Source organism: Pieris brassicae, chromosome 3, assembly GCF_905147105.1.
Source record: "Pieris brassicae chromosome 3, ilPieBrab1.1, whole genome shotgun sequence".
Lineage (NCBI taxonomy): Eukaryota > Metazoa > Arthropoda > Insecta > Lepidoptera > Pieridae > Pieris > Pieris brassicae.
Genome location: NC_059667.1, coordinates 19,423,719 through 19,545,614, shown reverse-complemented (window position 1 = coordinate 19,545,614; position 121,896 = coordinate 19,423,719). Strand labels below are relative to the sequence as shown.

General features: G+C 34.1%; 2 protein-coding genes and 1 long non-coding RNA gene across 3 annotated transcripts; 1 reads left to right on the top strand and 2 right to left on the bottom strand.

The window, feature by feature from the left end:
• Positions 1–1,522: 1,522 nt before the first annotated feature.
• Positions 1,523–6,081, top strand: LOC123706736. Its single transcript, XR_006753420.1, has 2 exons — positions 1,523–1,684; positions 5,880–6,081. It is a non-coding gene; the product is annotated as an uncharacterized LOC123706736 (long non-coding RNA).
• On the bottom strand, positions 1,891–8,580 carry LOC123706735 (ceramide glucosyltransferase). The gene is made up of 2 exons (XM_045656115.1): positions 7,034–8,580; positions 1,891–6,899 (listed from the first exon to the last, which is right to left on the bottom strand). The coding sequence occupies exon 1, from the start codon at positions 8,292–8,294 to the stop codon at positions 7,101–7,103; it is 1,194 nt and encodes a 397-aa protein (XP_045512071.1). The 5' UTR covers positions 8,295–8,580; the 3' UTR covers positions 1,891–6,899; positions 7,034–7,100.
• Positions 8,581–11,135: 2,555 nt separating this feature from the next.
• LOC123707617 (hemicentin-2-like) lies at positions 11,136–72,560 on the bottom strand. The gene is made up of 6 exons (XM_045657846.1): positions 72,398–72,560; positions 31,905–31,989; positions 15,367–15,765; positions 14,572–14,871; positions 14,253–14,463; positions 11,136–13,240 (listed from the first exon to the last, which is right to left on the bottom strand). The coding sequence occupies exons 2-6, from the start codon at positions 31,960–31,962 to the stop codon at positions 13,207–13,209; spliced, it is 1,002 nt and encodes a 333-aa protein (XP_045513802.1). The 5' UTR covers positions 31,963–31,989; positions 72,398–72,560; the 3' UTR covers positions 11,136–13,206.
• Positions 72,561–121,896: the final 49,336 nt, after the last annotated feature.

Genomic DNA, 121,896 nt, shown 5'->3' with positions numbered 1-121,896 from the left:
GTGCCAATTAATAAAAGGTCGTCAACGCACACGCGAGCGCTCTGGCATTGAGTGTCCATGGGCGGTAGTATTTCTTAACATCAGATGGGCCTGATCCTACCCGTGTACTAAATAAAAAAAAATGTTTAGCGATTTATAAAGAAATTCAAACAAGCTTTAAATATTTATAATATTAATAAGAACATAATTGATGTTATACCAAAAAGTAATATATATATATATTATATGTCCTATAACCTTTAGATCCACAATTTACTTTAAGTTTAAATTTGTGTTAACAGTCACAGGCAAATACTAGTAGAATACTTTATTGACATAATAGTTACTGAATATTACAAGTCTCCAATTGCCCTACATTTTAGTGAACACTTAACTTGCGTGTCACTTTTATATGCTGTCTCGTCACGCATACAACTTAATACCATAAACGGTCATCGTCGGTACATAAGGATGTTAGTTATAATCTACCACATTAACAATGCATTGCGATTTCCTCTAAAAGTCTAAGCTATTCATTAAGGTACTAGATGACCAGGTGAACTTCGTATCAACTTGTAGTTGTTTTTTTAAACAAACCAAAGAATTCGTACCTCATCCAGCTATGAAACACAAAGTTCGGAAAGCATCTATAAATATATGATGAACAAGTGACAATTTTTATTTCTAAAAAGTCAAGAATATCAAATATTTCCTAGTCAGGAGTATTTTTTATGTTTCCCAACGTTTAAGTCTTTCCTGACCTTGCCCAAATATTTCAAGATTATAATTAGCCAAATCGGTTTAACCATTCTCGAGTCTTAGCGAGATAAAGGAAAAGCAATACATTTTTGTATTTACATAGATGCAAATGATTTAGCAATGGAATGTTGTAATAAGCAAAAATAACTATTTACTATAGTCTATATACATATAATAGTTGTGAAAAATTGTCATCGAATGCTCGATCATTAATAAGTTTTTCATTTTGGTTAAAAGCTTTTAAATCGACGATTTCAACAGCAATTACATTTAGATTGACTAAACAGATTAGTTGCATATGTAAACTTGCAATAACCTACCATTCATGATGTGTAATGTAATGTAAGGTTCAATTTATCCTTACGTTAGACATCGAATTTGGGATTCTGTTTCGAATACTCCATATATTCCTCTTTTTAATAAAAGGATTCTTCATAGTTGTTCCTGAAATATTAGATAAACTTGTCATAGTCTTGAAAGCGTTTGATTAGTCTAACTGGGTGATTCAAAAATAATGCATTTATATTTTACGGCAAAACGACTTTCAACAAATTATTGTCACGAATTCCATGTAAGTATTTAATTACTAGATGTCATATCTATCTAAAATAAACTACATATGACTGGAGCAGCTTATGATAGGGAAATGAATCACGTCTAAATACTAGCAAAAAAAATCATGACATATGAATCAAATTGATAAAAGTATGACTCAGTTTTTCACAGATAATATTTTTAAAGTAGGATATATTCCAAAATATTAGTTAGCTATATTACTAGTGTCACCTTGCCAATTATTAAAGTTGAAGGCTTATTGTGCGTCATACCTAATCAGTTTTTATTTCATTTCGGTGGGTTTTATACTACTAAAATATAATGATTATATTAAAAAAGGAGCAAGCATCTGGATATCTTTCGTGCAAATTCCACCAAGCCGTAACTAAATGTTAGTACCTCCAGTCTAATTACATTAGATTAAAGTAATTGGAGTTTTTGAGATATATTTTTTTCCATTAAAAATATTGACACTATCAATACTGGATTAAGGCGCTCTAATAATATTTTCTTAATGCAATGTTCATTCGCAGTATGTGGCGTGGCGACTCGACTGTCGTTTCCTTATTAAACAGGTTTTGTAATAAAAAACATACATAATTTAAGTGGTTTATTCGTTTCAAATTTTTCCTTCGGTATTATCCTTTTACAATGCCTCAATGAGTTACATCTGTAAGGTAGAATCATTTTTTGTTACATTAAAAAATAAGTCCGGCACAAATACGTACTTTTTCCATTTTGTTCAGATTGATTTCAGTATAAAACTTATTTTTTTTTAACTATAATTTGTATCAATCATTCGATTATTTGACAAACAAAATCATTTTTAATTTCGTAACTCGAATAATCATGGAACTTTGAATTCTGGAAGAAATACGTTTGACATAATAACCAAATAATCCAATAAGTAAATAGAAAATCTTTATGTATTCAGCAGTCTTCACCAACGAAGTGCAATCTAATCTTAATCTCTATGGCAGAATTACCTAACTTATTTATGATTGGCTAACTTATGTAATGTACAGTGTTATATATTAATTAACTAGAATATAATTGTATCATCAGAGACTTAACGTCTGAGATCTTGAATTGATTGATCTATGTTTCTTAGTACTTAGGGAGACAAAGTAGATTTGTTGATTTTATACTTAGATGTAAGAATCGTAATTCCAATTTTTAATAGCGAGATATTGAAATAAAGAAGAGTTTTGACATTCACTTTGAAAGAATATTTTTAAATTTTTACGTAAGCGTCCTAGAGCAGTGAGGCGTGAAGCGTATAGATTTACTTTACGTGTTGATTTCAGACTAAAGACTTGGGAAATAAATGAAACTATAAAGAGTTTACTATTGGCTGTAAATTAAGTTTAGATCACACCTCGTATAAGCAGTTTGATTCCTTACAATCAGCGAATATAACAAAAAAACGGCATTGTATCATCAAGGTCATACAGTCGAAAATTATAACATTTGTAGCAACCGAGCGGCTTTAAATCACAACCAATGTTGTACTTTAAAAATAAAAACTATTCTCGTAAAATAAAAAATTAAAATTTGCACATCGAAATAACATCCATGGCAGCATTGTGTACTTGTACATTAGCAACTTATGCTCGAAATAATCACAGAAATAAATATTATGCTACATAGTGTTTGGATAGGTCTAGTCCCGTTTCCAATATGGTACTTACCTATTATATACATCAGGTCGTAAATATGTTGTTATTCCTAGATGTCGGATGACAGTAATTACATACAAAATAAAATTGCTAATTAATTCATTATTTTTAAGGATAACTAAAGTTACAAAAAATCGTTATCTTTAAAAATATGAATTTACATTGGGTGTCATACATATATATGATTGCTAAATATTGGGACCGCTGTATAACTTGTCCATCAATTAAAAATTATTGCTAATATATAATGCTTTTTCATGTTTGAAAACTAGCTATGTTCTTTGAACAGAGATAAAATGTATGGAAATTAAGCTGTGCTCAAAACTTTTCAAATGTTGACATTGACCATTCTGGTATTTGCTTCATCGATTTTATTTCTCAAAGGCCTTATTATAGTTTTTAGAGCCAAGTGAGTTTCGCGGAACGTTTTTTCCCGGTGATGACTTATCAATAGATGATAACAGATATCGCGATAACGAGGCGTTTTCAAAAAGGTGCTGTAATCGGAATTTGATTCTCACGAATTATATCAAATCAATTCCTCGTAAACGATAACGCTTATTGTATATAGGTGGTTTATCTCAATACAAATTTTGACGGTAATGCTAGATCAAAGCCGAACGCCAATTATCTTTGAATATTTTGGCATTAACTTACTTCTTCAATACCCGAAATGGTGATAATACAAAAAAACTTAAATTCAAGTTCGAAAATATATTATATCATGTACCGACATTGACGTATTTATCAATATATCGCACTAAGTTAGTACTCACGCACTATCATATCTGGACTACTATCGTATTGATATTCTTATCGATAAACCTGGTATTTCTATATATTCTTAGAAGGATATATCAAAAAATATGGTCCTCGTAACAAAATATACATTGTGTTAGTTTTTCTAGTAAATAACACGTGATTTATGATGTTTATGAATGAAAATTTAAATAAAACATACGTAAATAACAATTGTAGGGTACATTTTTCGATTAAGCGTTGGTATATGTAAATTTTTTTATATGTATCAACGCTTAAACTATGGTGAATTTTGAATCGTGGAGTCAGAATCAGATAATTAAACCTAACCACATATGAAACATTATCACGGAATAAAACTTGTCGATTTCCTTTAATTGTTTGTTTATAACAATTAAATTTTAATATCGTTTTATTAGCAACTCGTTGCTAATTAATTTATATTTAAATTTAACACGCAGAGTTCAACGTTCGTAACTAGTCCAGCCTACAAGGTCAGGCAGGTAATTTACCGATAAAACTTGTTTGATACAGCCCTTAAACATGTTATGTATGTATGTGCTATGTGGTTTGCTTCTTAGGGCAATATTTCCTTGTTGCAATAAAGGTATTATTTGCATCCAGTATTATTTAGTTTAAAAGTACAGTAACTGTAACATAAGGAAATCCTTCAAATGGAACAACTTCACGCTTCTCTTATAAATCGTGGGCTATAGATAATACCGTCTGTTATCCTGGTTACCATCTTTTATTACAAATTATCGTAACCATGGAAACATAAGTTGTTATTGGTTTTATTATGCAAGATGCATCAATTGACGCTGCCATATAAATAAGACCTTAGGTCAAACTAACAAGGTTTCTTTTTCTACAAAACCTTCAGGTACTTTTAACTATAACTAGGTACATTTACAACAAAAAGTTTTGAGCACAATATTCTATACAGACAATGCTTCTCGCCTGTCACAATAATCTATGAAACAATCATGATATCGTGAGGGTTATATTGAATGGGTAATAAACCAACTTTTTTAAAATAGGTACGTTTCATCACTCATTAGCAAATGGCCTCTTGTGATATTCATAATCGTGTAACACGTAAGATAAACTTATAAGATTCTACTAGAATTTTTAAAAAATCTAATCAAAAACATCCAGTTGCTCAACCTTTTCAGGTCTGGGCCTCTGGATTTCTGTATTATTTTGTCTAATATGATCAGCGTTTTGTGCCTGACACATCGAATTTTTGGGTCTAAGGCGTGCCGGTTACCTCACGATTCGTACAAGCTAGTGATAAATAATAGTATGTTATCTTTCATTCAATATCAGTTAATCTTTAAATAATTTAGTAACAATCACGTGATACCATAAGATACCGTTACATTGTTTTCGTTAATTAGGATAAAAAGTTCCCGATTTTTGCATGGTTCGAGTATCAAACCAAACCACGAAAACATATCTATTATTTTTTTAAACAACAACTACAACAAGACTATATTCCATGCAAAATTTCCATATCCTGTTGAGTACAGTGCGAGGACATATAAAATAGTATGAAGGTGTTCTATAAACCATGTTGGCTTAAATGAAAATAACAGTAAGGTAACTCTTCAATAATCAATAGTGATTACCATTGTTTATCATTGATAAAAAGACTTATAGGCAGAGGCTAATTGCATAACATCAAGATAGGCTAGGTTTGTAAAATTTTCCAACCAGGCCATAAGTATGACATTGCTTTGAAATCTATTGTAAAGTAAACAGTTTCTTGTAGATTTTTTTTATTTAAATACTTATGGCTTTATTAGAGTCATGCAATTGCAAAATTAAATCATTTATGCTTGGACTCAACTCAACATATAGGTTTTGCAACTTGTTGTTAAATATTATCAAATAGACAGGAATAATTTAAATATCAAATATCATTTTTGATGTTTTAAATATATAAAAAACTGCACAAGCGTATTTGTTTAAGCGTATAATCACTTCATGCCGGAGTGGAGTGCAAGCATTACCTATAACGCATGTGGAATGCGAATTTTTACGCCATAAATCACAATTTAATGAGCCATTAACTTCTAAGTACATTGACGTAAATAGTACTTTGCAAAAGTTATAAAATAAAACAGTTAGCCTCTTACATTTCAGGTATCCACTATACAGTGAAACAATGTCGGAGGCACACAAAGTTAATGAGAACTTTTATCACTGGGAATATTTTTTCTAACCTAAACTATATGGCTCAGCTTTTTTGATTAAATTATGTTATAAAAATTGAAGCTCAAATATTAAAATGATGTATATAAGACAAGGTTGTCAAATGAAAGGAATAAAAATATGTCACTTTAAAGCTTACTCATTCAATGTGAAATTCTTTAGTATTAAGGGGTGAATATGTATTTATAATTGAAGCACTTGGCAGCCCTAGGCATGTTGCAATTTAGGTCATTCAATTAGTATTCAAAGGCAGAATAACTAGAATTTATGTAATACAAGTATTCATGGCACTCTAATGATAAACCCTCAACAAAAGGCTGAAGTACCTCTGGATGCCGGCTAACCAGTCTTTATTTCTCAATTAAATTAATTTGTCCAAAATTTTTATGGAATCTGCTTTTTATTCTACATTTGAAAAATAATTATTTTCTTTTTTTGGTCCCCTTCAGGCCAAAGTGGTTGAAGTTTGAACATTCAGTCCAAAGGTACATAAAATAAATAAGCAAAATGTAATTTAAAAATGTTTAGTACAACCCTGTATATTTTTAATTAATTTAGAATGCAATGTTTAAGGCAAGTGTAAAAAATTAAAAATAGAGCCCAAACCTTGAATTTAAATAGTTATCAAAATTTAAATAATATAGTAGACCTCTTTTAACAAGAATTCACAATATCACAACATACTTTTTTGTGTTACAATATAATATACAATAAACTAATAAGTGTTGAGTGTTGAATGTTGTAGCTGTAATTTGTTGATCTTGTTTTGACTGACCTTAGCACATGCAATGTATTGGAATGTGTCATCAATACATACATTTTTTTGATATCACAATGAGTAGTGTGCCAATATGCATTTGTGTAGACAATGACCTATCCATCAATTTAAATAAGCTGGCTCTTGAGTTTATGGCAGATCACATCAATGAACCACAAAGTAGGAAACAGCAGCTGAAATATTTTGTTTAATCTATAAACATACAAAACTCTTTAAAACAAGAATAACAAGTATTCATCATACATTTCAAACTATAAATAGCAATTAAAATAAAAACTTAAAACTAATATACTCATTATAAACTCACATCAACAGTAGCACTGAAGGTTGCTTCTTTTTAAACCAAATTAAAGCCTTCATTGAAGTGATCACGCTCAGAACTTCAGTTTAGGTTTGAGCTCATGTGCTCGGCCACCCCAGTCCAGCCGGTAGTTGCGAGCCCGCCAAGAAATCTCTGGGTTAAGCACTGCTGTTGCCAACACCAATGGTGCACAACACTCACTCCACACCCAGGCCAAGAGAAACTCTACTTTTGTAAATGGAGGTGACCCATTTTGAACTGAGCGGAGCATGAGCCAGTCTGATAAAAACCACACAAGCATGTGCACAAGAAAGAAAGGTAAGGGTTCCGCACCGAAGAGCTGTCCAGCGGCCCATGCGGCACCCGCGCCAAGCGGTAAACACTCGCTCAGAGGTTCCAGTAGCGCCGTTGTTGGCACCATGGCTATCCGGAGACGCGCCCACCGCTTAAGCCGCGCCTGCATTCCGCCTATCGACTTGGAGCCCGAGTTTTGAAGAGCAGGTAACGATGCTACACGCAACCGCCACCCACGGGATAACACCGCTTTCGCCATGAAGAAATCCTCAGCCAGATACTCTCCAAATGCAGCCAGACCTCCTGCCTCCTCCAGCGCGCAGCGCCGTACAAGAGACGACATTCCAACGTGACAGTTGATGCCGAGGAAATCTGCTCCCAAGTACATCCGCGCCTGCGCCGTACCAAAATATACTTTCTCGTAGACAGCAGCGAAGCCGTCCGCATCCCACGTGAATGGCATCTGATGAACTATCGCCACGTCCTCCTTCATGTGTTGCACCATGTCCAATAGACTATCATCTCTCATTCGAATTCCAGAATCACTCACTAATATAAGGGGATGCTTAGCCGCCATATACGCTGGATGCATATTGTTGATCTTAGGGTTAACGCCGACTCGCGTTCCGCCGATGAAATACCTTGCATCCACTCTAGGATATTTGTGAATAAGACTGTTCACAAGCATCAAAGCAGGATCCTGCTCGTTTTCGACACAAAATAGAATTTCATACGTTGGGTAATCCAGTGTGAAAAACGTCTCTAAGTTAGAGAACAGGTTTGGATCTACTCCGGTAAGTGGTTTTAAAATCGAAACACCGGGATGTGGTTGCTCCGGCGGAGACCGGTCTACAGTCCGATGCAGTTTCCACTTTGAATAGGAAAAGGCCATTATATGAATTAGCCACAAACACACCCACGCGACCATAAAGAAAATCGCAAAACCATACACTGTATACACCATCGGAATCATAATTTAAAAGTATGTCTTTTTCGCGTCCCGGCCACATAATATCGACTAGTTTCGAGGGTTGGAGCTGCGCTAGGATTGTATCATAGCACTGAATACACTGTCTATCAGCAACTAAAAAAATCCATTTCAATATTACAGCAATAAAGAAAATAGTATTCACTTGGCATTTTTATTGCGCGAACATTTTTATTAAATACGGCCGGAAAATACGAAGAACAATAACGAATGTTTATACTACCGCAATTCTCAAAATGACTGAAAACGACATTCCCCGCCCGATGGCCGATCTCCCCCGATATGTCAAGTTTCAAAACTCTGTAATCTCTGACCGTCAACTACTTCGCCAAAGAGTATAAACATTAGGGTTTCGAGCGCACACTGTGCATCAACTGTAAACAGATAACAAATGGTAAACCATTAGCTCGGTGTTTAAATAATAGTACATTTTTTGTAAATAAGTGCTAAGAATACTGTACTCTGTAATTTTGGGGCTTGTCTCTTTTTGAGCTTTTTAATTTTTTGTCGTTATTGATTGCCAACACATTAACTGCAGTCAGACATTACAATTATCCTATCTATAGGTATTATGCAAATGCTGAGTATGCTTTTTGTTTAAATTTCAACTATGACTATTTCCATATGTGATTGGTTATAGCTGGGGCTTGAGACCAAGTAACTATTCATATTTTTTTCGTGCAAATGACATTAACATTTAACTCACGATTTTTCACGTCACATTTAGCGTAAAAAAAAATGTTCCTTTGTTCATACAGTACACTTAATATTTTAATTTTCCACTAGATGGTGCTAAAATATTTTTTTATATATGAATTCACGCTGAAGTTCTTACAAGGAGCTGAAGCTATTGGTTACCAATATGAATACGAATTCTTGATAAAAATAAACGTGGTTGTGGGTAAAAGTTTTATTTTTTGGAGTTTACTCCTTAAGAAACAATTTGAGTTATAAGGCCCAGTACGGAAATTTAATGAGGAGTAAAATCAAGTGTAACACGAAAAGTTGAGGCGTTACGTAGAAAGAGACAAACATATATCTGTAGGATTGAACGTGTAAAAGAATGATTCCATCTCATTCTCTCTCTAAAATTGGATTTGTATAAATTGAACACAATTATTATTGTTATTATTATTATTATTTATATTGTTTTGTAACATACTTTATGTAATACGCTTTATTGAAGTAATATAAATAATCCGAATAATTACAGATATATGTTTGTTTCTCTTATCATTTTAGCAGATGCGTTCATTTACCCTTTTTTTCTATTCGATATATATCATAATTATCGTTCGTAAGGAGTAAACTCCAATCGTGCGTCGTCGCTGACATACACATTTTTTTATTTTTTATAATAATTGATTACATGCCACGTGGAGCAAGGTCGCAGCTCCTTACATCTTATAAAACAAACTATTTAACGATTAAAAGGAGCAGCGAAAAAATAGCTTGCCAGTTGTACTCGTCTATTCTAGCTCTAGGCTTTGTTTCGAGCGCTGAGGGCCTACCATAAGCTTTCTTGAAACAATCCAATTGAGATGCTGATGAGTTTAGGTTCCTACATCCAAAAGTGTTTTTTTGTCGTATAAATCATGACCTCCTATAATATGAAAGGTATTGGCCATTGGCGTCGCAAGACCGAACGATTGAACGATAATTTAGTTTGTAGTTTTTAGGTAAGTCTTAAATTTAACTGTCAAAGTTGGTTCGACAGATAATTCTATAATAATAAATAAAAGTTAAAAATTATAACAAATAATTCAACAATCATAATATATATATAATATCATATATATATAGATATATATAGATATATATTTAATAGTCAACTATTCTTTTGCTATATTTTAAACGTAAAGTTTTCAAATGATGTTGTTTACAAGTGTAAACAAGTAAACAAGGACAAGTGTGGATGTAAATACATTGCTAAACGTTACCGTCAAATTTTGATAGGATGTTTACAAAATTTCAGGGGGTATACCATAACCTCTTATTGCCAGCCTATTGACAACCTACAACTGTGATGTATCGCTTATTCTTACCATGACATTGTCAAAACGAGACATTTTTTGTTCCCACGTGTCCTTAGCGGTAATCGAATTTCGTTCATTTAATTTGTATGAAAATTCGTAACGCGCGGCTCAAACAAAATTTGAACGTTGCGTCTTCAAACTATGACAGAATTAGCGATTATTATACACGGTACATCTTATTGTTTTTAATTTATGAACTAGTTAAATTAATTAACTATTGAATTTTATATGTTCTAAACTATTATTAAGACACGTTCAATACAAAAAAGTTGAAGAAAATGTGAACTTGTAGAATCGCTTATAGTTAGACGGCGCAACGGTCATATTTTGGTTCAGCCGAGAGAGCATGGTACGATTTTTCATACGAATTGATTGAAAGAAATCTTTTAACTGCTAAGGTCACGTGGGAACATAAACTGTCTCGTTTTCTCGATGTCATGGTATGAATAAGCATTGTAGGTTGTCAATATAGCTCTTGGTGAGGTTACTTTCTGCGTTACCAAGAACGATCAGTTTCTCCAATTTCTCGTCTCGTTTTCTTTTTGGCGGAGTCCGTACAAAACTTACCTACATTAATAATTGAATTATATAATGACTATAAATAATCATGGATGGCTTCAAATAATAAATCATACTTTTTAAATATTGTATTAAGTTGCTTAATTTTTTCAAATTGGATAACAGAACTCAGAAAAACATGAATAACAATAGAAACATTTAATTAAGTTTTATAGGTTAGCATGGTCAATTTATCTTAGGTATTATACGTATTAAAACTCATACATAATTTCAACGATCTTTATTTATAGTACTTACGGATTAATATTATAATATTTACAGTGAGGCAGTAACAGTGTCAACGAATCAAACACAATTCAACTTCCGTCTATTTTCTCCCAGTGCCAAGAGATAAATAGGTGGAAAATTAGCGTAAATAAATAACTACAATGTACAATAACAAAATCGATGTTATTCCAGCGCGTGTTGTTTAAAATATTTTGTCTGTGGACATAGAACTTTGATATTTATAGTCTATGCGTCGAAAAAAGACGCAGATGACATTTACATATGGCGGGAACTTTTTTGAACAAGTTGATCGAAGTACGAACTACGAAAAGTTGGAACAAGTTATGTCTGCTATCTACTCGTATAACTAAATATTATTTAAATAAATGTGATCTGTATTTTAAAACGTAAATCGGTCTCAAATCTGTGTAATGAGATAAAACGTCCAATATATTAAAGCATGAAGGCATAATTGTGACTTAAGGTATGTTTTCAAATATACGCTTGATTTTTATTTGATGAACTGTTAACAATTTTCAATAAATAAACCAAACGGTATAAAACGTATCTAAGATTTTAGATATGAGTAGAAAATGACGGAACGTGTCTTTGTCCAACGTTAGTATTTATATGTTTTTGTCCCATAAATGAGACTGATATAAAAGACATTTTACAGACTGACCGCAAACCAAATTAATAAATTCTAAAGTCGATAAATTTATAAAATGAATATTTTTCTAGGATGCCGAGGGCTAGTTTTTCTTTCACCTTGTAAGTTAAGAAATTATCTACAATTAGTTTCGCACGCTTATGAATTCATAGTTTTGAACAACACGCGAGGGATAACTATTTCCGATCATATCGAGAACTCATTCACTGACCTCAAAAGAGCGTCCTCGTTTAAACTTTTCCTTCGTTGTATTGCGGAAATATTATGGAAAATCTAATATGGTACGTACACAATAAAAATAATAATTATTTATCTTTGGATTAACGCAAAATGACAATTTCATAGATAGTGAAATTCTCGGAACTTTCTCTTTTTTAGTAACAGTCCTTTGAGGTCGCTGATGATTTTATTATGTAATGTATAAAACGAATTCTGTTTCACTTAGGACTAGGTCAACACGTTGAAAACTGCGTTAAAACCAGATATACTTAAAGTAATATACAAAATGCAGGATCTGGCAGGGCCACATCCCTATACAACGTCCATATATTTACACAACGTACACGCCACACGACGTCTTGCTCACTCTAACTTAAGATATTCATAGCGGCTTAGCCGACACTTAGACAATTATCGAGGCTTGATTCTAAGCGAATCCAGAAATGAGATTTAGTGCTAAGCCTGATTCCCGTAGCCTAAGTCTCATTTAGAATTTTTACTAATCAAGTCTGTCGACCAAGTGATTTCAAGCGACGCGTCGGAGTCATTTCGTTTTTCTCTAAAGTTTCTTTTGAATAGTTATATACAAAGTGCACTTATATTAATGAAAAATTCTGCTGAAAAGATGTTGGTAGAGTTCGGATGAATACTCGAAACTAATAATTTGCATCAATAAGAGAAGGTATTATAGCTAAAACGAGCTGCAATGTTTCAACTTATAAGATACTACAGCTCTATATAAAATTAATAAAACGAAATGACACTATAATTTGACGTCTGACGTCGACAATAAGTACGTAAATCAAGTGTCAAGACTGCATGGCGCGCTTTTTGTTTTAAACAATCAATAATTCAGTATTTATATTATATATAATTTATCAATAATATTTACAAGTTTACAAAAGCGACGTTCACAAGTCACGGTTCGAGTGGACTATCGATAAACATACCGGCTCGCGAGGATCACACTAATTAGTTCAGACATTATTTTTAAATATATAAAACACATTATATTCAGTAGGTACCGTATTTGTGACGATCATTATATTATGCAAAATTTAATTAAATTACTATTTACACATCACATGCCGGTGTTCGTTCAGATGTTCCTCATATGTATTCCGGGACAGTATCGTATCAATGGCCGAGAACATTCTATGTCTACGGCCGGATAATGCACCTTCCGCTATTGGGAATCGTCCTCGTCGTGACACAGGATCCTGGAATAGTAAGATGGTTTGTTTAAGCTATATATAGTATAGGCAATAAAGGCTTCTTTTGTCACGAAGTTTAATGTTAATTGAGACTGAATTAAGATAATTTAGTTACTGCTTTTAGATACACATATTTTAGAGGCATTTTGTGGTACAGCTACATATAGGAGGGCTATTAAGCATACGCAGACAATTTCTGCTATTCTAACTCTAACTCAAACTCAAAATAACTTTATTCATGTAGGTAAACAAGTACATTTACTACCAGTTCGCAAGTCAAGGGCGTGGAGCGGGCAAGAAGAACTGGCAAGAAAATCAATCCAAAGGATTAGAATCGTTTGAAAGATTCTTTAAAATATACAAAAAATAACAAAACATATAAAAATTGAGTATCCTCGTGAGGGATATAGGATTTATTATCAAGAAGACGGCGTCGGGTGCTCGACCAGATAAGACGTGTTGGCGGTTGAGTGCTGCGAGCGAGTGGGCGTGATACAATATTCCTTTGAGTACGCGTATTAGTGAGTGGTTTAAAATGTCGGTAGGCGTAAGCTACAATCATTTATTAATCAAGGCGAATTAGTTGGAAAATATTGTTGCTTTCTTTGTGTTTAACACACAATTTAGTGTTAGGGGTTCAATTTAGGGGTTTAGTGGGTAGGGCTTTTAGAGCGAGTCTCTCACACAGGGCGGAAATGCATTCCCCTTATTAAAAAAAAAAGGAGTTATTATGAATCGTATTCAAATTCTAATAAAAAATTATTTATTCATTTAGGTAACACAATGTACACTTATGATCATCAATAAAGAAATACATATTAAAATGCTTCTAATTTTACATTTACTGCCAGTTCTCAAATGAAGGGCGTAGAACGGAAGAGAAGAACTGGCATTAAACTCTCCGCAACTCTTTTCTACGAGACTTGGTCCTTTAAATTAATTTGTCCTGAGACTTGAAGAGCAAAGGTGACTAGCAATAAAACGTTTTTGAAACGTAAAAATAAAAGAAGATACTCACAATGTAGACACCACGAAGGCGAGCAGACGGATAAGCGGAATGAATGGAGCTAGCAATACTGCTACACCCCGACCTGGATCACCCCGCGATGGAACTCGTGGACCCCGTGACATACCCCATAATGCGGTGAGTGCACCTAAAGTCAATAGTACGGCATTGGGTGCAGCGGGCCGCGCTGCATTGCCATGCTGCATAGCGGCTGGTTGCTCACCTGAAACCAGAAAAGTAGTGTGTGATCGATGTGATTAAATTGAATGCTATACTATATTATCATTTATATATAATATACAATTAAATTTAATCACATCAGCTCACTTACCACTAAGCACATGGAGTACGACGGAAGCTGAGTCAAGGTTAGATGGTGCGCAGGAGTAGTTGCCGGAGTCTTCGCGCACAGGATGGTGTAGGACGAGGTGACCTACGGTGGTGTCGGGTCCCACTCGCTCTACCCGGATATCGCGAAGACCGCGCCGGTAGCTCAGCACTCGCTGATCGTTGTGGTACCAGAATATATAGGCGGGCTCCTCCAGCGCCTGTGTGATTATGCACTTGAGGCTGACCGTGCTGCCCGCTTTCACGTAGATCTCACTCTCGCCTGCGATTTCAATCTTAGGCACTGGAATATACCACGACATTGTCATATTAGATATTATATCTTGCTGTGTTTATGGGAGCTATAAACATAATGTATGGTATTAAAGTATTTATAGACTTTAGTCCAAGAATGTTTAGTTCGGGTTTAAGTTAGAAAGTTATGACTATAAGGAGAAAATCCTAAAATTTTTAATGATACATAGCTATGGGACGATATATTCACAAAATATGGGAATTTATTGGAGGCGCTCGATAATAGCGAATAAAGAAACTCGGAGGTGCTGTTGCCAATTGGCAAACGGAGTTTGTGCTAGATATCATTAGAATAAGATATATGTAAATACTTACGCGAACAAACTGCTTTTATTATAAAATAAGAAATTATTTGAATAGGATTGAGTTTATTTGCTGTTCATAAGGACACTTCTTAAACATGTACCCATGTAAATTGAGCGTAGTGCCGACTACAATTGTTTTCGTGTAGGAATTTACTTTTCAAGGAAGTAGGAGGTCTTACCCACAACGTTGAGCTGCACGAAGTGGCTCATCTTTGGCTCGGTCCCGACCTGGCATTCGTAAAGGCCAGCGTCGCGCGGCTGCACGTACTTGACTTGCAGCGTCCATGTGTCTGTGGCCTCGACGAGGAAGGCCTGGAAGCGCTCATCGGCGATGAAGGTGAATCGGTCGACAGTGAGTATGTGTGCGTCACGACGGCGTATCCACGAGACTGATTTGTTGCTAAGCTGGCGCACCTTGCAGGGCAGGTAGGCATGCGTGCCCAGCTGTGCTGTCACATTGTTCGGCGCCGCCGGGTCGAAGTACGGGCCTGTGTACAGCCCCACATAGCGCCGCGCGCGGCTTGCGCTGCCCGCCCCTCCCGCGCCACCTGTGCCACGCGCCTCGCCGCACGACAGAACTGCAATTGATCACAAATACATATTAATATTTAATATTCAATACATTGAAAGAAAACAATTTTTTAACCGGATTAAAGCTATTTGTATTATTATAAACTCTTAAATATTTTTACTCTTAATTATTTTAAAATTTTCCGACGTTTCGCGTGCTTTACAGCATGCGTGGTCACGGTGACTGAATACAAAAGGTTATGGCTAAGATAGTACTGTGTTCTCTTCTACGTTATTGTTTTCTTAACTTTTGACTATAAAATCGCCTCTTTGTATGTGAATTAGAGTATACTAGTTATAATTGCTAATGTTATGTAAGTTGTAAAGTCAGTGAGATATAACACATATGTTATGAAACCATTAAAGTTATTTCCGTATATTTAGACATAAATGTAGAGTATATAGAGTTACAATATTCATCACCTACATAATAATAATAATTAACAGTGGATAAATAGGAAACTGAAACACTTTAAACAGTTACAATTTAAATATAAATAAATACAAGTTCGACGGTCTCCAAGACTCTTTTAAATTTACTTTTATATTACGATTGATATAAGAAATATTTTTAGTTCCATTAAGCGTCTTTACGTCGAGGGAATTGTTCAACTCTGGGAGAAGAGGAGGAGGGCCAATATACAGTTTCAATAAATCTCGGTGAGGTTTTGCGGTTTGCGGTGAATCTTGCTTCGAAATGCAACCTTTATTATGCAGTACCCTACTCTTACTTGTCCGGTGCCTGTGCTAGGTTGCAAATGCTTATGTATTGGATTTGTTTTAAGTTATTAAAATGGTCCGATATAAACATTTTTAGATAATAAATTTTTTTTTATCTTAAACATAGAGAAATTAGTGAGCTACAAGAGAAAAGATTAATAGGAAAAAAGATGTAGCCAATAGAAAAATCTGTTATAGGGATGGTATCAAATGGATTCGAGTTGAGGAGGATCTATTATCTATACAAATAATCGTACGGTGAAATGACACCGTTTAAAAAGGTTGACATATCAAAAAAGAGATCGAAGTTGTCTGCGAATTTAGAAATTACAGGTAAGACTGGTAAGTATGGTACTATTTCAGTAGAAAAAAAAACATAACCTCCGAGACCAACTAAAGTGCGTGAAGGCAGAATATCGCTATTTTTTTGAGTCAATTTGAAGCCAACAATAGTATGTTTTATATAACAAATGTGATATAATTATATAATACCTTAAGTTTTTGAAGAGGCTGGTTATGTTTATCAAAACAATATAACATGTCTATCAATATTCGTACTTAGCACCTAATTTTATTAGCAGGGACAAATAGTTTAAGTTGAAGATGGAAGAATTATTAACTGAATATAACAATAAATAAAATCGCAAGAGTTTTATTACCAACATACCCGTATATATCAATCAATATTTAAGATCACTCACTCTACTTTGCATTCAAATTTAAGCCATAACTAATCTTTTTAACGACTTGTTTTGAAAATTGTAGTAAAACTTTCACTTCCATTTACTTAAAATCTAAAAAAAACCACTTATCCCTTTCTTTCACTCACGTCTTTAATTATAATGTGTATGTGTATACCTAGTGAACATATCTTAAGTTCACTAGTATATGCATCTTTCAAAATAATTATAATCTAAAACTGTTGGATTATATAGTACTTAATACGGCCGCAATTGAAGTAAATCTTTAAAATTTTATGTATGCTCCCAAATAACACATAAAAGAAACAAACATCAGTTAAAACAAAAAAAAACATACATATATATACTGTGACCCCACCATCGATATCCATAACCAAACATCACTGATACTAAACTATTTAAAAACCATAAATGTTTATACATACCGACACAATTACTAACACTCGTCGTGCCATATTTAAAAAAAAAATTGAAAGGTGAGATTGAAATGACAAAAATCATTGTGCGCTTTCTTCGATTCTGATTGGTCAACATAATCTCTAGTCCAAACCGCGTTGACACACACACACATGACAGGATATGACGCGTGTTATGCCTATATGAATTGTCTTGGAGTGGATCACAATTGTTTTTATATATGCGTATTCTAATTTTAACTAAATCAACGAAATCATGTTTTTAATGTAAAATTTGATAGAGACAAATGGATTTCTAAAAGAATTTGTATGATAAAGCTAGTTCATCTACACATGGGCTTGACCCAGGCGTCGCTCGCCTTGGCTCGCCGCGGCCGACCTACTTTTGACAAAAAGACTAGTCGGAAGTATAGTGAGCGGGTTCTATAGTGTGGTGTTTTAATTAGAACACACGCTTCGAAGCAAAACAAGAGCATTTGAGATGATTTCTCTCATATATCGCAGCATTATGATAAATCTAAAATTATTTTAATATAAACGTTAAAGCTGTCTCCTCAGAAATGTGTAAGGCTTAAAAATAGTGCTAATAAATTATATGTCAATCCAAAAAATACGATAAATATAATTATTTTTATTACTTCCAAGCATCGTAAAATATTAAAATTCTAATAATGTTTATATTTGATGTTTAATTAATTAAAAAGATTTTTTTTGTTAAACACTTGCAAATACTTTATTTAGATTTGATATTCAAATGTTTAAACTTGGTACTGTTGTATAGGATGCATTAAAGAACACGCAATTCTCTAATTACTTAGTATTTCTTTCACCCATACAGGATTACAGAAAAGAAGCCTAATTAAATTTCATTAAGCGTATATACAGATCTCAAAAGTAATTTGAAACTTTTCTCATCTACGCGAAAGCCGAGTCGCAATTAATATTAAGCAACGCGGCCTCGAATCACTCTAAATACTCGGTAAATAAATGCAGATTAAAAAAGTGTGCGCATTCATGGCTCTATAGAATTTGTGTCAATTTAGTAATAGTGGCCGCTTATGCAACGCTCTGCAGTGCGTCGCGCTCTGGTGTACGGGTGTGCGATTCCCGGGACTCAACGGAGACATTCGGAACAGTTTTATCAAAGTTATCAGCTGGCCTAGAAGGGCGGGGGAGGGCGAGGCCTTTCGTTCGAGCGAGCCATACTGTAAAATTACCAGAACTGAGCTAACTAAATTCATATACAATCAGTGATAGGTCGATCAATGTTTGTATTGCAATAATTTATTTATGTTTGGTATTAACATTTTGACAATTAATTTTTTTAAAGACATTTGTGACATTTAAGCCGGTAAATATGAATGTTAGACGCATCTTATTTCAGAAATTAGATTGTTGGAAATTAAATTAAAAACTAACAATTTCATGTCTATAAAGCCTTACATGGCGTAGAGGTCCCGATTGAATGCGAGCGACCCCGGAGTCTCTGCAACGTGGCTTTGTAGGAACTACTCGAGGTGGCTTTAGTGGGTATTGATCACCCAGTCTCTGAATAGCAGAGATTCTGGTGTGGGTCAAATCCCACATACCCATGAAACCTTTGGGGGCGCAAATGCATTTCCACCGTGGAAATAGAAATAAGACTATTAAACCTGTTTAAATAACTCAGAATTCCAAACATTGTTATACAGTCTTGTTTTATTTGTAATTAAACATTAATATAAATACACCTTTGCCGGAAATACAAAATTGTTTGAAGGCTTTTGAAGTTTAGCGTTTAAAACATAGTATTGATGTTTTACGAAGAAATAATTAATAGGTTGGTCGTTTGATTTTGTACTTTATAGTACGTATTTGTGATCCATGCCCCATAACATTTAATAGCATTATCATTTAATAGATTCTGGATAACTTAAGACAGTGTATTGTACAAAGAATTTCATGAAAATTATGCAACTATTAGGTAATGTAAAGTAAACCACTGCGGAAGAACGAGAGAAGATATTTAATAACTCACTTTCAGCAAAATATAAAATAGTTAAAAGTTTAAGCGGATATGCGCGAAGCAGACGTGAAAATATATTTTCCCGTTTAATTTATCCGTCGTGGATTCTGAACTACGTAGCTCTATGCGCTGTAGAAGGCACGTTAACCGCTACGGCGTAGCGCATACTAACAACTTGTGATTACAGAGTTTTAAGGGAGTTATACTTGTTTACTAATTATTAAAAATTGAGAATAGAAAGCTTTTAATAACATATTTATGGCAGTAACTGATACTTAACACAAACTTCCTAGTTTATTTTTAGTAGGACAAGCTGTACAATGTTCCGCATAGTTAGCGTTGTCGTCCCAGAAAAAAACTATTTTACGATAGATTAAAGGAGAGGTAAAAATATAGTTTGTTAAATAAAAAAAGTTGAGGTCTTTATACTTAACAAAGACTTAATAACATAAATTATAGATGCCAAATGATCCTTATGTAGGTTTCCGTATACCAAAAATGAGTACAATAAAGTTAGTACGATGACTAAACACGAAAATATGCGATTATCTTGAAGGTCAAACGGTAAACCGCAGACAGTGAAAACTTCAAGGCTTAGATGTGTCTATACAAAGCCTTTGTGTATATAATTTATATATTATACTAAAAATATAGTAAAATAAAGTAAAATTTTAAGGTTTATCTATAGTTAAATATTGTTTTTAATAATACAAATGTATAAATAAATGTCAGATTAGCACAAAAAATATAATAAATCAATGGCGGTCCAACCTTTTAGGTCTGGGCCTCAGATTTCTGTATCTGTTTCATGATCGTTTGTGAATGGAATAGGCAAGTAGGTGATCAGCCTTCTGTGCCTGACACACACCGTCGACTTTTTGGATCTAAGGCAAGCCGGTTTTCTCACGATGTTTTCCTTCACCGTTCGAGCTAATGTTAAATGCGCACATAGAAAAAAATCCAATGGTGCACAGCCGGGGATCGAACCTACGACCTACGGTCAGATTAGCATATAGCGGGAGAAGATGCCTGAAAGATAACTGGGTTAAAATATTAAATGGATATTACTTAAACCGAAAAGTTATCAAAAACTTTAAATATCTTTATGTAGTTGCAGTGGTAAAGAAAATTAACGTGTCTGATGGTATGGTAACGTTTGCAAAGTAAAATTGGAGGAAGCTAATGAAGCAGAACGATTTCAAATACGCTAAGTATATTTATATCTTCTCAATACTTGACGTGATTCACTTTGCGCCAATGGAATTTTCTTTGTATGTGCTTTATTAGCATTTGTTTGTACGGTAAAGGTCATGAAACTGGCTCGTAGACTATAAATTGACATCGTTTTTAAATCTACTAGAAGCCTATAAAGTAATTTTTTGAAGACAACAGTTGTCCGAGTTTTGTATTGATTGATGCTCGCATTGATCGATCAGACGAATAAATAAAATATATTATAGGAAATTGTAATGCAATAAACTACTACCTAAAAATGTTATGTTACTAGAAGTGCTATAGGCACCTTTATGACAAAGTTCATATTGAAGTAATATGATATATTAGCTTTAATTTCGCTCTCTTGAAAACTGTGGAATGTTCACTAATAAAGTTTATATTGAAATGTTTTGCTTCAGAAATCTTTTTACACTTTATTAACGCGAGTACGATATAATATAATGAACGTTTAAATGAAAATACAGTTTTATAGAATTAAATGCATTTTTATTTGAGTACGAAATTAAATTAATCCAGTGTGGGCGATTAAGATCACAAAGACTTAGCTCAACTTGATTTGTAAATAAATCAAATACCTAATTAACAAAAATCCCCTATACACAAGACATTTACTAAGGACTTTAATGTGTGAATATGTTATTATTTAAATAAATAATATTAGATGGTAATTACTTTACCCTAACAAACCCTAAACTCACAAGACTTTACCTTTACGAAAATTTCTTTGACTAGACAAAGGTTTATAATAAAACTGAAAATTTTGGGACGTTTTGTGTTTCGTGTGCTCGGACGGTCAAAGGCTTTATTCAAAATACTTTATGTATTTCATATGTTTCAGTAACTTTTATTTATAACTAGCTATTGCCTGGGCAATTTGTTCACATGGAAACAGGGTTGCATAGTAATAAGGATCTAATCCTACAAGCGGTGGTAGCCGAGTATGTTGTGATTATAAATATCCTCTTAAGTCTTCTAAATAAAATCTATGCATTATTAAATACCTACAACTACAAACCCCGACTTTAGTAAATCTTAATATATATAAATCTCCTGTGACGATGTTTGTCCGCGATGGACTCCTTAACTACTTAACCGATTTTAAATTACATTGGCACACCGTGAGCAGTCTGGTCCAACTTAAGAGATAGGATAGCTTAAATCTTTAATTATAGTCGCAATTTTATTTCAAATTATTTGTCTATAATTAATTGACAGGCACAATTATCTGTTAATTCCAAAAGATTCTAACAGATGTCGATACTTTTCGACTGTTGAGTTGTAAGAGGTTGAGTAAGTAATCAATAGATGGCACTGCTATGGTAAACCGACAAACGTGTATGGTAGCCCATTCAATATCATGATTACCACGTGTTATTGAGGCGTAAGTATAAATTAAATTTATTTTTTAGTAAACGAAATACCGTGAAATTCAATTATTTCTCCTTTTTGTAATTTTTGGTGTTAGCATAGCCAACCACGTGTTATTTAGACCACATTAAGGAGAAACGAAGTTCGCGGGGACAGCTAGTAGTATATAAGGTAAAGTATACTGGTTAAGTCTTAAAGCGAAACAAATTCATTGGGACACAGCCGAGGTTAGGCGGATAGCAACTAAGTTAATCATTCTCTAACTGTTCTATGTGGTAAAATGTAATAAATAAAAACGAGTGCTGCGACTGTACCAAACATATGGCTGGGATGCAGAAATACGAAGAATGTAGAGAAAGCAATTTGGCTCGCGATCGAGACGCGACTCATAAACCCACGCCGAACAACACATCAATTTCGGTTACGCCGTCCATTAGAGCCTGTGTTTAATGTTTATTACTTGTGCACAAACTTCCTTAAAGCATCATAAAGTAAAGGAAACTGTGGCCTTACGGCTGTAATGAGAACATCACCCAGGCACCAAATATTCCATTTACCACAGAAACAGTAAAATCAGATTGACTGCTTCGTTACTCTGATAGCGGATCAGTTAAAAACAAATATACGCTATTTCGGTTTTTATAAGAAAAGCTCCAATGGGCATGTCATTTAAGTAAGTAGTTTGGAAGTCGACCGCGGTTAAAGGCTTCTACATAGGTTATCAAACTATTCGGTAGTCACATAATGCATATTGTAACATAGATGCGACCTACCTACATTTTTGTATAAAGTAATTTTATTTTATATAGCTTATTTCCAAATCATTTCATGACACGATGTACAGAACAAACCTACTCGAAAATTCCTCGTAAAGTTAATGTTATTATTTGAGAAATAAAGTATCTTTGAACCTTTGAATAATTAAGTAGATCGGCAAAAATATTTTCATGTTATTAATTATATAGCTTAGAAGTGTATATAAAATTAATGGGCTCATCTCCCACTAAACCTAGGCTAGGCTAGGACTATAAGCGAAATTTATACGCCACTTCATTAATTATTAATACGAAATTAGACTACAAATAAAGTACACAAAGTGAAGCGATGTTATGGACGTGTTAACACAGCTTTACATACAACAATGTGTGTTATTTGTGAATAAACAATGCAGAGGACAGTGTAGTCGCCGGGAATTATTCGAATTAACATCAAGTGGCGTTGTCTCACTTCGCATTCACCTCTTCAACGTTAACAATTATTTATAAACATACGCGAATCCCAACTACAAAACACTAGTTAACACTTATTCACAAAAATATTTAACACTTTAAAACTCGATCTCGTTATAAATTCGTATAAATTAATCACCCTTTAATAAAAGAGCTTTGAAAAGTTCATATAAGCGCATAATATGTTGTGTAAGCTTTATGTATTATATATATGCAGCGCTCGCGTAAATAGCAGTATAAAGTATGAAGCAAAAATGTACCACGTACAAATTATGTTTAGAGTTTTACAAGCAGGTCGGCCGCTCGCTCGTCGCTCGAATTCCCACGTTTTATTTTCTCTCGCTTCCATAGCGCCGTCCCGCGATGTGTGACCTGTTCATTCCTCCTTCCCCGCCCCTTCCCTTTCCCTGGGACGTAAAAGGCAACATCCTTGTAATTCAAGAGCTCTTTTCAAGTTACTCGCCGAATGTACGAAATGGCGCCACTCGCGTTTGTTGAAATTGGAAGGAGTATTTTCGAATGACATCCGACGCGTAGAGCTCCACACGTCAAAGGTCTTCGCTCCCGGGTTGAGAGATTGAAAATGTCACAGTCTTCATTTTTACTCGAAATTTCCTTAATTAAAAGCTTACGTTATTCTTTGAATAGAACGCTTCTTATTTTAAAAATGAAATATTTGTTCCGCGTCTGATCTCGTTGAATATTGATTATGAATTGTAGGAAATAAAAGTGTTAATGGTCGAAGTTTCTGCTGCACATGAGTGACTGCAAACACTGACACTAGAGCAGGTAACTGGAACCAACAATAATTGAACTACACAACTCCGAACAAACTAAAAGATAAAGTTCTGTGTCAGCATTTAATACTAAGTAGCCCGAAGGGATTATAGGATGGAATCTCGGTCTATATTTAATCAGTTGAAGCTTGATTAGTGTTGTATATGCTGGAAAAAGATATTTATCATTGGTAAATATAAAAAAAATTCAAATTGTGTCGTAATAATAAACGTAGGGCTTTTAATATTACTAAAATATTTTTCGACCATTGCGCATGGGCCATTCGAATCGATTCACGAATTACTTTAGGTTACGGGCGTTTATTAAAATTTTAATAACTGTTTCAGAGGATCGCATGACTGAAAAAAATATATGATTATATAATAAAATTGAAACCTTAACTAGGCTAATGACGTAGGGTAAAATTTTGGTAATCTTCAGATTTGAGAACGCGTCGTTTTTTCGTTAGCCTTGTAACTATATTTAAATTTCTTGAATCAGTGTTGGTCTAGGGGCTTGAGCGTGCGATTCTAGATACTGAAGCCATGTGTACCAATAAACTTTTCCTTCATATTACGAAATAAACATTCGCTCATACGGTGAAGAAAAACATCGAGAGAAAACCGTTTGCCTTAGACCTAAAAATCGACGACGTGTGTCAGGCACAAAAAGCTTTATAAAAAAAAATAACATGTACGAGCCACACTGTAAATTTGCTAACTTTTGCTGGCTTTCTTAGGTTTATAAGCGTGGCGTTAACACAATCGTCGAAGTTAGGCCCCGAGAGTATAACAAGACGCAGGCACTCCCTTCAGCATTTCAATTCATAGCATCAATTTAATTATAAATATAATATTTGTCATTTATTCTTTTGTTTTAGAAATCTATGACCAAGAACTACATGTTGTAGCGCCACTGGTTTTATTACAGAAATTTAAAATATATATCTATATAATTCAAATAAAAAAAACCTTCGTACTATACATATATACATACATTAGGTTACCTTAAGCCAACATTACAGTGTATAGATCACTGTTCAAACACAAGTGTGATTCAATTACGTATCTCATACGACCAACTCGCACACTCGCGTCATATTTACATAAGGGATCCAGTTGTTTGTTTGTTTTATGAATATTTGTGTTGCTGAAGTTTGTGGGCGCTCACCAGATGTCGCCAAGCGCCAAATACGGGAGAACCACAAGCGAACAATGAAATACGTCCTTACTGATTTGTAGTACAGAAGACTTAACTTAACTCAACTTGTATGAAATGCCGCACAATGGGGCAAACGCTCACCAGATGTCGCCAAGCGCCAAATACGGGAGAACCACAAGCGAACAATGAAATACGTCCTTACTGATTTGTAGTACAGAAGACTTAACTTAACTCAACTTGTATGAAATGCCGCACAATGGGGCAAACGCTCACCAGATGTCGCCAAGCGCCAAATACGGGAGAACCACAAGCGAACAATGAAATACGTCCTTACTGATTTGTAGTACAGAAGACTTAACTTAACTCAACTTGTATGAAATGCCGCACAATGGGGCAAGCGCTCACCAGATGTCGCCAAGCGCCAAATACGGGAGAACCACAAGCGAACAATGAAATACGTCCTTACTGATTTGTAGTACAGAAGACTTAACTTAACTCAACTTGTATGAAATGCCGCACAATGGGGCAAGCGCTCACCAGATGTCGCCAAGCGCCAAATACGGGAGAACCACAAGCGAACAATGAAATACGTCCTTACTGATTTGTAGTACAGAAGACTTAACCTAACTCAACTTGTATGAAATGCCGCACAATGGGGCAAGCACATTTCTACGTCTGCTTCATTTCTGTTCTTTAGACAAGTAGCTGATCAGTGGTTTTTGAGTTTTCAAGTTAACATCACCATCTTCTTCTTTAAGTGCCTCTCCATTACTGGAGGTTGGCCGTCAGTCTCTAGAATGGTGTTATGTCCTGTGCCAGATGCTGCAACTCATCCGCAAGCCATGATTTCTTTCTTTTACACGCCGTTTACCCTGGATTTTACTTAATATAATTAATTGGAGGAGGTGGTAGCGGTCATGGCGAAACACGTGGCCTAGGTATGCAACATTCCGTTGTTTAATGTTCTGCATACATCACCATACTAGCAAGTAAATCCTATGATATTTGTAGTATATCAAACGAAATAGTTTCATCTTTATTAAAACCAATTAATTATAAATATCCTTACTTTATATTGCCGCTTCGATCTGCTTTTCTCCGGTTTGCTCTATTCCATTCTGCCGTCATTATATGGGGATACGTGACCCTCACTTGTTTAAGCGTTATAACGCTTACGAACAACATTTGATTATGTGTAACATTCCTGTCGGATACAACTATTGTTTACGAAAGGTTACCCATAGGTACTATGTATAGGATGTCAAGTTTTTTTTTTAATTTAATTTATTAATTAATTATTAACCCATTATTGTGTTCCTGCTTCATTGTAGAATAAGTTTAAACAATTACTATTTCCATATGCTTGGTATGTTTATTCATGGTTATAATTATAAAGTGCTGCTGTCATATAATATTTTATTTCATAAAATACTTTTCTACTATAGTATTCTAATAAATATAGTAAAAACTCCAGCATGATATAAACTACTTACTACTACGTTATTGTAATCATTCTAACTCTTAAAATAGAAAAGTTAACAGCTAACATATAACTATAACTTTATATGCAAAATTGTCACGCCACAGTGTTGACAAATAATTTCCTCTAAAACGGTAATACAGATTCTTATGAAATTTTTTATGTATGTTCGATAGGTCTGGGAGAGTTTATCGCCTACCTCAATTTTTATTTTAAAATTTTGGAAGAGCTCTTTACTCGAGTTTATTTCACGATAGGGTTTTAAAAATGTATATAACCCTCATGTTCACCCCTCTTAATTTTTAATAAGTCAAATCCTTTTCCGGTATATCAGGATTCATAGACGGCCCGAATTTAGGCTAAATATTATCACGTCTCGTCCGTTTATGAATATTGTGCATCAAAAGCCTCTGTTTTTGCGTATAAACGAACTCCCTTATGAACAATTACAATGGATTCCAATTATACAGACAATAACAAGAAGATTGCACCAGTCTCCCCTCAACAGAATAATACAAAGTAGATCCCCGTAGTTCAGTATCGTTGTATGTCTGTCTGTGCGCACACAGACACAAGTATTAATGAAAGACAGACGTCGAGTATTGAGGACGGCCCTCCTGCAAGCCTCCATCGCCACCGCAACTCTTTGTTTATCCAGTAGGGAAGGCACGATGTTAATTGTTAGTTAGGGATACGGTATAGTGATTATATTTAGATTTTATGGTTTTTTAATGACTTGCCTTCTGGGTAGGATACGGCTTTCTGATCTATTTGGAGTAATTTAAAAGGATCTTAGACTACGTGTAATACAAAAGGTATTACATAAAAACACTATTGGTCGTTAAAACGTAAGTTATTTTCACTTTTTTTAAACTAGCTCCGCGAATTTCGTCTCGCCTTAATATGATTTTACTCAGACTAACCTTTTAAGTATCTACATACCAACATTTGGAACATTGTAATTTGTAATATCTACCCTCGGGCCTAGGACGTATTGATACATACATTCTAAACCACAGTCTCGAAGTGTCCACGAAGTGTTACTAAATATTATATAATTAAGCAATAAACAATATATAACTATAATTAAATATATTTATTAATTAACACTTCGTTACATTACAATTAAAAAAAATTGAACGTAATGAAATCAAAAGGAGGGCGGCCGGAACAAAAAATAAACTAAACTGATACTTATTTGTAGCATAACACGATCCCAAAATGGGATCTTATAAGAAAGTTACATTTAAGCATTATGTCACACTAAAATAACATAGCAAGCAAGAGTGTCTGCTCTGTGTAGTTAGTTTAATGGCAGTAAGAAGTACCGTCAAAACAATATACCTCAGTGCAACTAACCGTGTATTAATGGGAAAAGGGAGTACATAGCAACTAATTAAATGTAAATACAATTATCACGGAATAGTTAGATAGGAAGGTATAGATATTTTGGATGAAAATCTTCATATTTTCATGTTCTGAATCAATTGATTCGAAAACGCTTCTTAGTAAACTCTAGATTGATTTGTTATGAATCTAATTTAAATTTAATATAATTCGTTATTACTATCAAGATAGAAGCTTTGTATATATATAGCTCAGTAATAAAAGCCAGTATATATAGCAATATATATATATGTCATTGTAAACGCTACAAAATGTTCACAAACAAATACAAATACGTTTTGACAAATAACTGAATTCTTCTAGTTTGTGTGGGTTACGAATACATATTACTAATGTAATAAATTAAAATATATGTTTATTATGCATCTGGAACACTCACTACTGAAAGAGGGATGTCGTAGCCAGTGGAAATCTTGGTCTCTGCATATAGACCAAAAGGCGTGATAATATAAATATAAATAATAATTAAAGAATTAGCTGATATACAAGTCAAAATTGAAGCCACTGATTTTTTTGTCCATTATTTTTCGCTTGTCTCGCGCGATGTATATCGACACGTATATGCATTGCGGAAATGGTCCGCGTGTTACCGCACACTACACGATATAGCGCCAATATATCGTGTGTGCGAATGCCAGGGGCAGTCAAAGTGCAATTACAACGCTGCTTATGTCCTGAATTATTCACGAGCGCACGTGAAATGTTTAAAATCGTCTGTTAACCGTGTACTGTATGTTTGTAAGAAACTGCTGTATTACCAGATTAAAACACCTTATATTATACATCATATGTTGGCCTAGTGGCGTCAGCGTGGGTCTCTTATCCCTGAAGTCGTACGTTTGATCCTCGGCCGTGTACCAATGTAGTTTCTATCAATCTGAGACTATCTCATAGGAAAACGTCGTGAAGTAACCGGCATGACTGAAATCCAATTATAGAAGGTTGATCACATATTTTTTTTAAGGAAGATGGGACAAACTAGTAGGAAGCTCATCTTATGTTAAATGATACCGCCCCTGGATGCCACTATATTATTTTTAGTACCTAACCGTTAATCCTAATAATAAACCCACGTTATAATTATTAACTATATTACTATGATTTAATAGCCTATGACAATCAAACCGGTCTCCAGTTATTTAAATTCATCTTGAATAATAAAACCATGATAATTAAACGTATAGTACTCTGGTAGTAGTATTTTCTTTTAATATCTTGTGTTTATTCAATGCATACGTAAAGTGTATATTGTGTCCCGAAGGGCGCGTCGTAGACAAAAGGGTCGGCTCAGGTCTACAGCTCGTCCTTTGTCCTCCCCCTTCAGCCTCTCTGGCTCTGGAGGGGGAGTCTCCCATCTCATACATTCCTATCACACCGCAATCGAGTGGTGTCCGTACTGTGTAGGTAATTAAAAGAAATGATGCCGCGCTCAAACAATCTGCAAACAAGGGCTTGCAAAGGGGTTCTAACTAGAAGGATATACTGTTATGGAAGTTTCATCATACAAGCCATAAATAATCTTAATAAAATGGTAACAATTGGCACTGACAAGGTGAGCAAGCACAAAAACTTGCCAAGAATTATTTCACTTTTGTAACTGTTAAATAAATCAATATTAATATAAATTTGTAGAAAGAAATTATCTAGGTTGTAACTTATCCTAAATAACCAACCAAGTATTATGAAAGTATTGATCAAGAATAACGATATGGTATAAAATCGTAACAATTGGCACTGATAAGGTGAGCAAGCAAAAAAACTTGCCAAGAATTATTTCACTTTTGTAACTGTTAAATAAATCAATATTAATATAAATTTGTAGAAAGAAATTATCTAGGTTGTAACTTATCCTAAATAACCAACCAAGTATTATGAAAGTATTGATCAAGAATAACGATATGGTATAAAATCGTAACAATTGGCACTGATAAGGTGAGCAAGCAAAAAAACTTGCCAAGAAATATTTCACTTTTGTAACTGTTAAATAAATCAATATTAATATAAATTTGTAGAAAGAAATTATCTAGGTTGTAACTTATCCTAAATAACCAACCAAGTATTATGAAAGTATTGATCAAGAATAACGATATGGTCTCCAATAATAAACATTGTTATACTTTCAATAGGACATGGTACAAAAATATACTAGTAATTTCCTTACATTACTAAACAATTACAAATATTACAAGAAATATTTTTTGGTAACATTGACAATTGCTGGATCCGACTTCTTGGTCGAACATTGCATGCTTAGGTACTAGACTAAAATCAGTTTCTGACTAATTAATAATAGCCAGTCATAAAGTCGACATCTACGATATAGTCTATAGATTCAGCTACATCATAACATAAGTTGTGAAGCATAATAACGACAATACCAATGGGACTGACAAGACAGACAATCTGTAACTAATTGCAATTCAATTATCCGGGGAGTGGGTATTGTTCGGTAATGTATTCAGTGAGAGGACACTGTCGCCTCACCTGCTCTTATAACTATTAACTACAACTGACACATTATTCACCGGATGTGTATTAGTCCCACCTACTAACATTGTCATCAAGGGAAATCATTTACGTTATAAGGTTTCCTTTTATTCGAATGCCTTCTATATTTAAATATGGAATGATAATTGAGATTGCATAGATTGCATTTTATAGAAAAATCATGAGTTCATGGTAATGTGATACGGCACTGTAAATGTGAACCGAGAGCCCAGAGGTTAGTCAATTACGTATAGTTATTTACTCTACGGATAACCATATTGCATTAGCAATAATCCTTAGCTAAGCAAAGTATTTTAATAACGTTAGTTTTAACAAAAAGTTCTCGGCTAATAAAGGAAAATGATACTGGTCGTATGATATAATTTGGTCCATTTTGAGTTACCAAAATTGAAGTATTATAAAAGGCGAGTGTAATCATAAAATTCAGACGGAATTATATAGCGAGCCGCGTGATTGATGGAGCCGAGAGCCTGTCATACTAGCTGAGCTCATGATGTCGACCTTGTCAGACATCTGTCCATCGCTTCGTGTCGACCCTCACGTATAACTTACTTCATTAAATTACAGTTCACGTACATTATACAAATGCCCTTACTAAACTTTCCGAGTAACTTGAAAACAAATCGAAGCGTTCATGAATATTCCAGATTTTAATTAAAACATAAAACAACGCGTACAAAGTTTGTAAGCAACTCGGAGCAAGATCTCGACTGAAAACATTACTGCCTGCCCAAGCCTGTTCCTACTGTGAGAGCTACGAATGGTTTAACGGTTAATTCGTTCAGTCGTTCGTTCGTTCAGATGCGGCTCACCCGCCCTGCACGGTAGATTGATAAAAGATTTTAAACTCGGTTTTCTGCTCCTAAGCGAATTAAATCTGAGAGCCGTTCTAGGCTCCGTTGAGATGGGAAGCGATAAGAACAAAAAACTTCGAGACCCGGTGTCCGTATTTTGTGCTATCTACTACAGATCTATCGTGTGGTTTTTATTTTGCTTTTGTACATTAATCAAATGTCAGTGCCAAAGATGGTAGTTATGATAGGGCTTTTACGCAAGACAAGATCAAACTTATTCATGTGTATAAAAATATAAACATTTAATATAAAAATAACGACGAAAAAGAATATTGGGTATCTCACCTTTGATAAGATGCGCGGCGAGCACGAGGGCGGCGGTGAGCGCGTGACGCCGCCACATGCCGCGGCCCACAATCGCCGCGACACGCTGTAGACAAACAAATATTTAGAATTAAAAACACATACAACATTGATTTTGTGTCCTGTGGTGGACTCTTGGGCTGTGGGGTGCAAGTGTATAAGCGTTTATTAATTATTTAAGTTGACGCCTGGTATGCAATACAGTGAGGAAATGCTACACAAAGGTCATGCCACAGCGACCAAACCTTTTCAAATTTCCTATTTATTTATTTTTTATTATTACTATGTAGGTTATGATAATGTAAGTATTTATGTGTTGGGAATAAGACTATATTTAAATTTTTAAACACTATAATATATGTATATACATCACAATTGAACACTTCATGGAAGTATTTTGTATTTGGAATAAGGTCTGAACCATAGTTCATAAAGTTATTAACAGAGCCTGAATACTTTAGGTAAAAACAATATTATATCGTATTGAATAATCCGATGTTTTCGAATTGTGTTTTTCTGAAATAAATATTGTAGAAATAATACCGTGGAAATTCCAATATTTCCATCATTAGTACGTTAACCAAATATACAGAAATAATTGCATAAAATTCGTTTGAAGATGGTATCTGTACGTATATACATAATATTCAAATCAGAATTAACATTTCACTCGGAGTTCCGAATAAAGAATGAAGGAACACACCGGCGATATGTAAAGTGGACTGGCCGCAACCGGTAATCATGAATGGAAATTAGCTGCCGAGGAAAGTTTGTGGGCTATCATATGGTCTACTTATTGGGCTAACTTATCGTGTCAATAATATTTGTGGGGCCATAACGTCCATCATTGCTTCTTGACACGTGACGTCACAATTAACTCGTTATAACGACGATACAGACGCCTTTTTCGGAAACTATTTATTTTATTAACGCACTAATCACTGTAATCACCAGATAACGGCCGCGAGGGTTAATAATAAATTACCTATTATAATTAAGCTATTTAAAGAACTGGGCAATTTGACTTCATTTATTAGTTCCGCCTTGCTCGGATTTTCATTTTAATATCGAAGTAACTTAAATACAAAATGATTGGTTCTTCCAGGTACCTCTTATATATGTCTCAGTAGAGTAGTTAAATCAGAGAGTTTATGGAATCTCTCGACAGTTAATTAAATGTCAATATTCAATCAAGTCGCTAGCATTTTGATTTAAATAAAGCAGCATCGAAAACGTTTAACTATCTGTCTGACTTAAAGCCAGCGTGTTGATTAACAATGTAAAACAAGACTCCGCTATGATTATTTCATTTGTTATTGTTATTTCGTTGTGATCGTGATGAACTGAGTGCTTGGAAATTCCGTGTTTTGCTTTATTGTAAATGGTAAGGTTAGGTTAGTCTTGCTGCCTAGAACCGTTTCGTTCAGTCACTTATCTGACGGAACTTTAGCGACTTGATTTAATATCGATTTTTATTTAACTGTCTAGAGATTAAATAAACTCTCTGATTTAACTAATTTACTGCGATATATATACTTTCAGACTTCATGGCCGTAATATTGTGTATAATAAAAACTATTTGACGCTTGAAGTATATTAACTATGATCCGTCAAATCTATAACCGTCCTTGTTTAATGGTCTATTGAATAAAAAACATTAAGAAGCAATGATAAGATATTATAAATATATAAGGGTAGCGCTCAGTCACGGCTTTGCTGAATATGATTAAATATATAATAAACATATGGTTTACGTAGATAGTATAACAAATGTTTTTTTTATAAATCGGTAGTACATCACGTTACTCTATAGTCAAAGTCAAAAATCATTTATTCATATAGATAACACAATATACACAAAAAATAAATATACATTAAATGCTTCTAATTTTACATTTACTGCCAGTTCTCAAATTAAGGGCGTAGAACGGAAGAGAAGAACTGGCAATAAACTCTTTTTAATCGCCAAGTTTTTTTGTTTAACACAACGTTTGTGAGGTGCTGCAACTATTACACCATGTTCCATATGACATCTTAAGTAATAAATAATAATGAAACAAAGATTTGTTTCAGATTATCGAAGATACTCTATCAGCAGGAGGCATGGTGAAATAGGAGCACGCACTTATATTCTCGTGGGAACAACACGCAAATACATAGTCGAAATAATTAACATCACCGCAAACACGAATTCAATACGACCAGTCACCACAAGTAGCACCCGTTCACGAGTATGACGCATGGCCAGCCATCGTAGTCAAAAGTTTACGCAGTGATGGCTTCAGCGTGCGACTCTCATCCCTAAAGTCTTAGGCTCGATCTACGGCTGTCTACCAAAGGACTTTCAGTCTATATGCACGTGTAACATTTGGTCGAACGACCCAAAAATTCTACGGCGTATGTAAGGCACAGGAGGCTGATCACCTACTTGTCTATTAGATTTACAAATGATCATGAAACAGATACAGAAATCTGAGTCCTAGACCTAAAAAGGCTATAGCGCCACGGATTTACTAATATAGGGATTTATTAAAGATATTTTTTACAGTTTCGGGTACATTATAGAAAATTTCATACGGTATTCATTTTCTAAAAACATTCTAGTGCCGGGCCTCTTTTTCAGGGAGAGTGCAGAATTCTAATGGTGACAGAAGAAATAAAAACAGTCAAGTATTTCCTCTTTATACCATTAGTAGAGAAAACGTAAGCGTTCAAGCATCAAGAATTGGGTAGTTTTTTTTACATATTGCTACCAAATTGGCAAAAATCTCTTCATAAATTTTATTCTACGTTCGTAGAAAAAAACGACACTAAGAATAGAAAAAAGGTATTTAATACATTGAAAGTTTTATTATAACGCATTATCTAGTTAGTTTGTTTAAATATCATAAAAAAATATTTCTACATAATTAAAGAATTTTTTTGGCATTTTTCGAAAAAGTTGACTATGATTACTTTAGAGTGACGGTTATTGTCACGGTATGCGCGCGACTAGGTAACACTTAAAATGTTAAGAAAATGAAAAACGGCTTAATGTAGAAAGTTGCCAATAATTTATTGTTATTCGAAGTAATCTCTACACATCGTCGCATTCGATGGACCCACTGAGAAAAGATGTGAGCCCATTCTTCCTTAGAGGTCTCTTTTATGGCATTTTTGTATGCTTTCACCGCATCTTCAGAGCTCGTAAAGCGAATACCTCGAATTTTATCTTTAGTTCTTCAGAATAAATGAAAGCCGGGCGCCAGGTCAAGACTGTATGGCGGATGACTCATTATTTCGACACCTGCCGTAGTTAAATATTCAACGGTCCGTTTTGCGGAGTGCACTGAAGCGTTGTCGTGGTGAAGGAGGATCCTGCTTCGAGGGCACTGCTGTCAATTTTTTTCCAAGACAACAGGCAAGCAGCGATTGACATACCAGTCTGCAGTAACTGTCCTTCCATATTCTGTCACGAAATGACCTTCCTTACCAAAGAACGAGGCAATCATCTTTTTTCCTTGACTTCTTCCTTTCTTTACCTTAGTTGGACGATCCTCGAAAGGAAACACACACTGAGCTGATTGTCTTTTGGTTTTGTGTTCGTAGCAATACATCCAGCTTTCATTACCTGTGACGATGTCAAATACAGCATTTGTGTCACCGCCGTTTAACTTATCTATCTAACAGTTAGCGACACTAGTCCATGCGAAGGTGTTTCTGGTCGTCGATTAAAGTATGGGGAATGCATCTGGTACAAAGCTTCCTGACGCCTAAATGTTCGTGTAATATTTTTTGAACTCGACTCATACCCATGCCTAGGCTTGCCTGTATCTGCTGATAGGTCACTCTCTTATCTTGCTTTATCATACGTCGTACAGCAATGATGTTATCTTTAATAGTCGCTGTTAAAAGACGTCCCTCACGCGGATAATCATTGAGATTGCTACGTCCACGCTTAAACTCGTTAAACCAATTGTAAATAGTGGCACGAGATGGGGCTTTATTAAGAAATGCTAGTCGCAGCCTATCATAGCTTTGTTGTAGAGTAAGCCCACAACGAAATTCATAATAAATCATTGAACGAAAATTTTCTCGCATTAGGTTCATTTTCACTTGTAACAAGAGTTTGAGATTTGCCGCCAATTCACAAAAAAATTACAAACGAATGCAATATACAACATTAGGTTACCAGAGTTCTAAAATTGAAACTCAAAAAGTTTTCATTATGTTTCTAAGTAGCCAGTTCTTAACATTTTTAGTGTTACCCACGTATATATTATAGTGTATAGCGTGTATATATATATCTAGAGTAACAAGACAATTAACCGTTACGACAGTAATCATATTAGACTGATCCATCGCAGGCCTGATACTATGTTATTACTCGAATACCGCACTGTAACTATATTTCAGTTAACTTAACAACCAGTTAACGACCACTTTGTATATTACTGTTTTGCTTCAATTGAAATCATTTATTCACTATCATTTATATGTGGCTTATATTATCTACATAAAGTTATCATTTCTTTCAATAGTGTAAAAATAGACATAAAATTGTGGTTATAAATGCTTTAGAATTGCATTGGAGTAAAAGTTACTTATTTGCTGGTACTACAGCTAATTGATAGCACAGAAAAAATTATACAAAACAGATTAACTAAAAAGGGAATTTAGGTATACACAAGTAAACGTTATTAAAATTAAAAACAAAAGACGTTTAGGAATTCAAACAAAAAATCAAGACAAACAGATTTTAACATACATATACAAGTATAAAAAACATATGACGATAATCTTTTATTCTAACATACAAATACACAGTATTTACAATAAACTTAACCTACATAGTGATAAAAAAAATCAGTTTTCCGACATGTGAATAAGTTTACAAAATATGAAATTGTTCATAATAATAATATATGTTTATAATTAATGTTTTTTATAAAACAATTACAATGAAATATTTATTTGACGCGACACATAGTTGGCTATAGTGCTAATGATAAACGATGCCACATTTTTTGACAAATTTTTGCCATACATTGAATATACGAGAATATATATCAATATTTGAGGACGACAAAATAGAAACTGTCTTTGACGTTCTCAGAACCGAAGTTTTCTTACGAGGGTAAAAGCTAAAATAATGAAAGTTTGAAATTCGATGAATTGAAAAAGCGACAGTAGAAAGAGACAGACACATACATTCATAAGATTTAACGTGGGAGAAAATGAGATAGGCGTATAATAATCTGTAGACACTAGTGACGCCATGCACTATTAGCAAAATTCCTAATTTCAATAATGTCCACTGAATTGTAATGACGTCTTTACTTTTACGTAAGTACAATAACAATTTGTTTTGAAGAAGTTTCAGCTAAGTGTTTCCCCGTAAGCGTTGGCAACAATTTAAAAAACCAAAAGAGCCGAGACACAAATAGACCTATCCTTGTCCGCCCACTTTAGTTTGCAGTTCATCTGACAGCAGAGGACTAGGGATTTCCATATTTACTCTTCAATAATATTTAGTAACACATAAATTGTACTATTTATTAAGATGGATTTTCAGAATAGAATCCAAAAAACCAAGTACGTTTGGCATCTTGAGTAAATTTTTGAAGAAAACACTTTATCGGATTAAAGCTATCTATTATTATTTATAATTATTTTACATAATTTTAAAATTCTCCCGATGTTTCGCGTGCTTTACTGCGTGCGTGGTCACGGTGACTGAAGACAGAAGATGTTGAATGTCAAACAGTATCACAGCTGTAGAGAAGAGAGAATATACAAAGATATAAGGGAAGTTGTATTATCTGTATTTATTTCCCCGGAGTTGATATCGGCTAAAAGATGACGATTAGCATTAGTAGTAGACGATTAATACATAGCTTCAATCCGGTAAAAAAGTGTTTTCTTTAAATGTGTAAAAGCTATGTTAACAAAAGACAATACTATCTTAAGTCAAGATCCATCAATGAAGAAGGTCTAAGTCTTCAATAGACTCTGACCTAGTGGTCGAGCCAGGTATCGCTGTTTCGATGCAGTCATGAAGACTGCTGCATCTTAAAACCAGCAAATGGCGGGAGGTGGCTCAGAACGTTTCTCGTTTAGGAGGCCTAGCAACAACAAAGGTCGCAGACCGGAGTGAGTGTTAATGATGTATGCTTCAACTTCATAAAAAATTCTTCTTAAAAATTCTTATATATACTATATAAGTGAAGTAGTACAGTAGTGCATATACTTATTGTTTTTGTTGTTGTTGTTGTTTTTGATGTTTTTACACGCTATTTGAAACGGTTTAATTAACTGCCCTGATTTAATGTCGCTTTTACTTTTTCACACCTCTTCATCATACAATACAGGGCAAACCCAAGTATTCCAGATTCCTCGGTCGAATAAAAACTAGAATTTAGTATAATTTGTTCTTTGTTATATTTTTTGTACAAATAGGTAAAACTGTGCTTTATGTTTATGTTTGAATGTGTATTCCGTTTTTGGCTTTTGTGTATAATGTAATTGTTTGAATATTGTTTAATGAGTAGCTTTAGGAATACTTTAATAAAATATAAATGAAATAAAATAAATTACTTAATTAGTTTAAGAACATGTTTTTAAAAACAATCACAATAAGGCATATTTATAAGTGGATAGTCTAAATTCGTCTAGTCTTTATATGTCTAATTTTTATGGAAATAGTTTACATTATATTAAAGTAGATTTCTTATTTTTTTATATAAACATATTAATGTTTCATTTTCAGTATGGTTAATATGTTCTCGCTTTTAGGCTTCTATCCTAAATAATGAATCAATTAAAAAAAGTACAGAAATTACTGTTATATCAATAAAGTATATGCCACGCAAACTATTATTAGTTTTTGTAAGTGCTTTTGTTCATAATGCAAATTCGACAAAAAGAGCGACAAAAACTCAAATGAAATTAGCCCGAACGAGTGGCACGAGATGGGGCTTTATTAAGAAATGCTAGTCGCAGCCTATCATAGCTTTGTTGTAGAGTAAGCCCACAACGAAATTCATAATAAATCATTGAACGAAAATTTTCTCGCATTAGGTTCATTTTCACTTGTAACAAGAGTTTGAGATTTGCCGCCAATTCACAAAAAAATTACAAACGAATGCAATATACAACATTAGGTTACCAGAGTTCTAAAATTGAAACTCAAAAAGTTTTCATTATGTTTCTAAGTAGCCAGTTCTTAACATTTTTAGTGTTACCCACGTATATATTATAGTGTATAGCGTGTATATATATATCTAGAGTAACAAGACAATTAACCGTTACGACAGTAATCATATTAGACTGATCCATCGCAGGCCTGATACTATGTTATTACTCGAATACCGCACTGTAACTATATTTCAGTTAACTTAACAACCAGTTAACGACCACTTTGTATATTACTGTTTTGCTTCAATTGAAATCATTTATTCACTATCATTTATATGTGGCTTATATTATCTACATAAAGTTATCATTTCTTTCAATAGTGTAAAAATAGACATAAAATTGTGGTTATAAATGCTTTAGAATTGCATTGGAGTAAAAGTTACTTATTTGCTGGTACTACAGCTAATTGATAGCACAGAAAAAATTATACAAAACAGATTAACTAAAAAGGGAATTTAGGTATACACAAGTAAACGTTATTAAAATTAAAAACAAAAGACGTTTAGGAATTCAAACAAAAAATCAAGACAAACAGATTTTAACATACATATACAAGTATAAAAAACATATGACGATAATCTTTTATTCTAACATACAAATACACAGTATTTACAATAAACTTAACCTACATAGTGATAAAAAAAATCAGTTTTCCGACATGTGAATAAGTTTACAAAATATGAAATTGTTCATAATAATAATATATGTTTATAATTAATGTTTTTTATAAAACAATTACAATGAAATATTTATTTGACGCGACACATAGTTGGCTATAGTGCTAATGATAAACGATGCCACATTTTTTGACAAATTTTTGCCATACATTGAATATACGAGAATATATATCAATATTTGAGGACGACAAAATAGAAACTGTCTTTGACGTTCTCAGAACCGAAGTTTTCTTACGAGGGTAAAAGCTAAAATAATGAAAGTTTGAAATTCGATGAATTGAAAAAGCGACAGTAGAAAGAGACAGACACATACATTCATAAGATTTAACGTGGGAGAAAATGAGATAGGCGTATAATAATCTGTAGACACTAGTGACGCCATGCACTATTAGCAAAATTCCTAATTTCAATAATGTCCACTGAATTGTAATGACGTCTTTACTTTTACGTAAGTACAATAACAATTTGTTTTGAAGAAGTTTCAGCTAAGTGTTTCCCCGTAAGCGTTGGCAACAATTTAAAAAACCAAAAGAGCCGAGACACAAATAGACCTATCCTTGTCCGCCCACTTTAGTTTGCAGTTCATCTGACAGCAGAGGACTAGGGATTTCCATATTTACTCTTCAATAATATTTAGTAACACATAAATTGTACTATTTATTAAGATGGATTTTCAGAATAGAATCCAAAAAACCAAGTACGTTTGGCATCTTGAGTAAATTTTTGAAGAAAACACTTTATCGGATTAAAGCTATCTATTATTATTTATAATTATTTTACATAATTTTAAAATTCTCCCGATGTTTCGCGTGCTTTACTGCGTGCGTGGTCACGGTGACTGAAGACAGAAGATGTTGAATGTCAAACAGTATCACAGCTGTAGAGAAGAGAGAATATACAAAGATATAAGGGAAGTTGTATTATCTGTATTTATTTCCCCGGAGTTGATATCGGCTAAAAGATGACGATTAGCATTAGTAGTAGACGATTAATACATAGCTTCAATCCGGTAAAAAAGTGTTTTCTTTAAATGTGTAAAAGCTATGTTAACAAAAGACAATACTATCTTAAGTCAAGATCCATCAATGAAGAAGGTCTAAGTCTTCAATAGACTCTGACCTAGTGGTCGAGCCAGGTATCGCTGTTTCGATGCAGTCATGAAGACTGCTGCATCTTAAAACCAGCAAATGGCGGGAGGTGGCTCAGAACGTTTCTCGTTTAGGAGGCCTAGCAACAACAAAGGTCGCAGACCGGAGTGAGTGTTAATGATGTATGCTTCAACTTCATAAAAAATTCTTCTTAAAAATTCTTATATATACTATATAAGTGAAGTAGTACAGTAGTGCATATACTTATTGTTTTTGTTGTTGTTGTTGTTTTTGATGTTTTTACACGCTATTTGAAACGGTTTAATTAACTGCCCTGATTTAATGTCGCTTTTACTTTTTCACACCTCTTCATCATACAATACAGGGCAAACCCAAGTATTCCAGATTCCTCGGTCGAATAAAAACTAGAATTTAGTATAATTTGTTCTTTGTTATATTTTTTGTACAAATAGGTAAAACTGTGCTTTATGTTTATGTTTGAATGTGTATTCCGTTTTTGGCTTTTGTGTATAATGTAATTGTTTGAATATTGTTTAATGAGTAGCTTTAGGAATACTTTAATAAAATATAAATGAAATAAAATAAATTACTTAATTAGTTTAAGAACATGTTTTTAAAAACAATCACAATAAGGCATATTTATAAGTGGATAGTCTAAATTCGTCTAGTCTTTATATGTCTAATTTTTATGGAAATAGTTTACATTATATTAAAGTAGATTTCTTATTTTTTTATATAAACATATTAATGTTTCATTTTCAGTATGGTTAATATGTTCTCGCTTTTAGGCTTCTATCCTAAATAATGAATCAATTAAAAAAAGTACAGAAATTACTGTTATATCAATAAAGTATATGCCACGCAAACTATTATTAGTTTTTGTAAGTGCTTTTGTTCATAATGCAAATTCGACAAAAAGAGCGACAAAAACTCAAATGAAATTAGCCCGAACGAGTCTGAAAGAAGGCAGTTTTTCCGTTTGGCTGCAACGTCGCCGCCGGCCCTCTCTAATTAGCTACACAAACTGCCTCTATTTGTGACACTACACACTACTAGATTATTCGTTTAACACGTTTAAAAACAAATGTTTAAGGTGGTGTCTTATTCATTCTTTTAAAGAGTGGGTTCAAACGAAAACATTTTTTAAAATATTTTATAGGTTTACGTACTAGGTTGTAACTTAAGTTGATATAATGGTTGGCTACTTTGTTCCGAAAGTTTCTAAATTTTACTGTATAATAAAAGTTTTGATTTACATAAATCGTGAAATTTCAACTCAATTGCACAAATTCAAACACATTTTTGCACAAACATATCGTGCAAAAATAGCAGAACCGCGGCTCGCGTTTGGCTCGCGCGTCTGTCTTCACCAGCAATGTCGTGTGTAACTTTTGTGCGCGAACAGTTGCACACTTGGTCACGGACTTGTTCACTGAGAAGATTTTCTGGCGACAGTTGCTAATATGGACGGACAAGAAAACGTTCTGCTTTGTGCTGCCCTGCTATGCGTCTTGCCCGGGCTTCCCCTAATATATTCTTGATCAATCAATGTGTTCGCTTTGGTAACGGAAGCAATAATAAGTTCGCGAACGAACGAGTGTGTGCGCGTCGACACGAGTGTCTACTTGTACTGTGTGCGCACACACAAGTTTACAGGGTGCGCGACCCTGCCGAAATATTCGCGCACAATATTATTCGTTGGAGTGAGTCGACTAAAACAAACATTTGTGCCGTACGCTGTGCAACACAGTTCAGCACACTGGTGGAAGCTTACCTTATAGGTATACAATGCCTTTTCACGAAACATAGAAATAAAATACTTAATACCCGTTAAAATTTATAAGGCCCAACTTAAAGATAAAACACAAAAATATTTTAGTTTGCAACAATAAAGGAACAATTCAAAATTAAATGAATGCAGTGAAGCCCGAAACGACAGTGCTACGCCTGTGACGTCACCTGCGCTACGACTGCTACGAATGCTACGAAATTGGATAATGTAACAATTAATAGAATTACATACGAAAGGCATATTTTTTGTTTGTTTCGAAAAATGTTTCGCGCATTGTTATTATTGTATTCTTTGTCAGTGAACTTATCTTGTTAATTACACATTTACCGCATTGTTATTATTTAATTGTTCGGATATGCATAAAAGTTAATGCGGATAAAGTCTTTGTTTCGCGTATCGATTATTTCGATCGTTCCGGATCGCGTATTTAATTGTCAACTGTAAAATAGCTATTAATACATTGTCAGTTGTGACATTGGTGACATCGCTTCGGGTGAATTGCAATAACAATGGGAATTACATGAGCAGCAATTACACGGTCCATCGCGTCGCTGTGTACAATATAATGTACAGTGTCGCACGTGTGAGTATATCAGGCGTACGGTGCCGGGTGCAGGTTAGTGCTGACGTTAACGTGGGGCCGCCCGCCCTACACTTGATGTATATTGCGAGCGCCGCACCCAATTTAAGTTTGTTATAAACTTACGACATGTAATATTATTAAGTACAGTAATTATTATCATCTCATTTCGAGGCGAGGAAAGTTCCTTGGTATCGCTGAAATTAATTACAATAATGAGTAATAATATTTTACTCTGTGTTTTTAGAAAGTTAGAATTATGTAAAGTGTGATCGATCATCACTCATCATGATGTATGGGCTCAGTAAAATCAGTGCTTCTATTAACAATTAAAGCCGAATTAGGCTATTTATATACGGTCAGGCTTTTTTTTAAGTTTTCATAGTATCAAATATTTACTACGTTCTCAACTGTTTATTAAAAATAAATAAATCGTATATTACTTAAAAACTGAAATGGACAACATAAGCTGCAACTACCAATGCTTCTTAAAAGGCCGGCAACGTACTTGCACTGAGCTTTCTATTAATGTGAGTGTCTATGTGCGGCGATCACTTAACAGGTAAGCCTCCTGCCAGTTTGCTCCCCGTTAATATAAAAAAAACAATAGACGAAAATATACAACATTATAGTGTGATATACGTAACGATTTCTGATATATTGACAAATCTCTATGATCCCAATCATATTCCCAAGCAGGCGCTTGCTTGGAACGTGCAAGTAAAGCGGAAGAGCCGTACAGTTGAAGGTGAGGCAAAGAAAGCCGGAAAGACTTGTAGTGAGGCGAATAATGAGGCTCAAACCGAACCCGATGGAGACTCAGTGTGGACGCTCTCTGTCCCATCTAGGGGTTATAGGACAGTAAGTCAAGTAAGTCTTGAATTAAAGTAGTTAAAACTCTTCCAAAATCCTGTGCAATCCAAATAGATTAAATATTTAATTAACAATACCATAGAGTATACAGTACTTGTATCACATTGGTATTCTTTTCCATACGATTTTATGTACCTATAGAATTCCTGGTTTTGGGTCATATAATTTTGATGTGTAAGCTTATTGTCATTGCTACAATTGCTCACTATATTTCCATATTATGAGCAGTGCGTGCGAACTGGCAGCGCCTGATACAGTATCATTAGCAATTAAACGATCCACTTAAGATGCCCGTGTTGCACTGATAGCAGCCTGCGTCAACTATTGAATGGTCATTATTATCTTAGCTTAACTAGTATTAATCTTAGAAGGACTTCTAAACATAAAATGGTACAGTAAAAGTGCATATTTGATAATAATTTGTTTTTTTGGTTAAAATTTGCAACATACTGATCAGCGTGTCCTAATTCGGTAAACTGTATTTTAAGGGGTGGAATCACGGATACATTGTTATATATATTGTCCCCGTGTAATGATTAACATATATGTTAAACAGAAAACACGGCTTTTAAGTTTAATCACAATTTACAACATGAATTTAAAAGTATGAATTAGATGTTTTTTAGTATCACGGGTTGAGTAAGGTGTTAAATGTCGTGTCGAGGCACTTTCATAAAATTTAAATTCATTTTAATATTTGTAAAATCGTGATTCTCAAAGCCATCACTGTCCACCGCTCAATGGATAACGTATCAGTGTTCGATTTCATGCAAAACAATTGAAATAGCCTTTATATTGGGCAAGATCCTTTTCAAAAAACAACTCCAAAGGGCAAACTTATTTTGTATATCCCGTTAAAGCGGAGGAAAACAATGATTTCTTAAACAATTATACATATAAAAAAGGTTATAGGAAATACGTTATATAGGTATAAGATCTACATGTTTCAAATAAATAATAAAAATACTTATTATATAATAACTATTCATATTAACAATTAAGCTTTCGCTTGAACTTTGCTTAAAAAATCAGCAAAGACCTGTGTGAACGATAACCAAAGAGTAATAGAACAATTAGATATGAATTAGATAGCTTAGCATCGCTAAAAATGAAATAAGTTTATTATGGAACATAAGATACAAGTATCACTTAATCCACTTCATTAAATTTGAATAGGCAGACATCCCTACTCATCGGTAAAGAAAACATTTAGGCATTGTTTCCATGACGGCAACGTTATTTAACATTATTTTTGATGCACTATACTATTTTACCGACATGCGATAATAGCTGCATTTTACTAAATTAATTAAAAGCCGCTCTAATTGCATAATTCATGACTGGGGTGTACGTCAACGTGTCGTTGCAATAGGTCGTGAGCACTTAACTTACATTATTCACTAAACACTGTATTAACAATTTTCATAGAGTATGTGTTTTTATTACGTAACTAAAATATTAATTAATACTACGAACTTAAGTATAAGAAGGACCCGACAGACGTCCTGTACACATGTCTAAAAACATCTCATTGTAAAACTAAACGATTCTAGAACTTCGAGAATTCTAATTTATCAATATCGGCTTAGGAATTACAAATTCAATTTAAGATTAAAGATACTCTAACAGTCAATAAAAACCTCAACAACATTTATAAATCAATCGTCTATATATAATATATTTGACAGTAAAACAATATATTAATATGTTTGTTTATTTTTATTATGTATTAAACCGTTAAAACGTCCCCTGGACTTCCACAAATATTTCAAGATCAAAATAAGCTACCTCGGTCCAGCCATTCTATCTTTGAATTATAATTGCAAGAAAAACCTGCAATCAGAAAAGCGTTCGAGTTATTGAAATTCTCACGAAAATATTGTTTCATTACTTCGTGGGCCCGGCAGAACAATTCAGAAGACACGAAGCGAGTGATCCAACCTAAATACAGATTACAGTATTTTTCCATCAAAAATGTAATATTTATAAAAGAACAGGGAAGGTAAAAGGTTTGAATCGTTTATAGGGGCGGTCCAATCGATCGCACCCGAGGAAACGATGGTCTGTGTGCGGCTGTCTTCCGGCCTCACGGGTCATCGCTGACACCAATATACTTTTATTGTATACTTTGAAAGTATTCTGTGTTTGTAGAATATTTTTAGCAAAGGAATTGTTTGAAGATCCTTTCCTTTCACTATACAAAATTTAATTTATTGCCTGAGATGCAATACTGTTCATTACATATATCTATGTAAAATTAGCGATTTTTTTTACTAAGATCAAATGTTGGAATAAAACTTCTTACGGTATCTATTAAATAGACGGCACTTTAATATTAAAAAAAGAAAGCACCCCTGTCCCAACATGTGACACGATTGACAAAACCGCACAAAGTGAATAAAATTTCTAGACAAAACAAAAAACCCAACAATTAATTCGGAAAAACAAAATTATTTTATTTATTACACTTCGTTACACTACAATATAAAAAAAATAACATAAGTAAATCAAAAGGAGGGCAACTGGCGGCCTTATCGCTTACGAGCGATCTCTTCCAGTCAACCACTGTGAGTAAAGAAAGAATAAAAATGTATTAAATTACATAAGATAGGCAAGTAGTGCAAAAATACATGTTATACACATTTATTAAGACAAAACTAAACAGGAACAAAAAAAAGACAAACTAAACTAAAAAGATGATACATTAAAAATAGAAAGTAAAAAGACACATAAATCACGGTAATTAAGATATTTACTTAATAAAAAATAAAAAAAAACTTAACTAACTACTATAGGCAACAGGTAATAGAACTTTTGTCAGTTCACTCAACGTAAAATAAAAAATATCCATTAACCTTGTAATTCGTTAACTTAATTTATACACCGAATCATGATGTGCTCTTTTCAAAATGTGACTCCTAGCTGTGATGCATGAAGTATCGGCAGAAGGTGTTGCCTTCTGACGTATCCATCAGAACAGGTTAAAGCTAAGGCACTATAGTAGGTACAATCGAATTACTGTCCTCACCATGTAACATTTTTATCGCTGATTATATAGAATTGCAGAGATACGGTCGCTGAGCTACCTCTTACTCGTATCTGATGATAGGTTTTTGCAAAAGTAAAACCATTTAAACACGAGCAGTGTTGGCCTAGTGGCTTCAGCGTGCGGCGCTCATCCCTGAGGTCGTATGTTCGATCCCCGGCTGTGCACCAACGGATTTTCTTTCTATGTGCGCATTTAACATTAGCTCGAACGGTGAAGGAAAACATCATGAGGAAACCGACTTGCCTTAGACCCAAAAAGTCGACGGCGGGCGTCAGACACAGAAGGCTGATCACCTACTTGCCTATTCAATTTACAAATGATCATGAAACAGATACATAAATCTGAGGCCCAGACCTAAAAAGGTTGTAGCGCCATTGATTTTTTTTAAACCATTTAAAAGGAAATTGGTAAGTATATAATCAATATAGCTACTATGAATTAATTAATTGTCTAAGTTAGCGCAATACAGGTAGCAGATGAAAATTACTATTGAATAGAATAACGTAACAATAGAGGGTGTCGAGTGTAACGTCTGGACGATCGCCGACACAATGGGGAATGAGCGGGATTTTTGTTGATCGGAGGCATTTAGCGAAGTTAACAAAGGTATCGGAAACAATCCACACGACAATGGAGCTACTGTTGCTGACGATTCATCAACTTCCACAGAATAACTCTTTAACGATTACAAAAGCTACACGATGGTATAAATATACCATCGAATGCTTCGCGTTTTCTACGTTCAACGATTAAAAATTATTTTTACATCTATCATCGTTACGAACGGTATTTTATTTATTCACTAAAATAACAGACAGCCACAGGATATATAAAAGTCACATTATTTCTGCACAGATATTTTTTTCATTAAATAGTAGAAAAGCATTCGTAAACAGAAATAATAGATAAGAACACACAAGGACATAATAATTATATTAACGATTTCAAATGGCGCTTGATTTTGACGTAAATATATGTGATATACATTTCTTTCACGGCTTATTTAGTAGGTAAATGACGTGTGTTAAGACTACATTTAGTATAGTATTGATAAATTTATGATCGTGCTAAAATTATGGCGTACGTTTCGTTGTCTACTTTTATTAGTAACTTATGCATAAATAAATTGGATTTAGTAAATAATTTACCGTATTTTATAGACTAGCGATTTAAAATAAGAAAAGAAATACTTTCTAACATGAACAAGCTAATCGTAATACTAAACTAAAAAGTTTTTAAACACAACACTATCATTTTTAATTTCATGAAATCGACGTAGATTGTGTGCAGCGAATGGACCGCAAATTATTCATAATATCATAAATATCCATTATACAGTGTCAATTACTGTCATTGTCATAATTCAAAATATTGTAATTTGATAGTGTGCATGCGAAAACGTACCTGAATTCAACTAATTGATTCAATGATTATTTATTGACTGCATATTGCTTCCCTACAAATGCAGCCGGGAAAATAACGTTTTTCATTACTTCAAAGTATTCAAGAACTATTGGTTTAAATTAAAAATTATTACGACCAAATTTACATTTACTGTATAAGGTTTTATGTCATTAAATTTATATAACTTTTATTAAGAAACTGAACAGTCTGATAGTTTACTTTACAGCTGTCTGTTTCAGAACTGTAGTTCTAATATCTATAATCGGAGACTAAAAATATGTAACATTATTATTATTGTTTTAACCAAACAGATAAATTTATTTGACGCCACTGAGTACGGCTGTAACTGTCCGAAATGTTCGTTAATAAACACGCAATATTTCTGAACTATAAACAAATATTAAATTAGCTTGCATACTGTATTACACTCGAAACGTTATAATTGGTAACATGAAGCATCGTTACGGATATTTTTAATAACTTTTTAGTATTTACAATTGGAAATACATACAATTTTTTGAGGGCTTTTATAATGACCGGAAATGTGTGTACATTTTGTGTTTCCTCTTGTTTTGATTTTTAATTTTACTATTGGTAATAAACTAACAATAAAAAGATATAGAATGTAGCGAATTTAGATCTAAATGGTAGCATATGCATTCACACACTATACAAACTGTTTCGAAATTCAATAGGTAAGAGCTAGCAAAAACTGAAATTGTCGCATTGGCATATTGTTAAAGCTTCGTGCGTAGGACGCAACGATGCTAATCATCATTAGGACTGTGTCATTTTTTTTTCTATATGAGGAATATTTTTTTATAAGTAACAAAGATACGTGAGCAGTGTGAGTTAAAAGAGGACGTACTGACAGAGATATGCAAGGTAATACTTAGGTGGTTTGGCCGTGTAAAACAAATGAATGAGAAGGGACAAGATAAAAGTATCTATCTCCGATGCATGGTGAATGTCATGAAAGTCGATAAAGTGATAGAGGTATTTCATAAACATAGCGCGGTCTCTGCCTATTCTAAAGCGCAGCGCTAATCACACCACAAGCTTGCCGCAAATAAATGATGGTCGTCAAAACAAAATTGACCAATATGCCGTGCTATTTCAAACTGCGATTACATACTGAATTTTGTCAATATTGGTATTAAAATATTATGAAATAAATGGATTGTTTATGGTACAAACAAAATGATTACTATAATTAATATTGAAACGACACGTAACATTCTGTATAATTATTTCAATAAATGATTAATACCGATAGGACGCACTCACCCCAACAAAAATACTCAATTAATAACAAAGCCTTCACACGCGACCTCGTTATATCACTCCTTGCATGACTTGGCTTTCTTAATATTTTATCAGGAAAATAATATGCAGTGATTTGAACAATTCCATTCAAATGCAGTGTTTCTTGTATACTGTCTAGCTACTTTAAAAATGCTATAGAATTGTGTGTGTATTATGAATTCGTTTAGTTTGTTTGACTTATTAATAGTTACTAGTTATAAGTTCGAGTTACCTAACCTATTCTTTTTGGTATAAAGTTAAAAAAATTGTCTTTAACTTCTAGCACAACTTTAATTGTTTTTAAAACTGGACTAGAAAACTAAAAAAAAATATTATGAATGTATAGTAAACTTATTATATTGCTTTGCTATACTAATGCAGTGTTTTTAACCTATAAATTAAATAAACATTAACGCGACTCCTAGAGTAGCTTTTTGTATTATGTTACAAATATTCAAACTATACATAATTTAGGTATTTGCATGATTAGGATTTCAATAAGAAATGTTACGTAATATTAAATATATTGATTATCTATCTTTAATAAAAATGATAATTTGAGTATTTTTTTTATTGTATACCTTGAACTCTGAGATAGGTATTTATGGAAAGAGAAATTGGTTTATTTAGTACTTAGGCTTTATTACGGAAAAACGAACAGTCTTTATGGGGTATCATAGCAAATTGTTCCATATGTAGCTACTAAAATGGTGTATAATTCGTTCGCTGGTATAGCAGTATATATATTAGATACACAAGAAGTGTTATAACCAAATTATTATAACGAGACCCAATGAGATAATTTGAATTTATTTAATTTATAACGTCTCTAACAGTTTTTTTTTTAATAAAATAGGGGGCAAACGGGCAGGAGGCTCACCTGATGTTAAGTGATACCGCCGCCCATGGACACTCTCAATGCCAGAGGGCTCGCGAGTGCGTTGCCGGCCTTTTAAGAATTTGTACGCTCTTTATAAGCAAAGGCAGTGTGGTATCGCGTCACTATAATCGAATGAGCGAGCAGTCACGCAACCGCAGTTATTAATGACTTATTTTAACGAGCTTACAGCTTTAAGATATCTACGTATTTGTTTAAGCTATTTCTAAGATTTTTTTAAAATAATAAATAACAAAGATTTCTTTTCTATGTGGCATTTAGATTAATTTTCCTAATCTCAAGACCTTAAGGATAGGTTACAAACTATTTAGGAGTTGGAAGTTGATGAGGGACCATTATTTACTATCCATACTACAACTTAAAGTCTTGTAGGGGGTGAGCAACCCAAGTGTTCTCCAAGAAATCGGTTTCTTTGAACCTATGTGCATGTGTATTTTTTGACGTTCATAAGTGTACCTATATGAATAAATGAATTTTGACTTTGACTTTGTGCTATGGCAAAGGCCATGGTGGTTTGCGATATCAAGATTCAGAACCAGTCTGTTACACAGATCTCAGTTAACAAAGACGTTGCGCTTACTGAATGTTGACACTATATGTTTGCAGAGTGAGTTCCAATAGCGATTATGTATTAAATATTTTATATTAAATACAGGGGCACCGAATATGATTTTGTTCCATTCGGTGTCGAGACCCTTGGTCTGTGGGGTCCTAGCGCTAAAAGGCTTTTTAGGAAATAGAATAAAGGTTAGTCGATATCACAGGAGACCGAAGAGCTGCTCGGACAAAGAATTAGTCTAGCTATTAAAAGGGGGAACGCTGCCAGGATTGCTTTATATTATTTTTTTGTTAGAATGAATGTTATCGCTTAGGTTAAAATTATAGAAATGTATGTATTTGGTTAATGAATAAAGGGTTTTTTTATATAATATATATGCACAAGTACTGTAAGGGTAGTGTATGTATTTATGTGAATAATTAAAAATTACATAATGCACTTTCACAGAATGTGCAAATAATGAGAAAAATAAAGGTTAACAATATGTTTCCTCAGTATTGTGGAAAGTTTTCATTAAAACTTTACCGTAATACACAAATTACACTTGCGTCTCCAATTACCTGTACGCATAAACGAAATACCGATGTCCCGAGGGAGAGCGCCGTTACTCATATACATGTCATAGCTGAGGGGACGGGAGAAACACTCTACAGCGGGACGGTCCCCCGTCCCCGGGGACGACTAAACATGTCAACGCCGGCTGAGACCGGGGTCGCGGGAATATATCGATATTATTATTTCAAGAATATCAGTTACGATCGCATCATATATAATATCTCCTCAATTAAACAGCATTCGTTATACAAAAGATATAGGTCGGGATTGTTAGAATTGGGTTCGAAGTGGCGCGGAGCAAAGGAGTGTTCTCCGTGCTATGTACTGTGGAGTGTGTGTTGTGTATGGGGCCGCGTGATTGTTTGGGCGTTACGAGCAGCTATTACTGAACCGCCGCTTATTTGCCTCACATTTTTCCGTCTGAAATTATTTTAAACGATAAAAATTGTTTGTTTCGTTCTGTAAATAGCGGCCCGCGGGCCAAAACAAACAAATTCATTTTTAAAAGTCCTTATTAACGCTACAAATTATATAGAATGTTAAGGAAAATATAAAGATATCCTTTGATGTTCAACTATACTAACACTGAGAAAATGTTATCTATGAAAAAACTTTAAACCCAGGTCAAAAGTTAGCTGATAGTTGTTCAATACCGGTAACTAAGATAACTTTGTTGTACGGATAAATCGTGAACGCTTCAACTCCGCGCTTCTAAGGAAATTTAAAGTATGTACAAGAAATTAAATTACAGAAAAATATACTCTTTTATGTTAGCATATAAACTGTAACTACTAAGGCCCTACTAGAATACATTTTTAAATACCAATACGTCCGCATCAATCGACGCGGATTGATTGTTGACATGTCTTGGCCAATCAGAGTCAAGCGATACGAAAGTCGTTTGGATTTTAAAGGTTAAAATATCGTATTTTTTATGACACGTAAAAGTTTACCGATAATTATTTGAAATACTCATGAATAATAGAAATGATATTCTTTCAAGAGAAAACATAATCATTTAATGAAAGCCTATAAATAAGTGACGTTTAACAGCCTCTGAGGGTTGCATGGCCCTCGACTCAGCTCTGATATATTTAACGTCAATTACAATTTTCATTTCAATGTTTACTATGACAAATAAACTTAACCTAATTGTGATGATTAAACGCTTAAAGTTGTTGAGTAAAAATTAAATGCAATATGTGTGTACACGAAATGTTGCAGCAGTTTTATAACAGTAAAATACCAAATAAATCATCAATACATTGTTATAAATTGTCTCTATTATTGTTTAACATTACCGCCTAGCCTGATTTAAGACTTATAAGTCATTTTAAAGTGGTTTAAGAAGTTGGATGCAGTATTTTTTTTAATTTTCCGCGCAATTTTTTTTTATATGAACTTTCTTTTGACAATACAAACACAACAAAAAATATTTAGCGAAATCGGTCCAGGTATGTCGTGACCAAGGGAAATAGGGATTCATTTATATATAGATATACTTAATTACTATATATTCCGATAGGTATTTTTCAATCTAAATGTTAAATTTCCATATTTCTTTTATATGATATATAAGGTATATAATATAGTTTTAAGTGATAATATTATTTAGAGAAATGATGATCTAGGGTCTTCAGCGTGCGACTCTCTTCCTCGAGGTAGAAGGTTTGATCCCCGGCTGTGCAGTAACTAACTATATTATTCGCTCAAATGGTGAAGGAAAATATAGTTAGTAAACCGGCTTGCCTTGAACCCAAACAGTCGACGTGTGTCAGACAAAGGAGGCTGATCACCTACTTGCCTATTAGATTGACAAATTATCATGAGACATATGGCCCACCTAAAAATGTTATAGCGCCATTGATTTATTTATTATTATTTGTTAAGTATGCGTTCATTATGCCTTCCATTAAAATGAAGTAATCAGTGAACCGGCCTTAACCCTCACGTCTCGGTAACGCCGTCGTGTCGTTTCGTTATCGTCATTCGGCACGCCATTTTATTAATGCAATTTTGCTTACAGTAAAACCCTTCAACTATTAATGTGCATATTTCACGCATCTATAATCTCTACATCCAACATTTTTAATATATTATTTTTTTGTTTCTATTTATATGGGGCCGAACAAGTATGTGAATACAGGTTTCCGGTCTGAAATGTGTTTCTTCTGGAAGACATGCAAAGGTTATGAGCGAAGCAAAACGGGATGCTGAAGGCTGGACATTTATGTATGTGATTTTGGTCCTCCACGCTTTTGTTATTTTCTCCCGGTATATTTATTCAAATAAAAAGACAAGCACACATTATAAAAACACGCATTCGCTTACGGCATTCAACAATTTATATCCCAGATTGTAATGCGTTTAATTATTACAAATTTCTAATTATTAATAATTTTAATTATTAAGCGATTCGAAGGAATTACTTTTTATCACAAACACTAAGAAATGTACATACAAATGATCATAAAGAAAAATAGACTGGATTATAAACTTTGGACATTTTATGGACTTTGACTGTAACTTATTCAAAAAAATTCAATCAAATTATACTATACTATTAAGTATTGCACTGATATATTTCGTTTTAAATGGTTATTCAACTTTGACACCACGAACCTACTGTGATTGAAAAAGACAAAACCAAAATAACCCTAATACCATTAGTAAATTATTGTGACCGCATATCTTAGGTTCTAACAGAACTTAAATAAAAAAATACTCACGAAGGGAGTGTCTTCCCCTGAATAGTACTGCAAGTAGTGTTATTGGACACTTTATTATGTTATATTATTTAAGAAATTAAGTTAAAATTACTTATTAATATTTTGTTAGGCTTTACAAAAACGCATAAGTACCTTCATAAACCTATTTATTCTATTTTTTTATTTAAAATAAGGAATTAATAATATAATTGTAATGTATGTCGACGCTTTGATGGATGGAGAAATTGTCACCAATTTGTGTTCCACCGTCTCATATATTTTAGTTTTTTTTAATAAATAAAAACAGAGATTAGATTAGTTTTTAATAACAACTGCTAATCGTCAAAAGACACAGACGCGTCATATAAAATGTTGTCGTATTAAAATTATGTACACATATACATGAATTAACACGGCTCAGAGGGCGTAAATGTATGAAACTGGTGTGAAGAAGCGTGTTCAGAATATATATACCGATATTTTGAGATTTCTCGTTCGATGGCTCTTCTTAATGTGCTCAAACGGGCTCGTGATAAATTACAACTTCAGACATTAATGGACATTATTCTTTCACGGGAATTATTTTTATAGATATTATTTGTCATACATATAAAGCGATGCGATTTTTATAAGGTTTGACACTATCTAGTGCTTTTATGTTAATTTTATGAATAATCCTTCTGAAGTATTAAAACTGGATTAAGACACGATGCTTTAGTGAAAAAGGTTCAATAATCTAATACATTTTCATGAAAATAATAATGTAACACGATTATCACATTCACACACGTATTTAACTCAATAAGATATAAAATATTTTGTCTTTATCACTTTTGTGTTTTGAATTTATAGTCGCGAGAATAATAGATATTTATTTATTCTTTAACACTGTTGCATTTATAGTACTATATTATATTCAAACAGATTATTTTAATTATTAACATAGCAGCGGGCTGTTTTATCGCTAACAAGCGAAGCGATCTCTAGCAACGAAAAAGAAATGCTAAAGGCAAAGTGCATATGTAAATTAAGAAAATCTAAATTACAGATAACAATGCAATTAATGCAAGGGGATCGGATAAGATTTTAAATATAATAAATAATTACAAAAGTCACGATTGAGCCGAAAGAAAATGGTTGAGAGAAGTTTATGTAGAATAAGTGTGAGTTATAAAATAAATAACTGAATGAAAATAGAAAAGCCTTCCCGATGTCTTTTCACTGTCACTTTAAGAATAAATCAAGAATTTCTAAGTTGTAAAACTTTCTCAAATAATAAATCTCAAGTTCACAAGTTGATGCTGCCGACAGTATCCAGTAACTAATAATGACAACTTCAACTCTCTTCGGGAGTTCCCCCAGGTTTCTTGTATAGTATTAGATATTTTTATTCGGCAAAGAGACTGAGTTATGAGATATAGGAAATATTGTGATAAAGATGATACATATTATTCAGATTTTACACCTACACTGAGACATCATGAGATATTACGTTCTGGATGAATAAGTAATTTCAGTCTAACCTAACTTACTAATAAGGATATTTAACATAAGAAAGTGACCAATAACACTACTTACAGTCTCTATTAAGGGGAAGACAATCTGTTCTTGTGTTCAATTTTTTCACTATTTAGAACTTAAGCCTAACGGGCACTAACACTAATTCTAATGGATTTGACCTTTTCAATATTCTCACTAGGGTTGTGTCAAAAAATTAGCAGCCTCGACATCCATGTGATGGTAGACCCTTTGTTTGTGGGCTCCAGTAATCTTTTTGATTATTGTGGCGACTCCTTCTACGTCATCACTATAGGAGTCGCTGTAGAGCATCGAAACGATTTTCTCAAGCTCATTTCCACGTTATATGAAATACGTAATAAATAAAATTAATGTACTACAGGAAATACATAAGCTACAACATGTTTCATAAATCGTTAGTTCGAAGGAAAGGAATTTTTATGAACACTTATGAGATACAATAGTTGAGCCATTACCATACTCCCGACAGTCATACAGCGATCCACACATTAATCTAGCATCGCGATATCTGCAAGTCATTAGGTAAATATATGAAATGCTACGTCGAGATCGCCTCATCACTCACCGCGCTGCGCTACACTGCGCTAGAGCACTTAGAAATTTGAATATTGGCACGCGCTCTTAATAGTTTTGCCAAGATACGAAAATTTCAGCCGGAAAGCTAGACAGCATACATTTACTTTTGACGATGTACATTAAAATAGTAGTTTTACTGCTCCGTGTACCGTGATTAAATACCGATTAGCGAGGCTATAACTCGAGCAACAGAATTCTTTACTACATAATAGCTTTGCTTTGAATGTTATTATCGCTTGGCTTTTGTTATGAAAATAAATAACGTCGAAACTCTATTTCTGATATTAAAATCATATGCTTTACGAGGCTCGTAGCCGTTTGTAGCACGTAGCACCTTGTAGCACGTAGTTGGTCGTAGCAGTCGTAGCATCCAAAGCTTTAATATTATTTTTTCTTATTCGAAGCGTGACTGCAGTAACTTGTAATATAACTGATCTCGCTCTAGGATATTGCCCTCGTTATTAACATTTATTTATGTTTTCTTCTTCGATCAGGTCGATGTTTATTTTAAGATAGAAATAAATACTTATTTATTAATTTACACTTCGTTGCAATAATACAGAAAAATGGTACAATTAAAATAGGCAGCCTTATCGCTTTCGAGCGGTCTCTACCAGGTAAACCCTGAGAAAAAACAAACTAGATAAGGCGCAAGATGTGCAAAACTACATAAGACATAAAATCCAAATCCAAAAAATCCAAAAAAAAAATCCAATTTCTTAGACAAACTAATTGGACAAAGCAAAACAATTTAGAGATACACTTTGCTTCGCACATAGAATAGGAATAGGACATATGAATTAAGTTAATTTTAGTTATAATATTAACGTAAATGTAGAATTATGTTACAACTTTCTGTGCTATAAAATAACATCTCAAAGGCTCGGTAAAGGATGATCCATGCTACTGAGTGGAGTGCAGAGTGGCAGCCAGGACTGCAGTCGCGCCACAAGTTGCCACGAGTGGCGTCGAGGGTCGCGGCAAGTGGTGCGACGTGCCTCACGGCCGATCCCACATATTTGCTTACATTTCATTATCATCGGGCGTATTACGTTGAAATATAACCATTACTTTTAAATGTACAGTAAGTGCAGCTTAGAATTGAATAAATTGTTTACTAGAGAATGTAGTAAACTGTGGAATCGACTCCCTATAGATCTGTAGGAGACATGACCTCCAATTGTTTAAAGAAAGAATATACTTCTCCCTCAAAGGCCGGCCCACTGTGTCCATGGTCTGCGACGACTACCTTTTTAAACGTAGGCTCGTTTGTTCTCTTTACTATAAAAAATGCAACAATTTAACTCAAAGACAATCTCAATTAAAAGCTAAAAAGATAAACAACAACTTTGTAGAAACCTGGGAGTGGGCTGAATATTATCTTATTTTAATGTTCTATACTTTATGGTATTTGTATGAAAACAATAAAGGCAAATATATCCTTGAAAAGCTGAGCTAATCAACAACGCAAACATAGCGAAATGAGCAATTAGCAGAATAAACATTGTATGCCTCGATGTGCCCAGGTACATCCTACATATCACTGTATGCCTATTATAAGCTTTACAAATCTCCTTACTATCTGCGAAATCCCGGAACCATTTAAAGCAAATTGTGCAGAATCTACGTCTGTTTCATTAATTGTTCTATAGTGCTTCGATACCTGATACAAGGCTATTCTGATGTATCAAACTCGATTTTCTCCTTTACAGTGAAAGCAAAATTTCATTATTCACATAGAATAATTAATTCTCCATACTAGGAGATTGTTTATTAACTACACTTGAGATTAAATTAGAAGTATATTATTTTCAAGTTATAAAGAATATTACTGCACATAATTTGTAAGCAGTTGCGTTAACATTCATATGGAATGGGCACAGCCTGGTAATTACTTAGTCTGGTATAAGCCGGTCATAAATCCTTTTCGAGCAACTCGCGTCCCTTGGCCGTCTCATATACGATAATAGACTTATACATTCACAATTTCCTAAGCCATGACATATACAAACTTCATAGTTGATAAGTAAACATATGAGTTAATTACTGATTGGAAGCCGGATCGCTTTGAACTAAATCAATAGTCTGGTTATTATTATATGTTTTATGTTTCACGAATAGTAACAGATAAGTTAATAAAATAAAACAATAGCGCTACAACCTTTTTAGGTCTGGGCCTCAGATTTCTGTTTCAAAATCGTCTGTCAATCTAATAGGAAAGTAGGTGATCAGTAGGTGCCTGACACACGTGGTCGACTTTTTGGGTCTAAAACAAGATTTCGTCACGAAGTTTTCCTGCATCGTTGTTAAATGCGCAGAAAGCAAAAAAGTACATTAGTGCACAGCCAGGGATCGAACCTACAACCACAGGGATGAGAGTCGCACGCTGAAGCTACTAGACTAACACTGATCTACTGTAAGAGATGTGTATTTAGGCTTATTTAATTATATTCAGATTTGAAACTATCGTTTATATTTAGTATAAATCATTAATTACCAAACGTAAAGCTTCAATCATCAGCTATGGGAGCTATATATATGTAGCGCCGAATTTGGAAATGGGTGGGTAATATGGTCCGGAGGGATCGTCAAGGGAAAAGGAAACGTGGCTGTGAACAGACAGCTGGAATGACGTGAAGTGAAATTAAGAGTGCGGTTCAGGACCAGTTTCTGGTTTGCTACGCTACCTCTGACCCACTTGGGGGACATAGAAATTAAAGGCAAAGCTTCAATGAAACAATAGATTGCGTCCGCTATATTGCTTATTGTGAAAGAAAGTTCACTTTGTATATAACCCAAAATCAGAACGTTCCACTTTATGTTACTCATAATATCCATCGCTCATTTTAATGTGTTAAATCGGTTGTACTAACTTTAAATTCTGATATTTAAATCTGTGTCTTAAAATAGGCCCTTTGAACTTCCACATTTGCAACTTCAAAGACACAATCCATTATCTACAAAGTTAATAAATAAAAAAAGCAAGCGAGGCAAAGCCTATATTTAGTCAGTGAATAAATAAAAATACAGCGCCGTCTCGCTATTTCATTTTTATTTTGTTTCTCCTGGATTATAAAGGCGATTTGTCTATGCGTTTTAAAGCGTAGGACTTGCTTGACGGTCATGTATGACTGCGTAGATTACTTAATAGATTGTGAACATGAATACATGAATTACGTTCTCAGTGTTCCACTTAGCTTCTAATTGGTTGGCGTTTCCGGCAGCGTTTGCCCTCTCTGATCTATTTTGACTCCAACTATGAACACCTATATGTGTCTAATTTATGTTAAAGTTTCCGTTACTAGTCATTATATTGAATTGAGTTTGTATACAATAATCCGAGACGGAATGCGTTTAAGTGTTAGGTTACGTAATAGTGACAATCTGAGTTCATTGTGAGCGGCTTGTAAACTTTCAGTCTATTTGCTGAGGCGGCTTCACATTCTGAGGATTCTTACATTTTATTACACTTGTTACTGCTTGATATAACGGTGCTTACTGGTGCTTTAAATTTAACTAGCAAGCTCGATATAAAAATATCGAGTTAGTATGAAAATGGCAAAGTGAATTAAATTAATAGCCTTAGATTGATATATTTTGATTGATACATGTATTTTTTGGAGTCCAAGACTGTTTACTATGTTTACCCTCGCCATAAGAGTAAATTAAGAGCTCAGATATAGTTAAAAGACCGTTGACACGACTTCAAGTGGAGAGGGATGGGGGTCACACTTCTAACCGCTAGGCTAACATTGCTCATCATTATTATTAGAGCTTTCTTAATGCATGCAAAAATCCGTTAGTAAAAATTTCTTATTATGTAGTTGTGTTAGTACTCGTTTATGTTGTAAAAAATATGTTTTTTTTGGTATAGCCCCTTTTAGGTTAAAAATATATTTCCATCTCTCTCTTTTTCTCTATGCATTTTTAGATCTAATTGTCTTGGTTTGAATGATAGGGAAACGTTGAAAAATTTGTGACGTGGAGTGCCCTTTGTTTCTTAATGTTTGTTCTTCGTTTTTCATATGTCCAGCCGGATTAGGAAGTATTTTGTTAAGGTGGTTAATGATATTGTTGTATTATCATTGCTTTTATGCTGTGTTTTGCTGTTTTTTAGTTGCTAGCTTCTCCAGGTCCTGACGTTGAATTTTCCCAAGAGCGAAATATATTATATGTTGTTTTTATTTTCTTGGGAGTCATTATGTCATTCTTGTGTTGCTGTTTATTTTCAGATGGTGATTTGGATTGTCATTGTTTCTTTATAGAATCTGTGAATCATTTTTATTGCTTCACTGCTCATAATATATCTATAATTATATACACTGTCTGTAAAAAAATATCAAGTATAGATAGCAAACATAGAATTCCCGTGTCAATACTGACTCCTTGGTCTCCGGTCGCTCTGGGACCAAGCTTTAGGAATGTACAAAGGTTCTAATATTCACCCACTAATTTTCCATTAACTTGCGCATTATTAAGACAAAACTTGTCCAACAACTTAAGGTCTTAAATGCCACACTGTTTAAAACATGTACAGTAATTACACTTGCATTGAAAGTTATGTTTGTTTGATATCTTGCTTGTATGGAGGAATTAGTATTCCAGTAAAGCTATATTAATATAATAATACACAAATCAATGTGTCGATGCGGTGAAACTTAAAGATTCTGTTTAATGATGTAATATATAAACGCAAATTTTAACGCTGGCCCTAACCTAACCGCCGCCCATAGACAACTGCAATGCCGCAGATGTTGCCGACCTATGAGGGAATGCTACGCTCTTTTATTGAAGGTCCCTCCTAAGGTGTAACACTTCGGAAAAACCCCTACTAGCGACTGGTTTCACAAAGAGTTTATGCGCGACAGAAAGTTCCTTAAAAAGTCTGCACAACAGAATCTATTTACAATTTTATAGAAACCAAATCGGACACTTTAAACAAAAGTTTGTCGCAACATCGTATACCAGTATAAAGGTATATATATCACATAATATGTATGCTTCTTGGTCATGATAATGCTTTTATAGAAACACTTTAGTTAATAATCTGTTTATGGAAAATACTATTGAAAGTTTCAACGTCTTTTTGTTTTATTACCCCTGGGCATCCAATTATTTTGACATTACGCCTACGGCTTAATTCATAAATATTATTTAATTTTAAATTGAATTTGGTCAGGTATTGACTACGTGGAAGGTTTCCATAAATTATAACGTTTTTCTACAATGGCAATATCGTACGCCGCCGCGAGTTTTAAAATATATATTTGCTATATGTTTTGTTATTAATATATTAATTATACATATTCCGACAACGAAACATACGAACCATAACATATTTCAGCCATACAATGCGCAGAAGCAATAAGAACTTGGACAAACTGATCGTGGTTGCTAACTATGAAGGCAAAAGGTCACATGGCCGTTCACCAATAAGATGGCCTGATCAATCTGTTTTCAACCGCTACTCTTATTGTCTACTCCAGATGTTTCCTTGCTGAGATAGAGAGCATTATAAATAAATAAATGTTATGGCACAGTCGTGTAGTAATCCCAAAACTAAATTTATTCGACGTTGTTGTATATAAGTCTTTAAAAAACATCTACTCTAAAAAGCGATTTCAGTTTAGTCTAGTTTTAAGAAAAGCGCTTGATCCCTAAAGCTCCGTGCATTAAGTCGCTGCAGGATGTAAGTGAAACGTTGCTATCAGCCGTCAAGTGTCACGGAGAAAAATGTGCACTTCATGTTAATGTCGCAAAAAACCGGTAAACCGGTATGAGCTTTCGGTACAACAGTGTTATCGTTTACATTATTTGTTTGCAACAATCTTAAACGAATATTAAACGTTCTGGATGTATTTTAAAATTGTATAAAAAATGTTTTACAAGGTGGGATCCGATCCCAACCGCCCATGATTTTACATTCGTTTCGTTCGTTTGTCGTTTATTTGTGTTTTCTTTTAAAAACGACCAACTGGTCGTTTTAAGGTCGTTCTTCGAAGAATGGAAAATAACATATTCTCAGCATAATCAGAGCATGGTCCTTGATTTTACTTTTATGCTTATTACAAAACCCGTTTATTTTATATGGTGACTGTTTTCGTACCGAAAAATATTTCCCGATACTAGAACCGGTATTCAAGACTAGTACCGAGATTGTCACACTGTCACTGGCTCCGGGAAATTAAAATGTTCAACTCATTGTAGACTACATTATTGGCTGAACTAAGAGTTTGTTACACAATCCGCATACTTATTTCAATTGTTTAGTACTTTCAAGCCTTCACTGTAACGTCTTTAGCACATTTTTCCTCTATTAAACATGCATTTTACATAGTTTTATTAATTTTAGCGAAGATGTTTATTCATATCAATCGATTTTATAAACTCATAACCGGGATGAAGCTATTAAAAATTCTTCTAAAACAGCAAAGCTAATGGATCGAGAAATTCATCAAAGCGAAATGTTAAGAAATGTTACAGTTTTTAAAGTATGAAATAATTATAAAACTTTCGCTTTGACCTAGACTAGCACAGAGCTATCAACTTTACCAACTTCAATTTTATAAAGTTTATGGTAAAATAAAATCCTTATCGACATCAAAGCAATAAAATATTAAAAAGCATTAAAGTTATGGCGCAACAAACATTTCTGATACAAAAACGGAAAACGATAGGATCAAGATAAACACGAAACAAATGCTCGTTAAATTCTAGTTACGTCTACCGGGGACTGTTATCAACTAACTCTATTCTTACTATATTATTTGTTTTTTTTTATAGAACAGGGGGCTAACGGATAGGAGGCTCACCTGATATTAAGAAATACCGCCGCCCATGGACACTCTCAATGCCAGATGGGTCGCGAGTGCGTAGCCGGCCTTTATTATTTTTTGTTTTTATGTAATAGGAGGCAAACGGGCAAGAGGCTCACCTGATATTAAGCGATATCGCCGCCCATGGACTCTCTCAATGCCAGAGGGCTCGCGAGTGCCTTGCCGACCTTTTAAGAATTGGTACGCTCTTTTCCTGAGTCGAAGTCGAATTGGTTCGGAAATACTTCAGTGGGCAGCTGGTTCCACATAGCGGTGGTGCGCGACAAAAATTGCCTTGAAAACGCTCAGTCGTGGAACGGCGGACGTCGAAGTGATACGGGTACGGGATTTTGTATTCTGCCTCGACGTCCGATGATGAAACTCAGCTGCAGGTATTATTCCGAACACTCATCAGTACTCTTGTATTCCAGTTCTTCTAATGTACATCAGTGTTGGTCTAGTAAAGGAAAGTCGAGGAAACCGGCGCGTCTAAGACCCAAAAATCTACACGTCTCAAGTACAGAAAGAAGGCGGATCGAAATTGCCTACAGATTAAATAAACAAATGCATTCCTAGGCCATGATCTCTTATGTATTTTTTCCTTATAAATATTATGACGTGAACTAAAGTGGCTGGCGTAAAGAGCCTACAAATAATTTATTGTTAGCACAAGCTTAGCTGACAAAGCTCAACGTAAACGCTAAATCCAAAGCGAGCTTGCTTCTCAAATAACGAGCTCAAATAATAACGACCGACGCTAACTATAAATTAATAGATAATTATAAAATTGAATAATGAACAAGGCCTACGAATCTCGTCGAAAATCAAATTGTCCCGAAATTTATGTTGGAACAAAACCACAACTATAATTTTAGTGAACAAATTTGAGTTGTCAATGACATAATTTGGAATGAATTATTCAGGACCGGTTCAAGCTTATGGTAATAGCATTCTTGCCATAATTCAACTTGGCTAATAGATTAGGGAACATCGCTTCCTGCCAGCGTGTACTCGCCATACTAGAATCAATCAGGAACATGACTCCAGTTTTATTTGAATGACAATCGGATAACTTAACGAGCTCTTAAATATATAGTCTTAAGAAGTCAGCAAATACTATAAAGACGTCTTTTAATGGCTTACCCTAAGTGAATCGAGGGTAAGTTAACAACAAATAATACTTGTTCAGATGTATCTCCGATTTACAGAAAAGTATCTTAGGAAAACACATTACGTAAATATTTGGTTGATTTTATATGGGGTGCAAAGCCAATGGGTGAAAATGAACTGTTATGGGAAAGTCATTGGTACAATTTCTGAATAAAATACTGTGATAGGGTCCAATATGGACGCATAACTCGCACCGTGCTAAATCGGCTCATAAAGTAGCGAAGCCCAGGCGGCCTCCAGGGAGTACTACGCGAACGCACGCGACCCGCCATAACTAAGCTGCCGGATGCCGATCTAGGGAAATTGTTATTTTCTATTGTACTTACATTTGAATTCGAAATGAAATTCTTAGCAATTCTTCAGTTGATATTATTCTTGGACACGATCCAATCGCGCATTCGGAATGATAACGTCATGCAGCTCTAGCCGACTCACAATCCTAGTGAAGGCTTGCTTCGCGTTTTGATCTAGTTATTGTATCTAATGGCCCGCATTTGCTGACCGCCTTATGCAAACTATATTCGATTTCAAAAACATAACTCTTGAATTGAACAGCCTCCTTTTGAAACAAAACGCAATAGTGTTCTGTTTTACTTTACAATCAGCAGGTAGTCATCCATTCAGTGGTAATGTAACAAGCATTTCTCCGAGTCGAGTTATTCGCCGTGTATTTGCCTTTATTGCGCGGAACAGCTACAAAAGTTCCGCGCGGAATTGCCGCCATTACGGAACACGTCTTGTGCTCTGAACCGTTTTCTTTTCTCTGATATTATTACGTAAGACGAATCGTTTCTCAATTCAGCGTTTACTAGACTGAATTTCTTCATAAAAAATTGCTAATACTGGTAACACCATCCGTAAGTGTTTTTATGAAGTTTTTATTACGTTCAAATTATTTTATGGTTTTTAACAAAGATTACAAGAAATACAAAGATTCATAAAAAAAATTACACGTTGATAAGAATTTCATCAAGATATTAAAACCCGTAATTCAAAGAAGCAGGTTTACGTTGATAAGTTAGCGCTACATAAGTCTTATTACGCTTATTCATCAAGTCTAAGTGAAAATAAAAAGTGTGAAGTGGCTCTTTAATCCAATATTGAGTGTGAATTGGTCGTGTTGGGACAGCGGTGCAGCGGGCGTCGTTTGGGGCAAAGATGGGGTCGTTTTAGCAAGGGTTCAATGGGATTAGCCCTTCCGAGGGAAGCGATAAACTAATATGCGGAGGTGAATTGGCTTCAGCCGGACGTGACCGTTCTCCGTAGACCCGTTCACGTCATAGGGAAAGTGCTTACAACTCACAGGTGCAAACATTCGTGACAAACCCGTGTTTACGATAAATGCGTATAAAAATGGCTTTATATTATTGATTTATTTGCCTTGTTTGAAGACGATGTTCCAGGTAAAACTTGTAAGTCAGTTTAATTAATGTAAAAATGTTTTGTACTTTTGTTTTATAAATTATTTAATTTGACTCCTGAGTTTGTTTAATTAATTACAGTAAATGGTTGATTGTTTTTGTGATATATTAAATTTCTTCATCTTGTCCGTAAATTATATTCGAGTATTCAGGTGGTGGCAAACTGTTCTTCACTCAAGGTGATCTAGGAGCTTGGTGAAAAAAGCTGGGTAGAAATACGACACGAACGTGTATGGTAAATATTATGAGCGTAAACAAAGCTAGATAGATAGAGGATGTGGTTTGGAGCAAGTGGTCTCGGTTTTCCAAGTAACGGTATATATATTAATTAATAATGTTTAAGATTTATTAAAAATGACACTACAACTAGAATACAATAATTAGTAGCTTACAATACCTAAACTAATACATGTGTGTGGTCGTTTATTCGTGGTATTTTTAATGCTGGCATTTCCTTGCTGTATTCCGATAGTCATATGTTCAGTGAGAAAAACCCCAGCTCTAGGGTTACCGACACAATCTACCAGACGACACTTGTACACTAACTCCAAAGTCAACATAATTAATTAACTGTTATAAACGCGATTGAATTGTGCCAAAGTTTTTGAAGCTTATCATAATACAACGCAGCATGAATGAGGTGTGCTTTTTCGATTTTAGTTTTAGGTGCTTTCTTAGTTAAGTGACATTTGTCTCAAACAGATTTCTATTATATACTAAGCTGCCTATTTCAGTGCACAACTGTGGACCAGGTTCTTCTGATTAACAAGATTAGAGCATAAGTGAGGGGTTATAAGCAACTTGTTTGCGGCTAAAGTTTCACGACTTTTTACACATATCTAGAAGATGATTTAATAATGACTTAAAGAAACCATTAGTATTGAAACTTTTTCCTGGCTGTATTTGCTAGAGGACATTTCCCGTGAAACAAAAATTAATTTAACGGCCAACATATTTTAAGCGGGCCCTTAATTTTAGACTCAAATTAACAATATTGGTCAAATAAAAATGTCATATATATAATTTTCTAGTGTCATGATTTATATAAAAAATAAATACTTTTATACTGTTACTTATTATACATATAAGATACAATTTTATTAAAAATCCCTTTTACAGGAGATAACAAAACATTATGAACCATAACAATTTCGTTTGCTGGATCCTTGTTGATAAGTTCAAACAGGTATTATAATAACAAGTATAATTTAATAAAATATTTCGGTCATAAATCATTAGAAACGTATATCTAAATAATTTATGTCAAAAATAGCTTGGGCAATTAGTGGTTCCCACTTATCACACAGGTTATTTTATTATTGTATTCTGTGACACGATTTTGATATTTATAGACACATTTTACGCGCCGGCACCAACTATTATTTCAAACAATCCAATATAAAATTATTCGTATTATATATCCAGAGGGAATAATAACATGATGTCTTGCAGAACTCGGGCCAAAAAGTATGATAACTTTAGGCAACGTGGTAGAGTAGCAAAGTAGGTGATATCATAATATAACCTGGCACAGGCCAATTCTCGACCGGCTGACTGCGGACTTTACTTATCATAACGGTCGAGTTCAATTTATTCATACGGTTTTGAAAATACCTTATTATTTTGTTTTACTCACAAGTAATATTTACTTAATTACTTCAATAAATAATAAACAGCTCAAATATTAGACTTTCCTCCAAATTAGATTTTGTTCAAGTTGGATCTGGACCTCAGATTTCTGTATCTGTTTAGTGATCGTTTACGTTTCACTAATAGGCAAGTAAGTCCATCAGGCTTCTGTGTCGTTGAGTTTTGACGTCTAAGGAATGCCGGTTTCCTCACGATGTTTGCCCTCACCGTACGGGCGATTGTTAAATGCCTACACAGACTGGAAATTCATTGGTTTACAGGGAGATCGACCCTGCGACTTTAGGGATCAGAGTTTCACACTGCCACTAGGCCAACACTGCTTTGAAATCTGGTATATATTTATGTGAAATATGTATCGTATGCTTTGCTATATGTTACGTTACTATGCTACGAGGACTAAAAAATGTCAAGCGTAATACATCGCACTAAAACCGGTTAATATTTTTTTTATAAAAAAAAATGTAAATTATGGTATATAATAAATAGATAAAAAATTAATAGTATAACATGGGTGCGGTCTGTAGGTAAAGTTTCCCTGCTTTGTCTCAAGTCACTCCTTTGACAGCAAAAGCAATTTCCTTTCGTTTCAATCCCATGATATTGCCTCACTCAGACCTGACGGTTTATAAACTATACGAAGAATTTTCACTCAAGAAACTCTCTTTTACACCCTTTGAAGTCATTTTTGTTGAAAATAAATCATAGCGAAAGATGGAATACATAAAATGTACAATAATGTTCAAACATTTGTTTACCTACCAATATATGTATGTACTTTTTGTTACCACTCAGTATGAATTTGCTGTGGAATGAAAGCCTATCCATATACTCTCACACCCTCTTAACTAGTTTGGAAACCATTCTCCCAATACCTTCTTAACGGTAAGCTTATTGTTTGCTGCGAATATTATATGGGAGAAATAAATAAATAATTACAAAGGAAATAATTCAATAAAAACATATAATTAATTACGTAATTCCGCTGTGCTGTGTGATGGTGTAACACTGGTTGTGTGTTAATGATGAGGGTGACATAGCGCTGATATTATTAATACAAATAGTATTGAACTTATTCCGTAATGGCTTAATTAAACAAGTCAAGGCTTGAACAGTGATCGTTGACTGAACTATAAAAATACAATGTTTTTTTTATGTTCATAATATTTAAGAACATAATTATTTCCAGCGAATGAAACGTTGACATAGAGTGTCGTAGATTTAGCGATTACGTAGTACGCTACGAAAGTGTGTAACGGCGTAGCTTAGTGTTGAGTGGATCGCGCTTCGTTATGTAATTTGCAGCGCTCATTAACGGAGCCCTGTGACCTCTTCAGGATCAGACATTTAATTAAAAAAAATATTTCAAAAGGTTAAAGCATTCACACATATACCCAAAAAGCAGGTATGTAAAGGGCTGTATCATATAGAATTAGTAAGTTAAAAGTACAAAGTTATTAACAAGTGTAGCCAAAGTTAATGAGCAAACAACTGAGCAGTGTAGATGTGTACCGTCTGTGCTCCAAAGGACATTGTCAAAACTCCATACGAACGGAAACATTGTAAGGAAAACGGCACTTAGGGGGTCTAAAAAAGTCGAAGACAAGTGTCATGCACAGAAGGCTCAACGTACTTGTCTATTAAGAAAAATAAATGATATCTGAGGCCCAGAGCGCCACCGGTTTTTATATATTACTAGCTGACCCGGCAATCGTCGTTTTGCCATGTATATATTTTTTATTTTTTTTAGTTCAATAAAAATAATAATATAATTAAAAATAGGGGTTGATCTTAGAAGGGTGACAATTATGGGCTGTATGTATTTTTATATGTTGTATCATAACATAATAAAAACAAAAAAAAAATGGCTAAAAAATAAAATTACTCGATCCTTTTCGGAGGAGTATGGGAACGAACATGTGTGACACGAGAACATTGTGAATTGCCCAATAATCTATTCCGACCATACTAACAACCAATGTAAATTTTGAGCCACATTAATAATTCCATTTCGCATGGTCGCTAAATATTTATTAATTTCACGTATCATTATCAATAATTGTAAAACGGAGAAGGCTTATAAAAATTTATTACGCAATGAAATAGCGCAATAAAAGCCTATTATTAAGGTGTTAGGTTTTATTTTCCTCCGCCGATAAAAGAACGATTTTGTTTAATAATTATTTTTCTTATATCCAATACAAATGGCTTATAGGCGCTTAGGCAAGCTATTTTAAGACATGGAGCACGAAAATGTAATAAGAGTATTGGTTTACTATTATTTTTTATCTAATTTTATAAGGGGCTTGTGTGGTTGTAGGGGGACTAGGGCACTAGCCACCTTGTAACCCTTCTACCCCTAGTTGTACCCTACTGAACCTAATTTAGAAAATTATTTTACTAATAGCTACGCTACTTGTATGTATTATATATTAACCAGAAAAATTAAAATATTTGTATTGATAATATATGTTTATATTACTCCAATTATTAATTAAGTCGAAATTACCGTTCATTCAAGTGTATAATAAATACGGTTATTTACATATACGGCCATTTTACAAAACAAAATTAATTTTACTTTTAAAAAACCACCGATAACTTTGCCCGAATACCTTACGACAACCTTATTAACATATACACGGAAAAATTAAGGGAAAGAGACCAAGGAGACAGCTCACAACGATGGACCAACCAGGTATCAACAAACCTGGGCACTAAGGTCAACGCTATTCAAATAGCTGGAGATCGTCAAAGATGGAAACAGCAGTGCAGCAGCAGGCATCGCGGCGCTCAGCGGCGAAAATCGGAGGAGGAAAAACATCGACCAAAATCGATCAGTTAATCTTGTATAAAATTCTCTTGAACTTGAAGGAAGGAACCAAAAGAAGAAGATATTTACTATTAGTCGACGATGAATAGAAAAATAATTAAGTACCTCTGTAAGTAATTATGTCCAAGCACTCATTTTAAACTTAATATACACCAGATCTAAGAGATGAGAGTCTTTGATACTATCCCAACGGATATTTCATCGGAGTGTATTAGTTGTTGTAATGTAAGTGAGCGATTAAGGCAAGCTAATCAAGTAGAGTAGATATCCCGCGAATTGAATGTTTTATTCAAGCTCTAGGGCTGGCTTTAAACCGTAAACTTTTACGTTTTACTGCGCACTTCGCGTAATCACACTTAAACTTAACTATGGCGAATACTTGTCTAAGATTTGTTTTAATTCAATTGTAAATTAATTATTTTTGTAGTTTTGTAGTTGATATGACGCCATTGATGTGTTAAATTCATTAATACAGACCTACCAACTATCCAATTACTAATGGCAATATACATTTAACGATAACGACGAATTATTGGTATAACGAACGATTGGTTATGGTACCCAGTTACTTACTTAAGCATTCAACACAAAAAACACAGAAACGGAACAAATATTAAAACCAAGAGACTCAGCAATCTTCAAAGATATCTTTTAAATTTCAGTACACTTGTATGTTACAGTAAATGCCCGTAAAGGTACATCTAAATGGTAACAAAAAATCTTAGGATATAGTGTTTTTGGTTAGGTTAATTTTTTTATAAACTATGTTTTACTAATGACGGTTGGTTAATAGATTCATATGATAAAATATTTAATTTGATAAAATCTTACATAAAGCTTTGCTAAACGTAATTAAATAACGTTCTCTATTGAATACTAAAACATTATTACCGTAAACATAGCTTAGAGTAACTCATCAAATAAGTTTTAAAAGCTTATCGAATTTGGTATGACAATATGTTATATCCACATTATCTATAAATTTTATATATATTTATATAAAATTGCAAATTGCAATTTTATTAACCGATTTTACACAAACACTATATCTAACTGTATGTACGCCAGAGGCAAGTTTATTTATCCTATTGCAATGAAGATAAGCATCGCATCCCGAGGGTATAAGCTTTTTCTATAATATCGCCTGATAACGTCTTTAATAGGTACTTCAAATACACACGTATAGAACTAAAGCCTTTAAAAATATCTCAGTTTTATGGAGGTAATATAAAATGATGTACTTAGTATAACAATGATTGTTATTCTGTCTTTAGGAATAAAACACATGTTTGTACATTTGTGTAGAGGCTTTTAGTTAATTGAAAAATTGTAAGGTAATTGTTTTGTTCTATATCAATATAAATCTGATTCTGATTGATATTCTATTCCGCAATTATAGTATCATTACTTCCTGCAATTATAGGTTATACAAAACTTCTTCCAAGTGCCTAAATCGCAAAGCAATAGAATGCCTTGTACTACTGTCTCCCTCAGCTTAATGAAGTCATAATATCACAGTTCTGTAATTGCAAATTAAATAGCGAAATAATTAAATGTTTCAGATAATAAATGATCCGCGTAACATTATTAATGTTCACTTGTTGTAGCATCATTAGCGAGCCAATTACATTATGAAAATTCAGGCGTTGGCGTAATTAAACCTAAATTAATTACGCTGCGTATATCCCATTACTATATCACGAAATTGGTCTTTTTAAGTCTTATGGTAGGCCTAAACTTATCACGATCGACACTGAAGCAAAACATTATAGAAACAACGTGAACTTACATAGAGGAGAGAAAATCCTCAGGCGGCGCCCATAGCAGGATAATCACTAAACAAGCCGAGGGTACACAAACAGATCATTCAAGTGGGCGCGCGTTTTGGCGCGTTGTCACAAGCACTGCACTGCCGAGCGCGGGAACACCAAAAACACGTACAGCCGCAGCGACCGGCCCCCAGGACTGACGCGGTCCGGCGCGCGCAGCGACGCATCTTACTCCCTCACACATTCGCTGCTAAGCGCTGAAAAAAGCGTCTGAACCTCTTAAATTATCATGCTCTAGTAATTTTAAAATAAAATAATTATTCTCACAGGTATGATTTTTTAAAATGATAATTATAAAAAGCTGTTATATAACTAAAATTATCTATTGTAATATATAACAATTGAGTAGGTTTAAAAACTCATATAAGCGCTACAATTTTTAAGTTGTAGGTTTTAAAAACCATGTCACCATAAATTACTAATAAAATTACGTATGTGAAATCTGAAAATAAGGCGCTATATAAGCAAGAGTACGTTATATTATATAGCGTTTAAATCGCTGAAAGATCAACAACGCAGCAACCCCGCCCCGCGCGCCTTAAGGGGCCCAAGAGGCGGGGCGGGGGATGCGCGCGCACAGGATTCGCAAACGATCGCAGTTCACCATTTTACATCCACAGTATTGTGACATTGAAATTCAATTTTGCTACGCTCACCAAGAATATTCTTTTCATTGTGTGTCAGATAACCTCTTGACAAAAAGCATTCATCATCTATTTTTAACCCATTTTAACGAAATTCGCTTCATTATGTGGATTTTTTATGGGACAATTTATTTAGATAATAATATTTGTGTATAATTATCAAGGCAGACAATTATACAAGCAATTACTTTAATAAATTTTCTTAATATGTTTAATATTGACTTCGCCGGTGCTATAAACTTTAAACTACCAATTCTACTATATCCACATTATTGATTGGTGGAAATGGTTTATCTATTATAAATTATAGTGATGAAATCGTGCAGTTCTAACAGATAAAGATAAGTACATTTGACTTTACTCTTTAGTATAGATATTGGCAGATGACTAGATTTTGGGTGGGTCTAAAAACGTTCTTTCGCGTCACTAAAATAAGAAATTCGGCTAATCTTGGAGAAGATACGTTGTATACAAATAATTGTCCATATAAACGTTTAGACTTGTAAAAGATAAAATTACAATCGCTATATACAATTTGAAATCGTAAGTTTAATTTTGAAACATATGATTTCTAATAGAACTAATAATGTCTTACATTTTTGGAAATTGCTAATATATTTTCTTCGTTGGTTACGTTATAAAGTTTACTGCCGAAGTAGTAATCGGGAGAATTTGGTTTTGCTATAAATTAATCTTGATTTACTAAGAAAAATATATCTGTATATATGGCAATAAGGACATTGTACCAAAACCATTTAAATTTCTTCCTACTAGCCTGTAGAAATCATTATTCTGTTAATAATATAGTAATGTGATGACGCAGTTGTACCGTAATGTAACCTATAATTATGTAATAATATAACTTAATACCTATCATAAAATTCTACAAAATTATCTAAGATAATTTACACGCTATTATGACTGACTATGCGCACCAAATAGTTTTGTATCATCTATGTATTATACATATGCTATATATATGTTCATATTAGTGTTAAAAAATCCTAATCTATATAGTTGTACAGTTTGCCAGCCACTGGACTGTGAAATATCTGGTTAAATTGTTATGTATTAAATGTCAGGAGTCAGGAGTCTCTATATATTATATGAAGTGTATGTATGAGCAAGCTGGACTAGATAACTAAATATATATGAGAGGATGTGATGTAAGAACCCAACACTACAGATCCTAAACCCTACAGACGTACATTAACGAATAAATAGTGAATTTATAAATAAGTAAGGGATGTCTGCACTAAGAGACCTAAAGTAACAGACGGAGCCCTACGGATAGGATCAAAGGTTCAAGGTCGTGGTATTATTTCAGAGCTATCAGGCAGGCTCACCACGAAAATAAAGGGCTTGAAGAAATCTTCACCACTTTGAGAGGAAGCGAGAAATGAATAAAACAGAGCAATATTCAAATCAGATTTATTGTTATGTAACCATATCTTAAATACTACTTACACCTATTTACACATACATAATAATATTCTTTCACGCACCTCCAGGTGTTGAAATTTAGAACAACCGTGTCAGCAGTTGGTCAATTTTCAAATGAAATATCTAGAATAATCTAAATAACTTCTGTTAAAGTCCCGTTCGAAATATTTGTTATATTCGAATAAATGTATAATGACATGGAGATTTTCTTCTTAAGCTCTATTTGCGAGAAAAGCGATGGATAAAGGAATACCAAACGATTTACTGAGCGGTACATTACTACGCTAAGTTAACCCGTTCGCGGATATAATACGTTAAAAGTAGTCATGTTGCAGACATCTAGGAAATAAGTATGCTATACTTCCCTGGGACAATACATCACGTGAAGATAAAAGTAGAGGGTTTGAGGCAATCTAGTTTATGTCTAAGTGACATAAGTTTTATTATAGCTGAAAAAATGCCACAACATCTATAGCGTTTTCTTGTAATAGCGCCATTTCTTTTTCAAAATGGGCGATCATCCTTCTGTTAAAGCAGACAATCGTCCATATGATTTTTATTGATTTAATTACAATATTCTCCTATATATTATAGTGCTAGGTTATTATTAAATATTCAATTAATACAAATTAAGAACATAAGGCCACACAGCCTTCTCGCCATTACCGCCAATAGGCTTTTTGTGCTCCCCTGCACGCCGGTTACCACAGATACAGTAGTCTTGCGCATCGTGGCGTAAATCAGTCATACAGTGGACAACCAAACATTGCAGACGAACTATAGTCTCGCAAATGTCGTCTATCACCAGGATAATACTCGAAACTGAACTAATTTAAGCGTACGACCAAGCAGGCTCCAGAAGATAAACCACTCCTTTTATGGAAATTGTATTCGTTTTTACAACAAACTCCCAAGAATTATCAATAAATAAATTCAAAGCTCTCGTTAAACTTAGCGATTAAAATGAGTGGCGCTGAGTTTCTTGCCAGTTCTTCTTGTCCCCTCTACGCCCTTGACTTGCGAACTGGTAGTACACGTAAAGTTAGAATTAATTTAACTTCTTTTCTGTACCTATATAAATAAAGTTATTTTGAGTTTGAATTGGAAATGTACTTCCCGAACTAAGGTTATTGTTTTATTTTTAATGGATTTAGAAGATTATACAAAATATTTAATTATAGAAAGTGTACTATGCTACATACCTTTAAAATAGTGTAAGAACCAGTACGAAATCACATTGTTGTAACATATAGCATACACCTGAACATAATTACTTGTAACGACCTTGTCGTTATTATTAAAATAGGACCTAGGACCTTCTTTAATTTTAAAATAATCAGTTATTTTATAGAACGGGGGCAAACGGACAGGAGGCTCACCTGATGTTAATTGATACAGTGAGTGCGTTGCCGGCCTTTTAAGAGTTTGTACGCTCTTTCGTTGAAGAACCCTAAGAAGTCGAATTGGTTAAGAAATACTTTAGTAGCTGGTTCCAAATAGTGTTGGTGATTCTTTTTAAATTTGTAATCTCGCTGTTGGCCTTAAGGGCCTTTACAGCTCAGCTCGGGCTATTTGGCGCGCGTAGCTCGGCCGGAATAGGCGTTTTTCCCGCAACTAGCGCAAGGGCGTCTCCTGTGATACTCGCACCTCAGCTTGCGCCATCGCGGCGTGGTAAAATCCCTGAACAGCAGGACGGAAGCTCACTCGAGTGAGCAAAGTGCGAAGTAAAGGTCCACGCCTTCCCCGGTGAAGGCAGTTTTTTACCCTAATCTGATATTTAATATTATTTGCAGCGCGGGCTGCTTTTAATTTGTCGTTGCTGGATCATCTGGATCCGTTAGGACGTGTCGGGGCGTCCTACGGGCCTTTTTTGAAGGAAAGGGAGTGATGGTGAGCGAAAAAGAACTGCCTTATAACGTTCAGGGTGTTATTTTCGGAAAAACTAAAACTCAATTTTTTTTTGTTAATTAATTATGCACTTCTTGTTCTTTACCCTCTGTAGGTGTTTCTTTTTTTTTTAGTCTCCCATATTGGGGTTGCCTGGAAGAAATCGCTAGTTAGCGATAAGGCCGCCTGTTGCGTAATAACTTATGTAGCCTACTTTTTGTTTGTATAATTACGTATATTATGGTAACAAATTATAAATAAATAAAATAAAAAATCATTGCGTCATTCGTAAATTTACTAGAAGGAAGATATTGTGACCATTCTGCCTACACACTTAATCAAGTTCTGAGATATGTTTTCCTCACAAATCACACCCAGCTCGCAAATGTTAATTGCGCTCTTAGAGAAATGCACAATGGTATACATATATAACTTCAAGGTTAGAAGTCCCACCCTTATCCACTTCTAGAACGTTCCAAATCTTTCCAATGGCAACTTAATAATGATTGTTACGGGAGGTCCCACGGCCCAACAAATAGCCACACTTCGGAATTTAATTTGGCGCATTTCTTTTACGCTATCAGATATTGTGAGGATTTGTGGATTCCATTTATACAAGGAGTTTCCTTTTAGTCGGCGAAGGCCTTATGTTAATATGGGATTTACTCCGCGCCTTCACCAGGACTTACATACTAAGTTATATTATTTTATTGAAATCGTCGCATAAATGGAATCGTTTTATAATTATCAAGTGTATATTTTGAAAAACGTATATAGGTAAAACCATATATCGCCTAATAATAATTAAAACAGATTATTAAACAAAACGTACTAATTAGTATGTTGGCAAATGGTCTGTTCAGCGCTCCTTTTAATTATATTACACCAATCATTGCAATAGGCTTATAGTAATGATTCACTAAATATTCAACATTAATTAGTGTGTTTTATCAACATTCAACAATGAATTCATTTGAACAGATTAACTTTATCACCGGAATAGATCTACTACAATCTGGTATTAGCAATTGGTCATTCAAGAGTTTAAGTTCTACCCTTATCACCTCAATGTCTGTCGTTCCACTACTGAATTTAAGGCAGTGTTTCCTGCGCCCCACCACTATGTGGCCAACTGCCTACTGAGGTATTTCCGAATCAACTAAGAGAAGAGCGTACCAATTCCACTCGCGAGCTTTCTGGCATTCAGAGTGTCCATGGGCGGTGTCACCTAATCCGGTAAGACTCCTGCCCGTTGTTCTATAAAGAATACGTATCAGGTATAAAGAATGAGGTTCTTTTATAAAGGTGAGAGGTATTATAAAGGTTCGGAGTTTGATTTTGCAATCAGATGCAATCGTTTGAGCTCTATAAATATCATTTAAAAGTTCTGTATCAGTGGTAAAGTACTCTATAAAAATTATAGAAAAATCCCCATTAAGGTAAAATAATGTATAAATAATTAAAGTGTCAACGTTGTAACGAGTTGTGGCGTTGTTCGATTTACTACAATACCAGTGAGGTTTCGCAAAGACCTTTGGTCCACGCTGACCCACGCTGGTCGCACGGCAAACAGCGTCATTTGGTTAAGTAATGGTTGTTATATGCGCCACTGCAGCTGCCACCAATTAGCTCTCGGGCGCTCGATGTCCGCGAACATGGCATTGCCCTGATTTACTGCTTGATCTCGTGTCTAATGCATGGAGGTGCCCGTTTCGGTCTGCGCTTAATTAGTCATTGCGTAAGTTATCTAATATATAAAATTCTGTGTTGCTCGGCTCGAACGATCTTCGTGAAATTATATGTTTTCAGTCTCTGGCGTAGCATAGCAAAATGTGCCATGTTGGTATGTACTGAAAAGGTAGCCTAAGTAAAATCACATTAAGCAGAAACGAAGTTTGCGGGGGCAGCTAGTTATCTATATAAATATCGGAGACGTTAGGTCTTAAATACTCATGTAATTATAAATGTTAATAGATGTTACTAAGCAATTTTACATGAAGTTCAGTGTTAGAGTAAATGTCTAATCACGGCAGTCTACGATTTGTGTTATAACTTAATTTTTATTGTATTTATAATTTAGATCTTCGGTTTGTAGCTCATGTCTGGGCATCGTGGTCAGCAAGGGTTACAACTCGAGTTATCTATTTCTACCATTTTTGTCCAGCGCGTTTGAGGACTATGAATTCTTGTCTTTTGTAACATAGCTTTTACACAGTAAGAAAACACTTTTTAAACGGATTGAACGGTGAAGGCAAACATTATGAGAAAACCGACATGTCTCAAAAAAATCACACAGTCAAGTCAAGACTCATTTAGGATTGTAGCGCTACTGGATAATTGTTGTTTAGTCTGTTATAATTAAAACAGATAACTACTGTAATTGCAAATGCAACAACAGAGCTGCTGCGGCTTGTGAAGCGGGTGAAAAAGCTAAAACATGCAAATACAGTCTACGCTCCGAATATGATTTTGTCCCATTCGGTGTCGATACCCTTGGTCTGTGGGGTCCTAGAGCTAAAAGGCTTTTTAGGAAATAGGAAAAAGGTTAGTCGACATCACAGGACACCGAAGAACTGGCAATTAGGACAAAGAATTAGTCTAGTTATTCAAAGGTATCTTCTATCGGTATCTTCGGAACCTTACCTAAGTCCCAGAGTCCCTCCTTTTGATAATATTTATTATTATATTTTAACGTTTGTCATGGTATTGAGTTTAGATTATAAAATGAGTGCGACTTGTTGGATGTCTCAATATTTCGGATGGTTCAAATGATTGCATGTGTATAATATAAGACTAATTAATTAATTAGGGGGATACAATGTAAGTAAATCATCGAATCCTTCATATGAATTTAACCTCTAAAGAACTCCAAGTAATTAAATCAGCTTACACTCGAAAGCTTATATTTAATTTATAAAGTTAATTTTACCTGTTTGCCTTCGACGAACGTAAATGGCGTCGGATTAACGCATCGTGCGTTGACTCGTGGGTTTCGTCACTCAAGTTAAATTCGGCGAAGGGGAATTATAAATAAGAGTGATTAGAAAGCTCCACTCTGAGAGACTACGCCAACGTCCGGTCCAATCCGCCCTCCCGCCCTCCTCCCTGCCCCACACTTTTACGATATTTTACGTCTTCATAAAATTCAGCCGCGACTTGCCGTTTTATTTTCGCCTGTAGTTTATGTTTCAAGTATGGAAATAAGGCGACGTTTAATTAAATTTAGTCTCCGAGGTTATTTCGGAAATATTTTTATGCATAAATTATATGGAATTACAGCTAATATATAAGCTTTCTCAAGAGATATTATTTATTAGATGTAGTAACTTTTGTAATATAACATAACATAGTCGCCACAAAAATCAAGATGCGCTAAAACCTTTCAACACTGGATTGATTAGCCTTAGATTTCCGTATCTATTTCGAGAATGCGCTCATAAAAAGTCCATTGGTGCACCCGGGCATCGAACCTACGACTGCAAAATAAAATAATGGAACAACTATATTAAAGCCTTGAATTATTTAGTAGAACTTTGAAACGTGACACAAGCAAGCAAGTGCAAGTTAAAGCAAGCTTACGCCTATTATCTTAACTATTACGTGAATATAAACTATCATCTCTCATGATATCACTAGGAATTTTGTTTAACAAGATACGCGGCGATGTCAGCAGCAAAAGTTTCCGGGGTAGTTTAAAAAAAAACAATTGTAGTAGCTTCTGCTGGAAGTTGGAAATTTTACAACTTACACCGCCGCAGCAGGTTTTTTTAGCTCAACTTGTTGAGAATATTCTGAGCATTTTACTATTGAGATACGGATTGTTTTCAAGATTACACTATAATGTTTTATTTTATTAAATATGGCAGAATAGAATAAAATATAATAATAGAATTGGTAAACGGGCAAGAGGCTTACCTGATGTTAAGTGATACCGCCGCCCATGGTCACTCTCAATGCCAGAGGGCCCGCGAGTGCGTTGCCGGCCTTTTAAGAATTTGTACGCTCTTTTCTTGAAGTATGAGTACAATTATATTATTATCTTTAAAAGTAGTATGCATGTGTTTAATAAAAATACTGAATACATAAAATTGCGTTAAGACGCTAAATTAAAGCCTGGTGCTATTAGATATATAAACAACCATTTATTTAAAAAAACGAGTTACGAATGTTGGTCTCTTTCAGTTTCGTGATGTGTTATTCATAGTCAAGCCTTTTGGGCATGCTGATTTTTATTATATACCAACCAAGTCCTCATATATCTTTACTTAATCATTATATAAGGTGCCGAATTGTATAATAGTATCCTGTATTCAGAGACATAACCTTTCCTATTGACCTTTAGGTCAAGACTTAGCTTGACACATCCACTCTCATGATCATTACTACCATTGATATACCTGATCAACCATTTTACTTAAACAAGATAAATTATTTTCTTTGCGAGTTTCGACTTAGTATTTAATCTATATATGGTTTATATATTATATATTTATATAGCTATGAGTATGACAATCACAATGCCAGTGAGTACAAAGCCAGTGCGGCGCGTGGCGGTCAGCGTTCAGTCAGTTCAACAAATAAAATAATAAAATAATTTCTCTCAACAATCTCATCTTTATTGTATCCCCGTTGCCGGCAGTCACCCGTTACACAGTTACAGCTAAATGCTCATTGCTTATCTTGTGAAAATAAGAAATCTTTTGCATTTAAAGCAATAAATCTCTGTTCTAATTGTTTTGTTTTAGAATTTGAATTGGTTTAACTGTTGCCTGTTGTTTGTTTTAAACGCTATCAATTCCATAAATAAAATAACGAATGGTTTCGGAAATGGGGTTTCCAAATAAATCCCGTGAAGAGCATCGCAGTTCTCTTTGCCAGGGGCAACCCCGGTGCTCTCACTTATTCTCGGGAAAAATTCGCCTCAAAAAAGAGGTAACCAACAAAACAAGCTATCCAGTGGCAAGAGTCGGCTGGAAATTCGTATTCGACGATTGATGAAAGCCTCAGCTGCAAATATTAATCCGAACAACACCTCTCAACACTCCATGGTAAATATGGTACCCAACGCTAATTGAGGCTTTTCCTACAAATGACCGAGAAATTGATATAGTAACGTCCGATGTTAGCTGTAGCTTTAAGAAGAGTGTGTTTAAAGAGAGGAGTATATATAAGGTATTTTTAGCAGAAAACTTGCAAACATATGTCTTTTTGTACTTGATTTAGTCGACCCCAGTCCGATACTCCACGTAGCAGAGCCCCAGATATACCTGCACGGCCAGTGTAAACAGTGTCCCTAGTATGAATGCTGCTAAGTACTTTTAAAAATGTATACTTCTAAAAAAAAGTAAGATTTAGTTTAGCGTGTATATAAGTACGGTGGGTGCCTATTGAAGTCAATAAGTGTGAAGTTAAAGTTTAAACGAACTGGTGAGTCGTGAGGAGAAGTTTCAAACAAAATAAGTTGTTTTACTTGTAGCCTTCGACGACAGGGATGCGGTCTTCTACTAGTTAATCACTCAGTGAGCTAGAAATATTACAAACTATCGCTTTAATAAAACGAATAATGACATATCATTATACGTCATAACGACGACGATAATTAAAATTAAAATATAAGTTATAACTATTTGAACGCAATTTTTGATGTCACAGTAGAATATAAACGTTTTTATTTATACATATATCGATATTATTACATATATATATATATATATATATATTTATATATATATTAGTTTCCCATTAAAATAGAACATTGTGTAAAAAAAATACTGTTGCAAGTTTCTCTTCCGTTCTACGCCCTTGATTTGATAACTGGTAGTAAATGTAAAGCATTTATTATGTATTTCTTTTTTGACGTTCTTAAGTGTACAATGTGTCATCTATATGAATAAAACATTTTGAGTTTGATTTGATCTTTGGACATCTCTTTAGACGCTAGTGAATAGACTTACTACTATAACTGATTATTAGCTTAACTAGACATAATTCAAGTTAAAAAAGATCAATTGATTTTCATCATAAAGCAATTCTATTATTTTAATCCGTGTATGAGATAATATTAATTAGCTAAATTAAAGACCTAGAATGTTATTTGTTTTTACGATTAATATTGGGTTTCTTCCAATGCTTAACTGAGGTACAATGAATGTCTAAAATTAGCGATGTAGAAGATTTTGTAAAAGGATTCAAAGATAAGGGAAAGTTTGTAATTCTTAAGCCCAAAGTTAATTAGCGAAGTTTTTACGAACTTTTAAACTGCGCACTCCAAGGCCATACTTTGCTTTAAAAAGTCTTCTTTCCGCTGTTTTATTATATTAATAAATTGTACCCTTACGAAACCCTTCGTGTTCAAATTGTGATAAAATGTTTTGGGTGTTTGTGTAATAATTAGTCACACAGGGTACGTTTTCAACCGACTGAAAGATCCGTTTTCGAATTTTGAACTATTTCTCTTAACACTTTCTTACCACCTGGAAAGGGGACTTTTTGATTCTTTTGTTTGCAATAGATAATGTCAAAAACAAGAGAACTTATAGAAATTATCTCTTGTACAAAAATATTTCAGTTGATGCCGATCAAGAAAAGGTAGTCTGCAATTTTCGTAAAGAGTTATACAGTTTTAATTATAATATGTAAGTTAAGAATATTGTAAATACTATATATTTATTAATTACTTTTTGAATGGATTAAAGCTATGTATTATTATTAAAACTTATAGTTTGCATAATTCTAAATTTTAAATTTTTTCCGACGTTTCGCGTGCTTTTCAGCGTGCGTGGTCACGGTGACTGAAGACAAAAGGTGTTAAATGTCAAAAGTATCACAGCTGCCGAGAAAGTTGTTTTATCTGTATTTATTGCCCCGAAGTTGGTATCGACTAAAACAGCTGAACAATAGCTATATTCTGTCTTTCTGTCCGAATTATCTGGATCGCTTATTAGCGATACGACCGCCCTTTGCACTGTGTATTTTTTAAAATTCTGTAATTTGTGATTATTTTTGTGTTGTGCATTGAAGTGTTAATAGAATATATAAAAAAATCTCTCACAATTAGTGTATATGAAAACAAAACAGAAAATACTCAGAATTTATTCGAAATTATATTCCCAGTATGAATATTGTATGAGTAAAATGGAATTAATAATATTATAGAGTTCTCTATACAAAGGAAGTTTCGACGAACTAACTGTGCAGTCGTCCGTGTTATTTTTTTACAATTTTCCCGGAAAGAAAAACAACAAGTAGCTTCCGCCGCGAGCGGACATTGCCGCTTTACCTTATCACTTGTATAATTAAAATATTTCTTCGTTAATTGAATTATTCAATTTTAAAATATTAAATTAACCACCTACATAGCTTCGTGATTAGGGCGGTGCTTGGATTTAACTTTAAACAATCATTTATTCAACCACTTGAACCATGTGCACTAGTTATTAACGCTGGTCGTTAGATACATTAAAATAAATAAATAAATTAAAAAATAATTTTAAATGCATAATGCCTGTTCAAATCTGAAATTGAGTTCCGACGTTAAAGACAACGAAATTATCCTGTTTTGCACTTGGTGCCAGGTGCTTTTCAAAAACTGTTCGAATGACAAAACAATTCCTTAATATTCGTTTAATACATTTGATAGAAGTATAGCGCTTCAATAAGTAACCTTAAACAACTTCAGATTCTACATAATATATAAATTATAATCCTCTTTCTAAATCCCACTATTGAACGTTACATCGACGCTAAATGGATGAACATTAAGCAGTTAAACAAATATACAACATGCAAAAATTTCAGTAACGAACACACACATTACATTAAACATCGGTCCCACACACGGCTTAACACAAATTATCGACACCTTCACCACCTTGCCTTCTGAGTTACGGGATATAGTAGCAATGGAAACGTGGCGAATACGCCTGCGAAGTTTTTGGGACTTTAATGCACATGAGATACATTTGTTATACTTTTTATGAGTTTATTTTATTAAAAACAAAATCGTTATCATTTACAGGTTTCTTTTATATATTATTAATAACAAATACAAAAGAAATTGGGTAAATTATTTCAATTCGTGTCTCCATATCTCGTGGAGCACAAAATGTGCATTAGCTGGGCCTCGTCGCGTCACAAAGCTTTGCACTCATCAAATTGAATTTAAACCTCGTCGAGAGGGACAATATTGTATGACGTTGGACTTGAGACTTACTCTCACATTTTAGCCGCGATTTCAAAGGCAAAATCGTGCTTGTAGATATCTATCTAAATTCTCTATTGACATTACGGAAAAATTTCCGTTCCATCCAATAGTCATGACTCTCTCAATGTGATAAATTGCAATAGATTTGGTTTAGTTTATTTTACTTCAAGAGCAATGTTGGCTTAGTGGCTTCAACGTGTGACTCTCATCCCTGAGGTCGTAGGTTCGATCCCCAGCTGTATACCAATAGACTTCTATGTGCGCATTAAACATTCGCTTGTGGTGAAGCAAAACTTCGTGAGAAAACCGGTTTGCCTTAAACCCGAAAAGTCGACGACGTATGTCAGGCATAGGAGGCTGATCATTATTAGGTGCCTTAGATTGACAGATCACGAAACAGATACAGAATTATGAGGCCCAGATTTTATTTTTAATAAAATTATGAGAATCCAGGTTCTATTCCAATATGATATTATGCAGATAGTCACGCCTGGTGCTTTGATGTTGTATCTCATTATTGATAAGCGAAAGAGGTGGGTTGTCACAAATATTATTGACGTTAAGCCAGCGTTGTTCATTTTAATTGTGCATTTTTGTGACTATTCAATAATTTTAATGAAAGTATGCGCAATATACATACTAATTGTCTATACGAGATTCAATGAATGAAATAATGTATAAAATATTAATTGATAATGTTGAATTAATTATCTCATATTTCCGCCATACAATCCACAGAGAGGATGAGAACTTTAAAAACCTGATCGTAGTTGGCAACACAGAAGGTAAAAGATCACGTGGACCGGTTAAGTGAAATACTCATCGTCCTCAAAATTGTAGACTGTGGAAAGTGAGGCGCAGGACAGAAGTAGGTGGAAATAGATATTCCGCTCCAGATATTTCTTGCTAACCACGATGAGCTGCCCAGCTCTTTTTAATTTAATAAATACAGTATTATTTCACATTAATCTAATTAATTATTTAACGATAATATACTTGACTAGACTTTCAAATATGTCACATTAAACTAATGATAATAAACAATTTATGTGGATAATTTTAAATTTGACGATTCGAGCTTTACGTAACGGAATTGTTTTGGCATTTACCCTCTGATACCAAGAATACTCCGAGCAAGTGTAATTTATGAAAATAAACATCCATTAGTGACACTGTTATACAATATATACGTAGTATAACATATACTAGAATATAGTGTATGTTTTCACTTTGACTTGCTTGAATGTATTCCATAATTACTGAACATATCTCTATGACTGTTATGCGGGTCACCTATACTACTATCCTTGGGGTTTTGATCTCTTGACGCAAACGGAAAGGTTTAGAAGCGCATTTAAAACTCTTAAAGTGTATTTTCTGGTGCTAATTTACTATATCACTTCACGAGGTGTGGAGAAGGCCACTCCGAGTGACCTAGCCCGTGATTCTATTTCGGAGAATTAATTATAAGGGAATGGATGAACGAAATGGTGTCTCATGTCTGTGGTTGGCTTGTGTTAGTGACTAATCAAAATTCAAATGAAACAAAATCCGGTCTTTCTTTGTACATTCTAAATATTGCCGACAGGCGGGCAATGCGTCTCGGCAGTGAGTTCGGGGTATATTTACACGCAGTAATTATTCTTGTAAATTTTAAAAATGAACTTGTCCAACGTATATTAGAAACAGCGATAAGGCGGACACTATAGGTATGACGCACTGAGAATATTAATTACACTGACATTCTAAATGGTATTTGTAACGCGCCTCCTAAATAATTAACATATAATGATAGTTTAAGTACCTATAGATAATGTTACATACAAATAACAAATGTTTTTTGTAATAGTAATGATCCGCTATAAGCCTAAATGGATCTTGGCCATTAGATGTGTGTCTCAGTGGCCTAGTGGCTACAGCGTGCGACTCTCATCTCTGAGGTCGTAGGTCCGATCCTCGGCTGTGCACCAATGGATTTTCTTTATTGCGCATTTGACATTAGCGTGTGTCTACAAGTGACGTTTAAATAAATACTACTACCAAAACCTTGTAACCAAGTTCGTTCTAACTTTTATATTTCATTTGTTTATTTATAATTAGTTCTGTAAACGATTTTGAATTTTTCAATAATTCCTTCTTCTACTACAGTTATAATCTTTAGAAACTTTGTTCACTGGAGCCAGACAATACGCCAAAATATTATGCTACTATTGTTTTACGAAACCAGGGCATTTTAATATTTCGTACAAAAATAATACTAAATAAGAATATTTTACTTGAGCTTTGATAGAATATGACAATGGAAGAATTCAGTGTAATATAAAAGACATTTGGCATCATTGAGTTTAATTTTAATTACGGTTTTACAACATTTTTCTATTTGTAATTGTTTCCTACAGGTATGGCATTATCACACTTCTATTTATGATCATACATTGACTGTTGAAAAAAAATTTGCTGAAGCTGATTTTACGGCGGTATGGCAGCCATTTGGGACCGTCCGAAAAGTATGGCATGGTGATTCTCGTAAATGGCTGCACCACGATGATTAACTGTGCAAACATTAGCCTGGTACAAATGGTTAAATGTTTTTAAATCAACGCATCCGACGCGAATGTGGGGTGGAATATGACATGAATATGGCGGGCTGTAAGTCACACCGGAGAAGAATGGCATGACACTGCCGCCTCTTGTTTTTTTATGGACTATCAGAAAATACTAGATTTTTTGTGGAACAAATCGTTTGAAAGTCGTAATTAATCTGACAACTTCGACTAACACCCACGCCAGCGCTATTACCATCAAAATTATTTTTGTAATTTCGTAATAAGACCCAGAATCGCCATACTGGTACAAATTATGAACTATTTTGTGTTACTATCTCCCGGCCTCGTTCTTAAAGTACAAAGTTGTTTTACTACATTTAGGAATAGTTTATGGTAATTTAGGAAACACATTTATAAAAAACAGCAGTTGATAAATCTTCTTTAGATGTTTCATATTATTCTTGTATTAGGTATATAATTATAATAAGAGCTGATATCATAAATATTGATTTAAAAAATAAGTGAAGCTTTCCTATCGAATAACTAAGAATATTCCGTCACTGCCTTAAATCATTTATAAATCATATATAATATTACATTTCTTAGACGTATGTACGTAAAGCAAAATTATAGAGGTTTAAAATTTAAAAAAACATTTTCCTATAACTTACACTTTAGTGTATAATTTGCTCCTAGAGGGGCATATACTCTGTACATAATAGCCTACAGTTGCAAGGTGAATACTGAATAGCTAGGCAAGTGTCAAGGGTGCCAAGCTCAGTGCCGCGAGGGCTGCGGAGTACTGAATACCACTACGTATCAGCTGTGATCGCTGTGACGTGCAAGTGACGACTGTTGACGGCAATATTCCACAAGATGGCGCTGATTATTTGAATAAAGAAATTTTTCGTTTGCGATTGGACTAACTGATCATGAACATCATGCCGTGTCATTTTGTGTGGCCATGTTATACTAGAGAATTTGTTGTGCACTTTTAATAAATGAAATAGGTCTTTCGGGCATCTGAACTTGGTACGTTTATTACAAACAAAAAATTGCATTACCCTAAACGCCGGTACCACCACTAACATGACTCCTATGTATGGCTGTTCTGCAGGTTCATTTGTATCCCTAATATTTAAAAAAAATCTTATGGCCGTTATTTTTTTGACATTTTATTCTTATATTACACATATTATTATGTAACAAATTATTCTTACTATACTATAAATCGCGTCTAGCCGCTTGCCTGCGCTAGCCTGCTTGTATATTACTATGCGATAATCTCTGAACTTCCGAACGGATTTTTGTATAGTTTTTACTAATAAATGGTTTTATTCTAAAAGATTATTGAAATGTTAAAGAGATACTCAAACCCCAAAACACGATATCATCATATATCACATTTATATATCGAAATATAACATCTTCGATTTCAAGCTAATTCCAATTGTACATTGTTATTTATTCACGTCTTCTTGACATGAATAAATACAATGTTTCTTACATTGAGTTGCAGTTTATATGAAATGCAGTGGAGTGTATATTGGCAGTGGGTAGGGAGTCGTTGAGAGGAAATTGTGCAAAGTTAACGTGAAAACCACTCAAAGAAACGTCAACAACTTAAATTAACCGCATCGAACTGCCGCGAACCGCACTCAACCGGATCCGGTGCACCGCACACACGCTGTTTTAGTATTGAGGTTCGAGGTTAATTTCTTACTATGAATGAATTTTTTTAAACAACACTAAATGTTGACTAGAACTTATCTCATATAATCACTAGTATGGATGAAGGATGTACTTACTTACTACGTACGTACTACTGCCTTACTGCCATACCTACCTTAGGTTACTCCTCACTTAACTACCAGTACCCGAAGGCAGCAGTTGTCAATAAATTGCATATATCCTTAGGTATATATGGTAATGAAAGGTATGACGTAAACGATTACGTCATTACTATTATCATAATAGTATCGAAGTAATTATAGCTATCACTTCACTAATAATATTCGTAGGAATTAAATGATAATATTATATGTATATATATTATTATTTAGTTTAAACAGAGACTAAAATAATGTAAACATCACATAACATAGGTCACGTGACTAGTTATACATTCATATATATAATTTTATATTTTGGAAATATTTATTGTAAATCAAAGTAAAAATCATTTATTCATATAGGTAGGTACACTTATGAACGTCAAAAAAAGAAATATACATTAAATACTCCTAATTTTACATTTACTGCCAGTTCTCAAATCAAGGGCGTAGAACGGAAGGGAAGAACTGGCAATAAACTCTCCGCCACTCTCCTCTATCAGCAGGAGGCATAGTGAAATAGGAGCAGGCACTTACATTCTCGTGGGAACAACACGCAAATACATAGTCGAAATAACTAACATCAACTATATAGCTCTACCTAATCCGATTTTATATTTTTATACACTTAAAAAACGGTTGCCATACAATAAACTAATTATTCAAATGAAATTATTCTAGATCCAAGTTTTCTAGTGGTTTAGAAATCTATGTCATGCATACTGCTAAAGCATTAATGGCATCTTGTGTATAGGGTATAGTCAGATTAGATTATCTTATCGTGAAGGAGGTACCACTTCCGCCTCACAGGTGGAATTACCTCTGTGTCGAGTATGTCTTCATTACTTTCAGAGCACACTCGTAATATAAACAGTTGCACACTGTTTATTAATAACTGAACTTATTTTTAATGGATTAACATGTGTGCGTATAATATAACCTTTAGAGTATAATGATATGTACATGATTGTAACGTCATCGTAAATTTTCATCAGAATTTTGTAGCTAGCTTCTAATTGGCAAGTAGGTGATTAGCATGTCTCATACTTGCCGTCGACTTTGACAGTAAAAAAAAGTTTTTCTACAACTGAGCGTTTCAACCAAATCGAAATAGGGTACTTAAAAAAAGAAGTGTACCAATTCTTAAAAGGCTGGCAACGCACTTGCCAACCCTCTGGCAATGTGCTTGTCCATAACCGGTGGTACCACATAGCATCAGATGAGATCGCTCGTTTTCCCCTGGTTATATATAAAAAAACAGAGACTTCATTGTTTCACAACCGGGGATCCAACTCGAACTGGAGGGATGGGAGCCACACATTGTTTGCTTACAACCACTATAATAATATTTTACCAGCTATGTCTTAAACTTGTTTGTTGATATATCAAATTTAATTAAATTTATAATGCTGTTTCAATACGGCTATATATTTGGTAAGGTATGCTTTGGTTCAGCCTTCGACACATATTAATTAGTAGTTATTTATGTAACCTCTACGATTGATTTAACAAACCTTTCGGTTGTTTGAAGACTGAATAATTTTATATGCGCAGGCCATTGCCATTTTATTTATTTTACTGTCATTACTTTGACTGTGGACATGCAATCCCGTCTTAACATCGCAGTAAATATTAAAAACGTATATTTATTGTCCAATCACAGTCCCTCGCCACCCCACGCTGCACATTTTAATTAAAACTGTTGCGCGGGTAAATTCGCACCTTATTTTAGAGTTATCACATTATATGTTGGTAACAATACATTTTTATATTGTGGTTTAAAATACACCAATACAACTACTACTAATATTTGAGTATTTCTAGCGAAATTCCATCATACATCCGGAGTTAAAGTTTTATTCTTATTCTAGAACTTATGGATCTATTGTTTTTTGTTAACATAGCTTTTACACATTTAAAGAAAGTGTAAAAGCTATGTTATGTTATTTGCAGCATACGCATAGCATTTATAATAACACATAGCTTGAATCCGGTAAAAAAGTGTTTTCTTTATGGATCTATTCTGAGCATGTCCTAAAGGGCCTATTTAAGGGTTCTCAGTAGCCAACAGTTATTATAATTTAGACTCTGATCGGGATTGAACCCTGTGTTAGCTCAATAGCCGTGTATAAAGGCCGAACCACTATTTGTCTTCTCCTTTTGAATTTGTAAATCAACCTAAGTCAATTTAAATACACTGCCTTTTTTATGTGGCTTCACCGGGCGTAGGTGCGATCCCCGGCACCAATGGACTTTCTTGCTATGCGCATTAACACTCGTTCGAACGGTAAAGGAAAACATCGTGAGGAAACCGGCTTGCCTTAGACCCAAAAAGTTGACGGCGTTCGTCAGGCACAAGAGGCTGATCACCTACCTGCCTATTAGATTAACAAATGATCATGAAACAGATACATAGATCTGAGGCCCAGAGCTAAAAAGGTTGCCACTGATTCTTAATTTTAAAAGTTTATGAGTCTCTGGATCTAGAGAACTGATTTTGAAAATTATTTTACCAATGTCACGTTATTTGTAAGTATATATATGTATAGTGGTAGAAGGATTTGAAGGTAAGTCGGAGGAAAAAGGGTTAAACGAAAATGTTTTTTACGCTGCTTTAACGATATATGATTGAGTTCTGGAGACAAGTTGTAGAACTTGATAATGTCTATATAAAGTCAGGAACAGCGTGTGTCTTACTTTTATATTATATAAAAAAAGTCCTCCTAGTGTCTGCCTCTCTGTTCGCGATAAACTCAAGAATTATTTATTAATTTATGGCAGTTTTCACCAATATATTTTTTTCTTTCCTAATTGATTCATAAGGTTAAAGCATACTTGCGAAGCCAGATTGTCTATCATTTAACAAAAAATCTTAATAAACCTTTTTTATTCACTTCTTGGAAAGTCGGCACTCCTTCGTGAACTTTTAAGCAAACTTTCTTTTTTAAAAGTTTCTATTTAACTTGTATCTAATATGCAAAGTTAATTTTTTATTGCGATATAAATATATCAAAGGGATCTTTTCCATGGCTGATCTAATAATAACCGATGAGAGCTATACAAAGCAACAGCTCCAGTAAATGCAATAGGTACTTCAGAAATCTTTGCATATACGCTAATAATTCGCTTCATATTTGTAGTTATTTTAACGGAGTGTATTAGTATACAATTCTACCTTCATATGTCAACTTTACATTCGCATATGTTCTTTAATTATAAGGCAAGACTTAGTCCATAGGTCCTTATTACGGCAATGGGTTGATAAGATTTAAAAAAAAAATATATAATCGGTTTTTTTAATTTTAAGAGAGTTTTTTATATAAGATTTAAATATCCAAGATCTGGATGTTCACTTGATGTTGACTGCCCCCCCGTTGACAGTCACACCGCAGAAAACAAATGCGAGCCTTTTAGGAATCATTACTTTTTTTTTGAAGGACCCTATGTGCTTAATAATCCGGCGGGCAACAAGTTCCAGATAGTGGTGGTTCACGTCACAGCTCCCAGTTGTAAAAAGACGGACGTTATTAAACGTCAAATGAATTTTGTGTAAAAAAGATGACAACCGCAGCCGATAGACATTCCTCTGGTTATTATTATGTATAAAATAAATATGCAAGTTAATTAATTAGCCTATTTGAGCACTTCACGGAAAGGCCTTCGGCAGTTTCGGCTAGGGCTCAGATGTCAGGTTTCGCAGGACATAGACACACAACACGCGTTGTTACGTTAAAACTTATTTATTATTTTATGTTCCATATCCGTTCTGTTTACGATGAGGATTTAATAATCTTTAAAGCCAGCGCCCACTTTCTACATTGAAATTAGCTGAAAATAACACATCAAAGCAGATTTTCCGAACTGAGCGGGTTTTTTCTCGAGTTCAAAGGTTAAGTTAGTTACGAAGATAAAATCTCACTGAGCTCGGGTTACTGTCGCTAGTCCCTTTACCTGCTTCCCACTCCGTTTTCAATGCGTTTGTACGACAGAATAGATAAATTTTTAAATGTATCGTATCGGCTACTGTACTAAACTGGAAGGATTGGGTGGGTTACTGTATTTATGTGATTAAGTAAATACGTTTTTGACCAAACTTTGAGTGACTGAAGTCACCGCTGTAGTAAGCATTTTCTTTATCTTAATTACCTTATCATTTATATCATTAATATACGGATGACTAAATTTTATCCATGTCGTACCGATATAAAATAAACATGCGATTTATCCACTAAACCTGGTAAATTAGAAGAAATACGTTGTTATAGTAAAGGGAATACGATATCGCTTTGAGCCTCGTCTTTTAAATCTTTTTGCCGAGATTTTTTTCCTTTTTTCAAATTAAATAAAGACAGTTCTCCGTTTGTTTCCTAGTTTGTTCAAACGTATACATTTCAAGAATACTATTACACATAATTTAACGAGGATTATATCGTTTAATGATATATATTGATAGATAATATATTGAATTTCAAGCGCTTTTTAAGTGTGGAATTTTGGTGTCATTTTCATTAAGATGTATGCAAGAACATCACTGTTAGCCTAGTGTTTAATCCATGTATTAGGTATTCTAAGGTTAAAATTTATTTTATTTATGCTCTCAAACGTCACACATGTTAATGAATCAAATACTTATGAAAATATGTTATAGAAACGAGGAAAGTGACATGAGAACTTAAGACGTCGTAGCGCTAACCAGCAACTTCCTCACAACTCCCATGGGGAAGTTTTGTATCGAAGAATTCGCATGGGTCAAGACAAATGGAAGTCTACCAAGAATCGCGAATACACAATGTAAATACACAAATATCAATTACGTAGTTATAACAAAGGTAAAAGAAAATAGATATTTAGTAACGAGGCTAAACGCTATGTGCGCTATGTCAATGTATTCGATTTTGTCTTACATAGTCATAATTTATGCGAGGTTTATGTCTCCCATCTCGTGTCATAATGATAATCAGTACAATACAATAGGTATTATAATAACTAAAATACAAATATCAAATATCAACAAGGTCATTGGTTTACATAAAACTGTTAGTGTAGAAAGGCCTGTAGATTCAATAATCTAATCTTAAGATCGCTTGTAGAACATTAGTATCCACTATTTGATGTTTTTTTTTCTGTAAACACAATTAGAAAGACTTGCTTGTACATATCAATAAAACAGGGATATACTTAAGTCCTGCGCTGGGGCTCTGTGTCCCTTACTGAGCATGTGAAAACTGATAATTTAGAGCTTTATTTCTTTGTTGATGTGAGTACCAGTAATTATTTTACAAGGTCAATATGGATGTGATGAAAATTTCTGGTGCGCTGTCCATCGGATAGTAAAGATAAATAATGAACTTTTTCGCGTGTCGTCGTAATTAGCGCAGTGCCAGCGCGGCCGACGCGCCACAAAAGAAAAACTTGAATATTTTGAATTAACGAAACCCACTGAATGTGTATTTTAATCAAAAGCAAATAAAAATCTGTGAGCTAAATGAATACGGAATATTTATAACGTTATGTTATTGTTTTATTTATTTTTCGAGCGCCAAAAGCCTATCGATCTTTAAAAATAGTGAATTGTTTCTCAGAGAAAGATGCATTATTCTCGATCTTGAAGCATTGTACTACTTTTACGTTGGCATTGTCTCGGGAAAAAGCTTGGTTTTTCGTTTAATCAGCAGCAGAGCACAAGGGTTAATGCTCAGATAAATGGCTGCTTCTAATGTCGACCACACGATCAACTTAAGTGCGCTCATGTTTTTACTGTAATTTGTAATATACAAAATACTATTTAAACACTCGCTGACCAAGACTGCTGTAAGTATGAAATGTCGAGTAATATACATATTTAAATAAATTCGTGTTTATATTCGTATAATACATTTTTATACAACACACCCGTACACACTCTCTCTCTCTATCACACACACACAAACAACTTTATTTCTACAAACTTTTAACTAGCTGACTGATTTGCTTTGTTTTTCTTTCCTTATTTAAAACGTTAAATTTGTTCGCCTACCCATATATGTATGTACTTTTTGTTATCACTCAGTTTGACTTTGCTGTGGAATGGAAGCCTGGTTATCCATATAACAGGTTCATACCTAGTTGGAAACTGGTCTCCCAATACCTTCTTAACTGTAATCTTATTGTTTGTTGCAAATGTTACATGGGAGATATAAAGAAATTATTATTATTAATAAGTAGGAATCGCGTAAACTAAATAAAATATGTTATATTTGTTGTAAATATTTATATAGTTTTTTTTAAAAGCACTATTTATTTTTTACAGGTTCTGAGTTCAGTGTAGAGGTTGCTGAAATCTAATACATACTAATTACATTTCGAATATTTGTTTACGATCTCAGCTAGGGCTTGGTTTAGGGATATGAATTTTTCTACCATTTTTAATGTGAAATTTCCATTAAACATTACGATTTATTATTAAAGTTTGAGAGTTGTATATATATATATATACATTGAGAGTTATTGGTTAGGTACTAATAATCCAGTAGCGCTGTACATATCTTTTCAAATTCCAACCGTTATTGGGTTTGAGAAATGAGGGATTTTGCCTCACGATTTTCGTCTTCTAAAGCAGGTGCTAATTGCACACATAGTAAGAAAAAACCATGGGCAGGGCCGTGATTCAGGAAGAGGCACGCTTCAGCCAAGGCCAACACTGCTTTTCTTAACGTTGAATAAAATATTATAATTATTTGTTACGTTAAGTGAAATTTAATATGTTAGGGAAACTTTTGTATAACGTAGTACTAATTAATGAATTCAATACTTTGTTAAGATACCTTTCAAAATCTTTAACTGAAACCAAATTTATATATATACTAGCTACCCCCGCGAACTTCGTTTCTCCTTAATGTGGTTTTAGTTAGCCTTAATACCGTGACACGAAAGAATAATTTCACTGTATTATTGTCACTATAATTTGAATTTGATTTACACTTCGGTCTAAGTAACACGTGGTTGGCTATGCTAACACCAAAAATTAAAAAAAAAATAGAAATAATTGAATTTCACGGTATTTCGTTTACTACAAAATAAATTTAATTTATACTTTTGCCTCAATAACACGTGGTAATCATAATATTGAATTGTAGCTTATATGACACGTTTGTCGGTTTACCATAGCAGTGCCATAGCAGTGCCATCTATTGATTACTTACTCAATCCAGTCGAAAAGTACCGACATCTGTTAGAATCTTTTGGAGTTAACAGATAATTGTGACTGTCAATTAATTATAGACAAATAATTTGCAATAAAATAAAATTGCGACTATAATTAAAGATCTAAGCTATCCTATCTCTTAAGTTGGACCAAACTCCTCACGGTGTGCCAATTTAAATTAAAATCGGTTAAGTAGTTTAGGAGTCCATCGCGGACAAAAATCGTGACAGGGGATTTATATATATTAAGATAATATTGCTTACTTTATAGGTACTTTCCTTCGACAAGCAGTAACATATTAAAAGTCCGTTTAAAAATCGAGGCACAAGTATTTGATTTGTTCATTTTTATTTAATAATTAATAATTTTAATTTATCGTTTTTGTTTTAATAATTTAATTAACCTAAATATTCTCTATATTTAGTTTATTTAGTACATTATCAGGAATTTACGAACTACCCGTCTTGGCTTAAGGTTTTTTGGTAGGTTGATTACCCACCTTGAATATTGGAATTACAACAAAAGATTTAGAAGATAATTTAAAGACATAAATATCCCTAAATCATGATAAATATTTGCGTGACGGAGATCGCATTCATATTCAGTTCGTGGCCAATATGATTGAGTATTACATGCTATCTGTAGCCTATAGCAATATTCTTCAATATAATGTTGTGTAGTGTCGCATTGCAGCCGCGGCGAGATCCGCAGTTAGATCATTGTATTGATCATTGGAATCACTTTGCTTCTTAGAATATTTTACATAATATACAGTTTGTCGGTTACTATATGTCAATATTTTTATATAGATTCAAATCCTGGGGGACCAAAAACATACAATTTTTCAAACAATATATTACAAGTTTTTGTCGATAATAATCTCGTAATTTTGTAACTTATTGAATTTTGAAAACCCTTTTACTGTATTATTATTATTATATATTAATAAATGAATGAATAATGTAGCGATTGTAGCGATACCTACATTTTACTAATAATTACGATGACGTAATACCCTTAAATGCTCTAACGAAGTTATTCCGGCCGCTAAGGATATATACAAGGATGGAGGAACTGTTCTCCATGGATGCTGATCCGTTCGCACTGGACTTGCAGCACTGGAAGAATACTTGCAGTAACAAACTAAAAATGGGCGTGGAGAGACGTAACCGTCGTATCACGTGTTCGGAAGCGCCTCGGGGTTTTAGTGGGTTTGCTCAATAGCGAGATCCACATAACCTTCCCGCATGAAACGGTTCACTTTACCTAACCATCGTAAATTCTTCCAAAATGTGTTAAGACTAGGCGCCGTGATTAGAGACCACGGTCTTGTCTGTGCAGTCTCAATTTAGCAGGTTTGGAATCACCTCTATAATGATTTGAAAGTTAGAAACTACGAAATTACTACTTTAGTGACGATATTGTATACTAATATTTTTATCATATCAACGCTGAATATTGTATGAAGCTTTTACGACGTTACATAATATCTTAATGACAAAACAGTAGTATCTCGCCCTGTCATCGACTATTATAGGCTTGCACATTTATTATTAATACTGATAATCGGGACCCTCCTTTTGACTTATCAACAAATGTTTTGTCATCGCAAAATCAAGCTTTACACGTATATTATAAGGTTGATAATATCACGAGCTTTTAGGTATGTGACAGAGGCGCAGAGGTGCGTCGGCCGGCGTGTGCCGGCGCTGGGAGCCGCCACATCTGGCGTTGATGTAAACTTGATTTATCGTTTTATTTGAACTGCCCGCGTGAAATATGGAGATCGAATTATGCTTTTTAATGGGGCATGTTGATGAATTAGGTCGAGCTGCCGTACACTTGTTACATTTGTGATTGTCGGGTCATTGGGATTAATGTGTTAGGCGTTTGCTGCATATAGAAGTATTTATTCCATAAAGAATACATTTTTATAGCTCTCAATTACGTCAATAAAATCAGACAATAGGCGACATATAAACGTAAGCGACCTCACGTAACGTACGGTGAAAGAACCTCATTCCTACTTGCCTTCACAACACGCAGTCCATATCTTTTATCCCATTGCGGGATTGTTTTGTCACGAAATACGAGATGCATTAGAATGTATTGAATTTTTTGATATGAGAAAAAAGTTTTAGTTTCGAATATTTCGTGTCTATATTGAGCTAATATTTGGAAACTCAAATCATCGGAAGACTAATATTGGAATACTGTGGAATAATTTCGTTTGTCGGACTCGACCCCGCTTCGAACTTACTTTCAAACTCTAATTTATTTTAATGATCCCAAATTTCACTCTAACTCTACACACTGACGTATCGCCCAAATTGCTTTTCACGAGAACTTATCCTATTTGCTTAACATTTTCCCTTAGCAGCAAAAAAGGTGTCTAAAAAAATATAAAATAAAATAAATCAAACCTTTTTAGGTCTGGGCCTCAGATTTCTGTATCTGATTCATATTCATTTGTTTATCTCATAGGCAATTCTCGTCTCATCATATTTCTGAAGCACGCCGTCGGCTTTTTGGTCTAAGGCAGGAAACCGGCTTGGTTTCCTCACGATGTTTTCCTTCACCGTTCGAGCTAATGTTAAATGCGCACATAGAAAGAAAATCCATTGGTGCACAGCCGGGGTTCGAACCTACGACCTTAGTGATGAGAGTCGCACGCTGAAGCCACTAGGCTAACACTGCTCACCTATAAACAGATGCCTACAGGATTGTCTTCCAACTATAGTATACCAGGGTTTTTTTTAGGAATAATACACTACTTACTAGTTATTTGGGAACTGAATGGATTTGTGCGTTAGTTGGTAAGGTTTGGTCTGCAATTATACCTATATCTAACTCGGAACCTCCGGGTTAGTCAGCAATTGATTTATCCACTAAGCCACAGAGGGAATAACACAGCGGAATAAACCTTACTTATTTCTTAGATAACCTTAGCACACAACTAAGGCAATGAAACTTGGTTTCATTCGCCGCAGGTTTTGATTCTAGAAAAGCTAACAGTCTCTATTGGGTATCATAGCAAAATGTTTCATATGTCATATGTATGGGCAGCTACATATGTAACATAACTTCTTTTGAATAGAACAATTTATATGAATTTATGGATGACATACAGGAATAAAATATCTAAACACCCGAGGGTACAATTAAATCTGCATGCCTTAAACTCGTTAAGATACAAATCTTTTAGCAAACTACGAAATAAGATGAACAATCCACCAAAACAATTCTTGGTACTGTTCTCGTAAAGTATTGTCATAAAAGTGCAAGTTGTTGCCCCGAAGTACTTTAACCCACCCTGCATCATCTAATTTGTAATTTTATACTTTTTACGACGTACCTTCAAATTGATTTACATTAGAGCGGTGGAATATCATTCAAAAGGTCATTGAACTTTGCACTTTTATTTCGTAATTTCAGTCTCGTATGTTTGCATATGTTTGATTCAAAAAGTTACGAAAACTTATCGTGACTCTCAGAGTGGAGGGCACCAGACCTCGGGGCCGATCCCCTACTCGATGGACCGATCAAGTAAAGTCTTCAGCTCTGTCAAGGTCTGGGATGTTGGTTTCAAGGCAGGCTTGGGTAGTTCGTGCCTTGTGACCAGGTACAGAATCCTGCTGGAAAGTCCACGGTATATTTTTAATAAGTGTATTGCTGAGAAGTTTCACAACATGATCCAAGATTGTATCTTGGTACACTTTCGTTGAAGTTTTCACTGCTTTTTCACAAAAATGTAGTTTTGTAACTCCTATGATAGTGATACGAGATGCCCCACCAAACCATCAGTGCCTGATGCAGTGCCCAGTGCAGGATGATGACCACGTTGTACCTTTCCGACCACTTGAGCAGCTTTTTTATAACTATGAGCGTACTTTAGCATTTTGCACATTGTAGTGTTCTTCAATAGTGAAATTTTTTTTATCGGTAAAGAGGATCTTTCTGTACTTTTCACCTGCGTATCGCGAGCGTTTTAATAGACCCACTGCATTTAAAAGCATTAACAGCCTTTGTTTTTCTAAAGGCATGCGGCCGCCCCGATTTTTCTGACGAAGTATTGTTGTATCTCTTGATAGTACGATATATGAACATACGTCTGATACCAAGCTTTTGCAGTTTCTGGAATATGATCGACGGCTCCATATCCCCTTGAGCAAGGCGATCACTGCAATCCTATTTTCTTTAAAACCCCATTCCAAATTGAGATTTGATAATGAACACGAAAAAATATGTGAAATGGCGCAAATTCGAAAGAAGTTTTTAAAATAATATACGTGTTCTAAATTCAAAATAAATAAAACGTTAAAAAACTGCATTTTAATTTGTAACAGAACTCGTGGCCAGACTAGTTAGAGGTACAAATTCGTGCTCCCACAAACTTCGTAGCGAGGTAAAATTCGCTTAGTAATAAATAGTAACGAGTAAGAAAACTAGCAACTCTGGCGAGGCTCGTTAAGACAAGGTGACGTAAATTAACCCGACCGCTTCAACCAGCGCCCTCTATGGCCCACAATAACAATAAATTACTCTTCCCCTACCCCACTACCCGCACTGGTTTATCGCAAGTGCTCGTTCTGTCATGTTTCTGATCCCTATATTAGCACTAGTCCCAATGGTACGGGTCTACTTTCTTTCTATAAAATATTAAATGTGTTCAGGAATTATTCGTAAGTTAATGAAGGCGATATATGTGATTACGAATATTACATATCGCCAACAAATATAGGGATTTTTCCATTTTATATATTTGTGTATGAAGAAAAAAAATAGTTAATGAATTATTAAAGCTATCTTGTCACTATTATGTTCACATCTGTGACAATTATGGAGTGGTTGGAAGAGATCGCTCGAAAGCGATAAGGCCGCCAGTTGCCCTTCTTTTGATTTAAATAATATTTTTTTTATTTTGTAATGTAACGAAGTGTTAATAAATAAATAAATAATTTCGATTACGTAATACCAGTTTTTCTTACGATTTAAATATTTATTGGTAAATCTGATCCCCTCTACCTAGGGTTGAGAATCACACGATTAACCATTACAATTACACTACTTGGTTACATTTTTATAAAACACTAGAGGACCCGACATACGTTGTCCTGTCTTAACTATGAATTTTAATTTCGTATTGGTATAATAACTAAAAAATATTTCAGAAACGAAATTATAATGCTTTATGATAAACAACATAATATAACTGGCCATGTAAAAACACTGACTTTCAAAATTAATGCTACAAACAATTAGCGACATTACTTATTTTATATGTATTTATTATCAATATAATAACTCCGATCAAAGCAATTATTTTTATTGATATTTAATTTTATTACATCCTCTTTGACGATATTTGTAGCACGCATTCTGCCAATGTTATGTCAAACGCCATAAGGTTATATGAAAAAAGTTTGAATTGTAAAGGCAAAATTTAAAATGCAAAAAAATGCTATCGTAACAAAAGTATTCCAAAATTTTCTAATTTTCCGCGCAATTTTCTATTTTTTTTTTCTTTCATAAGAACCTTCTCCTGACAATAACAAACACAACAAAAAAGAATTAGCGAAATCCATCCAGCCGTTCACGCGTGATGTCGTGACTAAGGGAAATAGGGATTCATTTATATATATATATATATAATATATATATATAAAATTCTCGTGTCCTCCGAAACGGCTCGTCCTATGCTTATGATTTTTTTATGCATATTCAGTAAGTCTGAGAATCGGCTACTATCTATGTTTCAAACCCCTAAGTGATAGGGGGTGTTCACCCCAAATGATTTTTACATTTAGAAAACTTTTTTGTTTTTATTTTTTTATGATACAGCAAAAATACATACAACCCATAATTGTCACCCCTACGACCAACCCCTATTTTTTATTAGTTGATAGCTTATTTTTATTGAACTAAAAAATGTTTCCTGGAAATAATACACATGGTAAAACGTCAGCTAGTATATATATATAGATTTGCACATCATTATCTTCAAGAATATGTGACCTGGGATAACTGTAAGTGTATTCAAATAGTAATTTTAAATCAATGAAAAACGAAGTAGAAGGTCAGTAGGGAATGCCTGAAGCTTTCATCTGATCGGACGAGATGAAATAAATGAATTCCAGTTGAGGCACGTGTGGTTCCGACTGAAGATTAAAATCTAGGTCGAATCCGCTCCTTACACTTGAGCTTCCATCATTGGACATTCATGTGGAAAGATTTTATTACGACCCATTCTACTTTACACATTTTTTTATACTTACGTTAGATATTTAGTTTTAATTTTAAAATACTGCTTATAAACTAAGGCATGCCGGTTTTCAGAGGACTATTATAGTTCAAAGAACAAGCAAGTGTTAAGAAACATAGAAACTAGAGCACAATTTGTGCACAGAACGGGTTTAAACTTTGTGAGTGCGATAACTGTGTATCTCTTTTCACAAATTCTTAAAAATATCTTTAAATCGAAGATATTGAACATCAATAAAAATCATAATAAACATTAGTTTTTATAACTTCTGCGTGATGCTCAGATGGCGAGACGGTCGAATAGCCGAAGCGTTCACATGATGTATGTAAAGTGATATCCCTAAAATTACTTTATTTTCCAAATAAATTTACTATCATATTTTTTATGTAATAAAAGACAAACGGGCTGGAGGCTCGCAAGTGCGTTGTCAGCCTTTTAAGAATTGGTACGCTCTTTTCTTGAAGGACCCTAAGTCGAATTGGTGGGCAGTTGGTGCGCGGCAAAAACTGCCTTGTTGTGAAACGACGGACGTCGAGGTGATACGGATGGTATTTTGTCCGAACAACTCCTCTGAACACTTTCCATGGTAAATTCGGTAGAAGATGCAGAGAGACCCCACATCTTTCCAACGCCCCGTGGTAAATAAGCCGCTCGGAAAGTTACTGGTCGTCGACAATTCGAATCGCTCTTCGTTGAATACGGTCAAGCGGAAGAAGCTGGTACAGGGGAGCTCCCTCCCGGAGATGAGACCAATACTCCATGTGTGAATTGCGTGAGTGCGCTTTATATTAAAATAAAATTAATATTAACATCTGTGACTCGATAACATTATTTCTTAACTAAAATAACCACATTTCTAAACATTCAAGATTTCACTAGAACAGCGAAAAAATGCTAACACGGCTCACGTGGCTGTTCCATACTTTATTAGCTGAAGATGCGTGATGCACCGACAGCTCACAAGAGTAATTTTAAATATGTGTGAATATAAGATGTATGTAAGTATATAAGATGTCGTTTTATAACAATAAAATCACAGCCTACATAACTTAACTTCTTCAAGAAATACATGACAATAAATTAGATTTGAATATTGCTCCGTTATTTTTTATACTACACTTTTTTATATTTATATATTCAATTCTTATGTGTTAGCGTTCTTCTATGGCTTCGTAGAGATGTTATTATCTTAGTACCTCTCACATCACATACATATACTGTGTACAGGACCATTTGTCCTTCTAGCTGGATGAACGTTTTACTAGAGAACTCAGAATCTAAATTCGACGCATTTTAAACTGAATCGTCGGGAAATAATTGTCACTGACAGTAGGAATGTGCACGCAATGCAACGCGCTATCGAATATCGATGCGCTACACTCGCGGGGTCGATGTGTCATCGTGACTCCGTAGAAAAGATAAAAACGGGCCACATTACGATTTACAGACTCTCTATGATTACGTCGAAACAAACATTTTATGTTACAAATGAAAATCTTTTTCAGAAAGCGAAAAATTATTCGTATTCATACTTAACATAATTTAGCATATCGATCGTACTTTTCCCGCTATCGTATGATAATTATAAATGTTACCTACACGTCTGACGTTATGTACAACGGCTTGCGGCCTATCGCGGATACATATATCATACCGACCGATGACACTACACTGCTCATGCTCCTATATCACCCGACCGCGACCGCTTCTGATATATTATTATCGCTCATTAATTACTTATTTCGTATACCTTATTGCTCTGGAACTTGTTATCAACAAATTTCACTTCATTTCGCCAAAAGATATTCAAAACTTTCCAATATTATCAGAAAATATTATTAAAACAGATTCAGATATAAACTTATGCCCAAAATGATTATTTAACTCAACCGTAAAGCGACGCGAACATAACAACTGCATTACCGCATGTATATTTATTAATTTTTAAATAACTTCAATAGCTTCGACCGCTAATTCAATTACAGACGTATATAGACCACGATAATGTAGAAATGGATTGGAATTCAGAACTAATCCACTGTAAATCGACAAAACTCAGCAACTATTGCTATGGCTTCGTGTTATATCTCGAAATTACGCAGTGCGATACGTCGATCGACACGGTATACATTAACTGACTGCTGTGAAACTTATACGACTTGTGTTTGAATAACCCGCAATGTATTGTGATCAATACTTTGGTATTGAAACACAGTCTGTTATAAGATTGTATTTTAGCTATGTATGTCACTAAACCGCATTAAGGCTCTATCTAAGGTCGCGCGTGGCCGATGGGGGCCCGAGATAGGGAGGTAGTGTTGTAAGAAGCCCTAGAAATAATAGATATAAATGAGTGGATTAATGACGGGAAGCCGCGCTGGGCTGAGATTTAATCCGGAGTTATCGTATTGGACTTTTATTTGTCACCCGTTTTTCTAATATATATTTCCAATATTCAGAAAGGATTTACGTTGACACAATTAGCATCAAATCAAATCAAACTCGTAAATTGGTATGGGCACATTGTGAAATTACGAGCTTAAAGCTGCCTCTGTTGTCGTGAATATGGAAAACGTACACTTAGGATCCAGCGATCTCTTATGTTAGACAAAAAAGTTGTCTACAGTAGCGGTATCGATTATACTTGCCTTGACGAAGTAGGTTGATGGTCCCGTTGTGGTGTAGTGGTGTTTATAAATAGCTAACGCAGTAATATGTAAATATATGCCAGAGGGCGTCGATGTGCTGATCTGCCCTCTCTTACCAATAATTTATTCCTCACCGAACTTAATTAACTTTTGCACTTTTCTACTTCTCTTTGGACAGTTCTACTTTGATTAAACTTATTCCCAACGCTTCATTATACTTAATATTCTTGAGAGTTTCCGCCGCAATTTGGACCTTGGTTGTGGGCGGGCAGTTGCGTTGGGTAATAATCTTGAATGTACTGAGATTTAAGAACAAGAGTTTCGGGTTTCTTTTCTTAAAAGCCCTATAGGCGTCTATAAAAGTGGAATAAACAACATGAAATGGAAGGATTACAATGAACAAAATATACTATGAAATTTATAGTTAATAATAAAATGTAAACAAAATGATAGATTTATTGTTTTGCAATGTAAAACACCGGCGGAGGTTATCAATAACGGATTTCGATTAACAAACAGTTTATATAAAATCTATCGCGATATAAACAATAATATAGTGAATATTGAGCGGATTTTAGTTGTGGAAATAAAATATTCAGGGCACGAATCACTCGTTTTGGCCGCTTTTAACAAAAGGAAACAAAGGCATAGATTTTTTTCATGATATTTTATGACCTTCACGATCGTCTCGGCCTCTCGGTGTAGTAGTGGATTCTGATATATGGACATTGCCTGCGGGTGGATGCTCATCTCACTGCTTTAATGTGACATCAGGTATAAACTAATGAAAGGGCATGTAAATTAAAGATAGCTCTTGGTGCAAAAGCCATGCTATCATCTCATAAAAACCTAATTCTGACAAAGTGAATTTTTAATCAAGACATTAATCGGCCGAAATCCCACCTGATGTTGTAAGTTGTAGCCTATCGGAGGGCAAGCCTGTCCAGGTGGCTGCCACCTCTTGAATGAATTCCTATTCTTTATTTTGTTAACATTAAAAAAAATTGCTATTTTTAACTAATTAGCTTTATAGTAACTCAATTTAAAACTTATCACTATGGACTGATGTTTTGATAAACAGATTAAAAAATAATATTTGAGATACTTAAGTGTAGGAATATATAAACTTAATTGTAACTAAGAGCCTTATACTTTATTAGTGTATAAACGGCTTAACGAAAACATCGGGAAATGAAACAGATATTTGAGTTTTCCCCTAAAATGTTATATAAATGTCGAAATCAATTTGCTGTTAATAGTGAAATAAGCTTTCCGGGTGATGTTTCAGTTTGCATAAAAAGCTCTTAACAAAAGTTCGACGACCCCTGCTAATTAATGAAATCAACTAAAATTCGAATTCTATATTTTATACATTTTCTATTTGAGCGTCGGTGATCTCGAAAAATCTGTTGAATTACGAGAGCTTTGTTTCATGTTAATTAATAGCTATTTTCTTTTGATGTATTTTCAGAAGCGCGCGTTACCTACTCTTATTTTGATGTATAATATTTTATGTGTATATTGTCTATAGTTATTTATTTATATATTATAGGCGATAAAAAGCTAATGGTACCATATTTTATATTTATATCAGCTTACAATATTGTATTGTACATATTTTCGATAGCTTCTGAAATTTTGGTATACATATATATATTATAAGGCATAATAATAATTGCTATCAACACTTCTCCGACTTATATATAAACTTTACATACATATGTCAACAGTATTAAAGAAAATTATACATCCAATAGACATATTTAAACACATTATTTTTAAGATAATAAAGTATATAGTTATATCTCATAATAATTAAAATTTTGATCATAGCAAATGAAACTACATAAAAATCAATAAAATAAATCGCCAATACTGTTTATCGGTGGCACTCAATACTGCACTTTCGACTTAAGCTGTGGTGGTTCTATTATTTGAGTTGTTATTGCTGTAATGGTCACCGTTATTACTTAACATTCTCGTAAATTTATAGTGAGAAAAGCGAGAAGAGCTCTCCCGACTCTTAATGGACTTAGTACTTCATTTCTTGCTTTCATTCGAGTGCACGTTGCTATTAGAAAATAAATACTAACAATTGAACTGCAGGTAATCGAACTGGCGTAATATCGCGATAATTTTTGTATTGCCTTCATTTACGTATATATGTCTATTAACATATTTCCAAATGCATTAAATTTTGTGCAAAACATGCAATGGTTATGGATTCTAGACCAATTGTAAATGATGAGGATTACGGAGTGGCGAAAAGACTTAGTTCTGTAGGTAACGTGGTTAAAAAGATTCGATCACTAACTTGTTTATAGCTAGATGTCGATACAACTAGACTTATTAATTTTAGTTAATTTCACAGCTTAATGACTTATGGCTTATTATAATGGGTTCCTGCAGAACAGAGCTATTCGTGCAATCTTTAATTTAAAATGTAGGGAATCTCTGAGAGGTAAATTCAAGGAAATTAATATTGTTCGAAATTCATAATTTTAATTTAATAATTATTGATAAGGGTAATCCCAAATATTTTTTCTCGGCCGATCGTCACATTTATTACTTGAGTCATTGTTGTGATTTACTCGGGTTACGTTAGACACATTTTTATTTTGATATATACATTTTGTTAATTATAATTTAGAATTTAATAATGAGTGTTTAGTGCGTTTTTGAGAACTATTGTGAGGCAAGGTATTAGCATCAGTCTAACCTCTCTTTGTTCCTAAACTAATAGAATTTCTCCAAATCCTTACGGCTGATAATATTGTGTGCCTTTCTTCCTGGTAAGAAGATATTGTAACGAGGTATGTACTCAGGATTTATTATTCTAGTATAAGATTGTGTATCGACGGCCACCGAAAAGTTCTTTGTGGTACAAATATACTTAAGAAAACACTTTTTGAAGTTTCAATCCTTTTAAAAAGTGTTTTCTTAATGTGTAAAAACTATGGTAACAAAGGACAATATATACTTACCTTTCGCTCGCAATATATTTATGAAAATATTGTTAATGTTTACAAAAATAGTGATAAGTTTACTAGAACAGAACATACGCATAATGTTAATACTCGGAACAAACAATGGAATAAGTGATACCTGTATCTTATATTCTATAATAAACATATTTTATTTTTTATGTACTTTTAGTAGGATTTAACCTAAACATGATGTGCCGGTATATTTATAACTCCCGAATAGAGAACTCTGCGCTCGATTAGCTTGCATAACTTGGCCAATATATTCTGTAAAACCGGAAAAACGCCGAAAACTAAGCGAAAATAAAACCTATACTCTGAAACTTTATTGGGTAGGTTTTTATAAATAGTATTTATACCTATTGAACGATAGAAGATAGCCTAATAAACTTATGAATCGAAACTGCTCGTCGAGGTAAAGACACTGTTCAATATAACGGCGTACTATCACACAGCAAACGAGCAATCTACCAGTTAATGCTTCGATTTCCTTCTCTTAATTATAAAAGATTATCCGTGACACTTCGATTCGTTTAATAATTGTCGACGTTTAATTAAAACGGAACGCGGCGTCCGTAGCAATGGATTTGCAATTCTTTTACCTCCTACTACGATTCCCTATAGGATAGCGTGCATTACTGAAGATAAAAATTTGGCTAAAAAGCCTTGTACAATGCGAGTAATGTATCGGTGGCATGCGATAGAGACCAGATTGTTCAGTAGTAACGGTGACAAAGGGACACATGATTCCATCGAATCATCTTCATCTGGTAGAGTGTCGCATTCGAAATACCTTTGACACTATATCCTATTGGTTGTTTATTTCATTGCTTTTTTAATTTTAAAATTGTCTATGATACCTTCTTTTAGTACTTTGGTATTATTTGTTGATATGTAGTTTAATTCAAGGATTGTGTTCAGTATTTACTAACAATACTTATTTATTATCTGTATCACATTCTGCAATCATTTATCTATAACTATTTAAATGTTAAATTATATTAGACACTTGTAAATTAGAATATATATTAACTTGTGCTTATTGTTTCTGTATTCCCTACTATATTTGAATAAAACTAATAAAGTTCAAATAGTGTGCAAGCGCATGAAAAATTTACTCATTATTGGAAGCATTGCCTAATAGACGATCTGCAGTCGACGTGTCGGTAAATGTATTATCGTCTTTATACCGAGAATAGATGCGTTTGTCTATAAGCATAACGATAAAATATCAATGGAAACAATTTAAATTCGATACACGAGTGAACACAGAGATAAGGCGGGCGGCTGGCATCAGTTCCGAGATTGTAAGGCTTTCGAGCGTCAAACGAGGCTTCGCGGGCTCAAGGCAGGCTCAGGGCGGCCAGGGGTGGGCGGGCGTTAGATGGACGCGCGATAAACGACAATAAATAGCGACAATGCCTGTCCCTCGCACAGTCTCATCCTTATCTGTGTGGTTCAACCTGAGCCTTAACTTGAACTCACCTATCCGACTTTGTATATGTTGTAGGGTTAAAGTTTCATATCATTCTTGTGTTATAATATTTAAACTAGTTTGTAAATTATTCGAAAATCAAACAAGACTAGATCTGAAGTAGAAATTAGTTTATAAACTCAACATAGCTCATAAAAGATAATTTAATACAACGGTGTAAGTAATTAAAGTTACACTAACTTTTACATATATTCAAATCGTGCGGCAATTACTTTATACATTGGTTTTGGCGACCCACGTTACGAATGCAGAGAAAATACTATTAATCCTTCAAAATTAAGTGGATTCGAATAGGAGCCAGTTTCATTATCGGGCTACATTCAAAACAAAGTTAATCCGTCACAAGTGTGATGGCTGCTCTCATAGATAGCACATTTGTTCTCCGATCCGATCGCTGGTATTATGTAAAACAAGACACGTTCAACAAAGACGAACACGCCTAATAAACTCTTCATACTACTACGTCACAATTTAAGCATTGCTAATCATTCACTGCTTGCTTTGAAACACGTAGTTTCCAAAAATCACCCTGAAAGTGGTAATGTATTGCGAACATTATGTAATAATTTTTTCGGGAGGTGATTGAAAAGAAGCGTTGTTAAAAAGCGCAAAGTGAAGATTTTAATATAAATGCAGATAGGATGACATGGGCGAATGAGGTAGCCATAAACAATGGCTGTTTATGTGAGTGTCAGTGAATAATTCATCAGATGGTGGTACAGTCCTGTACAGTAGCGGCTCGTGAGTGCTCCGATATTGGGCGTATTTATGTGACAGCCCCGTTACGTCAAACCACAATAATTTGAGATTACGTCAATTGATAGTTTATTATTTATGGACTTGTTGGTTTACTCGTAAACCGGAGCTGGCTTTGGAAATAATATTGTCGATATTACTGGTATAAACAGAATCAAGAGAAACACATTGAAAATGTGATTCAATTTTCAAGATGTTGCATTTTTTTTTCAAAAATAATAAATATATATTTGAATTAAATGCTATTATATAATAATTAGTATTTCCGAACCAATTAGACTTAGGGGCCTTCAAGAAAAGAGCGTACCAATTCTTGAAAGGCTGGCAACGCACCTGCGAGCCTTTTGGCAAATCAATTTTATTGTCCGTGGGCGGCGGTATCACTTAACATCAAGTGAGCCTCCAGCCCGTTTGCCTCCTATTACCCATATAGAACAGCAATATATTTGTGACCGCAAAAGCGTAAACAATTGTGTCCAAAGGAATCGGCGAATTTGCGGTTCGCGGCTCGCAATTAAACGCTGAACATCACAAATGTTATCCGAATCTCTATCAACATAATTAATTATTTGAACGTAATCATTTTTTTAACGAAGTAATCATTACATAGATTTAATATTAATGCAAAATAAACAATAGCGGAGAGTATATGGTCTTGATTTTAGAACTGGCGATATATATTTTTGAATTTGAATATAATAACTCCATTTATGTTAATAAAAACGGTATGGACTCTAAAGGAAGGGACAACAAGAGTCTCAAATATTGTTTAACAAACATTATTTAAAAATTAAGAATCAATACATTTTGTATCTCATTAATAATTGTACTAAATATTTTAAATAAAACAGCTAATTACATATAAAATTAAATATTCTTTACATTGTATCACTTATAGTATTCATTTGATAGTGTTTAAAATATAGATACAAGACAAATAAGACACAAAGCCTTTTAAAGTAAATTTCTAAAGTGATTTTACGTAACTTTTGTCAAGTTTAAATGAAGAGAAAAGTTATTATATTTTATTACAAACACCGACTTAACTTACTAACTTAAAGTCAAATCAAACTAAACAATTGAATCAATGTTTCAAACATTTATAAATTATATTATAGATCAAACTTAACTTAGGGAAAGCTGTATATTGATTATTTTACGATAATGTATAAATTATATCGCTGAAAATTACTTCGAAGTAATTAACTATATCTAAGGTATCTGACTAACGTTCTTTAACGTTAATTAGTTCTATTTATAAAAGGTATTCAATTTATTTAAATATAGTAATTTAGTTAATAAATGTAAACATAAAAGAGATATCAACTTTATTAATTCACCAAATCCACTACTATCGGGTTTAAATTAACATCTTTTAAGGAAAGGAAAACATAAACAACATTAATATAAAAAATTTAGTAGCATTACTTCTAAAATATCCAAGAGAATTTCATGTCATTAACAAGATCACAAAATGGCTGTTTACTCTCAACAATTACCTATCTTGATTCTATTACTAATTAAGATTCGATTCCTGTAAGGGGTTAATGACACCGTAATATTTGTTATACACAAGCTTTTGTGTCTTTACTTAAGTATAATTAAAGTTAAATTTATTTATATAAGAATAAATTTCTAGTGAAAGTAACGTTTCTGAAAGTAAGATCTCATCCCTGAGATCTTAGGTTTGAACTCTGGCTACACACTTTTTGTCTATGTGCACATTTAACATTCGCTTGAACAGTGAAGGCAAATATAGTGAGAAAACTGGCCTTAGACCCGAAAAGTCCACGGCGTGTTTCAGTCAGAAAGGGTTAATCCACGCTTACCACAGGAAAAACTAATTATACTAAACAGATTTAGAAATCTGAGGTCCAGACCAAAAAGGTTGTAACTCCATTGGTGTTTTTTAGTTCTGGTGATAAGCAGAATTAATAAAAATATTACAAGCAGGTTAGTTATATAGTGTTTTTTTTTATAGAACAGGCAGGAGGCTCATCTGATGAAAAGTGATACCGGCCATGGGCACTCTGAATGCCAGCAAATTCTCGTGTATGTCAATATAAATATAGCAATATTGAATTTATTTACAAGACAAAGCACGGAAATGGACGCTCTTGCAAAGAAAAACAGTTTCTTCTTGACAGCCCATACGTAAATATAACTAATGTACAGAGAAATCCTATTTTTATTACAGTATTTAAATGTATGTTCTATTTACAATTCAAGTGTCAAAGAACACTCAGCTTGCAGTGTTTACATGAAGTCTCTCTGTTTACGAGTTCGTCCAAATAGCGAGCACCTTCCAATAAAGTTAACTATGTGTTAACGGCCTATTTCATTATCTCCTCGCTTTTATCTCGGTTCGATTTCAGTTTAATTGAGATTTTACTGCCGCCTACTCACTTTACACATTTGGAATTTCCTATTAATGACGGCGACTCAATTTAGATTTTAATAGGGCTCAGGAAATATTCTCATCATGTATTAAAGATTGCTTTTATCTGTTTTCAATGAGATTTTTGTCTATTGAATGATCGTAATATAATAATAAAAATGTGTCAGGCAGTCGAGTTGTCAAGTATAAATTTAAGATAACGGATGCAATATCGGGTTGTAACCATTTTGTTACCTTATTATCAGAAGTGTGTAAGCCAGCTTCAGAATTATATGTGATAATGAAAACCATTTTTACTATTTAGTGCTTCCAGCAATTGAGTCCAAGGGGTAGGCTCTGGCGGTATATTTGGACATAGCGAAACCCTTCCCATCAGGTGGGGCGTACTTCTTTGGAAGCTTCCAGCCTCCCCGAGAAATTATGCAGTTAGATTTCCAGCTTTCTCGTTGGTCTAAGCATTTATAGAGCATGTCTTGACCTCAAATCTGTGGACGTTGGGGTCCTACAAGGCCTGTGTCCTATGCCCGACCCTGTTTCTTTAGTATATCCATGATATGTTGTCTTAGCAATATTCGTTGGTATGCGGAAAATAGCACTGGAAAAACTATTTATACTGGCCGTGCAGGTATTTTGCTGATGAGTTATGAAACAAACTTGTGTCTGAAGTCAAAAGCCTGCTACACGGAGTCTCGGACTGGGGTGGATTAAACCTAGTCCAATTTCACCCCAAAAAGGCACCAGATTGCGTGATTTCTGCTATAAAATACACTTTGTTGCAATCCCACTTTTCTAAGCCTCAGCTAGTATCGGAATACTGGACTAAATATCAAAGGACGTTCAATTTCGCGGTTATCTGAAACGAAAGGCTAAATTAGCCTCTAAGAAGCTTGATGTGCAAGGCAAGACAGTACGTCACTTCGGGCCACCGCTTGACTCTATAAAGCCCAAATTCGACCCCACGCGGAGTACTGTTCCCACCTCTTGGCGGTATCAGTACGCAGAACCCTCTTCTTGACCGTATTAGACGAAGAGTGTATCGACTAATAGACGACCAGGCAACGCACTGAGAAGCCTTCTAGCAGTGTGAGTGTTCGTGGGCAGTGATATCACTTACCATAACTGAACCCCCTGTACTATAAGAAAAAAAAATGTAAATAACGATAGATTTAAATATACAACAAAATTTACCTTTAGCAATGCACAACGTAAAACTCAACGAAAACTCATTGTAGTTTTCATTTAGATTTATTTACAAGGATATACATAAATCTTCTTTTTAAAAATGTCATAAAACTAAGGAAATAATCAACATGTACAGAGAATTGACTATCTTGAAGCGATATCCAGTCATATTACAGCTTATTTCAAATAAATTAATCATATTCCTCTCGTAATCCAATAATAACGTTAAGTAGACAAGATAATGAGTCCATAGAGCAATATGCATCAATCAGTTACGAAGGAGATCGCTCAGAGCTTAATGAATATTTCATACATAATGCACCTACACGTTCTTACAGCACAGAATAGAGAGCGTAGTAGTAAAACTATTTCTATTAAAATAGAATTTCTGAAAAGTTATTCTATATATAAAATTTATAAGTAGTTATTTAGTAATAAACTATATTGTATAGTCGTTGCAGCTCCATCTGTTCATGTATCTGATACAAATTAAAACTAAATTATCGAGTGTCTATTTATAGTATTCTAGTGTTTATTTATTCCCTTTCACTGTTTACAGAGCAGTGTTGGCCTAGTGGCTTCAGCGTGCGACTCTCATCCCTGAAGTTGTATGTTCGTATCCCCGTATGTATCCCTGATTGTGCACTAATGGACTTTCTTTCTATTGGCGCATTTAACATTCGCTCGAACGGTGAAGGAAAACATCGTGAGGAAACCGGCTCGCCTTAGACCCAAAAAGTCGCCGTGCGTCAGACACATAAGGCTGATGACTAATATTAGATTAACAAATGATCATGAAACAGATATACAATTCTGAGGCCTAGACCTAAAATGGTTGTAGCACCATTGATTTTTTCACTGTTTACATATTTTAATTGCTTTGCTTTCTTCCATTAGTTTTGTCTGAGTAATTGTATGTCTTTGGAAGTTTTGAACTTCTTCCGCTCACCTTATCCAATTTTTTCTCACAGTAGTTGCCTGGAAGTGATCGCTCGAAGGCGTTGTTCGAAAAAATTGCCCTCCTTTTTATTTAATTATTTTTATTGTATTGTACTTCTGTATTACTGCAACGTGGTGTCAATAAATAAATACAACGTGGCATAAATAACAAATTCGCTTAGATGTATTTTTGTTACAGTGAATTATATTAAAACGTGTAACGATTGTAAGTATCCTGTGGCGTTGGTAGTTCGAGAAGTTTAAACACTGTAGTAGCGGATTAGCCGCGAATATATTAATCAATGTGTGCGGCATATCCGATGCACTTAACAATACAACTATATTAAAGATTGTATGTAACTGAGATATAGAACATTAAGTAGGCAACGCACTAGCGAGTCCTCTAGACTGTCCATGGGCCATCACTTAACATCAGATGAGCCTTTAGCGCGTTTGCCTGTTCTATAAAAAACAATGTATGCATGTAGTTGTGTACACACGTAAGAAGTGAAACTTCTTTATGACCTTATATTTCGAAAAATGATCTACTATGTACAACTTTACAGAAATTGCTTAAATAAAGTTAAATTAGATAAAGTTTAACACTAGACTTGAATACAAATAATTATTTTATTTTACCTTATTACTACTATGATTATTAATTTCTTAAGATTATTATCATTGTTATCGTTATTATATATTTTAGTTTTTAATGGCTTTGAATGTCTTTGAATCAAATGTGGTAGGTCAAGAAAAAGATGGCGCGTAACGGAAAAATGTGACGCGTAACCGAAAAACGTGACGGTAAATTGTATAACGCCGATAACGAAGTTTCACTTCAATAATGACTGTACATCAAAAAACATATGAAATACATATTCTATCAAGAATCTCAAGTAAATATTAAAATAAAATCATGCCAGAATGCGTGAAAATATTAAACAGGACCACTACTATGTGGAGCCAGCTACTAACTGTCGTATGCCCGATTTAGGGTCCTTCAAGAAAAGAGCGTACAGGTGAGCGTCATGCCCGTTTGCCTCCTGTTACATAAATAAAAATTAAAACAACTGTCAACTTTCATTTACAAACACTAACTACTTTGACCATATAGCCAGGAAAGAACTGAATAGTTTCAGCATACTGGTCTCACCAAATTAAGGCAATTATGGGTCTCAACCTTAATCCCTTGAAACAACCTGACTGTCAGTAAGGGCTTTTCAAGTTAGGCAAAAATTCAGTAATGAAGACTACAAAGAAGAAGAATATTAGCAATTCAATGAAGCTTTATTTCATTCTTTTATTTACGGCAAATAGTATGCAATCTAGGTTAACAATACGGCCGGTGATATCGCGAGACGCTCCTAAATATGGAAAGGGAATTAAGATAAATAAAAAGTCCCGCTCGCACCCGGGGGACACATAAGTTTATCGTAACGGGACGTTTACATACAGCTACGAACCTCGGATGCTCTATTAGTTTCAGTACATGGTATTTACAGAAACAAAATACAATTCTTATTGATACAAGTACTTTAAGGGGACCATGCATTTGATAATATATTTCATTATATAATAGGATGAGGGTAGAGAGAAAACGAGAGGCACGGGCGGTGATTGGCGTGTTTTATATTTTATAAATTAACAAATTTGTTTATGTGGTAAACGTTACCACATATAATAGGTTTGGTGGGATAAACCAAAATCCTCCTGGCGCTCACAATTATTTAGTTAAGTTATTTATAAGATTTAGTTTCATATATTTTAGTTTCGTATTTTTCTAGTTAAATTGTTTGAGGTTCATTTTATAAATATCCAAATATGTGCTAATTTGTTTTATTTAATGTTAAAAACCCATAACAATTATTTATTATTTTTGTTAAATGTTTCACTAGAGTTTCAAACTCAAAATAATTATATTCATATAGGTAATCAAGTACGCTTATAAACGTCAACAGAAAATATGTTAAATTGATTCTAAATTTATATTTACTAGCAGTTCAAGTCTAGGGCGTAGAGCGGATGAGAAGAAACTTTCCGCCACTGTTTTATAAACGTGTTTAAAGTCTTATTATAATTTAGAAGTATTATTTAATAGTAGAACTCGAATAAGAAAATACTATGTATATATTTTAAATGATTGATCATAGATTACAACTATATCGAATTTATTTATAAGTTCTAAACAACATACATACATGCCACATAATTTGTATTTACAATTTTCTTAACCTACAAAGTAATAATAAAAATTATCGAACATAAAATTAAGGTAAGTGTGAAATGTATCAATATTTTAATTAATCTTCGTAATTATATTGTAAGAGCCTAATGACAAGTTATTATATTTATAAGTTTGCGTGAACTTTAGAGAAAATATGGCTTGATCAGGTATTAGTGTACATAAATTATTATTTTAAGCTATATTTATAAATGCTTCGTTTAGATTTTTATTAATATCTTCAACGATTACATAGATATGTTGCGTCAAAAATCCTAATATCTTAGGCTACTAGGATAACCACAATAGACTAGTACTAGCCCATACGAATAACACGTCTTAGTCTCTGCAATATTTGATCTAACTAATCAATGCTAAAAATATATATTCGATAGAATTCGTAACTTCCAGTGTCCCATATAGCAGCCGATACGGAGCGAGAATTTATGGCGGCTGCGATACAACCTTCCCTCACGTACATAGAAACTGCTCATTAACCACTTTAAATTTGCATTGGATTCATGTGACCCTTCTTTACAGGAACAAATGTTTACATTAATATATAACAAAAGGTCAGCCATAAAAATAACGATGTGTAGCGACATCTACAATCTGCGCTTACTTCGGTGACGTCTGAAACGCGATAAAGATATTATCCTGGCCGCTAAGGATATACGGAACTTCTCGACTTTATCCACTGCCAGTCAGAGGTTAGACTGATTGTGGATACTGCCTTTCAGTTGCAGGAACAGTACACCATCCTTCCTCCAGAGGTATAGATGCAGACGACAAGGATCCCGCAAAGGCCACCGACTATTGCATTGACAATGCACAATAACAATTTAGTATTAACACCTGAGTTTACGTTTAAAAATACTAGGTACATGAATAAACCCACAATAATATTACTGTATAAGTTCAATATAGTGAAAAGTATGATATATTCAAACCAATATTAATTATCCGCGAGCCTCATCGAACATGTAAATGGCAAAACAATATCAGTACAATTGGATAAAACGAAAAAACCACACGCAAACAATTCCCGATTTACCCCGCGGCATAACCTATTGTCGGAATCGAATGTTTCGCTGCAGATAGCGAGTGGCGAGTGGCGACCGATGACCCGTAAAGCTGGACATCGATTATCGCCCATTCGATACATTCCCCGGTCACCGATCCCCGATTGTCAAAACAAACGCCGTGATTAGCGCAGCTTTGTTTTAGCATTAATTTTGTATCATGCAAATAAGTTTGGATATTGCTCCAGCCTTGGCTTTTATTAGCATTTATTACCATTATTAATATTATATTTTTTGTATTAAATTCTTGTTTGGTATAATTATCCGTACGGTACTTCTACTATTGACACGTTCAGATTAAAATGAATTAATATAAGTCCCCCAGCTGAGTTGACACCCTTTTGATCTCTGAAGCACTTAAGGGGAGCCAATGCCTGACTCACTAGGGCGGTACTTCTGATACACTCGCTAATAATTGAGACACCAATTAAATACAGTAATTTTCGCATCATTGCTATAAACGAACATTGAACATCTTACACAGTATTTCCATATTGACGATTTAAGTTGCCATTCAAAAGTGAAAGCGAGGAACGGCTTTAGGAAAAATATTTTAGAGTAATGAGTTAATAATATACTTGCAAGTGTACTATAATATAGCATTACTACTCACTAACCAAATGTCTAATATAGAGCGATAACTAGCCTACAGATAAAAAAAAATATATATGTATGATAATATATTAGAAAAGAGAACAAGAAGAATATCATTACCGCGAATAAAGTTTATATATTTAAGAAAACTCTTTAAACAAACCACAATTGTTGAAGTACTACGAAGCATCGTTCCTGTTACATAATGTTAAACATTCTCGTTATTAGAAGAAGCTTTTTAAGAAGAATTATACGAAATAAAGTGTAATAATTATTCATTCAAGTGTCGATATAACACATAGTATAACCACTTGTTCAGCTCATCGAGTCGCTAATGAACTAAAAATACTCGATAAATGTCAACACTACACACCGTCATACAAATCAATATATGATCACGCGATATGTGACTACAGTGAGTTATCATTAAGCCTAGCATTTTATCTACGTTTTTCATAGTCATAGACTTTGTTAACCTTGATATTATGTGCGTGTTGTTTCCACAGTGATGTAAGTGTATGCTCCTAATCACCGCCCCGTGCTAATATAGAGTTGAAACGTTTGCTTTTATTTATTATTTATACATTATACATAAACTTTTTTTATTTATTTATTTATTATTTTAAACATTATAAATTATACATAAACAACGTTTCTTAATATACAAGTAATACAAAAATGCGTGCAAAGTCCACATGCCAAACTTATTTTTAAGTCTTGTTCATTTTTATACAGATTTTAAACTTTAGATATCCGAGACTTAGATGGAGGGAAAAACGAAGATATGTTAGGAATTTAATGAATTCAATTGTCATTGAAATATTAAGTGTCGAAAATTAATACTAATTATGAATTTAATTTTTTAAATTTATCTTCGATATTTATATTATATACTATTTGTATTGTTGTGACAAAAGCATTTTGGTAAGTAAAATATGCAATATAAGTTCGTGTTTCGATATAATCTAAATATCTTGTAAAAGTAGCATCTATTGTCGTTCTACTCTCGCTCCATGGTTATTTGCTTCATGCTACGTTCGCCCTTTCTCACTCTCTCTCAATCTGTCTCAATCGCTCTCTCTCTTTTCTTCAACAAAAAACGCTGCAATCTTCGTGACGCTAATATTAATATTATTGCGTTTCATGCGTAAAAAAATTACCCTCATTCGCCTAAAGAATTTTCACTTCAAAAACGTAACGATTTTATAGCTAATATAGCTAATATAGCTAATATAGCTTATATATAATATTACATATTTAATTTATGTAGCCAAGCTAAACCTTTTAAGGGTAGTTTTGCAATTTCAGGATGTTATATTGAGATTTAAGGGTACCAATTAACAAGGCGAGGAACTGTCCAAAGTTGTAGGTAACTTATCTTGAATGCGTTGTTAGACATTGCTTCTCAGAGCAGACCCGAAAAAGTTTTCCTTGAGACGCGAACGTCGAACTTGTACATAGATTGGTATTAGTCTTTAATAAAAGTTCATTATTAATGTGTTGGATTTTTACTTTAGGGTCTACTATAGTTCTTAATATTTTTTGTTCTTCATTTATTTATTTATTTAATTACAATAGTTACCTGTTTAACAAGTTATGAGGAGCATGATATAGTAGTTGCAGGTGCGATTTTAAAGAGTGACGGAGATTATATCATCCAGTTCTTTTCGACCATTTAGTTCATTTCGAACTGGCAATAATTGTATAAATTTACAACCATATTTTTTTCTGATGTTTATAATTGTACATGAGTTACTAATATTAATAGTCGCATATCTTATGTAGTAATTTTAGAGGCAATCATTTAATTAGACCCGTTTAATATTATTTATTCGGTTGTATTTTATTTGCGTAATCAACAGCCATGGAGGCGTAACTTATAATTTTAAAATAAATACCGAGTGACTAATAATTAATTAATTTTGTCAAACCCTAATTTTCATTAAAGCTGGTGAATTCTTATGTCCATACTTACAAATAATACAAACAAAAACGACGTTTTCATTGTAGTCGTAATCGTAGGATGTCCGCTTGTGAAAGACGAAACAAAATATGTTTTAAATATTTTAAATTATATATATATTTTAAATAACAATTTTCATCCTTTTCAGAGATATAAATACACGTTTCGTTTGTGTTATGTTACTCGATAGTAACCATTTATTATTATTAAATTCTGAATGCCGTACAGCAAGTGGATTGGTGTGTACTATAGGTATACTTTAATATATATGATTTTTTTAAAGTATTTTCACCTAACTAAAATTAATAAGTATAATAGATGATAAGCTTAGCTCAAGCTATGCATTGATCGCATTTACCTCGAAGAGTGTTTGGAGAAGTTGTTCGTATTAATATCAGCGGCTGAGTTTCATCATCGGACATCGAGGAGTACGAAATTCTACCCTTAAACCTCGACCTCGAGTGGTTTCGTAAGCGTTTAATGGCACTTTATCCGCGCACCACCATTATGTGGAACTACCTACCTACAGAAGTATTTTCAAACTAAAGACGTTACAATTCTTAAAAGCCCGGCAACGCATTCGCGAGCCCTCTGGCATTGAGTGATCATTATCACTTAACATCAGTCTACTGCCCGTTTGCCCCTGTTCTCTAAAAAACAGACAAATTAAATAAATTTTAAAATAAATGTGTCAATATGTCCATAAAGCTAAGTGTATTTTGCTACTTAATATTTTACATCTCTTATATTTGTCACAGATCTCACATATGTAAACTGTCAAAGTTTATAATGTAGCGTAAATGAAATTACCCATTCAACCATAAAATCTAAAAAGTATAAAGCTATAAACACTACATACGAAATACCATTTTCTGAAATAAGACGCTAAATCAATGTATAGTAGTGACATAAGATTGTGCAAACTTAATTTAGCCAAGAGTGTGCCGGCAGGACTTGAAGAGAAAAATCTATCGAAGAACTCTCGACGCTGGCTTAAAGCGATTACACGACACTCCTAGTCTTGGAGATAGCGTTAATATTGAAACATGAGTCCACTTCAATTAATAGCCCAGTTTTTGATGACCTTAATTTATTGTATAATTTACGTTAAATTTCTGGCGAAATAATTTTGTACTAAGTAATTCTTAAATGTCATTTGTGTATTTACGATTTCTTTGACATTAATTGATGACAAAT

Coding starts and splice junctions, on each gene's coding strand:
- LOC123707617 (XM_045657846.1), bottom strand. CDS start 31,962: ATGTGGCGGCGTCACGCGCTCACCGCCGCCCTCGTGCTCGCCGCGCAT. Junction 15,766..31,904: donor CGCCGCGCATCTTATCAAAG/GTGAGATACCCA, acceptor GATCAATTGCAG/TTCTGTCGTGCGGCGAGGCG. Junction 13,241..14,252: donor GCCTTCGTGGTGTCTACATT/GTGAGTATCTTC, acceptor TTACTATTCCAG/GATCCTGTGTCACGACGAGG.
- LOC123706735 (XM_045656115.1), bottom strand. CDS start 8,294: ATGATTCCGATGGTGTATACAGTGTATGGTTTTGCGATTTTCTTTATG.